Below are 119,132 nucleotides of genomic sequence, written 5' to 3'. Positions count from 1 at the left end.
ATCCGCGATTTATAATCCGAAAATTACGGTATATTTAATGAATGATTTGGGTTGGGTTTTTTTTATGTCGACCTGCTGTTAGACTCCAGTTACCCGAGCCTTATCATTGCTTTTCATATCACACTGTATTGTAGTATGTCGTATTGAATCGTATGCACTCAAGAGCAGAAGCATACAACACTACAGCTTTCTATATCTTCAAGCAGTCATCCTGGTATAGATAAAGCTATCCAGCTCAGGCGTGTAGTTCTTGATGAATGTCGTTGTGTGATTGAGCAAAAGCTTAAGTACTTGTTACCCTGTGACATTATATATGTATTTTACTGTATATTACTGTTTGAACAACTGTGTAGTCTTACAGTGTTAATATTGTCACAATGCGTTATAATGTCTTTTCGTGTTCACTCACTGTTGGTGGTACATTTTCCATCCTGTTTATCTTCTGTATTATATTGTTGTTCTGTTACGGTATTTATCAATATAGATCACCAAAAATGATTCCCGAGCGCGGCGCCGCTGCTGCTCACTGCTCCCCTCTCCCCCAGGGGATGGATCAAAATCACATGGGGATGGGTTAAATGCAGAGGACAGAGCCCTTTGAGACTGCTTGTGATTTAGGGCTATATAAACTTGACTTGATTGATTGATCAAAGTCATTGACCATGTAACGATACCACAGGATTCCCAACACACAGATAATAGCACTTACACTCCACGTCCAGTAGTTTATATAGTACTATATATTTGTAAAAATCAACATTTTCATACTGGATCAGGTTCCATTTTAAATTGATATTTGCCACAGTTGATTCATTGTGTAATTCATTATGGACATGTACGCAATATGTTGGATATACATTGACCTGCAAAAGTATTCCTTGTAATTAATCATTCCAAACATGAATGTAGTTGATTGAATTTCATGTGATTGTTTTAAAAATAAAATCAGAATCATCAACGTCTATTGTGGTATTTCACCACCAGCTTTGCACTCAAATTGTTCTGTGTTGTTCTCGCCACGGATCACACGCTAGGTGGGATTTAGGTCTGGTTTTTGACTTGGCCATACGGAACCACTGCAGGTCCAAGTTTTAATTTAAGGCCTGTAACACACAGTGCATTTTATTATATTTTACTGTACTGATCACTTTTGTGTAGATAAAATGTCAAGCTGACATACATACATACACAAGTAGGTACGTACACAAAGACACACAAGCTAAAGTGTGTGGTCAATACATCTGTTCATGCTAAGTGAATAATAAAGAAAGTATAAGATGTAATGATTTCCATTTCCCTTTGCACCTAATGGACCGATTCTGTTCATGCTAAGTGAATAATAAAGAAAGTATAAGATGTAATGATTTCCATTTCCCTTTGCACCTAATGGACCGATTCTGTTCATAATTTTTATGGACAGAATTTTTAGGCGCAGCCAAGGAGTTGAGAGGGTCTGGTTTGGGGACCTCAGCATCGCGTCTCTGCTTTTTGCGGATGACGTGGTGCTGTTGGGTTCTTCAGGCTGTGATCTCCAGCTCTCACTGGAGCGGTTCGCAGCCGAGTGTGAAGCGGTTGGGATGAGGGTCAGCACCTCCAAATCCGAGTCCATTGTCCTTGGTCGGAAAAGGGTGGAATGCCCTTTCCGGATCGGGAATGAGATCCTGCCCCAAGTGGAGGAGTTCAAGTATCTTGGGGTCTTGTTCACGAGTGAGGACAGGAGGGAGCGTGATATCGACAGGCGGATCGGTGCAGCGTCGGCAGTAATGCGGACTCTGTACCAGTCCGTCGTGGTGAAGAGAGAGCTGAGCCAAAAGGCAAAGCTCTTGACTTACCGGTCAATCTATGCTCCTACCCTCATCTATGGTCACGAGCTATGGGTCGTGACCGTAAGAACGAGATCCAGGATACAAGTGGCCGAAATGAGTTGACTCCGCAGGGTGTCCGGGTTCTCCCCTTCGAGATAGGGTAAGAAGCTCGGTCATCCTGAAGAGATCGGAGTAGAGCCGCTGCTCCTCCACGTTGAGAGGAGCCAGATGAGGTTGGGCATCTCATCAGGATGCCTCCTGGACGCCTCCCTGGGGAAGTGTTCCGGGCATGTCCCACCGGTAGGAGACCCCGGGGAAGACCCAGGATGCGCTGTAGAGACTATGTCTCTCAGCTGGCCTGGGAACACGTTGGGATCCCCCGGGATGAGCTGGATGAAGTGGCTTGGGAGAGGAAAGTCTGGGAGTCCCTCCTAAAGCTGCTGCCCCCGCGACCCGACCCCGGATAAGCGTTAGAAGATGGATGGATGGATGGATATTACGTTTGTCCTGCATATCAGAAAAATTCTTTGAAAAATTAATTGGGTAATAGAATTCCTACTTTGGAAAAGCTAGAAAATCTATATTAAAAATGAACTGCATAACTCTATAGTATGTGCCCCTTAGTTCTGGTGCAACAATTTAGTAAATGTTTTTGTGATATAATATACAAATTTCACACATTTTCCAAGTCTGAATTTGAACCAATTTGGACCTTATACGTAAGTCTGTGCATCTGGTCAACATGTCAGCTTGGACCAGGGTTTATTGACAGAACACAAAAGCCAGACTCGGCAAACTGACATGACTTAACAAACTAACATGACTTCCTAACCAAAATCAATAAGATGACTGACCGACGGGGATGTGAGACAAAAAGACTTGAAGACATTGCGCCAACAAGACAACAATGATCCGAACGGGGGGTGAGGGGCAGACAGGACTTTTATACATGACAGGTAACAAGAGGCACGTGATAATAATCAAACTAATCAAGGGCACACAGGAGGGGAGGGGCGTGCACACAGACAGAAACCATGACAACAGACACATAGTGGAACGGCTGGGGACGAGACGTGACAGAACAACTGATCGGAAATACACAATAAACATGGCAAAAGTCAGACACAGCACAGAACCACACTTTTGGAATGAGGACACTGACTGCTTTATTACCGTCATGAGTGACATAAATGTGTTCTATGGACAGTAGAAAGTAACAAGTAGAAAAGATATTTGCGTCATCATACGTCACAGTTTAGAAGGGTATATCACAATCAATCACAATTAACATGTATAGTCAGGAATAACTGCTAATGCATGTAAATTGATTATTCAAAATGTTTCTGAAACAAGAATTTTAACCTTAAAGCAAATATTGACTGCAAGTAAGCGGGGTCACTGTAAAAGAGACTTGCACTATATTTTAATTGAGTTTCAATGCTAAAGTGTTTTTCTTGAAGGCACGTACATCCGCGTCCTGACAATTTGCACTCTGACAGATCTTGAGACAAAATAAGTCATCACAACTGTTGTAAAGCTGATAGCAATTTAAATTAACATTCGTAATCCGTGCAGCCAGACAAGGTGTAGAAGTCAAGAACTCAAATTAATCCACAAGTAATTACTTATTAATGGAATCATTACTATTTTATGAATCACATATCTATTTAATAATTGTTGTAAATTATAATTGTCCAAATCCTCTAATTTCTGCATCCCAACATAAATACTCTTTTCCCAGTTAATTTCTGTAGTCCTTCATGAAAACATACTTAATACTACTAAATTATGTGCAAACATCTGCTTTGACTTTGGAAGATGACCAAACAGTAACTGAATCAGTTTCTAAAAGAGTATAGCATCAATCCCTCTCATGTGATATTGCAGAATTGTTTAGTTGTTGATTTTTTTTTTTTTTTTTTACATTAAACACTATCAAATAAACAACAATATTTGGTTCATAAACTGTAATAGACAGAGACTCTCAAGTGGCTATACTCTCACTTATGACTTTTGCTGCAGTCCTGCCATACAAGAGTCACAAAGAGTGAGGCGATTTGCAAATGTATATCTAGAGCCTTATGCCTGGCTCCGTAACTCCACATTTAGACAGGAAGGGAACACTAATCCCTGTTTGGCTGCAGTCTTGATCAGGTGGTTCACAGCGTTTTTCATTTTTTGTGTTTTTGGAGAGAAGGAACGTGGATCTTGTATCGACCCATGGGCAAGTAGCATTTATTCAATATTCTCTTCATCTCACAACATTTTGTTTTGTTACGTAATAGAGAGAGGGATGGGGGATGAGGGATGGCTAAATTATAATAATTCTAAAAGCATTGTATTCACACATAACACCCCTACAAGGTACAGAAAATTACTTTGGTGTATTACTCCTGATTCTGCAGGCTACTGCAGTTATGAGTGCTGCTCCTTTGCCACTTCCATCTTCTGACTTATGAAACGTCACCTTGCACTGTGGTGCCAAATCTTGCAATGTCTCTTGCATGACCCCTGCAAAACTGTGAAGAGAAATAAGGGTTACAGTTGATTCAGGTGAACGTTTGTTGAAAGGGCAAAAAGATACTTACTGAGGGTGCATCTTATAAAGGGTACCATCAACTCCAACTGTAACAGTGAGCTGCTGCAAATTACGATTCCGTCTTATTTTATCAACCACAGCCGCCAAACCAGCACCGCACAGCTGTGCTGCCCGACGGGAGACAACGCTGCAAACCTCCTTAACAAGGACACTGTCATCACATGTTGAGCTGGTAAGGCCAAGGTGCTGCAAGATGCAACGGATCTGACGCATGGCCAGACGGTCACTAGAGTTAAGAGAGACAAAATACAGGTTACACACTGTGTGAGCTTAGGCATTCTGGAGCAATAAGCTAATACAATATACACTGACCGCCAACATTATTGACACTTTCATTCCCAGATGGACCTAAAATACACTATATAACTTTTACAGGGGAGCTTCATTTCACCTTCTATAAACTTTTGCAACGCATTTGTACTTCATGCACAGCTTGCTGATCTTTAACAAGAAGATGAAATGCTGAAATTCACTCCCGTTGCAAATAACATACGAGTGAGTGAGTGAGTGAGTGAGTGAGTGAGTGAGTGAGTGAGTAAGAGCGAGAGAGAGCGAGCGAGAGAGCGAGCGAGAGAGCGAGAGAGAGATAGAGAGAGATAGAGATAGAGAGAGAGACAGAGACAGAGACAGAGAGAGAGAGAGAGAGAGAGAAACTAATCATCATTCCAATTCTGAAAATGATTGAAACATTTTGTTGATGTGTCTTGTGTTGAACGAAACAAAATGATTTAAGAAAGAAAAACCATCAGGGTGCCCTTAGCAATGTGTTTCTCGGTCATTGTATTGTAAGGGTCTGGTAGATGAACTGTGCACAAAACCTTTTTGTTAGAGCATACATCTCTCTCCGGTAAAACTCAACTTTATAGCGCACTTTAAAAACACCCAGACAGCATTCAAACATACATAAAGTAAGCTGACGCGTATATTCACATAGGCACACCAACACTTTTTGCTGTTGTTGTTGTTATAGGTCAACGTAAACAAGGGTTGTGAGGTTTTGCAGTCATCAAGCATAAACTGGGGAGGGATTATTGAAGTGTGACGAACACTTACCTTTCAATTTGTGATAGGAATTTGGTCTCAAAGATGCCCCAGGTTTTGAGTCGCTCAGACAGTTTTCCTCGAAACAGTAAACCCCTTGCAGTGAACTCTATTAGCACATGTCTCACTATCTCTCCAAGGTACATGCCACTGATCATCTTTTCATACCTTGAAAGGAGAAAATTACACTCATGGGTTGGCTACAAAAACCTGGAGTGGTCTTAATGAGAGGATTAAACAATCATGTAATGAATTTGACTAACATATCAAATTCATCCATCATGCCAATCCCAGCTGATAGCAGGCTGGGGGTATACACGGGGTAGACACCATTCAATCAAAATCATGGAAAAATGAGTGCATTACAATTTTTGTATGGTACCTCTGCTTCCCAGGATTGCTTGAAGAAGCATCAACATCACGATCGAAGATTGTGAGGAAATCATCCAGTTCGCCATTTTCACCAAACGCTCCCCATTCCATATTAACACACATGCGTCCGTTATCACCATCAACCATTTCTATATTCTGCATCTCCTCCATGTAGCAGGTATTGGTACCTGTGCCTAAATCAAAGGCAATACACTCAAACGACAGAAAAACAACACTGGGGGGGTAAATACAGAATAAGCGCCCCGCAATTTTTTTCTTTTTTAATTAACACTTTTTAATCCGTCTTCAATAATTATAAGAGATGACACTTACCAACAATGAGTCCCACCTCACACTTGGGGTCCTCATAACCGCAAGTCATCATGGTTCCTACTGTATCATTAACAACTGCCACAAAGCTCAAGTCAAATTCCTGCAAGCAGTGACGACAGCATTACTGACTTAAATCTCATACATTTATTATGTTCTAGTCTGCAGGAATTGGCAGTAATAAAAATCTGAAGAAAACCAAAATAGAATGAGGGCAATTCATATTCAATGGCATTGTATGAAAACACTTTGGCAGCAAAACAGCATAGTATACAGGTATCACCTTAAGAGTACAATGTTTACAAAGTCGAGATTTAGATAGATTCAGACATACAATACAATACAATTATTAGAGTGAGAGACAGAGAGAGATTGTTTTAAGAGCAGTTTTGCTAATCTATGACTTAATTTGAGAGACAATATTAAAATTTGGACAATTTTTGTTGGTTAATCCCGGGGTCCTGAAGCAAGTTTTTATCTTCAAACAATAACAATTTGACAACACAACAGGGCCATTGATTATAGGGCTGCTCGAATATTTCAGTATTTGCTGCAGTATTTGAATGCTGTGTTAAATGAAAATAGGATACAATGATTTGCAAATGACGTGCAACCTATATTTAGTAATCGGATATACCACAAAGACGGGATATTTCATGTAAATGTTATATAGACCATGTAAGGGCTACATGCAAGTAAAAATGAAACAGAAAATAAGTGTGAAAGTGTGTCTACTTGCGTTCTGTTGTAGAATTACAGTATATGTTGAATCACTGGTTTAATGGGTAAAGTGAAAAAGGGGTAGGAATCTAAAAAGCTATGCTTCCTCCTACTCCTTTTCGAGCATTCTTTATTGATCTATTGATTTATGCATTATTTATTTATTTATTTATTTATTTATTTATTTATTTATTTATTCTTTCTGTTTGTTGGTTTATTTTTTGTTTGTCAGTTGTATGGACTTATATATGGCACTTTAAAGTGTTATTTGTTTTGCTTAGTTTTCTTTTTTGTTTTGGATGTTCGAAATCAATCAATCAATCAATCAATCAATCAATCAATCAATCAATCAATGTACAAAGAGATGAACTTTACTGCTTTAAGCAAATAATCATTAAGTTAGAATTTTAAGGCTACAACATTCCAATCTTGGGACATGCTTATTTTCCACTGGTTTCCATTTAATAAACCTTTTAGAATTGAGGACACCAATTGTTGACACTTTATAGGTGGATTCTTTTTTCTTAATCTCGGTAGTTTGATGCACATCTTGACCTGTTCAAGAGTCGAGGGTCTCCGTTATTGTACCTTATGCTTCATAATGCACTGCAAATTTTCAACGGGCGACAGTTCTGAATTGCAGGCGGGGCACTCTAGTACTCACACTTTTTTTTTTTTTACAGTCACATTGTTCTAAGACGTGCAGAATGTGGTTTGTCGTTATCTGATTGTCAAAGCACGCAGGAGTGTCCAGGAAAAAGTTATGGTTTGGATGGCAGCATACGTTTCTCTAAAACCGAATCATTACCCGCTTACAATGCCTTGTGCAACACTTGGTACAAATAATGGAGTATAGAGGACACAAACAATAGTTATAAGAAAAAAATAATTCAAGGAAGTTTGACATTCTGTCTCCAATGCCATGAGTATTGTGTATTGTATAACCATTCCACCTTGGAAAAAGGTAAAACAATCACTAAAAGTCCAAACCTAATATGACATTCAGACTCAACATATGTGTACTTTATTTTTATAATGGGAGGTGCCACACTATTAAATCTACATATTATTGAAAGTATTTATTTTTCCAAGTTTTTAAATATTTACCTTAAGCATGCAATGGAATGATAACATTTGAAATATTCAAAAAGAACTGGAAAAAGGAAATGCTTTTCAAAACGTCAAGGCACATCCTAGAATAAAAGCTTGTGTACTAACCCCTCGGCTTCGCACAGCATCCATAAGTAACGTGACAACATCGTGTCCTTCACAACCACTGGCTTTGAAGCCTTTTGTCCATTTCAGAAGAATGCCCTGAAAATAACAACATTGGAACATGCTTTAATATTTACATCATTTAGAATGTCAGTTTAATGGTTTATGTGTTATATGTTATATATATATTGTGTTGGCAGATATGGAGCTGCATATAAGTAAAATGAAATGTTTTAGGGTAAATATTAACAAAAGAAGACTAAAAAACCTCACCTCATCCAATTTGCTTTGGTGACAGGGGAAGGAGAACGTAAATCCCAAAGGTAAGGATGCTCCTCTCATACCCATATTTTCCAAAAAGTTTGCCATGCAGTTCACAATGTGGCTAAAAAGCTGGCAACCAAAGAGATATATAAAATATTAAATGAACCTTCGTAGTTGTGTGTGCTTTTCATTCTAATCATTTCAAAATATTACATGCAGACACTTGCACACCGATTTTGGGGATGGTTGGTTAGGGTTTTTGGAAGAGTTGCCATGTAAGCCACATTAGAGGTTCCCAGGTTGGCTGCATTGTCAGCCAATGCAGTGTGTTAGGGTTTATGAACTATCTTGATCGTATGATTATGTTGGGATGTAGACTAGAATGATGAACTTTGTTTTAACCATTTGCTGAGGTGACCACCACACATGTAAATTGTCACCCCCACCTTGGCCACCACACATGTAAATTGTCACCCCCACCTTGGCCACCACACATGTAAATTGTCAACCCCACCTTGACCACCACACATGTAAATTGTCACCCCCACCCTTCTTCTCTCAATAAATACTGTCTTGCATGAATGCAACGGCAGACTTTGTTCGGACATTGCTGTGTCTACAGCAACGAACAAATTCTCCACTTGCAGAATTTGTTCGGACATTGCTGTATCTACAATGACAAACAAATTCTCCACGTGCAAGTGTTCAAAAGGGCATACTGTCTCCTGTGTGGTTCTTGCACAATAAGTTAGAGCCGGAACATCTCTAACACAGTGAAAGAACAGAAATCCACCGAAGAAAGTATTGGGATACCCAATGTCCGATTTACATAACGAATGGACATATAACTTCACCATTTTGTTTGATGGAGGTCCACAGCACGTTGGAACATTTTTGGTCAGGTTTTATGGCAGCTGACAGATATTTTCCGGAGATAGATCAAATGGGTGCTTTTTTTAACTGCATTTAGACAGGTGGAGGGCATATAGAACATACTAAATTAATATAGAATTAATATAAAACATAATGAGTGTAGCTATGAAACTCATGACATCACTTAACACAAATACCCCGAACACCCATGGAAACAGCTTAGCCCAACTTTCTTATAACATCTTCAAAAGGTAATATGGTTCAGACCAGGGCCTTCAGTGGTTATTTTAGTGACCTAATCCACATTTTAATAATGCCTTTACCGCATAAAACAATGTAAAAAAAAAAAAAAAAAAAAAAGCCTATTAATCATAGCTACATTTACACAGGGCTGAATGTCATCAAGGCTGTCAGGGCTGGTTGTGGTCAATCTGTCGAGATTGTGAGGGTATTAGACAAAACGTGAATGGCAGCACATTGAAATCTGACTGGACAATAAATTATTTTATAAACGACTGGAAGCCGTGCGGCCAAGACATACTCCATGAAATGAAATCCAAGGACTGTTGGAAATAAACTATTACCTTTTCATGTAAGTTGAAAATGTAGGTCAGTCTTTGGAAGTCCTGATCAGAGATGTTCACTTTATCATAATTTCCCCTTCCGGATGTGAACAAGCACACGAAAAGCGGCACGTCGCGCAAGACAGGCTGGTCGTGTTTCTGTCAATCGGTACTTGACTTGGTTGGGGATGATTACGGGGACGTACGAAAATGTACTTCCGTACTTCCCTTTTTTTAACAAATCTCTCATCCTTCCGGCCGCAAAACCAGACAGAGGTTCTGACCATGGGACAGAATGCCCATCACTGGCCCTGACTGCACAACACAAACATACAGCTGTTTCTCAACTGCCTTAGATATGTTGTGCTCTGACTACCCTGTCAAAGATTTTATTTTGCTCAGCAACTTATTAGCCTTGTTTGGCTGCCACGGCTGAGAAACAGTGATTGTCATGTTGATTAATCAACTGATCTGTTATGAAAAAGTCAGCCAGAAGTGGAGAATGTCTCACTCGCCTATACATTTTGAAAAATAGTCATATAACTACACTAATGACATGTTTGTTTAGTTTAACACGTGACAGGTTGGCAGAAATTCCAGAGACCTGTGCATTTTTATACAAACAATAAAACATTTCTAATTTTCCATACGTCATATTTAAGAATTTTAAAATGTTACTTTAATGATTCACTGTACACGTAAAGTGGAAGTCAACTCAAAATCTATGCAGCTCCACTAATGTAAACACGGTATTCCGAATCATATTGCATTTGTTGAATATGAAATAAGGAGCAAAATCAACCCATCACATCTTACATTGTGCATCTTGCTATGACTGTGCACACATTGCAAATGTGATCTCATTTTCATTTGATAGCAAGGGGCAAAATGGCCATGCTGTTTTAATTTCATGTATCTGCCACTGTAAATTAACCCAAAAATGCTTTGAAGAAAATATGGCGAATTATGATTGGAATCTAGTGAATACTTTACCTCTTTTCCTGTGCCCTGCATTATCTCCTGTGGAATATTATAGTTCTTATGGCGCATCTCAATATGTGTCTTGCCACTTCGCACATGCACAAGTAGCACTCTAAAACTAGAGCCGCCAAGGTCCAAAGCCAAGAAATCTCCATGTTCTGAAAGCACAGATTAGTTATATGGAATACTAAGTAAAGAAAAGGAACTGTGCAGTGTGTGTGCAACCTGACCTACCTGACCCATCTGGAGTTGAGCCGACAAATGTTGGAAGCATTTTAATGCTAGCTTGATTGTGTGCTTGCTTAGACAAGCCTTGTACCATATTGTCACTTATTAGCCTTTTCACTTCCATCAGCTGTTCATGATCCAATCGGAGGGTGTCAAGGATGCGCTGACGCTCAGCATTCTGAGCAGCAAGACGTAAAGCCACAGCTGTTACCATGGCTGCACCTTTCCCACTTCCAACCTCAGACCTCAAAAAGCGCACATCACAGTCAGGTACTAGCCTCCGGACCATCTTGTGAAGCCTCCGAGAAAACCTAAGCATAGGGAACACAATTAGTTAAAATGAGTGAAGTGTATTTCTTGACCACTTTGTTCTCAACATTTATTAAAACCTCCTAATGTTTAATTGGATGGATGGATGGATGGATGGATGGATGGATGGATGGATGGATGGATGGATGAAGGGAATTTTAAAGTAGCAGATTTGCACTTAGGTGTATGGTTTGGCTTCAAGCAGATTTATTCCCTTAAGCAGGCCATGAGGGGGCGCCTGCCCACCAAGATGCTTTTACATGCGTGGAAGGCCGATTGACCACTCCAAATTGTCCGTAGGTGTGATTGTGAGTGCGGATAGTTATTTTCGTCGCCTATTTGTGCCCTGCTATTGGCTGGCAGCGAGTTCAGTGCCCGATGGAGAAACTCCTTGTGTGGAGTTTGCATGTTCGCCCCGTGCCTGCGTGGGTTTTCTTTGGGAACTCTGGTTTACTCCCACACTCCAAAGATACGCATGGTAGGCCGATTGAGCACTCCAAATTGCTCATAGGCGAGAGTTCGGGTACAGATGGTTGTTTGTCTCTGTGTGCCCTGCGATTGGCTAAAAGTGTTATAAACTGCCTCTTCAATTATTTACAATCGCCTGCAATGAAATTGTTTATAGTTTCTTGGCATGGAAAGAGTAACTTACTCTTGATGATTTTTGTACACAGATCCATCCACTCCAATGGTGGCTCGCAACTTCTCAGCTGCTTTGTTGTCCCTGATCTGCCGGAGGACTGCCACGAGAGTGGCAGCACACAAATGTGCAGCTCGCGTGGAAACAATTTGACACACTCGCCGAGTGGCGACGCAGTCTTCCAAGGTTGGATTGATGCCGAGGTCCCGGAGTACCTTTTCAGCACTCAGGACACCTTCCTCTTTGCTGCAGATAAAACCATAAAGATAATAAATAGCAAATATTATGCAACAAAGTGAAACTATAATCACTTGATTGCGATGCATGCTCAAAAACTTTAATTCATAGAAGAAAAAAAGGGCAATATAGGACATAATGTCACAATTAAATTATTAAACCATTAACTCAATACTACAAAACAGAACCGTAAAGGCTGAATGGGAACAAAATTGAGGGGATGGGTCTACTGCTAATATTAAAGCAATGAAAAGATTAACGCAAACCAAAGAAAAAAAAACTTGTAACTAACTTGTCGCTGTCGATGCAATAGATGTAGTTGGTTAAGAACTTTCCAGTCATAAGGAGCTGGGGTGTAGTTTTGCCTTGGAAAAGAATCTGGTCTTTGGTCAGTTTCACAAGGATGAGACGTACCAGTTCTCCCATGTACATTCCACCGATCATCTTTTCAAAACTAGGAATCAACACACAAAATAGCAATGCGATTTGTAGAATAATAACATCTTGTTGTCCAAGTTGAAAAGTGTGCAAATAATCAGGCTTTTATTGTGTTCTACTTTCACTTGTTTTTCTTGAAAGAATTGTAATTGTAAACTATCAACATATTGTAACCCAAACCCCGACAGTGATTACAGAATTGTGTACCACTTTTCTTGGATGGCAGACTCCTTGTTCTGCCCCCAAATAGTGAAATTAAGCACATAGTACATGACGTAGTTAAGTCACAGTAATGATGTACTGTGTATAATAGGGGTGGGCAAACGTCCGGGCCCACATTGGGGTTGAATGTCATCCAGAAACTTCATAGAACATGAGGCACACGCAAATAAATGTACAATCCCATTTTCTAACAGTGTGCATTGAGGACTTTAAAATGTGCAAATTCGCTCTCATTCAGGTGGTTGTTTTGTCTGCACAATGTGGCATTCACACACTACTTGGCACTGGGAGGAGAAATTGGAAATAGATGAAAACAGCATTCATGGAATGTTCTATCTGGAGGTCGTATCTCTTTTTAATGTTTTAATTGAAGGCGCAATGTTAAAATAATAAACAAATTAAGATTTACTAAAAAAAAAAATGGTTAAATTACAGTGATCCTTCGCGCTTCATCTTTCACGAATACGCTTCTTTGCGGGTTTATAAGTGACAAGAGAAGGACGTTTAAATATACGCTGATAGCCCGGGGCGTACCATGTGCAACACGGACTGATTATTTAGGCAATGTAATGCACAGCGGATCAGGCAAACGGGAATCAGGTGGTAGGTGTGTGTGTCAAGGCAGACAACCAGCCAGGCATCTTGCTACACAATGGATCAGGCAGGCATGCATGTGTCAAATGAGACCAAACAATTTGCACTGACGGCGATCAGTGTCTATATACATGCCCTAATCAGCGGGTAACATGGGAGAGGTGGTAACGATCAGCAGCAATTAGCATGCGCAGTTCTGTAGGCGCGTCAGCCGGTCAGCAGGGTGAGCGTGGAGACACGACACAGCGGTGCACAAAAGAGGAATGCACCACCGTCCAGGTTTCGGGACAGTGAGCCCAGATAGTGCGGGGCATGCCTCTGAGCAATGTGCGTCACTGTGGACGTGGGTTCCAATGCAGGAGGCGGAAGCCGGCCACGTGCACCAACCGGTACAGAAGGAGTCGGTCGGGACACGTGACAATATCATGTGTTTGTTCTTTCATTTACTGTAAAGATATACATATAATACATGCACAGAACAATATGGGAATGGTTATCAAGAGAATAAGAAAGGTTTATGTAGCATAAAGTATTGGGGAGGGTTTAAAAAAAGCTTTAATATTTTGTATTTTCGAACCCGCACCCTCCTAACTGTGAGGCTGACATGTTACCCAGTGCGTCACAGAGCCGCTGCAGATATCATAAAATCATAAAATTACAAATAAACAATGTTTACTTGCTTGACTTTCAAACAGACTACATAGGTCAAATGCGGAAAAATAACAAGTCAAGTCAATACACCATGCATTATGGGGAAAAAAACAACAACTTTGGAGCCTTTACCCTACTAGTACGTGCTGCAAAGCTATTCAAAATTTTCTTGCGGCATGAAAAAACTGATTGCTGGCATATGCACATACCTTTGCAATATCCAAATTTGTTAAACCCATAAATCACAAGCATTCGCCGCTCAGTGAAAAACGGGCTGGAGGGAACGATACGAATACATTTCTTAATAAATCGGACAATTAATTGGTTATCTAAATTCTATTCCGCTAATTAGCGGAATAGGCATTGGACTCAAAGAATTCTTAGAACTTACATGAACACAAATCACAATTAGCCAATTAGCATAGGACTCCCAAATCATTACAAAGGCAAATTCCCATCTTCCTTCCATCCTGTTGCTAACACGAGAACACAGTTGGCATTGGAGCTTTTTTTTTTTTTTTTTACATAATATAATTTAACTGCTTTATATTTGTTAGAGAACACTAAGCTGACAAGACTGAAGACAAGTCGCTGCTCGTTTGATTGCACTGCCGAGAAAAAGGGTAAAAGCAATGATTTGTATTGCATGATAACTTAAGCATGAAGATTTTACTCACAGCTGTTTGCCAGGATTAAGAGAGCCAGCATCTATTTCTCTGTCAAAATGTGTGCGCAGGTCCTCCAAGGCACCGTCATCTCCAAAAGCACCCCACTCTGTATTGACGCACATCTGCCCCTCATCCCCATCCAGCACCTCAAGGTTCCTCATTTGTTCCATGTAACAGGCATTTGTCCCCGTTCCTGTCAGAATGAAATGCGAGTGATAAAGAAAAAGTGTTTTCTGAAATTTGTCTTCATCTTTGTCCAAGTACACTAGTAATGGGGAGGAAAAAAAACAGATGCCAGACACACTTAACTGCCACCTTTGATTGATCATACCAAGTCCAGGGGGATTTTTAAAAGTTCGTTATTGTGGTTTTTAGTACCCATGATCAATTGATGTTGTGCTATAATGTGTATAACATGACTGTATATGACTGACTGAGGAATTTTTTAAATCCTCAGTGAGGATCGCAAGAGAAAAAGTTTAAAAATAAAAATAACAATTTAATTCCATTGTACTGGTTCTACCTCAAAACAGCCTGGTTCCCTCTTGTGAAAAACACGTGCTTGGAAATAGTTAAAGCAAGGCAGCATTCCTGCTTATTCCACGCACGCACACCTCAACACATATGCACGAATGCACTCCATAGTCCCTTTCAGACCAAACAGCCCAGGAACATGTGTGTGGCTCATTAGTTTGCGTTCACATCGAGCAACACTGGGCAAGGTAGTTTAGTCAAATTGTACTGATGATTATCAAATTAAATGTACTGATGATTTGTCCATACTGAAGATTTGTCCGTAGAGGAGGGGGGAATGAAAAGGAGAGCCTGTACCTTATCATCCATTTACACCTCATTCCATATTGCAACGGTGAAATGATTGCTAAAATGAGACTGAAATTGACTACAGGGTTGGGCACTGTTTGAATTTGTGGACAAATTGTATAAAATTTTCTGTGCTTTAATTTATGATTTTTTATTTTACTTTGAGTGTGAGTTACACGGGGATATTTTTAACCAGAATCTCTTTTTTTTGTATATTTTCATATTGTTTTCCACAAGGTGTTGGAATAATTGAGGTGAAGCCTTGGCCTGCCAGACCTGGGGGCTTCATCTTTTACGAGTTGAATTCCTTTACGTTTAACTAAGTTCTTTTTAGCTAGTTCCAGGGATGTCCTCTCACCCTCGTCAGTTTTATGTATCCTTCCTGTCCTTACACCTTATGTTTGTGTTTTGTTTCTGTAAGAGGTCTTCACGAGCAATGAGCAGAGCTTCTTTGCACAGGCGAAATGTTCTTTGTTTAGTTCAAAGGAACTTTATTCCTTTTAGTTAACTGTAGCTTTGATTCATAGATTGTTGTTGATCGTAACTGTTTTTCTTTGTTAAGTGTTGGAAGTAGTTGCATATAAGTTATCCCATATTTACTCAATGTTTGTTTAAGGAACTGCATACCAGTTACTTCACGTTTACTTAATGTGTGTAGAAGTGTTCAGGGCTAGTTACTCATTAGTATTGTGTGTTGTGTTAGTTTACCAAAAAGATAAACTTAGCAAAGGTTTAGTTGCATTGTTCCACAGGAAAGCGGCATTCAACGTGCTTCAAGTTATCGGATCACAGTCGAGGACGAGTCAGCCAACCATGGAGAAGACAGCCGGTTGAGGAAACAGAACAGGCTCTGCAATTCCAGTGCTGGGGTCACGGGCCGACAATTAAATGCTGAATCACATTCCTTAGCTAATCAGTGTTGCTACAGCCACAATCTCCCCTCCCTTTAGTGTAGCAACTGTAACCAGGGCAACCAAAACAGAAGTACACGGAGTAAGGACTCGCAATTGATGGAGATTGTAACTGAGTTTCCTTTCTCTATCGTTCTCCTCGCGAGTAAGCCTATCCTGGTTGTCTTCTCCTCTTTGTTCCAGCGTGTGATTTAATGTCTGATCGTACTTAGACTTGACACAAGGGCTTTATTTTAGAGATCCTCAAGAAAATACAACAATGTAGTTACTTATAATACACATCTGAATACCAATTGATGGGCTAACTAATGGTATTTATCTTTTGGAAGAAAAAAATATATTACAAACAATGGAAGCAAAGTAAATGTTTTCATTTAAGTCGTTTATGGAACCATATGCTATAATATGTATAAACGTACGTATAAACGTGTTATTTATGTAATACTTACTTAAATAACTCTGAATGTTACGTCAGGCCCTTTCTCAGCTCCACGTTTGGGTATATGTCACGTTAGCATACCGTATCGTTTAGCCTGTTGTTGCTGGTTCATGTCTGTTTTTGGTGTTGGATTTTGACAAATAAATTTGCCCCAAAAGTGCGACTTATACTCCGGTGCGACTTATATATGTTTTTTTCACTTTATTGTGCATTTTATGGCTGGTGCGACTTATACTCTGGAGCGGCTGAAAGCTAGACGTCGGCCGAGGCAGCATGGCGGGCTTGTATTGTGAGACTTGTAATTGCCTCTTTGCAGTTTGAATTCAATAAAAAAGGAGCACAGGGCAAGTGGAACTTTGAAAGATCTCAGAGCAATGAGAGCTTCACTTTCCCTTGTTGAGTAACGGAAAAACACTGACTCTGGTTGTGTTCTTCGTCTCCTGTCTCTTACTTGCATGTGTCTAATATTAACTCACTAATAGGATAACCCTGACAGTTATTTTTCCACAGCATTTTTTTTCAAGGCTGGGCAGTTATAATGGAACTGAAATCACTATCAGTTGATTGACTGACAGATGTAGGCATTTTTTTAAGTAGTGAGGTACATTCAAGGGAATCTATCTATTTATTAGATCCAGACTCCTATTTAGGGCTGCTGCGGTAAGCCAAATGCCTGTCAAGGAACCCACAGGATGCTACAGAAAGAGGGTGCGGTCTGTAATCAAGTGGAAAAATAGGAATGTATTGAAAACAAGACTCGCTCTAACTTGAAAAGACCCATTCGAAAAAATACACATGGTGATGTGAAGGGCACTCGCGAGAATTTCAACCAGATGCTTCATTATCTCATCCAAAGGTACATATTAAATTGTAAATATGCTTAAATGGACAGTAAAGCAAGCCTAACATTGGCACTTGTGTCATAGGACTGTATTACAAAAATAATGTTAATACTACAATTCCCCCCTAAAAAAACTCAGAAGTTATTCAATGGCATTTTGGAGCAGAGTGGTGGTGGACTTACTGACGCCTGCTTTTTGGGCAGGGTCTGCTTGATTTGACACATCACGAAAGCATTATATGTCACGAAAGCAATCACAATTTTCCCTTTTGAAATCATTGAACAGACTATTGCTTAAAATGTTCAAAAGCTATCAATTGGCACCAAAATTTAAATGGACATCTGTATTTATGACTACTGTGTTGCTTCGGGTTAAAAGGTGCAGATTCAATTCTGGGGGCTTTTCTGTACTTAATCCACAAATAGCATTATAGCCTATGATTTACGGTAAATAAAATAAAAAAAACATACATTTTCATCCAACCGAATCTGGCCCCCTTCCAAAACGTTCGGACACCCATGTTGTAATGGATAAGAGCCTTTAGATACACGACAATGCAAATGTAACTAATATTGGAACTTGAAATTTGAACGGTCACCGTACAGCATATATGCCTACTTTCGGGATTTGGATTTCGCGGAGGGGACAGACTGCTAGCTGAGACTGTCAGAATCTATCCAGCGACCACTTATCCTTAGACATAGCCTCCTCGACGAATGCGTACATTTTTAGAAGTGGCCATGATAACCTGCAAATTTTCTAAAAAATTAATACAGGTCCTGGTTGCCATGGAAACTTGTCCCAATAGCCTTGTCCCTACATTTTGAAAGATTCACACTGAAAGGAATAGAGCCATTAAATTGAATGTGGCAATAGAAGAAATAACGACTGAATACGTTTTGAATAGTATTTAATCAATCTTCTTCCTGGCCCCCTAGAGCTTTAGTGTGAATTAGCTGCGTATAAACAATCGTTAAAAAAAACAGTTTTGGTTCCATGGAAACTTTGCGAGTCCACTTTTTAATTTTAATACGGCTTCCTGCTAATGTAGCGGGGTAGAAAGATGGATGGTTCTAGTCCAAAGTCCGGCCCGTGGCCCAAATCAGAATCAGCTTTATTGTTCATCAGACCGACAGCCTGGGGAAAGAAGCGGTGTCTGTGTCTGCTGGTTTTGGCGTACAGTGCTCTGTAACGCCGTCTGGAGGGGAGTAGTTTGAACAGACCGTGACCTAGGTGAGAAGGGTCTATAGAGATGTTACTTGCAGGTTTCCTGGTCCTGGACAGGAACAAATCTTGAAAAGATAGGAGGTTGGTCCCGATATCTTTTCCGCAGTCCTGATTGTCCGTTGCAGTCTGTGCTTGTCTTTTTTGGTGACCAATCCAAACCAGACAGTGATGCAGGTGCAGAGGATAGACTGGATGATGGCAGTGTAGAAGGTCTTCAGCAGTTCCTGTGGCAGGTTGAACTTCCTGAACTGTCTCAGAAAGTACAGCCTCTACTGGGCCTTCTTCCGGACAGAGTCTATGTGGCCGGTCTATTTCAGGTCCCGAGGGATTGTGGATACCAGGAACTTGAAGGTGTCTGTGGAGGGAATAGCATTACTGAGGATAGTGAGGAGTGGAAGTGGTGAAGGGTCTCTCCTGAAGTCCACTGTCATCTCCATGGTCTTGAGTGGGTTCAGCTCCAGGTGGTTTTGTCTGCACCAGTGGACCAGCCGCTCCACCTCATGTCTGTACGCAGTCTCGTCACTGTCCCGGATCAGTCCGATGAGAGTGGTGTTGTCCGCATACTTCAGGAGCTTCACAGAAGAGTCGCCTGAGGAGCAATTGTTGGTGTATAGAGAGAAGAGCAGTGGGGAGAGGACGCACCCCTGGGGGTCAGGGTGTCGGATGTAATAGTCCCCAGCCTCACATGCCATCTCCTGTTGGTCAGGAAGCTGGTGATCCACTGACAGGTGGAGGCAGGCACCGCAAGCTGGATGAGCTTCTGGTGGAGGATGTCAGGAGCGATGGTGTTGAACGCCGAGCTGAAGTCCACAAACAGGATCCTGGCGTACGTCCCTGGGGTGTCTCGGTGGCGCAGGATGTAGTGCAGTCCCATGTTGACCGCATCGTCCACTGACCTGTTTGCCCGGTAGGCAAACTGGAGGGGGTCAAGCAGGGGGCCCGAGATGTCCTTCAGGTGGCTCAACACTAGCATTCATGACTTCAAGGATTTCATGACCACAGATGTCAGGGCGACAGGTCTATAATCATTCAAACCTGTGAATGTGGCCTGCATCTGGCCCGAAGCATTGTGTCATGAAATCACTAATAATTGGCCCGCTGGCACTGTGGCTGGGACCTCCGTTTGCAAGATAATCAGTAACACAGCCACTTCCTCATTCAAATGTTCACACACCAAGGACTAAAGCGATGCTAAAATCAGAGACGCTGCAAGTGACGCTGCACAGGGAAAGGCAAAAACAAAAAAAAAACAAAAACCGGACTACTAGTGAGAGCTGTCTACTTCGTACTAAGTTGACACACTACTACGCGTCCGTGCTGCGATGTCGAACCTCGGATTCAGGAGGAGCAGTGTGGCTTTCTTGCTGGCCGTGGAACAGTGGACCAGCTCTACACCCTCGGCACGATCCTCGAGGATGCATGGGAGTTAGCCCAACCAGTCCACGTGTTTTGTGGACTTGGAGAAGGCGTTCCACTGTGTCCCTTGGGACATTCTGTGGAGGGTGCTTCGGGAGTACGGAGTCCCGAGCCAAATGATAATGGCGGTTCGGTCCCTGTATCATCGATGCCGGAGTTTGGTCCGCATTTCCGGCAGTAAGTCGGATTCGTTCCCAGTGAGGGTTGGACTCCGCCATGGCTGCCCTTTGTCACCGATTCTGTTCATAATTTTTATGGACAGAATTTCTAGGTGCAGCCGAGGCGTTGGGGGGGGGTCCAGTTTGGGGACCTCAGCATCGCGTCTCTGCTTTTTGCGGATGACATGGTGCTGTTGACTTCTTCAGGCCGTGATCTCCAGCTCTCACTGGAGGGGTTCGCAGCCGAGTGTGAAGCGGTCGGGATGAGGGTCAGCACCACCAAATCCGAGTCCATGGTCCTCGGTCGGAAAAGGGTGGAATGCCCTCTCCGGATCTGGGATGAGATCCTGCCCCAAGTGGAGGAGTTCAAGTATCTTGGGGTCTTGTTCATGAGTGAGGGCAGGATGGAGCGCGAGATCGACAGGCGGATCGGTGCAGTGTCAGCAGTAATGCGGACTGTGTATCGGTCCGTCGTGGTGAAGAAAGAGCTGAGCCAAAAGGCGAAGCTCTCGATTTACCGGTCGATCTATCTTCCTACCCTCACCTATGGTCACGAACTATGGGTCGTGACTGAAAGAACGAGATCCAGGATACAAGCGGCCGAAATGAGTTTCCTCCACAGGGTGTCCGGGCTCTCCCTTAGATATAGGGTGAGGAGCTCGGTCATCCGAGAGAGACTCAGAGTAGAGCCGCTGCTCCTCCACGTTGAGAGAAGCCAGATGAGGTGGCTCGGGCATCTCACCAGGATGCCTACTGGACGCCTCCCTGGGGAGGTGTTCCGGGCATGTCCCACCGGTAGGAGACCCCGGGGATGACCCAGGATGCGCTGGAGAGACTATGTCTCTCAGCTGGCTTGGGAACTCCTTGGGATCCCCCGGGATGACCTGGATGAAGTGGCTGGGGAGAGGGAAGTCTGGGAGTCCCTCCTAAAGCTGCTGCCCCCGCGACCTGACCCCGGATAAGCGGAAGAAGATGGATCGATTACTTTAATCTAACTTTTCTGGTAGAGCAATTGACAACAGTTTCTCATTTGCAATATCAACCTATCTGCAGACAGCAAAAGATATAGTTACATATTTATAAGTTCATTTAAAATGATAATGGTTTGAGGAATGTCGGAGAGAATGGTCGGCCCCTATACATTTTCATCTAACCCAGGGGTGAGCAAACGTTTTGACTTGCGGGCCGAATTGGGTTCTAAATTTGGACCGAGGGGCAAGCAGACCGATGTACTGTAGTGTTTGTGTGAAGTAATAGAATAGAATAGTAATAGGCTGCAGGTCAGATATATGAAAGGTGTTTATCTTATGAGGCGAAATCACATCAAACGGCAAACATTCTGACCAAATACATCAATCATCTTGAAGAACAAAAGTAAAGTACAGAATAAAGTAATAAAGAATCAAAACGGCAACACGATGACTGATATCTGAAAATCAGAGCAGAGCTTTTACTCACAAACACCGGGTGACAGAGGAGAGGAAACGGGAAACGCTTGCTTAAAGTCGGCCTTAAAACCTTTCAAAGTTAAGATGAGTCGCAAACAGGTGTTGCATCAATGTCCTTAAGCATCCTGCATTGTTTGAAAATGAGAATCAAGTCAAGTCAAATTTATTTGTAAAGCCCTAAATCACAAGAAAGTCTCAAAGGGCTTCACATATACAAAAAAATGACAATTATTCTCATTGTCGCTCGTTGAAAAAGAGAATGGTCGCTAGTTTCAAATCCTGCCATTTGTACAAATTATTTTCAAAATGCATTTTTTATTTTTATTTTTTTACAAAGAAACTCCCCTTCATTTTCAGTGGGAACAGTGTTGTTGGTCTCTCTTTTTTTTTTTTTGCTAGTGCATCTGGAGTCAAATTTGTTGTGGCAATTCTAGAGCCGAGGTGTTGGTCCGTTGGACGGGGCTTTGTTGATGTTCACGTGGCTGAACGTCTGCTCACACACGTCGGTCGAGTCAAATTGTCCACTCTTTTTTTAAGCACTCGGTTGGCACTCAGTGTGTAAAACTGTATCTGAAAGCTCAGCACGGAAATTACGAGAATGCTGACGTCACAGCCCACATTCGAAATTCGGCACTGTTCGAAATAGAGCGCCGAGTGCACCCGGTCCGTACTACTGAGTACGTACACGCACTCGTGAGTGTGCACTGAGCTTTTTGACACGGCTTCCAGGAGTAAATGCGCGGGCGGGCGTTTCCCCATCTAATGGGGAAACACAGTCATTGCAGGGAAAATGACCAAAACAAATTTTCATAATACAATTTATTCAGGTTTCTAGGGCCGGATTAAACGACCCCGTGGGCCGGATGTGGCCCGCTTGGCCGTAGTTTGCCGATGTCTGATCTAACGAAATCTGGCCCGCTTTGCAAAAAGGACACCCCTGTTCTAGAGATACCACTACAGGTGGCGGTCCAAAAGTTCATTAAATCAGACACTGATGGCAAAGAACTTTGTTTTAGGTTTTTTATTCCTCTTTTCATTCAAAAATACTTCATGCTGGTTATGGGATACTTTAAAGGTAACCTTTGGGAAAAAAGGTTGAGAACCACTGTTTTTTACTCTTAATAAGGTATTTTGAAACATACTTGTTTTCTGTTATTTGTGGCAGGGCTCTGTCCATAGCACCTGCCAATAGGGTTTATTGCCTTAACTAAAGAAAAAGGACTAATTGATTTAAGATGTGTCAAAACAGAACGACAAAGTGTTATCATAGTGAATGAATCTTGACGTGAAGGGATAATACTGTCTAGACACACCCCTAACACCCTTAAACATACATGAATTTTTCAGTTAATTGTTATTGTTACAGCAACATAGATTTCGATAACTCACCTACGATGAGACCAATTTCACAGTTATGATCATCATAGCCGCAGGTCATCATAGCTCCCACTGTGTCATTAATGACAGCCATAATGTCAACACTGATGTCCTGCAATAGTAATAATAATCATAATAAGACAACTTTATTGATCGCAAAGTGGACAAATTCAATGATTAGAGCAAGATCAAACAAAAAGATAGTATCACTGTTGTAAATCAAAGGGAGGTGGCTTGTTTTTTTAAATTATTCCTTCATTCTAGCGAGTATTTGGGTATTGAATATTTCTGCATCAAATATTTCACTTACAGTAGGAGTGTCCTGCAACATAACCCTCAGGGTGGACGAGGAATTACTCAACTTTAATAAATCCATAAAATACTTAGATATGTTGCAAATTAACTAGCCAATTTACAATACATAAAAGTGCATATTAGTCTGTTGTTGTCATTACTTGCAAGATCATCATTTGCAAGATCTGCTGCACACTTACCCCTCGTTTTTTCACAGATCTCTGCAGGAGGTTGACAACATCTTTTCCTTCTACTCCGCCTGCCCTGAAGGCTTTGGTCCAGGATATTAATACACTCTAGATATAGGTCAAATGAAGGGATGTAAAAACATGTAAAATCTTGACAACATAGTGCTTTTTGCATCACTTATCAAATACCTCGTCTTCCACACCCTAAAGTGTCATAATAATCTCAAAAACCAAAGGTACGCCTTTTATTAAGGTGCGCCTTTTGTGTGGACTGAATTCCAAAATCTGTAAATGTACGTAAGCAGACAGTGATCAGAAAAACACTATGTGAAATGCAAAATACCTAAGATGACAGTGGTAAACCAATCAGAGAATTGTAAATCACCCGTGCCGCGCGGCGGTTGTTTACGTAAAGGGTAAAGGATTCGATCACGCTTTGACGAAGATGACGAAGGGCCCCACGTACTATCGGCATCATTAGCGGCTTTGTTTGTAAGTGACACGGAGGACGAAGAGTTTGAAGGATTTAATGATTTGGAGTGACACAGAAGGTTTGAAAAACTATTGCCTAATTATTTTAGGCTGATTAACTAAAATAAAATTGCAAAAAAAAAACAAAAAAAAAGAAATCACGGTCAATGACAGTTGGACGAAGGCCTATTGTTCCAAATAGTAAATTTACTACCTGCAACATTTCTTACCTCATCTAACTTGCTCTGTTGACAAGGAAAAGAGAAGGTAAAACCCAGGGGAAGCCTTTTGTCCTTTATTCCCAACTTCTCCAAGAAATTAGCCAGGCATTCAGCTATATGGTCAAATAACTGAAAAAAAGTAAGATGACACAATCAATGTACTGTATATTCATTCATATAAACAAGTAGTTCAACAGAGAATGACATAGAAGCTTGCCACTCTCTTTCCAGAAAGAGCAGGCCGGCAGTTATCATCATGAGGTCCGCCAATAAAAAATGAAAAACCAACCTTCTGCGCCAAGGTAGAATGTTGAAAGGGTCAAATGTGTATATAAATGAACATCTGACCAAAACCAATGCCACCAAGAAGGCTCGGTTCCTCTGTAAAGAGGGAAAGATTCAAGCAACGTGGTCCACTAACTGCAAAATATACATAAAACTGAATGGAGCACCTGAGCCGGCTAGAGGGGTCATGGTTAAGAGATTGGGGGAGTTGGACAAATTTGCATAGGAAGGCCTACTTCCTCTGTGATGCATGACAGTTTTCTGACGTTACTTCTTTAATGATGCCGACATTGCACAATATTTGCTCATATAGAAGCGCAGAAATTTGAATTTTAAAATATTGTTGTAATATGATAGTTATTTGAAATATACTTTATATATCGTTATATGAGTCTGTGGAATAATTAGAAATGCAACTTACGAGTCTGATGTCAGCGGCGCGACGCATATGCGGCGCATACGCGGCATTGTTTACATAAAGGACAATCAATTTATTTAATGAATTGGAGTGACGCAGATGGTTTGATAAACGTGTTATTTATGTAATACTTATTTGGATAACTGTTAATCTTACGTCAGGCCCATTTCTCAGCTCCTTGTTTGTGTATATGTCACGTTAGCATACCATATCGTTTAGCCTGTTGTTGCTGGTTCATGTCTGTTCTTGGTGTTGGAGTTTGACAAATACATTTGCCCCAAAATTGTGACTTATACTCCGGTGTGACTTATATATGTTTTTTTTAACTTTATTGGGCATTTAATGGCTGGTGCAACTTATACTCCGGAGCGACTTATAGTCCGAAAATTACGGTAAGAGCAATGATTTTTGAGTGTACTAATGTATTCTTTTTAATAATGTCACCAAAAGAGCAATATCTGGATTGCAAGCCATAGATTCCCGATGCCTGGTGTTGATAAAGTGCTATTTAATTCTTCTGCAATTACCAAAGCTTATATAAATAGCTGTTTGGTGGGCCAGCGGTGGATTTGTGTGGCCAATGGAAAATGCAGTCTGAGGAACCACGGCACCATGACATAATACAACAAACACGAAGAGGGTATACATACTTGAAAAGTCATTGACCTACAATTAAATTGTGCTGAAATCTAATCTGGGTCTTTTCAAGCTTTGTGCCTTTTATTGGCTATTGCATCCAATCCACAAACCATTTGATGTCAAGTTTGATGTCAAACTTAGATCAGGTCATAGACTTATGTTATGCATTAAACAAAGGAAAACAATTATTGGATCGATACAATTATGATTATCAGCAAAACGATTGTGTGGGGAATGGTATTTGCTTTGTAATGCACCTTACTTTTGATGGAAATATTTTCAAGCGCAACAAAATCTAACTTGTCTGAGTGAGGACCTTTTCTGTACACATCCCATTAAAGAAAAAAAAAAAAAGTAAAAATACTTGAAAAAGAATTTTACGAATAAGATGTTAATCACATGTATTGTGGAGTGCCTCTAACCTCGGATCCACAGCCTCTCTTGAGATGTTCAGGAATAGCATAAATCTGATCTTCCATGTCCACTCTTTGCTCTCCATTACCCATAACTGTAACCAGAAGCACTCGGAAGTTTGATCCACCTAGATCAAGTGCTAGAAATTCTCCTTGTTCTGAACAGAAAAGCAAACAAAAGATATTCACATTTCATTACATTATACACATACAAACAGAGGGCACCATAGTATGGCGAGGAGTTGGCATGTTCACATCTTACTTGTGAGATTGGCTCAGGCCTTTCTGTGGACGGTATGGTCTCCCCATGTTTACATTGGTTTTCTCTTGACTCAACTACGGACGCGTGCTGAGCCCTTCATGCATTTGTCCCGAGGTAAGACGCATGTCAGACCGTCTCAATTTCGATTTCCAAAAGTCTTGGTATTGTCTCGGTCTTGCTACTGTCTAGTCTTAGGAATGCCTTGCTCTCAGTTGCAATCGGAGTCAAATGCACAAACTTGGCCAATAAAGCTGATTCTGATTCTGATTGTATTTAAGATTGTACAGCGAGACCACCTGGACCGGTGTGAATAGAATGGGTGAAAACTGAGAAAATGCCAAAATGCCAGAGGGTAAAATCTCAAAGCAAAATTTTTTTTAATGGGGGATGAAAAGAACTATAAACGTTTCACATTTACAACCATAAACATAGCTAGCAAAATTTCAATTCTGAACTGAACAAGTTCATTTTAAAATTTGTAATTTGAACTAGTTTGTGTGGAAAATGAACTTTATGAAATTTTCCAACACTGTTAACAAGAGTGTTTTTCTTTTAAACATGTTCAGTAAATACTGTTCCAAACATGTTCTATAAATGCTGTCCCAATTTCAAAAACATAATTGTGTAAATAATCGTGATTTCAATATTAAACAAAATAATTGTGATTATGACAGCAGAATTAGACCCATTTGCTCACAAAGACCACAGGAGGCAGGCAGTCTCTTGACACATTTTTCCGATTCACCCAGAAGACTCCATTTCAACCAATATTGCTATACACAATGACCATATTTCATATCATTACAAAAATACCCACACCCAACCCCAAATCGATTTCTCATTGGATCTCCATCATTGACCAATGGTTTTGAAACGACAAATCTTGTTGAAACTTGAGTGATTTTCAAGCCAGTATTTTTTTCACCCTTCCGAAAGGTCTGAAAAATACACTGAGATGGCTGGCAGTGAAGGACACATAATGCAGTCTTTTTAAGAGTTCAATTCATTGTGAGGCCATTAGTCTGAAAAGAGAGAGTACTTTATAATATGAAAAGAAGAGCATTACCTGTTCCATCTGGAGTTGAGCGTACATACGTTGGCAGCATCTTTACAGCAGCCGTGGGGTTGGTGTCTCGGCAAAGGCCTTTGTCCATTTCTCGTCGAAATCTCACTGATATATCCATCACTATTTCATCAGACAGCTGAAGATGATGCAAATACTTGTCCAGCTAAACAATTGGAGAACAGAACACGTTTCCTAATGTATATATATCAACAATTGCTGTTCAAAGTTTAAACACTGGCGCATGTTTAATACTGGGAGTTTCAATTTCTATTTAACCAAAAGAATAAATCCGTTGTAACATATCTATGTTTTGAGTCACACCTTGTCAAAGAAAGCGCAGAAACATTGATTTGTCAAAGAAATAGTGATAGACAGTTGGAAGGATAAATACTCAGCATTGAAATGAGTATCACTTTATTCCATAGTCACACTCTTGCCCACAGAATATGTCTTGTATGCACTTAAATATTTAATGCAGGTGAAGGGTGAAACTCTATCGATTGATTGATTGATTGATCAATTTTATTTCGAGCTAAAAAACAGAAAGCCCTTTGAGACTGCTTGTGATTTAGGGCTATACAAATAAACTTGACTTGACTTCCATAGCTTCACTCCGTAGATTGTTATGCAATGTTTTTTGATTGTGGTCCGTCAATTTTGTACTCTGAAGTTTAATGGCTCTCTCAATTCGTAGCCTCCTCTCATCATGAGACCTTATATGTAGTTGTTTTGGCAATAAATTATTTCTGGCTTTATACATAAATTGTGCTGTCATTAAATCTATAGTGTCTTGCAAATTGACGACTTTTGACTTTATGAATAACGGATTGGTATGTTCAATGTAACTGACTTTGTTGATGATTCTTATGGCTCTTTTTTGAAGGATGAATAATGGCTCTCAAGAACATTTGAATGTGTTGCTCGATAAAGGTGTCGCTCTAAATGCAGCCTTGACCATCACTTGTTTTATTTCGGAAAATATGATGGCGTCTCCGTGTCGGACTTCCTGCTATGCTATTTCTACTCTCGAGCGGATCCAACTACCTTATTCCCACTCTGAAACATTTATATACAAGACTTGAAAATCTCCCTGTACAGGTCTGGAAATGAGCAAATTTACACAAGTAAGCCTCAGACCTTTATCTGAACACTCGTCATTGGATTGACAATGCATAATAAGAACGAAACTCATACTGCTATTTCAAACACTCATAAACGAGCGGGTGACCTGAGGTTACAGTCATATTGTTTCTCACGGGACAACAGCACCCACTTTCAAGATTTCCCCATGTTCAGGTGACATCAACGTTTTAGAGTACAGTACACGACAAGCGTGCAAGTCGTGTTACCTGTTTGGCCAGTCTTTACGGTGACATAGATTACGGAGCATTCAGTAAACGTGTTCAACAACTTTAAAAAAAAAAAAAAAAAAGTTTTACTACAACTGTTACTCACTTTATGTTCTTGATCGTCATGGAGTTCGGCGCAGTAATTAGTAAGTAGACTCGAAGACATGGTTCTTGGTGATTTAGTCTGTCCTTCTTCAAATGGTTAACTCAGGATACTTATTTTCAATTAAATTGATGACACAAACACGGTCCAGTTTCTTGTGTTTGCGTTATGAAATTACATACTCGGTAAGAAAAAAAAAACTGCTTCCGGGACTTCTGGGTTTGGTGACGTCATGTAGATTCTCAACGATGATTGGCTGTGAAATAGGCACGTCGATAACCACTACGTCCCGTTTGGATATACAGTATACTTCCAGCGCGTAGTGGTCCACTCTTACAGATGTACGGAAGATACAGGAGAGGATTAGGGCCAGCGAAGAAGAAAAACGGGGGGTGACAGGATTCTGATTTATTTTTCTCAGAATGCTGACTTTAAAGTTAGAATTCCCACTTTAAAGTCAGAATTTTGACGAATTTGATAAAGTGAGAACCTTCAAAGTTGGCGTTTAAAACTTCTACTGTTGATGTGAAATTGTATCCACATCTATCTGATCCATTTCCGTAGTGGTGATAATTCGGATCAATATTGAAGAAAATGGGTTCCATGAAGTCCCGCCTAGCTACAAAAACAGATATGCTCACAACTCATTGATTAAAGTACATAAGCATACAATTGTATTCACACATTAAATCAATAAAAAATGTAAGCATATAATTATACCTACACACCAAATCAATAAAGACATAACTAGGCCTTTTTTGATACATGGTCGACTAAGTGGTAAAGAGATTTATTTTTTTTAAACTTCATGATTTCATATGTATTTTTGTGCACTTTGAAACAACAAATGCTTTTTAGAATATTGCCTGAAATTCTTAATGACCTTTTAAACTGTACAATGCATGCCTGTATGGGCCACTTCAAATCCAAAGCGGCCGAAAAAAGGTTTGGATGACCTCCGGAATAATTTAAAAACACTTCCAAATATGGACAAATATGCCACTGAGCGCTGTCCTCGCTCCCTGTCCTCGAGAACAATAAAATCCAATTGCAATCCCGTTTTAGACATGTACATCCCGTGATTGGTGAGCTAGTGAGGTAAACACCACGTGGAGCTGAACGCCATTATTCCAAACCGGAAATGACCTAAACATATTTTAGCAAGGCGGGAAATCCAGGGTAAGAAGCACTGAGTGTTGCGCAGGTGTGGAGAACCATTTGATTACTCTTGTGCATCCCAATTTCTCCCTTTACTGTCTAGGCCTTAGGCTGTTCCATTAATCAATGACCACCGGGTCCTTCACATGAGCGTAATTAGTATTTACCTGACAAAATGAACGTGCCCCAGGAGGAGTTGATGAGTGACATTTTGAAACGTGTGACTGGCGAATCTGCTCTCCCGGTTTACAGCAACGTCGAGAAATTTAAACGATTCAACGACGGCTACGTAGTTGCTGAGGACTTACACGAAAGTGTGAAGAAAAGAGAACAGGTCAATGCTAAGGAGCGGCTTCGGGTGAGTGAGCGATAATAACCTTGAATTGAATTGAACTGAATTGGATTGTTACGTGCAGCTAAAGGACTGTAAATCAACGCTACAGCATGAGTCACCAACCTTTTACCTCTCACATTTTAGTGAGAATGTACTTGGTTGCCACTGATTAGTGCAAAGGGCCAAATTACCCATAACCACTTTTGGAGTTAAGGTCGGAGGATGGCGTTATTTGTCAAGTAATAACCTCTCAGAAGATGCAACGTGTTTCTTTACTGTCCAGTCGACGATAGGATTGGCACAGACTCAGGTCATTAATAGCCAAAAATTGCGTGTAATCTCCCCCTATTGAAATATTGGAAAAAGTCTTGGAGACTCGTGTGTTTAAGGACTACATTGATAAATTTGACCTGACCTAATAGTATGTAAGTGTTAATACTGCTCATCTTTGTGAAGACACTCATGTCGAGGACTTTTCACAATAATTAGGAAATAAATATGTATATGCAACAGTAATTTAATAGATTTCCTGCTAGTGTTCCCATCGTAAATGAGAACTTCTAAAAGTCAATTTTGTTTTGACTCGTCATGAGTCAAATCCATTCATTTGGGTGTGTATATTATTATTTTTGTTTCTCTACAAAGCACTATCAGTGATTCGAACAGAAAGCAATAAAGGCTGCTGATTAATTTGTTGTGGTTGCTACTGAAAAAAAATGAAGTCACCGTTAACATTCAGATAATTTTCATTGTGTTTTTAACTTTGTAGATACGGAACCTTAACACCATGTTCTCACGCTTGAAGCGAATGGTACCTCTGATGCGACCTGACCACAAGCCCAGCAAAGTAGACACTCTTAAAGCTGCAACAGAGTATATTCGATTACTACTTGCAGTTTTGCAAGACACGGAAATGGTATGTCTTGTATGATTTTGCACGCAGTTTGTTATTTTTGAGATGCTCAAATATTGTTGCTTTGTGCTCATTAGAGCAGTGAGACCGATTTCCTAAAGAATGCAATCTCCTTTGGTCAATCAGAAGGCTTTGACAGTGATCTTTGGAGAGTGGATGATGTAAGTCTGTTTTATATTAAATTGAGTTTTATGCATGTTAAGAATCCAATAGAGGCACTTGCGTGTGTGGTGTAAAAAAACAAACAAAAAAAACCTAAATGATAACCTCAAGATAGAACATGTTTTTACTGTATAGTCGATGAGGGGATTGGCACAAATAGCCAAAAATCGTGTGTAATCCCCCCATTGAAATATTGGAGAAATATATTTTGTATTTGGAGAAAAAAGGAGTAGGAGTAAATTTTTGTTTTGGTTTTGCATGGATTCCATTTCAGTTTCTGAATATGTCAGAGGACCATGCTGAAGATGGCTTCACCTTGCCCTCTGAATCAGGAACAGAAGATGGAGATCAGACCAGGCTGGTCTTACAACATTGTGCGATGCCTGCATACCAGCTCATCATTCAAGTAGCACCCGACCAATCTTTGGTAACTCCGATGCTATGTGTCTTTGGCCTCCTGAAACAGAATAAGTTGTATGATAAAGTTTTTGTGTGTGCTGTCAACAGTAGTTTGCAAAAATGATGCACCAAGCAAATAGGTTTCCCTGAGTCAATCAATAGAATAATTGATTCCAGAAGGATTTCTTTTTGTGATAGCCCTATCAATGACTGGTATAGGATGGTAGCAGTAATGCATCGTACAATTACGATAATTGAAAATTAAGGCGAAACACAGATCTTGGTAACAAGCATATTAGTAACTCCTTTGTCTTATTGAAACAAGATTGTCTCATGATGGATCTCCATGACAACGTCTGGCACTCGGGATTATTTCTCCATGGTTGCGGGCTATTTTAATCGCAAGAGGCAGACTGACACGTAGCAGTTTTGCCAGGACATTTCTAAGGTAACCCTGGGAAACAATGCAGTTCCCCTTGCCTATTGGATGGTTGGGATTCAGATGTTCTTTTGAGAACTTCAATGTAATTTTCTGACCAACTCAGGTTTGCCTTATTTGGGAAAACCTTACAACTCTACGAATGACTCAATATGGTGTCTGTGTGAATAGGAGTTGTTGTCAAGGATGTACGTGTATGTTGACTTGATCTTGGACTAAAAGAGAACCGTTCTGCCTGAGACGCTTGGGTAATTGGAAGTTGTGTGTGTCTTTTTCATTCACTCACTCTTCTGGAAACTTGAAAGAACTGCATTGATCCCAAAAGACTAGCAGATGGTAGTATAGTGCAAAAGTAGTTTGGAATAGATTTTATTTCTGTCATTGTTAAGATCATAAATACGATTTTGGAAAAATCACTTTGCCTCACTTGAGTCTCCTTTTCTCACTTCCTGCTTGAAGGAATAAACCTATGTGGGGTTTTTTAACTTTCACATTTGGTCTGAACGTAAGGGTTATGCACGCAAAGCCAAAGTGGCAGAGGAATTTACGGATGTGCATAAATAAGCAGATGCAGCCGAGTGAAATTTTTGATAAAGTACGTGCACAGGCAGGTGAAATAAAATAAAAAGTAGGAAAAACAATTTGCTGGGTATACACAATTAGAGGTTAGGTAACAAACGTACTCTTCAAAAGCTTCATTCCTGTGCTAAGTGACATGAATTATAGGCTCCAGCATGCACGCAACCCCAGTGGGGACAGAGTTACAGAGAATGGATGGATGTTTTATGATAGAAAACAACAAGTGAAAATCATGTCTGTGTCAAGGTTTCAATCCAAGTATTTAAATGTGTGAGTAGCTCTGTCGTTAAGGTGTGAAATTGGATGATGTTTCAGGAACTGGACTTTTGACCTTAACCTGAATACTGACTGCAGGTAAATGTAGTCATTAGCCCTGCAGCCGATAGGATGGGACTGAGAGGCATAGAACAACACTGCCAGCTTTCCTATCCGGCTGGGAGTATCTTGTGAGTGGATTGAAATGGCCACAACTGTCTTAAGTGTCGACAAAGATAGCATTTAGCTGCCAAATCAACCACCTTTGGTCACTAGATTGACTGGCAATGTGTAAATTTATTTGACAAAGAATTGAGCCTCCTCTTGTCTGGTTTAAACCAAGTGAAAGTGAGATATATGGTGTGATTTAAAGCATTATATACGTAAGTGCGTTCCAGTTGCCATGCTTACCATTCCTATGCTATAAAAAATAGCGTCGTTTAAAAGAGGCATAATACGCCTGACACCTTTTTTTAATGCGGGCAGGATCGATTACTTGCAGTCCACCTCCTCTTCAGGGTAGGTCTCAGTTTCTTTGTGCCGGGAATAGTGAGGGATAAATGTATTTTGGTGGATTATTTCCCACATTTGCATAAGGCAAAAACTAGTCATGTAAATCATCCAGCAATGAGACTTTAATCACTTTCATCGATGGCAACTTTCTTGGAAAGTTAAGATTTGTGGAAAACAAAGAAGAAATGGTTTGACATGCATTCCTTTTTTACAATATTTGTCACAATGTTTTGCTTTTGCTTTAGAAATCAAGACAGTCAGAGCTGACAAATGCTAAGCCTCGGTCTGTTTACGAATTTGCACCGTTAAGTGTTATTAAAAGGATGGGACCGCTTGAACTGCAATCACATGGCAATAGACAATTACAAAAGGTGGACACAAAGCATTTGATTGTGTTGTCGTACACGTTGCACCTAACATTCAAACTATTAACTAGTTCTTTGTCTTGTGAATTTGATGATTGAAGGTGAAGAGGTTGTGATTGAGGCAGCTCCACACAGCAATTTTGTCCATACTTCAGCGCTTTAATGAGCTTGCAAGATGCAGCATTGTCTGCTACCTGCTGCTTTGACAAAAGCTGACCTTGTACATTGTATATGAGACAAATAGTTGCAATGTGTGGTTTTTTTTTTTAAGCATGTTCTCTTCCAACCATACTGTATATAGCCTGTGGCTCCAGACTAAAAACAGTTGGATCAAAAGTAACCCATCCCAACACTAGTTAATTTGACTTAGTGGGCTGCCTTGGTTGAGTTTTAACTCAACAAGGGAGTTAATGGTTGATCAAATCATGTCCAATGCTGGGTATTTTCAAATGTGTTTGCTACATATTGTCCTCAAATGCTGAGTCAAATTCACCGTTTCTGGGTTATTGTGATTTTCCTTGGTTATTTTCATTTTATTTTTGGGCACACGTATGCGCATACAAAATCATATGCAGGAATCAAACTCACGGTGTCAGCACACAAGACAGACAAGTGTGCCCCTACACCATCAGTGACTGTGATTTTGTTTAGTCATCTATGCCAATGTTAGGTCACATTAACCAATATGTAAACTTCGTTCTAATCTACATTTTATTAGAACCTGTGTGTATTAATTGCTTTAGATTACCATGACCAATCAAATTGTAAAACTGCAAACTCAAAATATCAGCTTGATTGGGTCATTCAGCACATTTTGTAGTGGCAAACGCCAGAATTGTAAAAATTCGTAGAGAATATTATTAGTATCACCTTAAAATCCAGAATAAGTCATTTAAATCAGTAGTTCAACAAGGGAGTGACAGGATCAGGAAAAGTGACTGTTGTAAAATTTGAGCACGCATATTTGCTGTTACAGTGACTATTTTTGTTGTTTGTGTTACTATCATCATTTTAATTAGCTGTGTTAAAATTGCGTCATAGATGAGTTTTTCAGACCAGTATGAGCTGAAAGGGTGTCAAGCGGCATTGTATTGCCCTCTCGTGGTAAGGTGTTTCACTACACTTTCATAAATAATGTATAGCGGGTTGCGTATCGTTTTAACGTGACAGTTCCATTACAGTTATTCAAACGTATTCCAAATTACGTTTGCAGCGGTTTCCATACATTTGGACCCTATCAACAAAAAAAAAGCTATTTTGTACATCATATTGAATAATATTTAGTGCAATTGTACATGGTTAAAGTTATTTTTTTTCAATCAGAAGGCTGGTGAATGGAATTACTTTGGGAACATTGTCAAATTTTGTTTATTTTTTCTCCTCTCCAGGGTTCGATCCTATGAGGCAAACCGTTCAGGAAGATCAAAGAATGTGCCTTTTTTTATTTATTTATTTTTAGTTTACTTTTGAAAGTTGTATTATTTAGTTGTAATTGGTCACTACTATGGAAAAAACAATTTCACCAAATGTAACCTTGGTAATGTTTGTTATATACAACTTGAATTGATTTGCTATGATAGCAAATCTTTAAGTTTGGTACTTGGTGTACCATGTGCAAGTTAATTGGGGGAAATTTATTTAAATATAAACATATATATTTTTTTGCATGTTTACATCATTATTTCTGAAATTTTCTGAAGTGCTGCACCTCTGCCACAGTCAGGGTTATTTGAGCAAATTGAGCAAAATAAAATTTAAAAAAGCATAAAAAAAGCCATGAGGAAATTACTATACCACTTAAAATAAAAATAACAGCAGATTTCTTTTTGACCATTGTCAAATATTACAACAGAGTGTCCCACCATTTTTTTTTTGTTTCATTACAAATTGTAAAGAACGGAAACATGTTATGAATTAGAATGTGGACGATAAACTAAATCGAATAGTAATCGATTAACTATTTTATTAATGGAGTCATAGTTTGGAGGTGGCATAGTGGTCGACTGGTTAGTCCATCCTCCTCGCAGTGCTGAGGTTTTGGGCTCAATTCTGGGTCCGGTCTTCCTGCGTGGAGTTTGCATGTTCCTCAGAGTACTCCGGTTTCCTTCCGCATCCCCAAAACATGCACGGTAGCCTGATTGACCACTCCAAATTCGTCATAGGTTTGAGTTTGAGTGCGAGTGGCTGTTCATTTATGTGTGCCCTGCAATTGGCTGGCAACCAGTTCAGGTTGTCCCGAAGTCAGCTGGGATAGCTCCAGTGTGCCTGTGACCCTCGTGGGGAAAAAGCGATATAAGATTGTTAGAATTGTCCCCCGTCAGCCTCTCAGCTGTAATTATTCATTAGTTTTTGTAGTCATTCATAAAACTAAGCATTCATTGTGTTTCACTAAAAGACATTTGCACACTTCTGCTTTTACCACAGAAAACAATCGCACCAGTTTGATGAGTAAACTACAACATTAATCCCTAGTTTGTTATATTGCCCTATGGTGTGTCACAACATTCCATATAAATATATATTAGGGTTGGGAAGATTCATCGATATGCATCGGGAAATCGATACAACCTGTAAGATGCAGTTGCATCGGATCGCGTTGTTTTCAAATTAAATCGTACTGTATCGCAGGAGATGGGAGAATCTTATCATTGGCAATTCCATGAATCATGAATGCATCGAATCGTTGGCAGTGCGCCGTATGTGTATCGCTTTGATGGTGAAGATTCCCATCCTTAGTATACACACTGTACGAGGGTTGGGAAGATTCACAGATGTGCATCGGAAAATCGATACGACCTGTAAGATGCAGTTGCATCGTACCGGATCGTATTGTTTTAAAATTAAATCGTACTGTATCACACCGTATCGCAGGAGATGGGAGAATTGTATCTCATCATTGGCAATTCCATAAATCGTGAATGCAGTGTATCGAGATGTGTATATATACACACTTTTGTTTTAAATTTTAATTAAAGATGTATTGTAGTTCCATCAGAACAATTTGGGTCAGAAATTACCCATGTTTTTATTTGGATTTATTTTTAATGCTGAAACAATCTGGACAAAAAAGTTATTTCGGTGCCTCGTAATTCATAATATACCCTATTCGTCAAAAATATTCAAAAATGTGTTCACACATTTTGATCATGTGCACTTGATGTACCTGTATTGTCAGAATAAAGTACATCCATTTGAAAGTCCCCCCCCTCCTCTCTTCAGTGTACAATGTGTAACCTGTAGATTTGTGCACTCTGAAGTCTAGCCTTATTTTCAGATCGTGGGAATTTCTTGACATGAATTACATAAAAATCCATTTGGAAAATATATTGCACTTTAAATGTAAATGCACTCTGGCTCCCCAAGTTGTACATTTGTCATCAATGACATGTAAATGACTCATGCAGGCTACTTTGAAGGAGCATGTTTTTGCATATTGTACTTAAAAAAAAATTGTATGAAAGTAATCTAATCAGAAGACAGTGCTCATAACAAAGACAGTGCAAGGAGGAGGGCTGCAGGAGCAGTGACCGGGACCTGTTCAATCAGACCAGAAACACACTGTACAGAGAGGTCAGGAAAGTCAGGAGGTGTTATGGTGAGAGCCTGGAGAGACACCTTTCTGCCAATCCTGATCCCTCAACAGTGTGAAAAGGTCTGCAGAGCATCACTACCTTCAAGAAACGAACCCCCCGTCCTGTGGAGAGCCCAAGGCTTGCTAACCAGCTAAACAGGTTCTACTGCAGGTTTGATCGGCCCTCCCAAACAGGACCTCCTGCAGCCCAATCTACACACTCAACCTCCCCCCACAACCGCTCTGTCCACACCTCCATCGCCACCTACTCTCTCCTGCAGAGGCCGTGCCCGCACTCCAGATCCGCGAGGAGATAGTGCGCCAGATGTTCCGGAGACAAAAGATCAGGAAGGCACTGGGCCCAGACTGTGTCATTTTCCTGCGCCCAGCTTTGCACACATCTTCAACCATTCCCTGGAGCTGTGTGAGCTGCCCTTGTGCCTCAAGAGCTCCACCATCGTTCCAGTAGCCAAGAAGCCCGCCATCACAGGTTTGAATGACTATAGACCTGTCGTTCTGACATCTGTGGTCATGAAATCTTTCGAGAGGTTAGTGCTGAACCACCTGAAGGATGTCACGGGCCCCCTGCTTGACCCCCTCCAGTTTGCCTACCGGGCAAACAGGTCAGTGGATGATGCGGTCAACATGGGACTACTCTACATCCTGCACCGCCTGGACACCCCAGGAACGTACGCCAGAATCCTGTTTGTGGACTTCAGCTCGGCGTTCAACATCATCGCTCCTGACATCCTTCACCAGAAGCTCATCCAGCTTGCGGTGCCTGCCTCCACCTGTCAGTGGATTACCAGCTTCCTGACCAACAGGAGACAGCGTGTGAGGCTTGGGAGCATCCCATCTGATACCCGGACCACCAATACTGGCGACCCTCAGGGGTGCGTCCTCTCCCCACTGCTCTTCTCTCTCCACCACGATTTCTCCTCAGGTCACTCTCCTGTGAAGCTCCTGAAGTATGCAGACGACACCACTCTCATTGGACTGATCTGGGACGGTGATGAGACTGCGTAAAGACAGGAGGTGGACCGGCTGGTCCACTGGTGCATCCAAAACCACCTGGAGCTGAACCCGCTCAAGACCGTGGAGATGACAGTGGACTTCAGGCGAGACCTTTTACCCCTCACTAGCTGCAGTAATGCTATTCTCTCCACAGACACCCTCAGGTTCCCGGGAACCACAATCTCTCGGGACCTGAAATGGACCCGCCACATAGACTCTGTCCGGAAGAAGGCCCAGCAGATACCAATTTTCATAGATTACCGATCTTACTCATACTTTGGCACAAGTGTTGGCGAGCTAAACGATATGCGCGCATTTGTCATGCTGCTTTATGATTTCGAGGCTCATATCGATAGTCTTAGGAGACATACTCGACTACACTAGTTTGGAAGTCAAAAACTGGTTGGTAAAAAATCAGTTTGGATCTCAAAAGTAAGCCCATATAGGCGTTCGTAAGTAGACATGCCGCTGTGGAGAGATATATAAAACAGATAGGGGATCATGTCAGGGTGCTTTATGTTTTCTTTTTATATCTATATATGTATTTTTAATATCTCAGCGGTCTGGCACTAAGTGGTCCGAAGACTGGTTGAACATCACAATAGTAATTGGGCCTGAGCCCCAGTAAAGCTTTATATACCCAGCAACGGCCTTGCCTTGGCTGATACGCTTTTGAAAAAAACTCTTCCTGTTTTTCCACAACCCAGAGTTGGCAAATGTGCCTTTTATTTATTGTGTTCCTTTAGTTCCATATAAGAACCTTCATCCTATGTAACTATGCTAATCATGTTTTTCTGTTCTGGTTTATGTAATTGTATTTCTGTACTGTTCTCTCTCGCTATCCCCTCACAAAAGCTGACCTGTAAGGCTGCATTTTCAATCAAATATACTACAAACAAGAACAGAAAAAGATAAACTTTTGTGAAACATGCAGAGGTTCATGAGACTTTCAATAATCAAATTAGAAATAAAACATATTTACATCTTATTAGACTTCACTGTTTTATTTGTTACAAAGACTGCAAATAAACACCAATGATGAGGCACGTGTGGCTATACTATTTATTTTATTTTTAGAAGTATACAGTGGCTCATATTGTATTATAATTTGAACTCGAGTAAAATTTGCATTGCACCCACTGCGTGCAGGTTATTATTCATCCCAACAGAAGATGGCGTCTGACTGTGACGTGTATATGCTTAATCGGGCCTTAATGTCTCGTAGCGCATCTTTTTTTTTTTTTTTTTTTAAATACACGACTCTGGAAATATTAATGGACTTGCCGGGCATTTAATCCCTGTATGATATCCTGAAAATGAATGTTGTGTTACCGTGTCAGACTGAACAGGCGTGGCAGTGGGCTGGTCCACGACGCAGTCGGCAATGAAAAGCTTCATGGGGCCACTCACTTGCCATCTTACACTCTGACAAAGAAACGTAGCTGTCGCAAACACATATGCAGCTGACCACGTCTGGCTGCTTTGACGGCGAGAGTCCGTCAGTTGGTGTTGTGCAGCCAAACAGTGGATGCGTCCTGTCCAGGCACTGAGGTCAGTCGACTACCAACCATCTCATCGTTTTAATGTGTTCATCCTCTCCTTGCTGTGCGGTATTGGGCGTTGTACTGCATGCACCCTTGTGTGCGTGCTCGAGGCGTCGTGTGAGTGTTTCGCTCTTGGTTAAAGTATGGCCAAAATGGAAAACGCGCTTGAAAAGAATTACATCCCTCCTTTGTGCATTGTGCTTTTGTTGTTCACCCCTAATAGCCCGAAGTAGTTCAACTGTATCCTTGCAATCGTATTTCGTTTTTTTTTCTATTTGCATGCACGGTGCTTCCCTTGTGAATTTGTCACGCACTTAATTTTCCTGACAACACAAGGCGAACAACCCACATGAGCAATCGCTGCGTCGTTGCTGTCGGCCTCCACATACGTACATATTGCAGGAGTCCATTAGCGCATCATTGGCTCGGCTGGTGCTGATGCTGCGTTGCGTGTGAGTGTTGCTAGGCAGCCATGCAACGTGCGGGCCCACAAGGGAATGTTAGAGTATGAGGGTGTTTTGGAGATATTGCTCGCGCCCAGTGAGGAGGAGTTGTTGATACACATATGACAATTGAAACAACTGCTGCAAGATTGCATGTGCACCGTATACAGTACGTCCAACATTGTCTGTGTCACATTGTGCAAAATGTTCAGGTTAAGTGAAGATGTGTCAAATGCAAATAGTATGTGTGCCTCCCGGCTCTTATCCAGTCATCTGGGATAGGTTCTTGCACACCAGCGGCAGCATAGAAGGTGCATAGATGGAGTCTGTCTGGCGGTGTTGCGTGTTAAGTTTCCGACATGAGTGACTTTTGACAATCTAGCGATATTCTGTAGCACCATCCCGCTCGTGAAATTTTGCACTCTTTGCACTCTCAGTACAGTATTGCCACCCGAGGCAACCTCTTTATCTGCCCCAGTTCACCCTATGACGCCAAAGACAGCTTTATTTATGTTGCACGTTTGAGCCACAAGGCAATTCGATTTGTGTCACACAAGCCAAGACACACGCAAACGCTAACAGCAAAATTGCTAATAGCAAGTGAAGGCCTTTTTGCATGTGCGCTCGACATAAAAAGTGGTACATCTTAATTTTTGTACAGCGGCAGGTCTTGTTTACTGTATTTGGGATTTAGGACAGTGCTGCGCCTTTCTGGCCATTCTGGTGACTATGTGCCCCACTGAAAGTTAAAGTTATCTTATTTCATTCATTAAGGTGAAAACGGTGTGCACCGAACAGTCATTGTAGTCATTATTCAAGTTTAATGACGACTGTGTGCCTCAACGGCGCTGAGTCTGAAGGAACAGCTTTCACTGGCCTGTGTTCACTCCCACAATGATACAAACGCTTCTTTCTAGCTGTGCTTGTCTATGAAAATACCAAAAGAAAGAAAAATCCACTCTTGCGCACTGTTACTGCGGTTTGCGCTAGGTACGTAAATAGGGCGCATTGTGTCTTGTACTGTAACGTGTACTTTTCTCCATCAATTTTACACCCCTTCTACTTATTAGGCATCTGGGGTTAAGCTGGATGGATGTATGGCTGCTGATGGGGCTTCACCTTGGACTGAGCACCTGTCCATAAATTGTACTTTTTTCTATGCAATCTGATCAAGAGGGCTCCCAACCATCAACCCAGTTTAAATGAAGTTTTTCCAGAAAATGTTAGGTCAGAAAATGTACTTTCTTTGTTTCCCTGCTCTGATGATGATTGAGTTATTATTTCAAGTACATTGATAGATTCTCAATACAGCATTCAAATTCATCCTGGTTCTAGCCTAATGAAAGTGGAGCCAAGGAAAATCAATAGAAAACTACTTAAAGTCATTATTCCAATGGATGTTGGTGCTCCCAAAACCACTGTGGCGAGCGAGACGCGTTTACAGTACAGTCGAGACATGCATGTGCATGTCAAATTCAGCACCATAATGGATTTCCGGGAAACCTGATGGTTGGATTGTCCTTTTATCTGTGTGTTGTTAGTAGGTAAATCCATGTCAGGCTCTCCTCAGCCAATTATGTGTAAATTGCTAAGTTTTGTATGGCTACACTTATTGTACATAGGCTACTGACATGCTATGCAAATACTGTTATGAAGCTTGGGTGTGGGGTGTTCTGGAAACCTTATCTGCTCCTTGCAGCACTGTGTGTGAATATGTGTTGGGAAGAGACAGCAGATGGTTTTTTTTTGGGGTTTTTTTTTAAAAAAGATCGTCCAGGTAAATTGTCTATTTTTTACCACTACCCGATCTTACTTGTAATTTAACTTATGGTTCTGATGGTGATCTCTGCATGTGAGCACCATGTTTCCTTCTGCCCCACGGTGCCTCTTTGGTTGGGTAGGTTTCTTTTGAATGTTTGTTTGAAATAAATAAGCTTGCTTGTCAATCGATTTTGGTTATTGCTCAGACACGAGAGCAACAACAAAAATCACACAATTGTAAGTGGGCTATATTGTAAGTGGGGTCAAATGTAAACACTTGGTTTTTGTGTCTGCTGAGTTTGTGCTCCATCTGTGTGGGGAGTTCATGTCTCTTGGGGGTAATTTGACTTCCTCCCACAGTTCAAAACCATCTACGACACTATGTTAGATCAACTGAGCACTTTAAATTGAATATAGTGAACGTTCACCCTAGTTAGCTGTAGTCTTTTGTGCACTGTGTGAATGCCATCATGTTTTTGATGATACTATGTTTCAACAGTTGACTTCGACCAAACCGTGGTTGTAACACAGCAACTCTGAAAGATGAGCAAGTCTCCAACCCCAATGGAAACCCCAGTGCAGCGGAGCCCCAGCAATGGGGTCCCTGAAAGCCTCCAGTCTCCTCAGCATTCAACTCCTGGCTCTGGACCACCATTTAAGAAACACATCTCTAGTCTTCTTCAGAGTCCGGTGAGATCACTCTGCTCTACATGCATCCAGCATAATAAAATAGAAACATGAACACTTCTTTGGCTTGTCCACAGAGGGATAAAGTGATGAAGCCCTGTCAGAAAATCAATTTGATCTCAAGTATCACGTTTATGCTGATGCAGCGCAAATGTTATAATATTCTCTGTGAGCACTCTTTGTGGTGCTTGTGCATGCTAAATGACTGAAATGTATCATACATTAAATGTGCAGATCAAGATCGTTATTAATGTTTTTTACTGATGTGTCATCTGTGATCCTCATTGTGAAATTCTATGATTGAGTAACACTATAGAACAGGGGTGTCAAACTCACGCATTGTAGTCATAGCTTCTTTCGGAGGGCCATTATGACTGTCAACCCAAATAAATGTATGAGCACCTCATATACAGTTAAAGCTACAAAACAAACTGACAAATAACTCGTTTTCAAATCAGATGAGTAAAAACTGGTCAAAAAAAAGAAAAGAAAATATATTATTACAAGTGAAGTCAATTTGCAATTCTAGTAATGACACACAAATTTGATGCACTTGTCATAAAATGATGTGGCGCGCCGTATTTGAGTTTGACACGTGTGCTATAGAACATTGTAATCTGTCTCAGTATGCTGAGAACATGCCTTTGTGTGTTTGTGTGCGCGCAGTCATTCAAGGAGGAGCTGGATACGCTTATCCAGGAACAGATGAAGAAGGGTGGTAGCTCTTCAAACCTTTGGGCACTCAGGCAATTGGCTGACTACATGGCCTTGCACGGCTCACCTGCAACCCTACCAGTCTCCCCATCTAGTATGTAAAAATTATGAATGCAAATTCTGGAATTCTCCTAACTATTGCTGTCCTAGATCAATTGTTTCATGTCCTATTGGCTGCCAACAACTGCCAAAGACAGGTATTCAATAGGCGTGAATTGATTTCGAACCAGTTAAGGGCACACAATCGATATTCCCTCTTAAAGACCTGTTTGATTTATTCAAGGAAGCTCTATAGTATGTACAAATAAAATAGAACATCTTTAAAACTCTGGAAGTCTGGATAAAAATGCAGATTGGGATTCTTATTTTCAGTTTTTACCAGTTGTGTTTCAATATAGTCATTATTCCGTCTGATCAATCTATTCCTAATTTTGTCATTCTTCTTAAATAAGATAGCAGCATATTAAATTTGCATACAAACAGAAGAACAAGCAAAAATACAGCACTGTTTGATTTTATTTATTTATTTAGTTTTGGGTTCAAGGATTTTTATTTATTCATGTTCTGGCATGACAATGGTATCATCCATTCTAGCCCCCCGAATTAAAAATGGTATGGCTCCGTTATCTCATGCTGTCCTTGGTGTACATCGCATTGTGTTTTTGCGTTTTATTTTAGTTCTAATGGCCTTATGGTAGGTACACAAGGAAGTTTCTGTTAATAATCCATTTTCATGTTTGTTTTTTTATGTGTATGCTCATTGTGCTTAAATTGCTTCAGGTAAGACCCAGCATATGTTTATCAATGTGCCAATCCCCATATTACAGAAAATTAACTTGTTCTGCAGAGGACACATTTTTGAAGATTTTTCTGCACGAGACCTAAAGTCACAATATTTATATGTGTAGCCTTTTTTTTTCCTGACAGTTTCTCATGGTCTGAATTTCTTTTTCCACTGCACAGACATGATGATGGTAACACCCATTAATGACCTCCAAGGCTGGGATCCTGGCAGCATGGTCAAAGGGGAACGGCTAATGCGCTGCAAGCTTGCCAGCGTGCATCGTCTTTTTGATCTCTATGGATGGGCTCAGATCAGTCACACCTGTCTCACTGTTTGTTTATTTTTATTCTCATACTACGCCGAAACACTGCCAATTGCACCAATTTACTATGAATCCAGTTCCAGTGATGTTGGCATACATGATGTGTCTTGTTTTTTTGTTTTTTGTTTTCTTTTGACAGCTGCGTGTTAGCAAAGAACAGGAACACTTCTTGGTGCTACCAGATGGCCTAGCTTGCAGCGAGGTTACTGGATCAAGCCTGGTTAGTATAGCCTATTTCAAAAATCAGACGTCCTCCATGTATTGACTCTTAGTTAATTTTATGTCATAATATTTTGAGTAGTCTGTATGAACACGTACTATGGGTGATGTGATTTTCAGGTAAAGGTGAATATCCTGGGTGAAATGGTGGAGAAGGGCAGTACAAACCTTGTTGTGGACTCAGAGAAGTTTAGCCTGCACTCAGCCATTTATTCGGCCCGACCGGATGCCCGCTGTCTACTTCACCTCCACACACCGGCCACAGCAGCAGTAAGTCATCCTGGGATGTCATCGGCGGATTATTTAGCCTGGCAAGCCAGACCAATGTCTGTTGTGTCATGTTTGTTATTTTTGTGTTTTGTTTTCCTCGGAACTGGGATCCTGCTACTTTGTGCACAAGCTTTGAACCCTCTGGCTCATTGTCCAGTGCGGCTTATCTATGGATTTTTCCTGATTTTTATGCTATTGTAGTATTTATATTTGGGTGGGGTTTATAATCCAGAACCTATGGTACTTATTTTGTTTTGATCTTTCCCCAACAATGTCTGTCTTTAGGTCTCAGCTATGAAATGTGGCCTGCTGGCATTGTCCCATGAAGCCTTGCTGGTCGGGGATGTGGCCTATTATGAGTATAACGGAGTAATGGAGGTGGAGGAAGACCGTGTGGAGCTTCAGAAGAGCCTTGGACCCACTTGTAAGGTTAGGAGACTACAAAAGACTAATCACCCCTCATTATAATGGTTTATTCAGGTCTTGTGCTTTTCCTCATGGGTCCAAAGAATGAAGACGTAATTAGTAAATGAAGCACAGCTCCAAGAGGAGCGCTTTTAAGAATGTCGTCTGATTGCATGTGAATGAACATCTAATTTGTCAGTGTTTTGATTTGATTCTATTGCGGGTTTCAATTATATAAAGGTACTGGTGCTTAGAAATCATGGCATAGTGGCCCTGGGGGAGTCTGTGGAGGAGGCCTTCTATGCAATCTACCACATTCAAGCTGCCTGTCAAATTCAGGTACACACACACACACACACACACAAACATTCAAATGTACTTATTCACGTAGCAGCGTTTTCAAATGATTTAATTTGGTTGTTCACTTTACGTACGCTAGGTTTCAGCTTTGTGTAGTGCCGGCGGTGAACAGAACCTGATCTTACTTGACCGGACCACCCATAAACCCAATCACACTGGCACAGTGGGGTGGGCGGGCTCTACCTTTGGCCCAATGCAAAAGAGCCGCATTGGAGAACATGAGTTTGAAGCCCTCATGAGAACTCTAGATAATTTGGTAAGTCAGTTAAAACGAAATGTTTGCTTTGCAAAAAAAATGATGCCATACATTTACGATAATACAGAAAATGAGGCTACAGCTGTCCCTCCAGGATTAATAATTTGCCATTCTGTTTGCTATCCTTCGTAAACAAAACTAATGAACTAGACAGCAAACAATTACAGTTACTATATTTATCAATGTTTCAGATTACAGATGGGATCACGGAAACCAATGAATTGATAACTTGAGGTTCCTTTACCACTTGGTATCTTCCAGGGTTACCGTACAGGTTATGCATACCGATTTCCTTTGCTGCTGGAAAGATCACGGTCACAAACACGCAAGGATATAGAGGTTCCTGCAACCGCCACAGCCTTTCATCAGTTCAACGATGATGGACTTCCTTTGGGTCTCAAGCAGCACCCTTTTACCCATCGCCAGCAGCAGGAGAGAACTCGATGGCTCAACACTCCCAATACCTACCAAAAAGTCAGCCAGGAGCAAGCCAGTCCTGGACACCAGCGAAGTACTGTAAGGATATATTGTTGAAAATGTGATTAGTTTGCAAAATGCACTCCACCGGCTGCTCACGTATGTTTGAACCAGTGCTCTTGTGCTGAACCTAATCTATGGAAATAAGGGTTGGGTATTGGGTGGATTTCTGGCATGCTCAGCTCAGTGGCCTCGTAGTAGAGTGTCCGCCCTGAGACTGGAAGGTTGTGGGTCATACCAAAGACTATAAAAATGGAACCCATTGGCTCCCTGCTTGGCACTCAGCATTAAGGGTTGGAATAGGGGGGTTAGATCACCAAAATGATTCCCGAGCGCGGCATCGCTGCTGCTCACTGCTCCCCTCTCCCCCAGGGGATGGATCAAAATCACACGGGGATGGGTTAAATGCAGAGGACTAATTTCACCACACCCAGATGTGTGTGTGACGATGATCATTGGGACTTTAACTTTTATGTCAGGTTGTTGGCCACGTGAACTGGACACAAATTCTAAGGCAAACATTTTTTTTAATCCTTGTTAGAATCCCATGTTCATAGTCAATTATATCTGTCTCAATCTGTCACTGATATCAACTGGACGTACTTGACAATAACCACCCGAGCAGTGTGAGGAGTCAAGTCGTGGTTCTCAGTCAGTCTGCTAGTTTGCTCTTCTTATACCAATTTGTTGGCAAACAAGGGAAGGGCTTTTTTTTTTTTTTTTTTTTTTTTTTCCCCATATGTGGATATCTCACCATAGTTTCAGCAAATTTCCCAAAGCAGTGGAGATTTATGCGCAATTACACAAGAAGTCATGCCTGTGTCTGATTGGTTATTTTTCCTCAAGTTGCTGTAGTTTCTTGTAAATCACATTAGATGCACAAGATAAAACAAGAAAGGGCTTCCCCCCCCACTGATTATTGTACTTATGTACAACAGTGTGGTCATACTAAGACTTTTAACAAATATACCACCCAAAAATTAAATGACTTTGTAAAATTGCAAATAGTCTTCTTGGAAAAGGGTTGGGACTTGTAAAATTTTACAATGTTCGTGATTTAAAAAAAAAAAAATCAGGAAAGTGGGTGACGTTGCAGCGATTGTCATTATGGGAGTTTAAAATTCCATACAACTCGCTCTAGGTAGTTTCCTTTTTAATGATTGATTTTTGATCAATCAAAGGTGTATGCTACCTCTTTTTGTCAACTGAGGGACACTCCAGTATCCACACAACCGGATGGGTGAATCGACGGAAAAAAGAAAAGTGGATGGCTCGTTCATGCCATTGGGAGGAGCTAGTTCTCCCACTTTGTTTACCTCCTCCATCCCACCTCACCCAAGCCCTGCAATGCAGAGAAGGCTGCCTCGAGTTTTGAGTATGCTGCAGTACAGTCTGCCTTCTAGTGGCAGAACAAATGATCACATTCAAGAGGAAAATCTAATACAATTTGGAAACTAACTGTTGTCTCTCTCCCTCAGTGGATGAAAACAGAAGAAGTGACACAGGCTGGTAGTACAGCGATCAAGATAGAAACCCCAAACCAGTTTGTGCCTCTTTTTACGAACCCTCGGGAAGTGATTGAGACACGAAACAAGGTGCCTTGTCACTGTGAACAGTGAACACTCTTTGTCAATTACAGTATACAGTACTTGTTTTGCTCATTTTTCTCATCTCAGATTCGACAGCAGAATCGTCAAGACATGAAAACGGCAGGACCGCAGTCTCAGGTCCTCGCCAGTGTGGTAACAGATAATAGTCCCCCGGTAAAATGAAGTTCATATGTACAGTTGTGTTCTAAATAATAACAGCCATTTATTTACCCATCCAACACAAACAAATAACTATTCACACTCACAATCACACCTATGGAATGGTCTGTACGATAACCTACCATGCATGTTTTTGGAATGTGGGAGGAAACCTGAGTACATACAGATAACCCACACAGGCAGGGGGAAAACATACAAAGGGCCTGGAATCGAACCCATGACTTTGACACTGAGGCAGATGTGCTAACCGAGGTTTCACAGTGCCGCCCTAATATAAATATAGTCGCAGTGTGTTTAAACATGTGTGTAAGGCTCAAAATTCTAATGTTTTTTACACAATTACATAACAAAACGTTAAGAAAAAAAGAATGACATTTGAGCAAATGAAATGTCCGGTCCAGCCCTGGTGCTACCTGATTTATATCTGTTATTGCAGAATGACCTCACGAATTGAATCTACGTGTCTATTCTTTCTTTTTAAACTTGGAACCTTTTGTTTAATTATCAAATTACTCAGACTCACAAGCATGCAGATCATGCATGGCGAATCCTTTCTAAGGGTGCCCTACTGGTACATTATTTGCCATGTAATCTAATTGTCAACAATATCAGCGATTGATCTGGTTAGTCATTTTAAACTGCTATTATTTTGAACACACCTGTATCACCTTGCAAATCCTCGCTACAGTTAGTAACTCTGATTCTTTTCTTTTTTTTTGTCATTCAATTCAGTCACCAGTCACCCCACCCCAAGTACCACCAGAGCCTGAAAGTCCCAACCCCTTTAATCAGCTCACAGACCAGGAGCTAGAGGACTACCGCAAGGAAGTGCAAAAGAAACAAGATATTGGGACCAACGGTAGGTTGTCTTGACCAAACTATGTATGCTTTGTCCCATTTCAGGATAGACAATTGTTATCAGATAAACTAGATCTCAAGTTGTCATTCAGGGCTGAAAAGACCTTGCTCATGATTCCAAAAAAAAAGCAAAGTATATTTTTTGCATTTTGGTTGTGGAACTCCATTGGCCATCTTAGCTGATTTGGTCAGTCGGAGGAGACGTACGTAGTATTGAAACAAGCGTTCACACGACCTAGCCGCTCTGTGCGATATGGCCTTTATTGGCAAGTTTGCAAGGAACCTTATTTTTGGAGAGACATGCAGCGAGCACATGCACTGTTGTGTGCTTTTTAAAGTTGAAAACTCATCTTTCTTTACTCTAAGCACTGTGAGGTGTTTTGTCAAAACTATGTTTTGTGTCTTTGTTTCGTGCCATATCTTCTACACCAGTGTTTCCCAACCTTTTTTCATCCATAGCACACATCTTTATTGGGAAAACTCTGGAGGCACACCACCGACAAAAATCTGTTAAGCGTTACTCCAGGTTCTATATTAAAATTAGTTGTTACAACGAAAGGCGTCAGGAAAGTGCTTATATAAATAGTCATATTCCTATAAAGTATATAAAGAGAATTGAATAATTGAATACAAATATTTTAATTGCATTTCATTGTATTTCAGGTTTTTTTTTTTAAAGGTTTTAGATAGTGTAAGGAATAAACTATTGAAAGTGATTGTGATTAAAATCCAAAAGAATCAACATGACTGTGTTTACGGTTTTAAACTAACGTTTAAAGACACCCTGCTGTTCTGGTAGCAGCTGACTGGTGATCACAGTGAAGGTGTCACGACTTGACTTTGTAGTTTATGTTGGTGAAAAATGCACAATCCAGGTTCTCCGGTTGAACTACATGTTGGGATTTCCTTTAGTCCGCAAATGAACCACGGCCGTCAGAGCGTCACTGTTATCAAAAGCACACAGCAGCACACACATTAACTGAAAATGTACAGATGCAGCACAATCAGACTGACATAACATGAAATCTCAGATTCGCCAATTACCCACGCACGCACGATTAGCAAGTGGCGGACTATGCCTTTCACTAACTGACCAAGCGCAAAGTGGCGAGGGATCACTGAATTATCGGTAGAGCAGTTTGACTGGCATGCAATCTGCAACAGATCAAGTGCCGGTGGGTGTTTGGAGATGATTTGGTCTTTGACCACCCTTTTGAAGCACTTCTTAGTACGGCGAGGCAAAGGTCAAGGCAGGTCAAGCGCTGCTCTGGCCATTTCTGTCCTTTGGTGTGATAATCTTGGTGGTAATCTATCGTACACAACAATCACTATGGATGTCTGCCACACCCTTAATTATTTTCTTTCCCTCTCAATTGCAGTTTCCCCATAGCTGAGCAATTACCACAGTCTGTTAGTGTGTAACTTTGTCCTTTGTCTAAGTAGGGCCGGAGGTGACAAATGACACTTCCCCTACTTCCTCCCCCACAAAGGGCCCTCTGCCCAATCACCCCACTCTTCCAGGTGAGGTTTTGGAGGTGCACTCACTGCCTGCCCTGCATGCCATGCACAGTGGCTATGTGACCCAGCTGCCTGCTGCAGTCTTCTATGAACAATCCTGATCGACTCTGCTCTGCTGCTTTTACCCGCTCATGCTTCAGATGGTCCCTGATGGCCATGTTACTCCTCATAGTAGTCACCAACCACCTCTGTGGAGTTTGATCTAACTACTACCTAATTGGATACAGTACAGCATAAAAGTAGATCATAAGCATGTGCAGTGTACGTTTAATTGGCTGTAAAGATCAACCATATGCAAAGAACAAATAGATTCCCACTATTCTAATTGTAACTATATACTGTACACTGGTATTGTACAATTCATAAATGATTCATTCTGGTGACCTTGTGAAGTGATGGTGGCCACAGGCATAACCTTTTCTACATTTTATTCTAATACATAATACAAATGAAGTGACTACCCCCAGCAGCGCATACTGTAAAAGTTGGAATAGATTCCAATCAAGTACATTTTGATGAAACTACAATGTTTTTACAGTATATGGACCTCACGTTGAAAATACGTTCCTGTTTACAGTTTTCATTTCAAGAACAGTTTTCCGTAATACTAACAATATGGTTGTGGTTGTCTCAGGGGTGGAGCTACATGGTGGCCAGAGGTGGATAGGTCATTCTCCTGGCCACCCCCCCCCCCCCGGCCATTCTCACACCAAGGGAAACATGCAGTATTCTTAGACCCTTTGATACTCTCCTACAAGTTTTTTTTTTTTATTAACTGTCACAAATATTGAGTTTAATGCAAAAAAAGAACATTTGATTCTTAGTCACTATCAATCAAATGCATTACTTTCACACCATAGCAAGTAAACATAGCTGAAAAGTCATTGTTTACTATACCATCCACTGTCAAGATTTGACTAAATAAAATACACACAAATGCATACCAATTTTGCACATACACTCAATACAGGAAGGAACAAATCTAATGAAAAATAACTGACACATTATGGGTTTATTGTGGTATTGCTATTTAGGGTCATTGGGTCATCTCTGACTATTACCTACTGATTGGCTGTTAGCTAGTGAATCAGCACATGAGATAGAAGTGGATCATGAGTTCATACACAAAAGCAAAGCTACGACCTAGAAAATTGCATTATCTAGTCAATTATGTTCAGCAAAATTATGGCATTTTTACTTAGACTTCTTGATTCCGAGTGTGATGGCCGTTGTTCAAGATACTTTGTGTGAATTTTATTTCATGAAACCTTGACTATGGGTGTTATGATGAGATGGTAAGGCCACCCCTCATTGAGATGTTGTGTCACCCTGGCCACCCCACTGAAAAATGTCTCCACAGTCAAATGGGACGGGGTCACGTTTTAGCTGTCGTCTATTTTCTTTTAGAGTACATTTTGGCGCTAACTGTAAACAAGCCTGCATAGCATCGGAAGTCACTGATGGTTTACAGGTTTACATGTGTCTCAAGTCAAAATGTTTTGCTACCTAAGTCATCAGTGTTGATAGCGATCCATCTGTCCCTGTACCCACTGTGTCTCCTGTACCTGTGTCCTTCTGTGTCTGTCTGTCCTTTTCTGTGTTACTCGGCAAATGATTCATAGGGCACACCTCTGGTGCTTTGGTCTTGTCTCACTAGTAAGTATAGAAACTGCACACATCTCATGAAGTGCGCATGCCCATCTGCATTGAAAAGATGTACTTGTATGCCATTTGGCTTTGCCGCTCCAACGCCACTCAAGATTTTGTGTCTGACTCCAAAAATGTTGCCCTTGTGCTTTCATTTTATGGCAATCCTCGGTGCAGGAGACACAAAGACGGACTGCCCGGTCATACAGAACGGAGGTGAAGAGGAAAAGCAAGCTGAAGAACTAGAAAAAGGGATGAAGGCGCTTTCTACCAACGAATCCTCAACCCCTGCTGCTCTGCCTACCAAACTGCAGGATGGCACACCAGAAGGTTCGCCGTCCAAGTCCCCGTCCAAGAAGAAAAAGAAGTTTAAGCCACCATCATTCCTGAAAAAGAGCAAGAAGCAGAAGGAAAAAGTTGAAACTTGAGTTGCATACCGTCAAACCTTGATGAAATATTGCTGTGAAATATTTCTTTGTACACACAGTGCAGTAACTCGGGTGGCGTTCACTGCTGGTCTTTCCAAACACAGTCAGTAACAAACCCATTTTCAAAAATGACAGTTCCATTGACTGTGGTCACTCTTTTGCTCTTACAAAAAAAAAAATAATAATAATAATAATAATAATAATCTGGGTCAGCTCCAAGGCGCTACCACTGCTACTCCTCACACATGCTCTGTATTTCTCATTTTTATTAAATCACCTACATTTGAAACCAACTTTACTGTTGAGGATATGATTCTCATTTTGCATATTGCGTATATCATTTCTATCATATATGACTACCCAGAATTGGTCCCTCAGTATTGTTAGAAAAGCACTTGATTGATCATAGCGTCTTGTAATTGTTTCGTTCTAAACATCACATTGATATTGCTGATGTAAATGTGAGCACATGTGCATTACATGTAGAAATGTATACGGATAGCTACTGATTGTGCTCTGAAAACTGTGTCGTGCAAATGTACCAGTCTATAAACATAATAGCAGGAATACAACAAAGATGAGCGCTGGGATTAAAAAAAAAATAACAGTCTTGCAAGAAAATAAAGATGGCTATAAAATATGCTTGTAATCGCAGCTTAAAGACTCGTAAATACACTGAAGGCACTAAAACATTCCACTTTCCCCATATTCCCGTGTATGTGTATGCAAAATACCTCCAAACAGTCAAATATGCTTTCTGTTTTAAGTCACTTGGTGCAAAACAAACACTGATGTGATGTCTGCTCATAATTTTCATCATTTTATATTAGAATGTGTATGTGAATGTTGCAAGTCTACCATATATCTGTCATTAAAGTTTTATTTCAAATCAACTGAAAGAAGTTATGAACATTGCCTGTCTGTCTTATGACTCTTTTCTTAACAAAATTAATGACTTATTTTTACAAGCAAAAGATGCTTTTATTTTAACATCTGCATGTTGTCATTGTTATAAATAATTTGTGTAACTTAAATATTACTAGTAATATTTCTGGTGAAAAACTACATGTACAGTAGCTGAATTTTAGCCATTTTACCAGTAGTAGTACAGTTGTCAACCTATACACAGTTTTGCCACACTTAAAGCATGTAGTTGTCCTGGTTGCATACCAAAGTTGTACTACTAATGAAGAGAAGCAGCGTTATCGCAAATGAACCGAAATATTGATTTAGACAATTACATAATAAAGGCCTGCCATACTGTTACAGTCACACAACAATTGAGCTCCGACTAGATAGGTGGCGCTGTAGGAAAAGAAACAAACGGAAGTTGTGAATGGACACGGCGGAATCTGTTATGATGGCGAACAGTGAACGATTCAATAGTAATTTCGAGTAACTCTTTGTCCTGCGGTTCTGTTGAGCACTTTATCTTCTATTCTTTGGCGAAATATTTGACTCGTTAAAATGGGAAGGAGCAGGAGTCGAACCCCTCCGAGGCGTGGTAAGAAACAATTCATTAGTTCGTGCCTGGTCGATTTAAGAAGGGTCCAAGAAATCGCCATTTCTGTTTGAGTGTCCTGGTTAAACAGCGTTCTCAAAACAAATGTATTGTCGACTACAAACGCGCTTTCTTTCATTTATGCCCTGTAATGAGAGTAATCGATGTCATTTGGCACTCTTGGAAAGTAACGTAAATATCCGAATTCTCCGTAGTTAAGTAGTATGTTTGGTTGTCAGTATTTAACCTGAGTAGTTTTTGTTTTAATTTTAGTCCCTTCAACACAGATGTACTTTCTCCTCTTTACTTTTTTCAAAACGGGCACGATACATAAACAAATAAAAGACCACCGATCCGTTGCCTAAACTGTGTGACCGAACGACTTAACTGTTTGATACACGATGATGGCCTGATGAAGCCTTCTAAAACTTACATTTGAAAAGCTCGCGAGGCTTCATGGACTCACTAAACCTCCTAGCGGCCAAAACCTTGATTCTTATTTGAGCTATGTGTGGTGGCTTTGCAATATTGCAACAGTGTTCGCATATTACTGCAACTAGTTTTCCTGAATTGTTTACTGTTAGCAACTAGTTTTGCTATGATTCCGAACAAATCGTGAATATATATGCCACAGATGTGATGGTCAAACAAAAGTCGCACGCATCAGACCATCAAAAGGAGTAAACAAACCTGTTAAGTACCAATATATTTAAGTCATTGCGTTGTAAATATACTCTATTGTGAATACAGTATACTCTAAAACAAGCACAATAAATATATAAACACAAACATACCCAGTTCCGTGTATAAATACTGTACTGCAGTGCTCTTGCATCCCTTTGTGAATTCTTATCGTATTGCCTACAGAACGGAGGCGTTCCCGCTCCATTTCACGAGAACGTGATCGAAGGCGAAGGGAAAGGGATCGGTCACGGGATCGTGACAGAGAAAGGAGAAGAAGTCGTTCCAGATCTCCCCTCAGGAGACGTTCAAGGTGAGGAAATCTGCTTTAATGCCAGATGGAATTTTAATACATTTTGTGTTGAGTAGAATCAACTTTATAGAATGTTCCACATTATCAAGCATAGACATAGTACAATGAGAATATATATATATATATATATATATATATATATATATATATATATATATATATATATATATATATATCTTTCACTCCCCAATTAAGATCTAGTAATCGTTATTGTTACCACAGAACATACATGATATATGCCTCTGAGGTAGTGGTGTGCCTATCAGTGCCACCCAGTGGTTATGATTGTCCAATTTTACACATGTTGATCGATACCTTTCATTGTCACAAAATATGATCAGCCGCAACGACTTTACTTTACTACTTTATTCACCTTTTGTGAGCAGGGGTAGGGATATATGAAAATGTTTTTTTTTTACGGTCCTCTCTTCTGTGCAGATGTTTAGCTATTGCGGGTAGATCTGGAACATACATCATTATTTTCAGCGATTTGTACACTCAGTAGTTGTGATAATTGATCCTGCAGCTGTCGATGTTTCCCTATGCAGGTCTCCTCGTCGCCATCGCTCCTCATCTCTTTCACCAATGAGGCAAAAAGACAGACGTGAAGATGACCGTAAAGACAGGTCATCAAAGCCCATTCAAATATCAGGTATAAAAGATGCGCTGTGCCATCACCAAAGTAAAGTTGACTTTCAAAACAAATGTTTCCATACTAAATAACATAAAGTTAAGTAAATTATGACTGAAAGCACTGGTTCCTAACGTGGCAAGCCAGACTCAATGCTGTACCAGCGTTTGGGTCTGGTAGGGAATCGCTTCAAGCGTATTCTTGAGGCGGGGCAAACCTGAGTCAACAAACTGTTTGAAGGAACCAACCAGCAAAAAGCAAACAAGATTCTGCAGAAAAAAAATCCACATCCACTTGCTTAATGTTTTAAGTAACATTATAGCACAGACTCTATCTAATTCTATTCTATTATTTTTTTTTATTTAAAATAAAAATACTTGTTAACTAGCTTAGCAGACTCCTTTCTTTGTTGCACTGTTAGGACTGACATTTGTCCTCAGTTTATATGCACCAGTTATGGAATTCACCCGCTTAAATACTTTTTTTTTTTAAACAGCTGAGGACATGCAAGGCAAAACCGAAGAAGAAATTGAAATGATGAAACTTATGGGATTTTCAACATTTGACTCGACTAAGGTGAGTGTGTATGCTGTGCAAAAAAGTTCAACAAATGATCCAAAACTACAGGAACAAATTTTCATTCACAAAGTCGACCTCTCACACATTTAACAAACGTGATGCTGTATTGAATCATATAACTCTTTTCTATCAGCCTCTTGCGTTGTTTATTCCTAATATATCACCAAAATATCAGACTTTTCAAGCGTATTAGAATTGAACGTTTATTTTACTATGTACACACCAGGATTATAACTATACAGCAACGTTAAGAGTCGATTCTTAACTTGCTTTCCGACCCACGATTTAATATACGATTATTATTTTTAGCATTATTTTTATTATTTCATCATTAGATTTAATGCAATAGTTACATACATTCGTACAAAGTATTTATCTGAATGGGGACAATGCACATTAATGAACATCAGGATAAAACCAAATGTTAATATGACAGATTATAGCTACAAAGCTAGTTTTTATCCATAGCCCCGTGGCAGCCACACAACATTTACAGATTTTGAAATTCAGTCCACACAAAAGGTGTAACTTTGCTAAGCTAAGCTTTTGGTTTTTGAGAAAATTGAAGGCTTTTAAGTGTGCCTTATTGTGCGGAAAATACAGTACATGTAAATATATACATAAGAAAGAAAATGTAACATGCAATATAAGTAACAAGTGAAAAGTAATAATATGCAAAAAAAAACAACAACTCATAAGATCAAATACCTGAGCAAAATTTGTAACATGTGGACCATCCAAGTGCACAAATGGTTGCTGGTTCACGAAATATATATATATGATCATAAACAGGTCCCTGGTAACCAAAAGATTGAGTGTGCTCACGCCCACATTTTCCTATGCATGATGATGATTTGGGAATCTGTTTTCAATCAGGGGAAGAAAAGTGAAAGCGCTACCAATGCGTATGCTGTCAACACCACCATGAAAAGAAAATACAGGTATGACAAGTGTATAGGAGAAGCTACCCTTCTTCTTCTCCAAAAGTGGAAATTATGAAAGAGGAATATTATTGTTTGAGGAGAGCTAGTTGTGCTGCGCTTTCAGGTCTTATTGCCTCAGCACCCGGGTGTCACGTTAGTCATCCGGTGTTGGTCAGATTGCTGATTTAAAATGTCAAGTTTTAAGTTCCCTCACAGCAAGCCTTATTACTGCTATTGTCAATATAGCCAATCGCCTCTGCAGGTGTTTCTATGCAGAAATTCTCGTACTCCTATTGGTGTGTGATGATGTCATCTGCAAGTGTTGCGAGGGTAACAGTGATGTAATGTTTTTTTCTTTTTTTTTTTCTTGTTTTTTTTGTTTGTTTTTTCTAGGCAATACATGAACAGAAAGGGTGGATTCAACAGACCACTGGACTTCATTGCATGAAATTATTTAGCTACAGTCCTCCTAAAATGTAAATTTGTTGTACTTGACAAAATCAGGAGGTTTTGTGCTGTTTTTTTTTAATTTTCGTTAGCTTTTGTTGTTGTGTAGGACTTTACCATATACATATACATTTTTGATTAATGGGAGACATTAATGTTGTCTCCGTGATTCTATTACACCACATTTTGGTATTGATGCATGGTTCATGGCAAACATGAAGTACACAAAACCTCATGCTGTTCTATATTTACTGATAAGTTTAGTTATGTAAAACAATAAAAGTCTACTGAAGGCAGTTTTCTTTTAAAACTGAAACAATTGGATGCAGTGGTCAACAGTTTAAATCAATAAAACACATTTTCTTCCGTACTGAGTCAATGTAGCAAATAATCAAATAACTTATTTTATATCTAATAAATCTGTTTTTTAATATGCATTACTATATTTTTCTAGATAGTCAACGCATTACAAAACGCTTATAAATGTAGCCAAATGTCGTCTTCAGGTCATAGCAAAGTTTCCAACCACTAAGGCGTAATGCTGGATGCAGGAGACTCGGGAAGATGTCTTTATTTTTGTCACACATGAGGCTAACAAGGGTCTGCGCTAATGAAGGAGCGTGTACATTTAACAAATCCCGATTGCAACATGACAACATTGCGAGAACCAATCAGAATTCAACACCGCAATATAGCATGTGACGGAGGCGTGTGATCTGCTAGAATGGGGCGTTTACAACTTCAGATCGTGACCAATGATTGGCGAGTTTATCATAATTTAACCAATCGCCGCAGACGATGATATTCCAACCTCCATTGTGGCTCAACGCGGAGCAATGTTGTCGTGTAATGTGAACCAAAAAGGCTGCCCCGGGTTGAGTTTCACTGAACGTCGTAGCATTTAAAAAGATTGACAGTTTCAACGTCCAATAGAGGTCTTGAGTTACCGTTGCCAATGACCAATCATATCTAAGCACACGCAAATCTATTCCATGAACTACAATAATTGACTGTCATGCGAATCTCGAAAACACAAGTGTCAGTGGAAGATCATTTAGAAGGTAGCAAGAGTCACGTTCTCCGAAATTAGTGTCGAACAAGACGTGTGGCATGATGACTGACGTGACGAACTAGCACAACAACGATTAACAGTGATAAGTTTGGATGACATCGTCGGATGAACTTTTAAAGAGAGACCTAGCTTTTGTAACTCAATTAACGAGGTCAACATTTTGCGCTTTTGGACCTGGCGAGAGGTCAGAATCACTCATATAGTTGAATTCGTGACTCACTTTCATCGCTAGTTTAGTAAATTGTCACTGAGCCTAAACTTGTCCGAGCCCGTTTTTCGGAAAGAATTGTTCAAAATTGTAAACGCGCCAAGCCAAACGCGAATCTCTCTGGAACCGATTTAGTTTACATTTGGTTGACAGTTGTCTCGAATGAGAGTCCAAGCATCCATTGCTCCTCAAATAGTTAGCCCGAGCAGCTAAAAGCTAGTCTCTACCTGAACTGAACCACATCAGCTGACGTTTTTGGAACAGCATCAGGGGGAGAAAGCAAGTGTGTCTTGCTTTGTCTTGTCTTGGCACATTTTAAGTTTATTACAACCAGTTGATACTCGATCGGAGAGATAAATACTTTCCTTAAAATAACCGCTGGCAGAACAGCTTGATATAAAGCTACTGTGTGAACGAAGAGGTTTGTGTACAGTCAAGGAATCCCCCATCGGATTGTTTTAATACCAGTTATTATTATTGAACATGACGGCTATCGGAATGGTGCAGATGCTGATCGAAGCTGCCGAGTATCTTGATCGCAGGGAACGAGGTAAAGTAACATTTTATTCATATTTGTTATGGATTTTATGCATTAGGAATATGCAGCGACACCCCTCCCCCTTTATGTGGCTTGTTTGTGCTATCACAACGACCATCCACATATCTACGCTTAATTTATTTTACCGGGAGCCTTTGCCTTTTAAATTTTCGTGTATTTTGCTAAGCAGTCCTGTATGCAACAGTGAATTTCGAAATATTTATTTCAAATTGTCAAATGCATGCACGTGTGTGCGATTACCCGAATCTTAAAAATAAGTGGGAATGGTCTGCCTTGAATTGCATTGTAATAATTTTTCATTTTTATTTCAATAAAAATTCATGCGATGGCCAAAGACATTGTTTTATGATAGCCCCTCCTTTTCTACTGTTGTGGCTTGCTAGTGGGGTTTATTTCAGTTCAAGATGACATCATTGTTCAGGCTTAGGGGAGAAAACAGCATAAAGATGGGACTTGGAATGCTTTTATAGTGTTAATTCCCTACTAATGTCAAGTATGTCAACTGAATCATAAAAGAATAACAAGCAGAATGTGCTCTTCCTATATTTTGGCTTTTTGACACTGTTTGACCCAAAGGCTACTGTGTTTGTGCTTTGCAGAAGCTGAGCATGGCTATGCCTCCATGCCACCCTTCATCAGCAGTCGAGAGAGGGAAAATTTGAAAAAGAAGAGCAAAAGCAAGAAAAACATCAGCAGCAGGTAAAAAATGAATAACCTCTGGGCTTCAATTTTTTTTTTCGATATAAATCTCTCATCCCTCATCTAATTCTTTTTCATTTTCCACTTAGTATTATGATATTATTACAATTGCATTATAACATCCTGGTATATGTTTTCTACACAGTCTCAATCAGGGATGGGCAATTATAATGATAAAGGGGAACACAATTTTTTTTCAGAGCTACAGGGGGCCACATAGGGCTGCATAATATATTTCATGCTCAATGCATTTATAATTCATTCCAAAGCCACAGAAAAGCCATAGGTCCAAACATATTATGGTACAGGACAGTGCAGCAGGTGCCCAAGATATAAAACACAATGTGAATACAGTACTGTACAGTAAGATGTGGCCCACTGTTAAAAACATAATGGCTATTTACATTTTTGTTTTTACAAATGTTCCTAAGTGGGTTGTTCATCACTCAGGGACATAAGACCCGGTTCAAGTGCAGCTAGGCCATGTCTGCCATCTGGTGATATTACAGTTCAAATCAAGCCAGTGGACACCCGCTATTTGCAGGCGATAGGGACTGGGCCGGCCTGTGAATTGCAAAAATCCGTACATACTTAACGCCAATTGAAATACACTGTGTGGGAACACTTTTCTATAAACTTCAAACAAAATGTTTCAATAAATCTTGATAAAGCTCCCATATGCATTGTCCACAAAAGACGGGGTTTGGACCCCCCCCCCCAAAACGAAACCCAAAAAGGCAAAACCTAGTTTTATCAAGGGGCCACGCAGAGTATGGTCCATGTGATTTTACATTGTTTGACTAATATCAAAAGAGACCAGCGGAAGGCAATAACTAAGTCGATTTTGCTGACCTATTTCAAAGACATGGTGCACATTTGTACTTTACAAATGTCTTGTCACAGTGAAAAAATACAAGACAATATACAGTAGGACGTCCTTTTCAGATGAAACAAGGACAAGTGGTTGTCTATCACGAAGCTTTTTATTGTGAAAATGAAAGCTTTGTGGTGGAAAGATTTTGAAATGATTTATCTCGGTCTATTTATTTCAATATCACAATCAAGCATTCGAAAAAGGCTATGTAGACTTTTACCATAGACTGTATGGGTCTACTTTGTTGGTGAAGAGCTATGATTTTACCTTTTGATTGTGCTTGATGAAATCACGCAGCGACAGCTCCAAACAAGTGTCTGGCTGATGGCCACTGACCACTTGTTAAGGCAAAGTGGGTCAGTCAAGGTGACTTGCAGGAGACATTTCAGCGACGAGCTGCCCTGACAATCCTATCAACTCAACATGACTGCTCAAAACAAAACGTACAGTACGGTCATTGCGCATGGTCTGGATTCCATACATTGATCCAGTCAAAACAGGTTTTCTGTTGCAACTGCATCTCACAGTTTAATGTGTATTTTGCTTTGTTGGTGAGGTCGCGGTTTAGTAGGCCTGTTCAGCACGCGACACTTGATCATTTATTGAGTGGCATCTTTTTTCTATCCCAGGATTGTTTGTAATACTGTACATTAAGTTGCAAAACTGGCAACATCAATAAACATCTGTCCATGCAGTATTTTCTAACTGTAAAAGTAGTACAAAAATGAGCCGACCATTGTTAATAAGATATAGAAACAAGTTTGAGTCATTCTTTATTTAATTTTTGACAGTTTATGCATGCTATGAGAAACGTTCTGGCAACAGAGAAAAAAAGGATGCAGTTCATGTTGCTGTGTACACTTTGTTCTTTTATTAATTTTGATCAATTGTCTTTGTCCGTGCATTTGATAAACAGCAAATTAAAGTGGTGGTTAGTTAGGTTATTATAGATTAAGAAAAACAAGCGTTCATCCTTTTTAATCATTAATTGAAATAGTATCTGGTATACGTGAAAAGACACCAAATGCAGAGACACCAAATGGTACGGTCCGTATTTTGCTACGGAAATCCCTATGGCCATAATCGTAATTACATTAGGCCCAGGTCAGATTTGACCAAAACAAAATTGAGCCATTCAGTCTTGAAAGAAAATCTGATTTTGGACCAAAAAAAAAAATCTGAATTGAGCTGCAGTGTAAACATAGCAGTGTTAACATTTGATTCAGGCATCAACTGTATGCACCATGACATGATTGCTGCAACAAATACCTTACAATAACAATATGAAAGCTATAATTCCTTAATGATTTTGGTTATAGAGCAATGATTGCCTTGTGCAATTGAACACTATGCAAATTCATTTTATCATGTTGCATAATGTGAAAAATATGGAATATGGACAGATTCTTATGCAAGTTAGTCTTGTAGGTTAGCAGCTCTGAAAATAGATGGATGTTCATCATTTGCCTGGATGCAACTCTGTGATGTATAGAAGGTTTGTGCAGAGGATGAGCAGAAAGACCTGGGGGGGAAAAAAAAAAAATACTCCACCTTATTGCCAAGAGCCATTCGGTACAACAAATGCATTACTGCACTACCACCACAACAGTAACTTACAATGTCTGGTCACAATATTAGGCACGCTTATGGACTAATTTGAATTATCATAGTTGTTTTCACTCATTCAGCTACACTAGAGGGTCCAAATATGAGCAGCTTTATACGGCTTCAAACTACAACCTAAAAAAGAAATGTACCGTTCGTAATGTTTAATTCGTACCTTTCGAAAGTGTAAATCAACGCATTAGGTTTTACTGCAGCTCTTGTATTACATCTTATCAGATTATCTGTTGTAACATGAAGATGATGACGTGTTATGTCTACAGTAGACTATGTAAATTGGTGACCCGGTGTTACTATGGCAACGGTGTAGCCACATTTCCACAACAAGCTACAAAAGCTTTAGAGCTGGTAATTCAAGGTACATAATTTTACATGCAGATGTTAAGGCAAGCATTGCATTTGAGTTAGAAATACAAAGCAAAATGTAACCAGGACTTCTTTCCAATACAGTACAGAAGGGCTGGTGAAGTTTAGCAACTCAAGTCGTTAAATGAACAGTTGCTCTATATACACTTGCTTATAATTAGGGGTGACCATTGGAGCTTTTTATGTGACATCCATGGTTTTAGCAGTATTGGTGGGATTCGCTGTGTTGTCCTTCTCTTTGTTTTCTGTTTAACAAGGCAAACTATCTGACTGTATATTTTTGAAACATGACACGTTGACTGTATATTTTTGAAACATGACACGTTATCTGTGGTTTTAGTCATAATACATGTTAGCTGACACTAATATAGGGTGAACTCTGAAGAGCAATTTTTTTTTTTTTTTTTTTTTAAATATTTGCTGATGGGTATTCAGATACATGTTATTTGATAAAAGCAGGCTCAAAGTTGATTGGGTTCCGCTATTCTTTTACTTCCATGATTTATGATGAACAATATTCTCATCATAGGCCATATATAGCAGAGGCTTTAACATAGGCTACAAAGATCTTCCCCAACAAAAGAGCATATTTTCTGGCTTAAAGTCTGCCTCCGATAACCACAAGATTCACGTTTACTGTCATTCTGATAATATTTCTATTTTCCAGGTCAACTGGCGCCACATTCCAACCTCAAACATGCTAAGTTAATTGATACTCTTAATTGTGCAAAGGTGTAAATAAAAGTGACGATTATGGGGACGGATGAAACCCCACTTCCATCCTTGCTTAGTCTGTCTTTTTTTTTTTTTTTTTTTTTTTTTTTTTCTTTAAACTTCTTGTCCTCCGTTCGCAAAATAGATGGGACACATGGACGGACCATTCCGTCCCTGGGAAGAAGGAATGGCCCTCACTGGGTATTATGATATAATTAGGCTAAAATCATACGATGCTATTAGCACTCACTTATTGATGCAATATGTAAAGTAGTCTTGATACAGTCAGTGGTTGACCAAGTGGATGACAAGTTGATGAAAGAAATGTCATGTGATTGACTTCATTCAATTTGGTGGTCCCTATTTTATTTATTTTAGAAATGGCTGCTCCTTTAATACTACTGGTTTGGACATTTAACTGTGATTTGCTAGTGGGTGAAGATGAAGAGAAATCTTTGGCTGCTGCTGTCTTCCGTTCAATGAAGGTCCCAGTGTGGAGGAAATTGCACACGGTTGAAATATCTGCATTTGATAGGTGCCAAAGATGTAACGATATTTTTGTTTTTTTGTGATTCCCTGTCATACAATCCTCTAATCTTCACGCCATCTGCAATGAGTGACTTGGAAATGCGCTTGTTATTGAATTGAATGTTGCGTCTATTATTATGTTTTAAAAACCTGGGCACGGCATTATGATTTCTTGAAGGGAAAGGCAATGCTATTTAAATGACTGATGTTATCAAATGTGGAGCAGAGCAAGTGGGAAAAAAAAGATTGAGTTCATAAAGAATTTCTCAGTGTGGGTAGAGGCTCCTCCATTGCCTGTTGTTTTTCCATGGAGCAGATCTGTAAGTGGTGGGGGATGGGAACATGCATGTGTCAGTTGTAGAGTCTTTCCCCTCCCGAGTTATTTCTCTCTTTTTCTTTCCTCCACTCTTCCACTCTTTCGCTCTCTTTCTCTCTCTCTCTCTTTCTCTCTCGCTCTCTCTCTATCTATACACCTCCCCCACCTTTCTGTGTCCTCCCTGCTTGGTTCCCACTCTTGGTAGGGAAGAAAATCAGCTCCTTTATTGCAGGGAGGCGGGAGGGAGAGAGTCCTCCCCCACTTCCAACGTGTACATACACTCTATATAGTAACTCTATTTCCACTATGCAAATTTTGCATCCTTGTTGAGCAGATAAATGGAGTCCTTTATATGCTCGCCACCCTGAGGCATTCTTCATCTTATCTTTCATCATTTTGAGCATTAGGCTATTCCACTGTAATGCTACTTTTATGTACATATTCCCTTTCTAAAAACAAAACAGAACACCAATGACATATTTTATAAAGTGCTGTGCGTAGCGTTGTCACAGGCCTGCACCACAATATTGAGCAAGGTATGGTATGCTACATCTTCAACTAAACAATATACATTAAACAATCATCATCATAATAATTCATATATGATAGTAAATCATAAGTTAGGAGCCACTGTGTTTTCTAGTTCAAAATAATTTGGTGCCCTGTATTAATAATTATGTTCATTTGAAGATATGCTCAATGAGTTTTACTTCATCATGACTCAAACAACCATCATCATCATTCTCTTCCTCTTATCTGAGGTCAGATGGCTGGGGCAGCAGTTTAAGCAGGGAAACCCTAACTTGCTTCTACCTCTCACTTACCTGCATGTCAACTTGCAGTGACAGAGTTTCTCTGAGGGAGAGCCCCGACACCTTTCAGCTGCTTGTATCTTGTTTTTAGTCCATAGGTGAGGGTAGGGGTATAGATTGACTGGTGAATTATTCACTTTTGGAAAAATGACTATAAGTAGCTCTATTTGTAATGAACATTGTTTTCTCCATACAAAACGTACCGTATATATTCCAGGCTGTCTTTGAGGCTGTAGTATAATTAATGTCTCCATTAGCTAATGTACTGTAAGGTTCAACTGAATTAGGATTTCTACTCGACGGTGTCTTAACTGGGGTCATTAAGCACGAAAGCTATCTGAGGCATGCCTGCAATACCGTACATCATTCTTAATCCCTAACATGAATGCTTTCCTGTCAAATGTATAGTGCCAGCAGATTACGATCATCCGGCAAAGGGGAGTTGCGTGGTCACACATCTCGGTTTTACCAAGTCGGTCAAATGAATGCACAGCGTCAAAAGTCTACAGGTGTATTTTTATTCATCTAATACGTACAAGAACAGTCTAGAGAGGCTATCTTTAAATGGCAGGCAGCCGTCCAAACCTGGACCGAGTCAAGTTCGGTCTCGTGCCATCCCACCGTCAATTGCCTGTATGTGCGTTGTTATGCTGGATTTTCTCTGACAGACGGTGTACATGGTAGCTCCTGTATTGTTTACCAGAGCAAAATGAGCCAATCAACTCTTTTAGTTGAGGGCATTTGTGGGGTGGCTGTGACAATGGTTCTTTGAAAATCTGTGTTTTTAAGAATGTATAATTGCTATTTTCCCGGAAGTCAGCTCAAATGTTGTTCCTCATATCGTCGCAAGACTTTTCTTTGAACTCATATATGTTATGGTAATTGAAAAAAAAAAAAAATTTATAGGTTGGTGTTAATGCTTGTTTATCTGTATGTGCCAGACCATTGGCCAGCGACGAGTCTGGCCCAAAGTCAGTTGGGACAGGAAGTTAGTGATACAGAGAATGAATGCAAGCGTTGGCTGCATTGATCAAAATATTCCAGACCTTTGCCCTGAAAATCCATTGCAACCAGACTTTTCAGAATATTTATTGAAGATCTCTGGTCTGGATCTAGCTGATCTAGCAAAGCATACTGTGATTAAGCTTCCTCCATGTTTTACAATTGGGACATTTTCTTTTTATGATTCTGTCAACATAGACTTCATGTGCCTTGCCAAAAAGCTCTAGATCTGTTTCATTGGTTAGTTAGTGCACCAAACCTGAGACCCTGTTAAGGATTAAGCAGTCCGGAAAATGGAAGTGGAGGATTTTGTTGAACCACCACTTAAAAGCAATATCTGATTTTATCGGTTTGTATTTATTACTGTGTATTTATTCTGTCAATTTCACGTTTCAAGTGATCATTTGGGGCATTTCTTTTAATTACAGAGGGGTCCCAACAGTTTTGTGTTTGTGTGTAATGTGTCCCAACTTGGCTGCCAGCTTGAATTTCAGCACACTTTGAGCTGCATATTACAATTTTGGAAGCGATTATCAGTCCTGAAAGTATATTTGCCAAGAAACTCGAGCAGAGTTAGCAAAACGGAGATGGGTCAGCGACTGAAATCGTGTCTGAATGAGTGGTCTTGTTCTCCTGCCAGCACCGTTATGTCACAAGCGGCTGTCTGAGCTCTGTCGGAATTCATATTCAGTTGGAGGGGGCCAGCGCGGTTGTGTGCACCAAAAGATGATACCCCACATGCATGCACGCACGCAATGAACAATTATTTCCAAAATAATTTTCAAAGGTCTTTCACTGGATCTCAGTTGGCAGGAGTCTCTCTTCTCTCAGACCAAGGAAAAACATGGTGTGTATACTGTACAAGTTAGAGTCCTCTGAGATGAAGGAGCAGAGGCTAATTTCGGACATTGGGTCAAGGGATCGGCTGGTCTGCTCGAGGCAGTAGTCTGGATCGAGAATGCGGAGATATCTTCTTCCCTCAAACACCTCCACACTCTTTTGCATAGGTCAAGCAAATCTCCATCTATAAAATGTATCGATCCACGATACGCATTGATTGATTTGAACTTCACAAAAAGGGCAGAATATTATCTTGCTACTCACTTTACTTTCAGCACTGTTACTTCCCATGACCCCCTCCCTACTTTGTTGCATTCAACGGATAATTAGTTAATATTAAGTGGCATAGTCTTAATGTTACAATTTATCTTCACCTGTCCAAGTACTGTGTATTCTTTGTAAAAACCACAGCTCTCCTCCAAAGAATGAAGTGCAGGCTTTACAAAACCCAGTCTTCCTTTAGTCCATTTTCCTTGAAACTCACATCAGCCTACTCTGACTGCCACAACCTCCCACACAGCCTTTTCTCACTCGCTTTCATTCTCACTCCCCCCACAGTACGCTGTTAGACGGCAGTAATTACACACATGCAGAGGGGCTACCCTGTTTTGTTTTCTTGCTCATGTCTTCCTTTGTCTCCACAGGTCAACACACAATGAAATGGAGAAGAACAGGTATGTAAACATCACTCTATTCCATTTGCCTAGTGTAATCGTATAATATACATAAACAATGGGCTGTTCCTCAATCCACAAAAACATCTGATTCCTAATCCCATATCTTTCCAATGCAATCTCTTTCAGGATGTGCAGAAATCATATGGACCGTTAATCGTTGATGAGCGGTTTATCAAAGTGACACATATTTGTCCTACTTAAACAGCTCAGTTTGATTCTTGCTGGACAATGAATCCAGTTCCCCCAAATTACATTTGTAGTAACACGGTATAAATGAGGTTATCAGTTAACATGCAAACTGAACCTTCAGTAAAGATAGTTCTGAACCATGGGCGCCAACGGCCCAATTTCATCATTCGGCTGCTGCACGTCGGCGACACGTCTGCCACGCATGCCACGTGCACGACAGAAGTTGTTGCTGCACGTAGAATGGACGCTCTCATTCTCTCCCATGATTGGTCCATTAAGTCACATGCTGCGATGACTTACTCAGCTTTTCCCGCTTACTCGCCATAACAACGAGCGAAGCAAATCTTGCGCTGCCCCTTGCTATAAGCGTACGTAACTTGAAGAAATTGATTTATTACTATAAGCCTTTTCACCTTATTTTCTCTGTTGATATGTTGAAGGCGCCATGGTGTGTGGCATACAGTTGTACCAATAAGCATGGAAGACGCCCTAAATGCACATTTCAGCAGTAATGCAATAATCTAATTTCTCTAAGGTATATTTTCAAGTACCACTCAAGATTTTTCTGTATGTCAGAAGCATGAACAATAAATACAAAGCAAAGTCCAACAAGTAAATAAAATCAAACTCTCTGAAATGTGAAGTTCTGTAAATCAGGTTTCACGATACCAAGATATATAGATTAGTAAACGATCAATTAATTGACTGCAAAAATACCGTGCTCATCCTGACAACTTAGCTTTTGCCAATTTTATAAAACAGAACGAAAACACAGTATTTTAATCTTTTTTTATTATTATTATCTAAATTCTGATCCTTGTTATAGTTTTATTTGTCAGTTTAGTAGAACCCAGTTTATTCTGTTATCATAGAAATGCTACATCACAGATCTATAGCGTTATATATGTCTGTCACCTACTGACAGCCCATACCCTATCTTTTTTTTTTTCGGATTGTGCAATTGTATCCTTCTCATGGGGCAGCCATTCTGTCAGACCTTGATGACTTGACTTCAGAAAACCGGTGAGCTGTGATTGGTTGTGACCTGAGACCTGGTATCTGTGATGTCATTTTCAGTCAACAGCAAGTGGCAAAATGGACGCCCCATGACATAAATATAAACAGGTGGACTTTGTCTGTTTAATTCATATTCCACAAGCAAAACATTCGTCAGAACAGCATATTTCCACTAGTTAGGCTGCATAGAACATATGATTACTATACATAGAAAATTTGGGGGTCGACTTTCTCTTCAATGACGTTGCTGCTGACTGTGCATTCAACTTAAACTGCATTGACATAGCCTGTTGTGTGTTCAATGACACTACAATTAGGTAATACAGTACATTTTGGAAGTGAATTTCACCTGCAGCAGGTATTAAATGATCAGCTCATCTCGCTTTAGGTTGCCTAAGAAACATTTCCACAGTAGGCTAAAACATCTGACGTACACACTCCCACCCGCTGAGGTTTACACATGCACAGTAGCACGCACACACTTTGTGTGTTGCATAACAGCCGGCCGGGTCAGTCGGTCTCAAACACCCACCAGACATTAGCAACTACCAGAAATGTAAATTGAGATGTGGAAAGAAGATACTCTAGATGTAAATGTGTGAAAAAGATGTCAAGGACAGATGGGCAGATTAATCATGGGACTTCTGATAGATTAATATTGTTGTTGTTGGGTTAGGAATGTTAATAGTCATCACCACTTTGAAAAGGTCTAGTTAAATTTGCAGTTTGTTTGCAGCATCTTTTGGTAGACCAAAGTAATGGTCAGATCTTTGCACTCGTTAATCATTCCGCTACCTTTCCAATGGGGTTTCCATCAAAATTATATAGCCTAAAACATGGGGAATATTAGTTGCAAAAATATGTTTTGCTAGTTTCTAGACATTCAAAGATGTGTAACTTTGTCTTTTTTTTTTTTCTGCCTTCAGACGGGCACATCTACGTCTGTGTTTAGAGCGACTGAAATCTCTGGTTCCTTTGGGTCCAGATGCCAACAGACACACGACACTGAGCCTGCTGATGAAGGCCAAAGATCACATCAAGGTGCGTGTGCTTATACTTTGCTCAATTAAAAAAATGATAATATACGATACAGTTTATATAGATCATAAAGTAAAATCATTACAATAAAAAAAAATTGAAAATAAAAGACTAGCCTTATTTCCACCAAGCGATACTGTACAGTTTCGCATTATATAGTTCTGATTATTAAATCCTGAAGTGCACTTATACGGTATCGTATCATGTTTGGCGCATTGGTAATATTTCTTCTCTTCTTTCTCACTATTCAGAAGTTGGAGGAGAGTGACAGAAGAGCCCAACACACCTTAGAACAGTTACAGAGAGAGCAGAGACATCTGAGAAGGCGTCTGGAGCAGCTCGGTGTGGAGAGAGTCCGCATGGACAGCACCGGCTCCACCGTGTCCTCTGATAAATCCGACTCTGACCAAGGTCTGTCATTCATGCAATTCTTTTATCCATTTTCGGGATCCGAGTAAAAATATCATGTTGTCCACACTAAAGCAAATGAAAACAGCAAAAATTGTGACCGTAAAGGCTAAAAATGCCTTCACTTTTGAAATGCAATTAAAAATAAACTTCCGCACACACTATCTTTGCACTTTGGCGATGCATTTGTTCACACGCTAGAGTCTCATTTAATATGTAGTGTGAATGCTTATACAAAAATAATCTGATTTCACCCCAAAATGTGTTATTTTTTTATTTTTTTTACTGATCTAAATTTCATCGATTTCAATGGACTGCTATACGGACATTCATTCGGCTGAATGTTCTTAGCGGTCACTCTAACAAATCCTACTTCTTCCCTGTTGCTCACAGAGGACCTGGATGTGGATGTAGAGGGAACAGACTACCTGCTGGGTGATCTGGAGTGGAGCACCAGCAGCGTGAGTGACTCAGGGGACGAGCGGGGCAGCTTGCGCAGCAGTTGCAGCGATGAGGGCTACGCCAGTGCCAGCCTGCGGCGCCTGCAGGACACTCAGGAGAGGGCCAAGCAGCCGGCCTGCGGCTCTATAAGCCTCACTGGTCACTAGTCTATCTCCCGTCTCCTCTATTCCCGTTCCAAGAATGTTTTGCCGTGACTCGGTTGTATACCCACCTCAAGACCCTCACCCTCTCCCACCTTACCAGGACTAACCCAATTCTGAGGCTCATCAGGCCAGGCCTCTGCAGATTCTGTGCCCCATATCAACTTCTCACCCTGACTGAGAGCCTTGAAGAAACCCGCCCACAGCCAGCCCGTCATTATCTGACGGTCGTTAGATGTGACCAATCAAACGAGTCGGGTCCTCCCCTACTTCCCCCTCCGTCCATCACAAATGCAACTTTCAGCCAGAGAATGTTACTTTACAATATCCCACTGCCTCTATTTTTTAATGTGTCAAGGGGTACGGAAAGCACTTATGAGATTTCACCACAGACAGACGCACTCCATCATTGCTTCTTGATGTAAGACGGTGCTTCAAAAGGTGCGCCACACAAGCGGGCCTTTGTTTCTGCTCAGCTCACCACAGCCAGTCATCGGTTTTTTATAAACATCAACATGTCAACCCTCTCTTTCGTACTTTGGAAGTCATCTATAGGGTGTTTAATAACACTTGAAGGGCACACGGCGGAACAGCAATATGAGTCTCACTAGCAAGGCATATTCACCCTGACCTTTTTGGTCCACATGTGGGAAACCAGAGGGTTTAGTGGTGATACTGTCTCCCACTCGCTGATGACTGTGGTGTTTTTCTTGGGTATGTATGTATGTGTGTGTGTATGTTTGCCTGGCAATGACAGTGGTCACCTGTCACTTTCTTTGACCCCCCCCCCCCTTTGCAAAAAATGTTTTGACAAGTATTGGTGCACTAATATTCACCACTTCTTGACCAGGTGTAACCTGGGGTGGGAAAGTCTCCCTTCTAAGTCAAGAGGCTGAGGAACATTCCACTAGGTTAGGAAGTGAAGGCTGAGAGCATTTTTTTTTTTTTTTTGGTGGTGGTGGTTTGTAAATTTCCCTGCTATCACCCCAAAATACAATACTGTACCCGCTTTAGATTTTACTGCATACCAACCAACCGAGGACTCAGTTCTGTGTGAATGCCTGAAAGACCCCCTCTTTTGTCTTGCCTTGATAACTATTTATTGTTTTGTAAGAAATGTACATCAACTGTCATGTAAATAGTTCACAGATGTCTATCAGAAGTATTTATTAGATCTGATAAAACTAGAGATTAATATAAATATATATTTAATTAGTTCTACATAGCCTTTGTTCTTATTGTGACGTTTCACACGTGTAGTTTGTTTGCACAGCATAGTCAATCCATAGAGTATTTAGAAACGTCTCTTGTGCCTCAAGGCTTTATGTCCGTTGGAAGGTTTGACACAGATTTCTTAGAAGATGAAATGTCTCCCTGTGGTTGATTGTGTTTTGCTGTTTAAGACAAAAACAAACAAAAAAAGTCAATAGAAAAAAATATAAAACAGAAAAGGTTTATGGTGGTGCCAGTGGCAGCAGTATAGTAGTGTGGCCGTCATCAAGGCGCAAGAAAAAAGTCCTATCTCCTTGCTTGGTCAGAAAGACACTTGCACAGTGAGGATTTGCAGTATGTTTTGAATGTAGAAGTCCTCCACTGCAGCCAGTGTGTCTGAGAAGCAGCTCCCCCCCAACCCCGAATGCCACGGCCGATATATCTGAGCATGAAAATAGTACACAAAAATGAATACAAATGGTGGAAAAAAAGAACAAAAACACAAAAATAGATATTAGTTTTCAGAGTGTGGAATGCTGCTTCTTTTTGTGTGAGCTTAACCCCCTTTAACCAGACAGACAGGAACGGTGTAGAAATCTTACGAATGGAATATGTTGAAAAGTACAAATTCACCGATGCGTGCATGTATGTACGTGTCGCAACCCTGGGCAATTGATTGCGTGCATCTCGATAAAGTTAAGACGGGCAGCGCTCAAAATTTGGCCATCACAAAGGGTTTTTTGTTTTGGTGTGATTCCAACATTTGAGTTCAATAAAAAAATAAATAAAAAAAAAACGGAGCCCATAAGCAGGCATTTACAAACCGGAAAGTGTGCACATTTGATTGAGATGAAAGAAATCAATAGCCAAGTATTTTGTCACTGTCTTCAGAGAGAATTATTTCGGGGAATAGGGGTATTTGTAGGCACCAGTGAAACATTTTTGTTGTATAATGCCAAAAGGAAAATTGTGCACTTAAAACAATAGTCATGTGTTATACTTAGCATTTTATTCCATGGCCTTGTCCTCCACCAATCTGCATGTGTGTGTGCCTGACCCTAACCCCCACTACACATACACACACACACACACACACCCATCTGTGGTTAGGCCAGGCATGTATGCGGTGAATGGAGAGGCCCTGGTGGCCCTGGTGCTTTCAACACCTATGTCATGAGGCGGGTGTTCAGTCTCAAAGAACAACCAGTTGTTTAAGCTTACAGGTTTCAGCACTGATGGATCTTGTGTTCATGTTTGTATGTTATTTGATTTGTGCATACTTTTGTGGCTCGTATTGCCTTAAACTGACCTAAAATGTAAAAACCCAACAAAAAATGTACTACGTTTGAATACGATCTGTTGAAATGTTTTGAGACGTGCTGTCGTTCATGAACACAACCACACACATACTCAGAATGATTTTTGCCATGAATATCATTGTCACCTGATGCTGCCTTTCCTCTAAGGCGACTCATTTCTTCTGTGTGTTGAAAATCAACCTAAAGGTGGACATTTTGTGCACTTCATTTTTAAGAATTGGACAAGTGAAACAATTTACAATTTGTGGCAGCAATTTATATTTGCCAGTGGAAATAATAAATCACTTTGAAACCCTTGTTTATCTACCTAGCACCTTGACATTGTCTTTATTTTTTTTCATGACACACAAATACTTTCATATAAGTTCTAAAGCAGGGCTTTCCAAATTTGATCTGTTCTAAGGGCTTCAACATAGCCAATGTTTTTGTTGGTGGGGTAATAAATAATCTGGTCGAAGGGTTGGGTTGGCATGAGCAGTAATGAGGAGCTTTTTGTACAACACATGAAAGACATGGCAGGCTGCTTCACGCCAACATTTTCAGAATCTACTTGCCAAATTCAAGGTTGGTATGATCACAGCCATCTGACTATTGCACACCCGAAAGCCGGAGAAAGAGAAGATGGACGGATGGGGGTGTTCAAGGATACTTTTTCCCCTTTTGGAATGGTGGTTATTGTTAGTTAGATGGCAGCCAAAGGAAAATGAATAAAAAATTTAAAAAAACGACGTTAAAGCTCTGGAGCCAACCCATTTCGTAGCCAACATCTTTCAGATACAGTGTTTATATCTGTACCAAAATGTATTTAAATTTGATTTCTTGATAGGTTTATTTAGTAGCATGAGAAGGAAATAAATAACGATTATAGTTTAAGAATTAAATCCGTGTGCTCACAGTCTACCTACTTGTATGTTTTGGGTAACTGTCGTTGATAAAGTTCTGTAAATTGTGTATTTATTTACGTGTGTGTAATCTTAAATCAGTGCCAAGGCCAGAGACACATTTTAGCATTGTTTGTGTGTTTGTGGAAGAGCCTTCTTCCCGACCCCAAGGTTTCTATGACCTTTCAAGTTCTTTACGAACATGGCACACCAATCTCTCTCTCTCTCTCTCTCTCTCTCTCTCTCTCTCTCTCTCTCTCTCTCTCTCTCTCTCTCTCTCTCTCTCTCTCTCTCTCTCTCTCTCTCTCTCTCTCTCTCTCTCTCTCTCTCTCTCTCTCTCTCTCTCTCTCTCTCTCTCTCTCTCTCTCTCTCTCTCTCTCTCTCTCTCTCTCTCTCTCTCTCTCTCTCTCTCTCTCTCTCTCTCTCTCTCTCTCTCTCTCTCTCTCACACACACACACTAAATGGGAATAGCACCGTTTGCCTTACACACCCAAGCTTTACACTTCCACAAATATTGATTGATGTGTGTAGTTGCTGCCGTCAACAGGGTTAGACTCCTTGGATTGATTGACTGCATCCACAATCAGGCAATCATGTTGTAAATAATTACAACCCTGACTAAATTGATTGATCTCATGATTATGTTTACTTATAAGGAATTAATTGATTGTTAGTTAATCAGTTTCTGAAACTAAGTTAAATTAGTAAAATATTTTTGGATTATCATTTTTTTTACCTTATTTGCCACACCATTTGATGTTTAAAGTTCAAATTTCAATTCCGGCCTTTTGTACTCCCACACCCAAAAACCTGCATGTTAGGTTAATACACTTAGAGATATGTTTTTTGTTGTTTTTTTGGTATATGAAGAATTTGTCACATGCAAGATAGGAGAAATAGGGTCACCAGGTATAGCGTCGTAATGTAGAAAAAAAAAAAAATGCTACCATCAAACAACTGATCTTCCTTCTTCTGAAGCTACAAATGGACAGCTTTACACATGCGTTTAAAATGAACTCCAAAAGCTCATGTCTTATGATAATGACACTATGATTAATGTTAATTTTATTTTTTTTTCTTATATTTTTAAAAACATTTTACTTAATTTTATTAACATAAAAGTTGTTAGTTATTTGGTTACTTTTTGTTAACTATAACTACCTCGGACCTTGCAATTTTACTGAATACTGTAAACAAATGGCGATGTTGAGTATTATGTACGGAATATTCAATTGGATTGTGGCACTAGAACAAAGAAGCCTATATGTATATAGACTGTATATATCGAGCATAGCATCTGCAAACAGATGGAGAAGATCAACTGCACGTGAGTAAAGGGGATCCCAGGGGAATGGAGTGAGAAGTGCACATCACAGTCAATCAGTGCATCCGAGACTAAACAAAGACAAGGGAGATGGTGGTCTGCACGACACTTGGTTGGGAGATGTTTGCTGCAACACCTGGCATATCAAACAAACAAAGGGAAGGCTGTTTCAAAGAAGCTACTCTCCTGGAGAGCAAATGGCTTCACTGACATTATTGTGCATGGACAGCAAAAGCAATGCAGCCTAAATGACAAACTGACACTATCAAAAGCATTATCAACATTCCTGAATTTTGTTTGTCATTAAACAAACACATTTCAGACATTGACTGATGTGATACTATATGTTTGTTATTTATAGTAGGATTGCATAATACTGGAAAAACATGTCATATGCGATAAGGTTGCTGACTATATTTGATATTTAACATGAACCTAAAAAACGTTTTATTATGAATTGAAATCATTTCATTCATGTAGCAAAATAAGCAGTCTCAAAGTATTCTTAGCTATTTCTTTTATAACTATGCTAGATAATGTTCATCTATTGCGCATTTTGTTAGCATTTGAATGGTCAAATTCAGATAAAAGGAAACAATTCCATTATACATTTCTTGCATGTCTTTGCAATATGCATGTTGCATGGGCCGATATCGCAATATTGATATTTTTTTTATACATTGTGTAGTCCTAATTTATACTATTATATGGTTTGGCCTCAGGTTTTGGATGAACTGGACAAGAAGCACAGGGTACACAAACGGCTGGGTAAGGGGGCCTATGGACAATTTACAGTCTTCATTTACATTGGGAATGTGAGGATAGAAGGCCCAAAGAGAAGTTAAAATAATCAGTGTATTGTGTATGTATTTGTTAGAATAGAATAGAATAGAATAGAATAGAAAGCTTTTATTGTCATTGTACAACAACAGACAAGCTGGAGGTACAACAAAATTCCAGGGGGCTTTACAAGGTACAGGTTCCTGGAAAGTAATGTAGTACAATAAAATGTACAATAAAAATATATACGTACTACATAGACTATATAATCCGATAAATAAACATAAATACAACATATAAAAATATTAAGTGCAGAATGTTTCCTCCATGTTATTAAATTGAGAAATGAAGAATGCAATGCTGATCTCCTTTTTGCAAACAACCATCATATGATATTGTTTGTGACAAATATTTGGCGTTGCATGTGCTCTGTGTATTCTATGTTTATCTGTGCACTGTGCAGGAAAGAGAGGCGTTGCTGTTGCCTTCTGTCCGCCATTTTTAGGAAACCGTGACAACGCCATGTCTGCAAAAAGGACAGCACCATCTTGTTGTGTGTGGCTGTATTACACCCCTGACAACTATGCATGCATAAACAAAGACCACATTTTGGAGAGGCACTTGGATGGAGGCGGGGTGGGGGTTACACTCGCCTGCCTTGTGTGTGCGTGCGTGTGTGTGCGCGTGTGTGTGCGCGCGCGTTTGTGCGTGTGCGCGTGTGTGTGTATAATAAGACTCATTCTGTAAAACCATCTGTTGAAATGAATGCGTCTGAAACTGGTGGCTTAAAGTTTCTTGTTTTTTCTACTCTAAATAATACATCTAAAATTTATTGGATAAAACAATTCTGTGCAGTACTACAGCCATTTCTCAAATACTATCCATCTGTCCGTCCATCCATCCATCCATCCATCCATCCATCCATCCATCCATCCATCCATCCATCCATCCATCCATCCATCCATCCATCCATCCATCCATCCATCCATTTTCTCTGATGTCTAAACAAAATAAATGCTTTATTTGGAACAGTTGTCTTTTATTATATAAGAATAGTACATTTTTATTTTTTCCTATATGGTTCGAGAATAACACAATTTTGGTTAGCCGATTAGTCATGAATGGGAACAGTTTGCTTTTCAACTACTCTGAATTTTTGAACACATTTAACCTACCTGTTACTCCAAAAGATGGTCATGAGTGGTATTTCTTCTGGTGTTTTGACTCTTTTGAAAGGGGCGGAAAGAACAATCTGTTTACCAAGTCTGGACCCGAAGAGGACAACTCCTTGAACTAGAAGTAACAATTGCAACATATATGTTTGCTATTTCAAAAAGATGTATCTACAACCTCTATGTTATTTCTTACTGGTCTGTTTTGTGTGTGTGTGTGATCATTTACAATGGGGAAAATCTGGTCTCTCCCTCATAAATATCTTCGGACAAATACTAAAGTAAAGTAAATCTATTTTAAGATTATTCACTGGTACTATCCAACCAAGCATTATCGTCTTAAGTCCCCTCCAAATATGTCTATTTGTTTTGCGGGCTATCTCCTGAAACTTTGGATTATCTGTTCTGGCAATGTCCCTATACTTACAAATTTTGGAAAGATGTATTCCGATTTATTATTGATTTTGTTGACTCTGAGCTTACTCTTTACGGGAAAAATGGTTTCTTCAAATGATGATAAAAAAAAAAAAAAACTCTGCAGGTTTTTATTATAAACTTCATTATTCTTGCAAAATTCCATATCCACAAATGCAAATTTAGTCACTCAAAACCAACCAACCACGATTGACCAGTGGGGGCAAATAATATTTCTGGCAAAGAAAATGTAGGATTTGACTTCTGCTTTAAACATCCAAACAGTTGGAAGATTAGTACTATTTTCAGATAAAACAAGTCCACAGCCCATTATGTATTGCTCATGATTGGTGATTCACATAAGTACAAGTGTTGTACAGTAAACTTCAACTTTATTTACTTGATTTAAAAGTACTGCATTCATTAGACAAATCAAAAAACAAGGATACAATGTGTTGAGTCCATGCAGCCAGTCATTAAAAATATGAAAAAGGTCACTTTCATTTAAGATCCTTGGAGCAGACTTATGATTCACGTACATCACCAGGTAGTTACCAGGTAAATCTTTAGTGTATGTAGTAACACTCGTAGCCCATTGAGTAAAAAAAAAAAAAAAATTTGATTTGATGGCTGTATTTGAAAATTACATGATCAATATATTACTAAATCAATATTTACACAAACATAAAAGAAATTGTTCAATTTAGTAATTTCTTATGACTGTGATCAAATTTAGCAACCACGATTAACAGAAAAAACTTCAGATCTCCCCAATTTAACAGAAAATACAGTTCAGTACTTGATAAGCTTATTCCAATGACTGAAAGAGAAAACATCCTGTTCCCTTCTAACTCATGGAGGATGGAAGAATTGAGAATTTCTCCGTTTTACAATAACCATCTAACCATCATTTGCATTAGGCTCACGGTTTCACTGTAGCCGATACCAGACGACTGGGTGAGATGCATTGTTCACCCTGGACTGATCTTCAGCCACTTGCAGTGTTTACAACCAATATAAATGCGAGCGGAAAAAGTGTAGATTAATGTCCATCATTTTCTAACACGCGTACGCATCAATTTCTGCAGAAAACATGCGTACACATTTAATGAGTGACTAATCAATATCTTCACATATTCTGTCAAGAAATTTCGAACGTCCTCAGACCATGCATACGCATAACTAATGAAGGATCAGCTGCTGCCAAAATGTCAAGAATAACATTTTACACAAGATGCACAACATATTGAATAATAATTTTAACAGCAATTCAAAACTTTACGAACGAGATGACCGATGTCATAAACATTCAAGTGTGTGTATGTGCTTCAAATCTGTACTGTGACTGAGTGTATTTGTGAAGTGGTACGTCAGGCACGTTCTTAGTTGTTTTTTTTTATATGTCATGTAACGTTAGCAGACTGTGCAGTTTATTCAGCCTGCATTCTATTTTGATTTTAAACTGCCTTTCAAGATGACACGTTTGTTCTTGGTGTTGGATTTTATCAAATCAATTTCAAGAGGACATGTCTGTTCTTGGTGTTGGATTTGATCAAAAATAATTCCCCCAAAAATGCGACTTATGTGTTTTTCCTTCTTTATTATACATTTTATGGCTGGTGTGACTTGTAGTCCAGAAAACACGGTACTACAACCATTCTACAAATTTATTAGTAAATGAAACCAAATATGTGCTAATGTGGCATAGCTGTCTCAGATGGATCATGTGGCTGCTCTGCATTCGTCTCTGGCTCATTGTCACTATCTGGCTCTTCTGGGTGCTGCTGTTGAGGCTGCTCAATGAGACCTCCGTCCTGCGCTGTGTTATAGGAGCCGCAGTCACTGCACTTCAACCCTAGGACATGGAAAGGCACCGTACAGTGGGCTTGGCAGTCGTTACACATAATCTTGAGTAAGGGAAAGAAATGAACAAAAAATAATTAAAAGCAAAGCAAAGTTATTTTTTTTGTATTCATTTTTAATGGCATAAATAAGACATGAGCGTGCACCAAATTTTTGTTCTCATTTGTCACCAATCAAACGGTAATGAATTTAAACCAAATGCATCGTACTTTGACAGAGGTACCCTGGTATTCAGTGGGCATTGGTGACTGGGCAATCTCTATGTCAATTTGTTCCCAGTGTTCCTTCATGTTCCAAACAGAGTGCATACATAGAGGGCAGCGATAGGCACTAAAACAAAGACAAAGTAGTAATGCATTAATAAGAAAACAAGATTGGCTGAGAGACGTATATTACTAGTGCTTAGAAAAAATACCAGGCAATTACCGTGCAATAGACATACTATACCTTGTTCTGACCATGTCATCGAAACAGCTCCTGCAAGAAAAAAAAATATCTTGGATATTTAAGCCACAAGCGTGCTTTGCTGATGCTTACGATATATATTTAATGATTAAAAAACCAAGCAGAGATCGTATGGAAGCGTTAAAAGTTATACTTATGGAGAAGGTGACCGCAGGGGAGAACGTGCGCTCCAATTCGAGACGTGTGGATATCCTGTCGGTGCACACAAAACATGAAGTCTGTAAATGAATCAGGAAGCAACATATTCAGCTTTCCTTCTGTTACACTAGACCCATTAAATATATTTTATTACCTCCATACAAACAGGGCAGTTCTGCCTGGAAACATTCTCAACACACTGGAAGATAGAAAGTACAACAAATTCTTAAGATTCAATTTCTAAAATATATATATATTTTTTAAGTAAAGTGTTCAAAGGAGATGCACACACTTTGTGGTTCCCCTGGAGGTCCTGCGCTAAACACAAATTGCACTTGTCACAATGGAAATACTTTTCTCTTGGCCCAATCCTGAAGGGATCAAAAGTGAATAAATTACACTGATAGTTTAAGGGTGCAGATTAACATATCAATTCACGTTTTTTTTTTTTTAATTAAACATGTTTATACAACGATACAAGTCACAAAAATGGCAATTGGCTAATGTATTGACTCACCTACATATGCCACAGGGATGACAGTGGTACTGATTCTTATCCTTGTCAAACAAATGGCAAATGTCACAGTAATACTCCCCAAATTGCACATGACACTGTTGACATGCCTGTTGTGCCTAGAAAAGGGGGAGATCTCAAATTTAGACGACAGTGCTTAAAGTGATACATTGCAATGAACAATCCGGTCGAGTAAATCAATATTTTACAAAATACACTCAATTTTGAAGTCCTGTAAATTTGGGCAGATACAAAATAACAATCTCATTTGATTGTGCAAGTGTATTGATAGAGTAAAGGTTTATGATATCATTTACCCGTTGTAATGTTTGACAGCCAGAACATTGCACTTCTTCCACTTTAAATCGGTCCATCTGGTGGTTCTCCTCTGCATCATGACACAGCCTACACACATACAGTTTACCACAGCAAGGAGCCTGGGTGACACAAATATATATTATTGTTAGCATTAGCAATACTATTATCTTCAGTGGTTGATCCTAGGAATAAATAGCACTAGGATAGAGGCACTGATTAGAGAAGATCGTAGAGTCACAGCATAAACGGGAAAAAATACACAAAATGACTCGAACGTTGAAATTTGAAATGAATGGTGTAAAGCACATATGTCATGGTTTGACATACTTGAGCATTGCTAATCAACACTTTTTTTTAAAGAATGGCATACGCTATAATAAATAATAGATATAATATAAAGGAACGCACTTAGGATACGCACCTGAAAATACTGATGGAACGCACGTTAAATTACAGACAGACCTAAAGTAGCAGAGGCTGGCATGGTGTTAGCGTCAATCAACAAAATTATCGTATCAGTGTTGCGTCGTATATATTATTAGCATTTGGTATTTGCGTATGAGAAGGGGGGCCGACTTACAAACTTACTTTCAATAAACAGCTCCGCGCATAATGTTCACAACCTGCACGTTCCGCCATGTTTGTGCGACCATCAATATGCATTCCTCTTCTTCTCCGAGTCTACTGTATAGACGCATGGCTACGGTTTCTTCTTCGTTTTTCTTGTTTTACGCTATACGACTATTTATATCTTATACTGCCTACCCTTGGACGCAGCCGGATACTGTCATGCTCAGGAGATGCGGGATCTCACTCACTGACAACGTGTTGTGCAAAAATGACAAATTTACGAAATCAAATGGTATGAATTTCCATGGTTATTATTTATGTACATCAAGTGCAGTGAAGAAAGCACGTCATTTGAAGTTGCCGAAAAACATAGTATTGCAGTCAAAGTTCTTGTTGAGTTTGATGCGGGAATTCTTGTGGATTTGTGGGAGCGCTTGTTTTGTCTTCATGTCATGTGGGTGCGTGTGTGCGCTTGATTTCGTTTCACCAGAGCGCGCAGGTTGACGCTGCTGACGCCGCTCTTCCGCCATCTTCAACTTCCTATTGTTTGCATCGGACGGAGGCTGGCTGAATGTGCTGTGTGCGCGAGCCGAGGCAACCACTGACATTTTCGGTTAGCTTCGGCGCTCCACGCTTTCTTCATTGGTCGCCGAGGTCAACGTAAACGATTTGTATGTCATTGATTTAAGGACCTCTCAGGACGCGACCACTAAACCTTGATGATGGAGGACGAACAACCCAGAACACTGTGAGTACAACGGCTACGTCTATCTCCTGGAATGGGAAGGCTGGCTACAGCGATGGCGCGGTTGAAACGTCCCCACGTTTTTTTGCTTCGGATTTGCGATAGCGACATTCAAACACAGTTGTTGTTTTGTTGTTGTTGCATCCATCACATCTTCAAAACATTTACATATATATTATCAAATACCAATTGGAATCGAAGAAAACGTGGTCTTAAAACGTATGCGGAATCGGAGTGAAAATTTTGCACATGAAACTAAATGTGCTACTGGCTAACTGATATTAGCTTGCGTAGGGAGCGATGTATTTCGGGCTTTCCGTTGGCATGCAGTGCATCTAAAAGTGATTTGTCGTTTTAGTGTCATGACTTTTCTAAAGCACATTCTCTTCGGACCCATTGCCTTTGACGTAAATGATCAATGGCCAGAGTTGCCTGCTACAGTAACATGGGGCCTGTTACAGCCAGCCGGCTAGCGCTATCCTAAGCTATCTGAAAGCCAAGCCACGTCAACGCTCAGACAGACAGCCCGTAACGACTCTTGTGAACACCCAACCCGACTTTGATTATTGGGATAGTCGAAATGGCAACATTCCGGGGTCTAAATTCTCTTTTCCACATCGCGGAATCCAAACCATATTGACTTAAAGCTAACCAGGTTACTAGCCTTTGTTTGCATGCTACTTCCTGTTTGACAAAGACTTGATTTCACCACCTTTAACTTCTCTTGTAGGTATGTGGGGAATTTGTCCAGGGATGTAACCGAGCCCCTCATTCTGCAGGTCTTCCAACAGATAGGACCCTGCAAAAGCTGTAAAATGATTTTTGATGTGAGTGTTGTTCTTTCAAAGCTTATCATCTGATGATAATTGAGAACAGGCAGGGGACACACGTCAACAAAATTGTTGGCGCCCCACTGTTAATTAATGTTGAAAGAAAAACCATAGGTAACAGAAATAATATGAAGCTGTCAGTTATTAATCAGTAAATATTTTATAAAAACTAACAAGGGCTCGAGTTGCAACTAGCTTTTTTCAGTTGCTTGCACCAGCACAATTTTGTTTCCGCACTTTTTTTTTTGTGGTGCCACACTATTACTGTGCATATTTGCTTATGTATAGTCATCTTGATTGGCATATTTTTGTTTTATGCAAAGATTAACAGTGACTAAAGCTACATTCGCGAAAACTTTACTATTACAACATTTTTGTTGGCAACATTTCCAGGAGCTCCTTGGTTTGTTTCCAGGCCTGTATCATGAGTGTGTTTATTCAAATAGGTCTATTGATCCCAAACTGTCAGATTTTCATTGTCTTTTTTTAAGATTATTTATGTCAGATTAAAATTATTTCCTCAACCACTGTGAGGTTTTCTTTCATTACCCGAGGGGTCCAACAGGTTTCCCTGTGTGTAAATGAAGTTTACAAGTTCTTGGACTACATCTGTATTTTACTGATGTATGTGTATTGTTTATCTTAGATGATAACACCACAAACTGCATCACACTATCGTGTGGCAATGAAACTCAACTGAACTTCTTTTCTTTCTTTTTTTTTTCCCCCCCCAAATATCATTCTCGTTTTCTACCTGACAGACAACTGGAAATGATCCGTACTGCTTTGTGGAGTTCTATGACCACAGGCATGCTGCTGCCTCATTGGCAGCTATGAATGGAAGGAAAATAATGGGTAAGGTAAGCTATCGTAACTACAGGGTGAGTTGGGTTTGGGTGGGTTGGGCTTTAACCGGGGAGTTGACTGTTTTACATGCACACACACAGACACACACTGAACCCACCATATCAGACTTTTCACAGTTTGTGCTGTGCCCATTAGTGCTGGGTGATATGGCTGAAAAATGTATCACAATATATGAATTTCATAACTGTCAATGGCAAATTATCCATCTTTTTACCAAATCAAAGTAGTAATTGATTAAAAGGTAAAATACAAGAGAGTTATTTAGAGGGGAAACCCCCTTTTAAATATGTAGCTATGAAACTTATTATGAAGGAATGTAACCATTTGTATTGTGTAGAAGGCCATGTAGATCCATTTTCACGTAGTCGGTTGCAAGGTACATATAGACGATCATTCCCAACAATAGACAATTTAGAGTCTTCTATGGGAGAAAGCTCTAGTGGCCAGAACAAACCCATGCAAGGCAAGCGAAGAATATACAAACTCCATGCAACATTGTGGATTTGAACCTGTGACGTCAGAACTGTGAGGTGGATGTGCTAACTAGTTAGCCATCATTTCGCTTTCTGGGTTCAGTGACTTCAGCCTTATGAAAATCATTTTTCATAAATATTCACATTGAAGTTAACAATGATGCTTTTGTATAATGGATCTTGACCTAATGAGCCAATGTTTTGGGGACATTTAAATTCTTGATGGCACTACTTAACACACACACATTATATATAATATGTGTAATTGTAGATTATATTATTTAGTGACTAGAAAAATTCAAACAAAAGTCACATAGTTAGTGTGATATTGCCATGTCTACTTTTGGTCAGAATGTCGAAAGGTTAAATGGTGTGATCCCATCACAGGTCTCTTGTTGTAAATCCCACCCCACCTGGCCTTTTATTTTTCCCTCTACAGGAAGTCAAAGTCAATTGGGCCACTACGCCAACAAGCCAGAAAAAAGACACGAGTAGTAAGTACAAGTCACTTAATGGGTATTATTTTTTCCTGTGTACAGAACATGATGTACAGTTTTATTTGCAAGATTGTATTCTGTGACTCATGACTTGTTTGAAATGTGGTTTTCAACTTGACTTGATTTGCTTGACACCCCCCCCCCCCCCCCCCCCCCCCCCCCCCCATTTGACATCACTCTGCACTCAGTAAACATTGACACATAACCGGGACATTTTGCCTTTTCGGTTTTGTGAGATGCAAGAGATGGCTTTGTGTGTCATACCAGGAAATTGTGATAACTATCAATGGCGATAGTGTGTGCGTGTGTACTGTAGTTGGGGTTGCCTATAATATAGTATGGTCTGTTATTCTAGAGAAATTGAGGTACAGAATCAGTCCGCTGGGGTTAATTATGCAATTTGCGTAACGTCACGGTCTTTCTTTGTCATCAATCGGTTTCGCCTTGCCTTTTTATTTTTCTGATTTAGCCAAGCCAAGTTTGACTGCTTGCTGCTATATCAGGTTGCTGAATTAACCCCTATGGCATCTGAATGCACTGGAAACTCAGTCAATGAACTTTTTAAAATGTTGAATTGTGAACTATAGGTAAACTGAGTGCAGAGTCAGACAGAGTTTCGTTAAGGTCTGCTAAAAAAAACTACTGGTCATGGTTGTGCAACGACAGTTGCCCAAAGGATTCAACAAAAATTTACCTGTGCTTTTTGGGGGTGGCGGGGGTTATTTGACAGTGTATATCTAAAAAAGAAAAAGTCTTGAGGTGCACCAGAATGGGCCAATTGGCTATAAATATGAAATATATCGTTTTTGTATTAAAATTAATTTTCTTTATTAAAATTCATTTTCTTGAGAAGGACATTGGTTCATGGCATGACATTCTTTCTTAGCCATGGCAATTGAAACGCTTCTTCCTTCTATACAATTCCAATCTGTGTCAGCAAACAATATCCATTTTTAACTTGAACATATATGATTGCTTTTTCTTCCCCCTCCAAGATCACTTTCATGTCTTTGTCGGAGACCTCAGTCCAGAAATATCTACAGAAGATGTCAAAGCTGCCTTTGGACCCTTTGGCAGAATATCGTACGTATTACTTAATGACCCGATGACAGTGTGCAATAAGCTACTGGCAAATGGAAAAAAAATACAGATGTCTGCTTTTGAAAGATTAGGATGTCCTTATTAATTAGTGAGCAATAAGAGCAAATCAGGTTCAATCTTGATTGAGTGTCTAAGCATTCCTGATTCGGAGGTTGGTCTTTGTCGACAGGGACGCACGTGTTGTGAAAGATATGGCGACAGGGAAATCTAAAGGCTATGGCTTTGTGTCTTTCTTCAACAAATGGGTAAGTTGTCGTGTTGAACTTTCTCATGATGGTTTGGTGGTGCTCATTTGAAGGGGGGGATAGGGCCTCAAAATAATATTGATATTTTTAAAGAATATTCCATGATCAATGTTAAATTTAAAAATAAAATTGGACCACAATTTAATTGGTTTACAAGCAGCGGTATTAAATCGTTCTAAGTGCAAACAAAATGTCACGTCACCACCTTCCGATATGACTGCGTTGAACCCTTCTGTCGTGTTTTGCATGGATTGTGTTCTACCATGCATTCTGGGAACTGAAAAGGAGATTTTAAACAATGTATTCTAACTTGCGTATTGACACCCGTTGAATTGCATTTTGGGGGTGTTTTAGCCGTTATCATTCTTTTAATTACTCTGAAATTTTGAACACATCCACTCTGTTATAAGTGGCTTCGTACATTTGTAACCATTCATTTTGTTTTCATCAGCTCTCTAAAAGATTTTTACATTCATATGGTGGATAAAGTTTTTAAATAATTTAAAATTTAATAGCCACTGTGTGTACCAACTGTGACGTTATCTCATGATTGTATTGTGTAGAAAGCATATTGTGAATTTCAAAAGGCATAGCCATACTCCACAAGAGTAACACTACTTGAGCCATTGTAATACCATCACCACCTCTGGCCAATACGTTTCTCTGTTTTGTTTTGCTTGCAACCTATTGAGATGCGAAATTATGAGATTCTTTTCCCCTTTTTTGAATCCTAGGAAGCGGAGAATGCCATTCAGCAGATGGGAGGCCAGTGGTTAGGAGGCAGACAAATCCGAACCAACTGGGCCACAAGAAAGCCCCCTGCGCCAAAAACCACCTATGAAAGTATGTGTTTACAAAGGTGCACCCTTTGCTCGCTCACATGAAATGTTTCATCCATGAACAGCAGTTTTGTCTGATTCCTCTCAGCAGGTAACTCCAAGCACCTGTCTTTTGAAGATGTCGTGAACCAGTCCAGCCCCAGTAATTGCACCGTGTACTGTGGTGGCGTCAGTACAGGACTGACAGGTGAAATTTAATAACAACGCCGATCCATTCTTCATAGTCGCGCGCCATTTTTGAAACATGATTGCACATTATTGCACGCACGTGCGTGCACTAGACTGATGATATCAGCACTTGGAGCCGCGCTGTTATGTTCCTACACTATTTAAGCAAGCTGTATTGTGAGCGTTTACCATCAGATCGCAATTGGGATTAAGCCTTACTTCAATTTAGACAGATGTGTGAACAATATTTGATGAAAATCACGTTTTGGCCATAAAGAAAAGTCATATGGGCGGACAAAGCCTCGCGCTCCAAGTGACGTCGTAAAAAGCACCGATGCACCAAATGTATCCCACACTATTTAATATTCTTAAAAACCTGCGATGCACTGAGGCCGTGAAAGACAAAGCGAGGGATCACTGTACTCAAAAATTAGTTGTTTTCTGTTTTTTTTAATGGCAAATTTGACATCCACTAAGTCTTGGACAGCAACATTTGAAACTTGTAATTCACAATAATGCATCTACATGCTTACTAAAAAAGCTTCAATGGGGCTGTTCTCATTTGTTGAGCACTGTTTGATTCTGAAAATGTGTGTTTTAATATCCTTCTGTTTTAATCGTGATATTTATATTTTTCATGCCTTGATGAATATCTTCTCTTTTTGTATTCCAGAGCAACTAATGAGACAGACCTTCTCTCCTTTTGGACAAATTATGGAAATCAGAGTTTTCCCCGATAAAGGCTATTCATTTGTGAGGTGTGTAATTGTGTAACTGACTTCAAATTAATTGGCATCACATGCTGAAAGATTCAATAAAGTCCAATACTATAATCCTTGTTGAAGTGGTAACGGTGCTTCTGTTGTTATTCTGCACTATTTATTTATTTTTTTATATTTTTGCCCCCTTCTAGGTTCAGCTCCCATGAGTCAGCAGCCCATGCTATTGTGTCTGTGAATGGAACTGCATTAGAGGGCCACATAGTCAAGTGCTACTGGGGCAAAGAGAACCCAGACATGATGAACCCAGTGCAGCAAATGCCTGTACCTCAGGTAAATGCCTTATTTTGTCTTTGCGCCATAAGTTACAAGAGAAAGTACAAAAGGTCTGATTGAATACAGTTTTACACATGACACAGTTAGACAAGACAGCATTCACTCGCTTTCTACTCGAGTGATGCAACGCAGCAGTTGTTGCCTGTGCGAGCATAAATCTGGCCTTTACGGTCACACCTAAGGACAGGACAATTTTGAGTCCTCAGTGAACTTCACATTTCAAGCAACCACAATCCTTGCAATACGTTGCAATAAAAACTGCATATTTCACGAGTTACCATCGATCACATTGATTTGCTTTGATACCTTGTGCACTGTTGTGCACACACACACACACACACACACACACACCAACTAGCAATGTAAAAAAAATGGTTGCCATTTGGATGGAACTTTGCAAAAAGCTTGGAATGAGCACATGAGGCGCCTGCTTCCAAAATCTTCCTACCCTAACAGATAAATTCACAATTTGGATTAAATCTGGTTCTCCAGTTTGCAAATTACTTAAGGTTTTTGCAACAAGCAAGTAAAACTACCCATCTGTCCATCTTTGCACTGGTGACAAGCTTGGCTGCCCAGAGCAGAGGTCACAGTTTGTGACATGTGCAGATGTTATAGGCTACCATAGGAAGTAAATAAGGCTGCTTTAACAGTCAAGTAATTTGAATTCATCTCCAATGTTAGTTCTTTAACCTTGAAAGCTTGAGTAGAAATATATTTTGATGGACAGAAAGAAACTGACAATTAAAACTCAGCTCAGCATTGCAGTTGTTGTTTTCCTATGAGAGCCACTTTCTCTTTTACAAACCTGCCGGTCTTCATCATATGACTCGATCAACAGTCACATGGGTTAATATTTCCCCACAAAGTCAGGCTACAGTATCTTGTTCAGCCCAAAAAGTCGCATCTATCCCTTATTTGCAGATCAGCAGTTGTTTGTAGTCAGACCTGTAACAAACCACACAGAGTTCACCTAAAAAAAATGGGCCTCTGTCCGGTTGTTTGGTCTGCACCAGGATTTGTTGGTGTGTATTCACACCTGGATAAAAGGTCCAGACCAGCGTGGGAAATGAAACCCGGGCCGCCTAGTGGACTAAAAAGTGCAGGTGTGAATAGACACTAAATTTTGGGCAGACAATACAACTTAGTTTTCATACGTCAACATTGGTTAGACTCATTTTGTGTTACTCATTTAGTTTCCCTGCTAGCTCAGTGGCCTAGTGGTAGAGTGTCTGGTAGGTTGTGGGTCATACCAAAGACTATAAAAATGGAACCCATTGGCTCCCTGCTTGGCACTCGGCATTAAGGGTTGGAATTGGGGGGTTAGATCACCAAAATGGTTGCCGAGCGCGGCTCCGCTGCTGCTCACTGTGCTCCCCTTTCCCCCAGGGGATGGATCAAAATCACACTGGGATGGGTTAAATGCAGAGGACAAATTTCGCCACACCCAGATGTGTGTGACAACGATCATTGGGACTTAACTTTTAATAAGCAAATGGTCCCGATTTGGTGAAACGACTCGTAAAATACATATGACAAATACAGTGGCTGTCTATATGTATAGTTCTTTATTAAATTGGTAAAAATTGGACATGCACACTTTATTTTTTTATTCATTTAATTGTTTTTAATATTTGTAATGCGTTGTCGACGTAAGGGATTGGGACTTGATATTGCTAAATACTTAAAACATAAGGCTTGACTCGGGTACCTTGTGAATTGTCTCGTACATGTACCTTGTTGTCCTTCAACAGAACAAGATTAGTTTCCCTGCTGCGCAACCCTACAACCAGTGGGGCCAGTGGTATGGCAATGGGCCTCAGATCAACCAGTATGTCCCAAATGGGTGGCAGGTTCCCACCTATGGTGTCTATGGTCAGGCCTGGAACCAGCAGGGCTTCAAGTAAGTAGCATGTCATGCACAGGGCCCTCCTTCACCACCTACTCCAGCACCACCAAGATTGTGGCATCACAAGCCAAGTTAGGCTACTGGAGGGAAGCTATGAACCTTCTCTCTTATCTCTCTCAACTCCACATCCACCTACTTTTCCATCAGCCCTTCACCCTGACCATCTTGACAAGATGGACAAACGTTTTTTGTTTTTTTTTTGTTTTTTTTTGTGTGTGTGTGTGTGTGTTCTGCGTGTCATCCCAGAGCATTTCACCTCATGCGAGCAAGGGTTTATTCTAGCGTTGTAATTCTGTTTGCAATTTAAATTGTAAGTTCAGTTGTGAGTTTCTCAACAATGAAACAAGTGCTTTTAAAGAATTCAAATGCTATTTTCAGTTTCATTTGCTGTCAAATATCTAAAGGCTGCTTTATAATTGCATTGAAGGATTGTAGTCTTTAAGACTTTCTTTTTTTTTTTATACACTGCTCACAACCAGGGGAACACCTAATCACGCAAGATGTTACATGCTACTGAACGGAATATCCAAGTTGTAAATATTCGCACACATTAAAAGGTAGAAATTAAGAAAAAGCCATGAACACACAATTGAAGCCAAATACACTGATTTCAAGTTAGAACTGAGAAATCTCGTTTTTAATGTATGCAGGTTGGCAGCAGCGGAATTGCCACTAGATACTTAAATAATAATCATAACTGGTTTGAAGGCTTGTGGCCTCGGTCGCCTCATGATCTGTGAGCCTCTAAAACAGATGACCACATCAGACCAAAATGCCACATCAGCAAGATGACAGCATGAGACCAGTGTAACATTTGACCAACTCTTAAGTCTTCATCCAGGGTACTGCATAACTTCTTATAAAGCCAATTGAGCTGCCAGTACTACGATGCTCTCTTCCAGTGATGCTCGTAAAATTTGAAAGCTAGAAAATGGTCTGGCAGGATGGTTTAGACAAAAGACAAATAGTATGTAGTCACCGTGGTTTGTTTTGCTGTCAAGTCTCCTGTCTACATTTTAATTGTTCACCGAGCTCTGGTACCGTGCAGATCAATAGTCTTAGTTTTCAACTGTGATGATTAAGTGTTCCCTTTTTAATATTTTGGTGTTTTTGTCATCACGTATGCCCCCCTTTTGTTTTCTTTCACTTTTACCATCTCTAAATAAATACAGGTACCCCTGAGACTGTACACAAATGTCAGAACTTTGTAGGTTCTCCTCCGATTGCAATTAATGTTCAGTGACAGTTTGTGTCTAACCCCCTCCTGCCCCCTTCCCCAATAAAACACCCAATTGTTGGACAATATACACAGTCTAAATTCTTGCTGAACATGGTTGCAAAAGGGTGCTGTTGAATTAATTATATTTGAGAGTAGCATAGCAGTTGTCATCATCATCATCAAATGTACGGTAAAATCATATTTCTGACCCGGAGGCCTGACCTCCCCTGACTTGTAATTTGCCAAAAGTTCACATTCACACTGAATTCAGTAATGTTTTGCTCTATTAGGGGCCAATGATGCTGTGGGTGCATTTTTCTAGTTTGGATAACCACATGGTAATCTTTGCTGGTTCTCAGTCGGGAACGCGGTTGGGCAGGCAAAATGGGCGAACCCAAAATATGCTTCCTACGCTTAGCCTCCATGCTTTTTTGCTTGCGTGTCCACCATGTTTAATCAAAAGCCACTTTAGCCATTCCTAATATCTGTTTATTATCTTTATTGCTTTGTCTGCCTTACAAATGCTAATCTGTTTGCTTTCTTCAGTCTAGCCTGTCCAGAATCTCGTAGTTCTAATATGTGTTACCCGCCCTTGGCTCCCTTTTCACCTCACCTCTTCTAACCTGCTGGCATTTTGTCTCTGTCTTGTCTCTACCTCCTTTTTGCAGTCACATACCGCCCAGTGCTGGGTGGACTGGCATGAGCGCCATCAGTAACGGTGGGGTTTTGGAGCCCACACAGGGACTGAATGGGAGTATGCTCGCCAATCAGCCTGGTATGGGAGCCACCGGATACCCCACTCACTGATAAGGGAAAAGGGCAGGAGATATGTCCACCGCCTGCCTTTTGGCTTTAACATGTTCAGTGGGGCTGTGCGATGACACCACCTCTTTTGACAGGACTAGGACTTACTAAGATGTGGATCTGATTGGAAGGATTGACATCTGTTGGAGGTTTAAAGGGATTTCTTTTGGGAGTGCGGGGAGGGGGAGGTCCCAAGAGCCAAGGTGGAGCGATTTGACCCACATAGGTATTTCTACCCCTCTATTGCAGACAAAAGTGGCTGAGATCCAGGGCTTGTACCATTTTGAAGTTCAATGTAAATGACAAAACTTTCTTTCTGGATTTTTACAAATGGCTTGCATTGTAGTTTCTCAGAACCACTGGGAGATGTGTCTTATTTTCAATTTTAAAGAAATTGTCAAGGTTACAACTTTTGTTAAGTTATGAACAAGTTCTTTGAGGAATGGAGATCTTTGATTTGTACGGAAACTTCAATCTATTGCAGGGATTGTTTGCCACTGCTGCTTCTCTGTAAAGGCAGATTAATATTGCACAGTCCTCCCAGCTTGTACTTGACAAAGTGTATTTCTTTTCTTTATTCCTCCATTCCATATTTTTCAGCCTCAAATCTTTTAGCCCCATGTAAATAACTCCCCGTTTGATACCATGCAAGTACGAATACTACGACCGTGGGTGCTTGCTTTAATTTGTTTCCCACAAATACATAATGTGAGTAACGGAGTGGCAGTAACGGAGTGGCACTGCCAAGCGTGACACTGGCACAGTGTCACATGATTCTTCCATGCTGAGACAAAGATGGCATTGCCATGCAGTGCACATTTAAACGTTTAACACAATCTAGATGTATAGAAATATTTGATGCCCCCTTCCCCATTTTTTGTATAAAGGCTCTTGAGTGGGTCCGTTCAACCTTTACACCGGAGAGATGAGGAGGCCTACATGACTGTTGCCTTATTAAGCTGGTTTGTTTTAGCTGATAAGATACTTTCTTCAATTAGGCAGTGCCTACAATTGTTTTCAGATCCTTTTGTTTAGAAAGGTGTTAGACCTGGAACCAATGACTCTGCTACTGTAAACAATGTTTTCATGCCTTTGTCCTATTAAAATGCTCATGAACACACATTGCAATGCATTTGATTTATTACAGGGAGTGGCCAAACACTAAACATGACCTGACTTTAACATGACTCTGGTTCCGTGAAATTAATAGGATGTATTATTTATCCTTATCTTAGACCTTTTCTTGCAGGCATTCATTCACACGCTTGGTGATCATAAATGTAATATTACGTTTTTGCAGCAGATGGCGCCCTCAGCTCATCAAACAGTCCCTTCGGTAAACTCTTGTGCAACTAGCTTTGGAGGTCTTTTACACAAAGTGAACGTTTTGCTCTCAAATTTATATTCATGTCCTGTCAAGCGAACAATTTGAATACACAAAACTACGCAGAAATAACGTTATTCGGTCTGGCCAGTCAGGCAATATGGTTTGCATAAAAGTAAAATACTGGATGTCTTAGAAAAAGATGCGGAGGAGTGACAGGCCGATAAATGGTTGGTCTCTTGAGAGCTTCTTCGTCACGACTGGACCAGACCAGTCAAAGAATCTGTCAAAGAATGAAGGATGAGCAGATTATAGCCGAAATCAATAAAAGACTAAGACATGCTGTCATTGTTTTGTATCTCTTATCTCTTCTTTGAAACAAATATGACAATGTCCCAGAACTGCTTACACACTCAACTGGTTTCTTGCTCGGATCACGAACAATCATATAGTTGAATGATAAAACCCAAAGTAAAAGTACTCTGATGCACACAACAAATAATATCTTCTTTGGTCTGACTCTAACAATGATGAGTTACTGTCATTACTCAAATTTAACTCAAGTCGGTCACTCAAGATTGATTACAGTTTTCCCAAGTGTCGTCTGCGAAATGCTTTTGTCCCAAGGATCAAGAATTACATCAAACTTTTCACCTTCATTTTGATCAGCCTGTTTTCAACCGGGCATCTAGTCCAGTCTCATGCAAAAGAGGTAATGGCGATCAGGGGTGAAACATTTAGTGTCTCTGAAAATGTAGATTGACCCCAATTAACCTGCAAAATGCCTTGACAAAGTTGCACCATGTGGGTCTACCTAGTCTCCCAAACCTTTTGGGGCCAAGGCACATAATTTAGCCTCAAGTAATTTACATTAGAAACATCTCACCGCACTGCCCAAAAAAAAAGCATCACAAAAAGTATACATAGTAAAAAAAAAAAAAAGATGATCTCGTTTCAATTTATTCACAAATTGATTTACTGGTTTGAAATCTGGGCCTGCTTGGTTCATTTGAGCTATTCTGTTGTATAAATGTCAAAAGGTAAAAAAGCAGGTTCAATAATATCCCTCATTGTTCTGCCTGTCACTGTATGTTTGCTAGCATAAGTACATGAATTAAGCTGCATTAGGGGACATGGAGTAAACAAGTTACAGAAAGGATCTGTCAAATTTCCCATGACCTACCCGAAGATCTCCAGCACAATGGTTGGGAATAGCAGGCCTAAAAGACATTTTGAACATTGATGGTCTTGACTGAGATGCCTAATGAGAAATTATTGAGAGATGTAAAGTACCTTGCAAATTGCTTACGTGAACAACATTTGTGTGCATTTTTTGTCTTCTCACTTCAAATGACATCTCGCTGCAGTGGCTGACAGCAAATATACATGTTCCAGTAATTAACCTTGACAGACCCAATGTGTTGCCAACAGCACAAACCTGCTAATGACACAATTAATCCAGAATTAAGGCATCCTGTTTTACTAACGCCACGCAGTCACTAAACATTATATGTGCAAACGTCGGGGGGGGGGGGGGGGGGGGAGCATTTAAAGAGGTGAAAATTTGTGAAAGCAAGAGTGTGTGACCTCACAACATTTTTCTGGGTGAATGAACAAAACTTTGCATACACATACACTAACATCTTATTTAAAGTCGTCCCAAATGTGTGGAAGACGATTGCCGGCTTGGTGATGATCCCTTTGTTCACATACTAACTATATTTGGGTTTGTGTGCTTTTTTTTTCCCCCAAGTAAAGGAACGGAGTCAGTACTTATTGGTATTTTGAATTTTATTCTTAATTACAGAGCATAGTACTGTTGCTACCACACCTTTTTGTGGGCAATAAATCCTGCACTGACAAATGTGTGTCACCTTATTATGGAAGCTGTCAGCGGTGCAGATGGACATAAGGAGGTGAGTCTTTGATCAGGGATGCTGGTAGGCTGTTCTTAAACTACTACTTCCTGTGTGCACAGATACATACTTTGGAGCCAATCTCAGAGAAGTCTTATGTAGGACAAAGACTAAAGACTAAAGGCTAACTCACCATATTACTACTGTCTGTAATAATTCAAATGAAAAAAAGCCCTCCATCAGACTTGACTCATCTCTCAACACGAGTGCAGACTCAGAAGAGCGCCCCTTCCCTTGATTCCAAAAATATATACATTTTCATATATATTCATATATATGTGTGTGTATATATACATGCGAGAAAGAGAGAGAGCCTGGCTTGTCTATGCAGTGTGTTGGGTGGGACACACTTGCCAAGCTCCTTGACTTGAAGCATGTTTATGTACTTTGTCACCCAGGGAAATGAAATGTGTAAATCCAAATGTTAGCAAAGAGGACATTTCTGACAGTATAGCGCATCATGTTCCGACCCCCCTGTCAATTTTCTCATCTCCACATAAAATTTGGTCTTCTGGCTCCACAGCTGTCAGGTTCATGGCACAGAAAGAGAGATGACAGAAGATCTGAACATTAATGTAACAGAAGACAAAGACGGGCAATTGTCCCACATTCAACCATGTAAGGGACAACCAAGGTCAGCAGTAAATGTCTCTGTGCATATAACCAAGAGACCAAGGGAATGTAGGAGTGACACAGTAATGGAGGCTAGGATACGTATTGGCCTGTGTGTGTTTGTCTGTCACCAACACTCAGTGCCTCTGCCATTCACTCGTACATACAGAGAGTAGACAGAGGCCGCTTAAATGTGTCACTCGGCATTACTACACAGGCAGATATTGGGCAAGGGAGGGCTGGAGTGGAGGAGGGACAACTGGCAAGCAAACAACAACACAGCCATGGAATAAGTTAGGTCAGATCACTTATTCCTCACGTTCACACCCATTAGGTAGTCAAATATAGATATTGAAAGTGCCACGTTTAACTTTTGTTCATGAAGGTTACTTTCGTCAAGTTCTGTGATTGAATATAACCAGGTTGTAGCTGCTAGCGTGTGCAGGATTTTAGAAATGATGAGTGCAAATTTTGAAGAAAAGCGCAGCACATAATAGAAATGGGGCATCTGTTAGTCGGATGGACCTGATGAATGTATAGTGCAAGTTAGAAAGTCAAATGAATTTTAAAATACTACAGTGGACACAGAAATTCAATATGAGTTCAGTTCAATCAAGGTGTTTATAAAAAGTGCTATTTTGGGGATTTTACATAAATCCCCCAAAATGGTATAGTCCACAAACACACACCAGCATAACAGGGAAGAAAATAAGTGAGATTTGGTCAGAAAGATACAGTAGAGAAGTAGAGAAGTGTGTTGACCACAAAGTGCACTGTTACACCTTACAACCACCAAGATTGTCATTCCAGAGGCAGGGACCAGCAACCGACAAAGCTGAGACTGCTTTTTTCCTTGGTACATCCAGTACCATGTGGTGTCCTGACCTGAGGCACCAGGCAGATGCAGAGAGGTGGCGGGGCTCAAAGCAGTTGGTGGGAATAGACCGTCGAAAGATTTAAAGATGATGTGTCGAAAAGAACTCTTAAATGTGGGCAGAATTTGAGTTATTTGCTCCCTCTACGAGTTCCAGTTAGGAGGCAAGCAGCAGCTTTTTGAACTATCTAGAGACATTTGGGGGGAGGACTGGCCGAGTCCCAAAATGAAGGGCATTACAGCAATCCAGCCAAATGTGGTGTTTGGGTATACACACCCCTGTTCTGTTCCAAAAAATGGCAAACAAACAAAGAAAAACCATCTAAGCCTCGGAAATATATTGCCATAATCATTTGTTTCAGATGTACTGTAATTATTCTCTGTATAAAAATTACATTTGGTGTTCAAAAAGTCTTTTTTCAAACTTGAGTCTTGAAAAAGTCTTATAATCAGAGTCGTCTTATATTCGGACCAATACGGTAATAATAAATGTGAATCCACTTCACACCCTTATGCAACTTTACGAGCAAGATCTTCACAACATCGCACCGACAACATAACTTGAGTAATGTTATGTTATGTTCACGTCACCGAGGTGTAGTAGAGAATCCGGTCCATTTGTAAAAATAAAAGATTATTCAGATAAATAAAACAGAAATAATGCAAGGTATTTAGTCTTAGTTGTGCGGCCCGGTACCAAATGATACACGGACCGGTACACGGAGGTATTTGTAGTATCTGTTGTGAGCAAAATTTGATAAAAAGCCGGTAAAGCTCTTTTCATCCCTGACCCCCCCACCATTCAAATTATTTGTGTAACAATTCATCCATTTTTATTGGCATGCTACAGAAGTCCTTCATTGCACATCTTTCCATGCACCATAAAAGTGGTCAGTTGCTTATTAAGCAATAGATGGAGTATAATGGGAATTATCTACTGTATGGTGAGTGTTTCTAGCTTGTCACGGTAAACTGAAACATACAGTCAGTGTTGAGCAGATCAAGCGCCACACGTCAAAACATATCTTTCAGCCTGCTGCTCTGGGGCGCTATAACAACAGCAACCACTGTTGTAAAGTCCAATCAGCACCATTCTTCTCATGTCACTCAGTCCCAATCTTGTGGCACAATCAACAAACCGGCCTCATTTCCTGACACTGTGCATACCAAACAAAGACTAAACTATGCCCAACATACAAACAAAGGCACTCAAAGCCTGTACTAAGTTTTGTGTAGCGCATGCGCGTAGTACGACATAGTATTTTTAAAATGGCTGTTCAGCAAAACAAAAACAATTTCAAGTCTTCAATTAAGACATTCTTTGGCAATGTGGGAGGACCAGCCAGAGGACCATATTGGAGACATGCAAACTCCACCCGGGATGGTCCTGAGTCAAGATTTGCACCTGTGATCTCTCAACAGTGAAGCAGCCTGAAAGGCACTTTGTACAATTAAACCATCCATCCATCCATTTTCTGAACCGATTTTTTGTCACGAGGGTTGTGGGCGCGCTGGAGCCTATCCCAGCTGACTTCAAGACATCCTGAACTGGTTGCCAGCCAATCGCAGGGCACACAGAGACAAACAACCATCTGCACTCGCACTCATACCCAGGGGCAATTTGGAGTGCTTCATCAGCATGTTTTGGGGGATTTGGGAGGACACTGGGTTATCCCCTGAGGAAACCCACGCAGGCACAGGGAGAACATGCAAACTCCACACAGGGAGGGCACCTGGAATCGAACCCATAACCTCTGAACTGTGAGGCACTAACCAGTGCTCTACCATGCCACCTTACGACTTAACATTTCTCAAAAACATATACGACTACGTACTACTGCTGTTTCATTTTTTTTGCATGTCACTCAATTCTGTTTGAATCTTTCAAATGATGAATTACTGACACAGAATAGCCTACCTGTAAAATGGCACACAAATGTTAACAAACAGTTTCATGTTCTTGTTGCTGTTCCCCCCAAATTAGTTTGCCGATTCATTTGAGCCCCCAGGCAAAAACACAGCAGAAACCACCAGGCACTTGATTTTCCCAACATCAGAGAAAGGTGTGCTGTTTTGCATGTTTTTGTGACCTGACTGCAGTCATGCTAAAAATTTTTATTCTATCCAAGGCTCATCCCAGGTGGGATGCAAGATAGATAGGTGGACTCTGGAAGTCATTCACAAATGTGGGTAGGAAAAGTCAAAAAGTCTCTATGAGATATGAGTAGCCCCACTGTAGCATAGAGAGCTAGAGCAGCGAGGATTTAAGTCAAGCAGTGAGACAAAAAAGGATAAATGCATTGCGTGATAGGATACCATCAACCAAAGTGACAGAAACACGTAAAACAGCAACAAAATATAGTTTCACAGCCCAAATAGTAACGCTGGTTCTCTCGCGACCACTGAGAAGAGAATATAATTAACATTACTAAAGGTCAAAAAAGCAACTCTCACAAGGACAGCTTTATTAAAAATGTATGCCTTAATAGCACCGGGAGCCACTTTGGATACAAATGATAGGAATTAGCTTTTCATCTCACATGCTGCTCTTGATTAAACAGAGAACAAATGATACCCTAAGAGGAAATTCTTCAACTTGCGTTGTGAAAGCTGCAAGACAGAAAATAAAGGGAGGAATATTCTAAATACTTTTGATGGACAGGATGTTAAGTGGACATTTGATAGCACTTGGACTGTTCGTGATGCAGAGGATTATAATGTGACGCAGAGCTACTTAGTGCACCGAAAGCCACTGACTGACACACGTCTGTGATATTTGGAGAGCCTCAACCATTAGAAGTCAGATAAGTCAATCAGGCTGAGTGAAGAAACATGTGTCTGCTGACACTGTCTCGATGAATTTTACATGAACCCTTTGCCGCAGTCGTCAAGGAGCCTAGTCGCTATTGATTGACTCTGATCGTTGCTTTTCCTTTCCAGTATCCCAAAAACCTTATGAATTATTTTGACCGAACGGACAAAATTGTACAATATACCGTATTGGTCCGAATATAAGACGATGTTTTTTGCATTGAAATAAGACTGAAAAAACATTCGGGGTCTAGATATTATACCCATGAGGCAAAATAACATGCTTTTTCTCTGGAATATATTGTTCTAATCATTTGTTTCAGATTTACTGTAATTATTTTCTGTATAAAAAATAAATTTGGAGTTCAAAAAGGCTTTTTTTCAAACTTGAGTCTTGAAAAAGAGTGGGTCGTCTTATAATCAGGGTCGTCTTATATTCGGGCCAATACGGTAGTATGCAGTATAAAGTTTTTAGATTTTTGCAATCATGTCAGGGATGCACTTTAATCCGAAAACGTCAAACCGGCACGGGCAGGTATTTTGGATTTAGGGTAGCATGGTTGGGCGTATATTTATTCAACACTCGAGAATACCGGGTGTTTATAAGAAGAGAGTCCTGAGCTGTGCCAATGTGTTAGGGCGGCGCTCGACGGGATGCTGTCCATGGATTGAGGTTGACGCACAAGAAGAAAACATCACTTTCCATTCCTTTTTTCATATTTGTTCTTATCATTAATGCAGTGCAGTTTGAACAAATGATTCCACAGTGAAAGAGCTATTATAGACAGACTTGCCTGAACAGAGCTCGTGAAGTAGAAAGTTTGACAAGCAGTTTGGTAAATCTTCAAAGCACGTCTGAGGTTATAAGTATTATCTTGATTAAAACATCAACTGCACTATGACGTCGGAATATATCAGATGTCCCCGAATACTGCGTATCGAGACACGTGCACTCACTGCTTAAGCACACGCCTTTTATCTTAAGAAATGTCTTTCTCTTTTTCAACAGATTTAATATAAACCCCAAGTTGGGATGTTGTATAAAATGTAAACTGTATTATAATTATTAGTCTATTCTTCTTCAAATATTCTCTCAATTTAAATTTTTTAAAATTTGATGCTTGCAATACATTAAAAAAATTCGCACGCACGCACACACGTACGTAATCTTTTGAAATACATGTTTCGTGTGTTGAAATCAAATAATACGAAATGAAAAAAATGTCCTGTTTACATGATTGTATGTGATTCAGCAGATATGTCCTTGTTTGTCATGTGTAGATCTTTGGTATGCCATGTTTGGATGTAAGGTGCAGTCATGTGGATCTCATCTGACCGAGACACAACGCACAAACACACACTCTTGCATGAAGTTGTAGGCCACCTATACGGTATATGGTGATACTTTCTTTCATGTAATTTCTTGCCTTAGTGTTTTCCGTGTTCCTTTTTCAACCTCTGACACTCCCTTTCTTCCACTCTCTTCTTTTATCTCATCATCTCTGCCTGGTATTAATGTGGGAGTGATGGAAGAGGGCTGTATAAGAGGCCTGACAGTGCTCATCTCTGGCCTATGATGCATTGCATCCTTTGGCCTCCCTGCAGCCCCATTACACTCTGATTAATTGGGCCTGCTTAAGTCAATAACTCATCCGTTAAAAAACAAAAAGCTTCAGTGCTGAACAGGAAAAGCAAGAGGGGAGGAGTTGAGCAGAGGCAATGAAGGACACAGAAGGACAAAGATGATGAAAAGATAACTGCAAATATAAGAATCAAATGGACATCATTGTTTGGGTTTTATACTGGTTTCACACTTTTTAGGTGTCTTTATGAGGTGTCTGTGGCATGCCTTTATCAAAACATCCAAAGATCAAGAATTTATAACGTTTTCATAACATATTTCTTGCCATGGTAAAATCGGCTTTTTTTTTTTTTTTTTTTTTTTTTTTCCATGCAATGCTCTTCTCACCCTACATAACTGCGAGCCCGACTTTCTTCACCGTGACAACCAATAAGCTGGATCCCGCTGACAGTTTTTGGCTGTATGCTAGGACTGGAAAGTATACCATGGCAAAGTATTTCATATTGGTCGATATCGATATATGGATTTTTTTTTAACTATTGAAAAATAAAGACGTACAAAAAAAAAAAAAGGCTGAATCTAGGTAATTGTATTTTTACAAAAAATTTAACCTTTAATAAGAGGTCAGTGCAACTATGAAAATGAATGAAACAATATAAATGAATGCCATTTTAGACTTGTGCTGGGAGATATCAGCCTGCAAAGCTGCTGTATTAGCGATTGGTCTGGTGAGGAGTTGCATTAATGCGCAAACCTGAGCAAACAGAAGGAACCAATCAGCAAAGACAAAAAAAAATCCACATTATTTCCAAATGTTGGCTGCTGGGGTTTTAATGGCTATATGTTTCCAGTTATTTAAAACTGAATTTATTGTTGAATTAAACAAACTACGGTCTCTCTCGTGCACCATTTTGAATGCAAGGATGGATTTCCGGCGGCGAACAGACGCAAAGGTTACATCACAGCAAGTAAATGAATTTGATTTGTCAGTTCATTTTGAGCCGGGCCACCAAATGGCGGTAAATGGCCTCCCCACCAGACCCGATTGCTAGTACAGCGTCTATATAGATCAGAACCTTGGAAAGCAGATTATACCTAATCACTCCAGACACTTAGAGCGTCACTCTGATCAAATAACAATTTCGAGATGATGTCAACAGAAAGGCATGCACACTAACATGCACACACAAGCGCGCATCCATGCATGCACACATATATGGATGTGAGAGCAAAGCCTATCTTCTTATCATTATTTGGTTTGAAGAGCTGACATGTTTGACAGCAGTGACTGTGATTTGCAGTGTTATGACATGTCTGAGCCACTGTGAAAAAGGCCAACGAGTGTAGGCCCAACAGATAAGAGGGAATAAAGGCAATGAACTGTACGCCTTCATTGTCTGATAGCTGAAGAGGCTTTTGTTAAGAGACATGTCTGGATTTACAGACTTGTGTGTACGTGTGTGTGTACTATACAAGGGAGAGACAAAAATGTGCGGGCAACGGCAGGAAGATTTAACAAGTTAGCTGATCATCTTTCCATCATTTAATCTTCCTCCTTCAGGAGATAACGTAGACTGTCTGGCTCCTGCCTGCTTTGCACTCAGATGGGTCCTATATCATATGCACGGGCGCGCACACATACATGGGCAAAAGCGCACGCACGCACACGCGCACACACGCGCACACAAACACACACTCATACTTGCAGAGTTGCGCTGGAGCGGAGCTGTCAAAGCTCACATATGAGTCTGGCCTGGCCTCTGAGGAAACACGGCCCAGCTCCAGTCATAAATAATAATGGGATTGGCTACATGACATGTTGAGTGATGGGGCCCCTCTCAGAACTCATTTACATGGCTTTGTGTAGCAATCATCGGCCCCCTAATGTAGCGCTAAGCAAATGAGCCTTTCAGAATATTGTGCAATTTATCGCAAGTCAACTGGCACCAGGCGGGTGCTCTATAAATCACACAGGAACACATGCCCTCAATGACAGCTAAATCAACATGGAGTAATTGCTTTGAAATGTGGAGGAAGTATGCTGGCAGGCTGGATGAAGCTGTGCGGTCAGAGCAGTTGTGTAGCTAACCTCAATGTGACTCATGGAAATGTAACATAGAAGATGGGTCAGACTTGTGGAAAGCTAATAGTAAAGTCAGGTGAAGGCTCGGTGGCACATTTGAATCACAGCTACTGTCATTGGAAAACATCAGCAAGGGAACGTGAAGCAGACTGGTGAGCTTGCATACAATCAGTAGTACTCAGACATGCTGTAAGGATGCTGAGAACCATTTTGGGGATGACCACCAAACAGTGTGAAAATCTTGCTTTTCGTCTCTGTGCATGTTTGAGTGTGGGGGAGAGCAAACATAATGCTGTCCATCAGTGTCCATTACCCTGACAGCAAGTGAGATGAATGATCACAGGGTCAGAGGCGCATGAGAACACACACACACGCATGCACGCTCACACGCACGCACACTGAGTGTGATAGACATTGCCCATCATTTGCCTTTCATTCCAAATAAAAGATCACAAATTGTCAAAGCCCCTTTAAAAGATTTGTCATTTTTCAACTGCTGATTTTTTTTTTGTCTGTGCTTTGCTGTGGTGTGTGCTGGCTGCTTCTAAAAGACCACTTCTGAAGGCATAAATACAAAAATGACATTTGTTTTTTCACTGAAAACTAGTGCCTTTTTTGACCATTCATTTTAATGATGAACATCCTGAAGCCTTGAAAATGGGACTCAAATCTTGACACATTGCTACCACAGACAACATTAAAAACAGCATTTGTGCTGGTCAGAATAACTATTTTGGTTAGAAGATAAAAAATTTACTTTTTAATGAAATGGTTGTTGCTTAAAAGAACTCTCTGATGATCGTAGTCACAGACAAATCATATATATTAATCCCGTCTCATAGATTTATACGATACTACAGTATACTGCACAGATATACTACGAACTGACGATGAGAAGAATTATGTTTGCGAAGCTTTCGAACAGAACAAGCTTGGTAAAACAAAAACATAGTTGTGTGGATTCTCCTTGAAACTTTCAAACAGTGGGAGGACCATATTTTTGGCCAAGTTTAGTCACTGACAAAAACAAAAAAAAAAGGCTCTGTTATTAATGACACAGACAGCTATCTTAATTTCATTTGCATAATGAGCCGGCCCTGATAAGTCACTCATCAGAGCTAATGGAGTGTCTTTCATTAATTAAAACATCTCATTCCCACGACTGCTTTCATTACTCCGCCAGATGGTTGTCATTACGCTGCTGTTTGTCAGTCATGACATCACATATCTGAAAGCGTTAGTTAATATCCCTAACACAGCACGGGAAGGGGTGTTAATTGGCCTTTGGGCATCTTTCCAAATACTGTACCAATAGGTTTGTCCAGTTAGTAAGTTCACTCTGAACACACCACTGACAAATTAAAACATAATATGAAACGTACGCACACGGGAACATGTCAAAAGAATGACATCATTTATGACTTTGAAAAACACCCAAAACTTTGATTTAGTTCCAGTCACATTCAACGCTGTACTGAAGCATTCTGCAAAGGCTTTGTGTTCATCCAAATTAGCACAAGATTTTTATGGAGGATTTATAATGGCAGCTGCGTGCAAAGCACAATAGATGCCCTTGGTTTCCAAGCCTCTAAAAATCTATTTTACTCGTGATAGAGTGGGGATGTATGTGTGTGTGTGTGTGTGTGTGTGTGTGTGTGTGTGTGTGTGTGTGTGTGTGTGTGTGTGTGTGTGGAGGGGGGGGGGGCATTTCTGAAGGTTGTCAGGGGTTGGCAAGCAGGCAGTAGCATGAGTTCCCCGAGGCCGTCATGATCGTCTCTCTTGCTTTTATGTTGTTGTTTTTTTTGTTAGCAGTAGCAAGGAAACAACTCTTGACATCTGGGGTGATGGTGAAATCACCCCCATAATGACCTTCCTTATGTGTTCCCCTTGCCGTAATTTCTTTTCTTTCAAATTGCTGATGTTTGAACACTGCGGCCGTAGTTGTTACTGGATGTGGTGTTTTAAGAATGCCTCTCAAATTCAAGTACTAGTAGTCCATTTTTCAGTGCAGTGTCCTGGTTCCCCAACACCTGACACAGACCTTGTTGACCCCGGTAATGTCAAAGCTGATAGGACTCTGTCATTATTAGGGACGCACAATATCTATCGGACTGACAATTTATCGGTCAATATTGGAAAAAAAACAATACCACTTCTCATTAGTCAGATATTGCAAAAATACTTCATAAATAGGGCAATATTAAAAGCTGCATCAAATACACTAATGTCCAACCAGCCAAAGTCTCCTCAACTGTAAAAACAATGCACACACGCACACGCACACACACACACATGCACCGTGATGAGCAGAGTGGATTTGACTCCCCCTTTGGCCTCCTCTTGCTAATGTACACCAGCAAAGCTCACAACGCATGCGAATGATGCAACTGCTCTCCAGCTCACTGCTCCGAGGATGAGCGTCTCCAATTAGCCCGTAATGGGCCTCTGCTCGCCCGGGTTTCTCTGCCTCCAGCTCCCCCTCTTCCCCGTCCGATTGCCTGGATCTGCTGTCACAGATAATCGAGGTGCAACCACCTCCCACCACCGCAGACAGGCCTTGTCACTGGCGCTCGGCAAAGGTCACAGCCTGGCAATTAAAGCCACCCTCTAGGGGGTGAGGAGGGGAGGCAGAGAATGGTGACACTTGCAGAACTGCACTAACCTCACAACATGATATCCGACAGGATTAGTTGTTGGCTGCTGCGAGTTTGGCACACACGCTTCCCTACACAAAAAGAAGAGCTGTGTTTGCTATATGAAGACTTGGCGATCATAGTTTGTGTTCAAACTGACAGTCCTACCTGGATGGCAACATGCACACATGGTAAGGTTGTCGTTGATATGACTGCACTAGAATTGCCATGTTGAATAGCCCATTAGCCTCTGTCCTTGTGGTTTATACCTTATTTTCTTCCTGCTCATGCTCTTGCAGCACCCCCCACCGCCCTTTAAGTGCTCCATCATTTCCAGCTTCACTAATCTGTGCTATTGGCCCCTCCTCTGCCATCCATCAGAGTCCTCACATTGTTTTGACGTCGAGTTAATTCTGGTCCGGATGATTTATCAAACTCTTATTACGGTCTGCTGAAAGCCTCATTTATTGTCCTGATGTATGGTAATGATAGCCTCGCTCCACCGCCTGCCCTGAATCTTAACCAAAACACTTTTGTCCTCTCTTCCCATCACTTCCTCTCACTCCAGATCTTTCCTCTCCCTGCATATGGATAACAAATGAAAGGAAAAACCAACATTGTTTTAGTAAGGTGTTGGACCACAAAGAGCTGGCAGTCTATTAAGATCCATGATAATGAGAACCCTCAGCACCCGGAGGACAGCAGACCTCTTCCAAAGTTGAGCAATTCTTGACATAACCATTGTCTGACCTGTTATCTGTTGGGTGATACTGTTCCACTCCAGTCCCCTTGGTGGCAGTAATGAGCATTACAGTTAGTTAGTTAGTTTTCATGTATTAACATTAAAACTCACTCACTCACTCACTCACTCACTCACTCACTCACTCACTCACTCACTCACTCACTCACTCACTCACTCACTCACTCACTCACTCACTCACTCACTCACTCACTCACTCACTCACTCACTCACTCACTCACTAACTAACTAATTAACGTCTAGAACATGGTAACCTCTTTACCATCTCATGTCTCCCATGTCTTGACAAAACATTGATGCTGTGAGCAAAAAAAACAAAACAAAAAAAACACCAAAACAAAACTGTCAGACCCTTACTGAACCTGATACCAAACGCTCTACATGAGCTGACACAAATCAGATTGACGGTTATTGGAAAAAGTCACACTCCTACCTTGAGAATAGCCATTTTACTCCTGTAGCAGATCATCAAATATCACCAATCTCAAGTTACTCCATGGCTTTGACATTAAAACTAAACGCTCCTGCTGAATAATTCAGACTGTGGCAGGATCCAAGGGTCATTTACACATCGATGGAGCACAAAAAAAAGTTGGTGAGAAATCAATGGAGTCAGACTACACCTACTGTCCACAAAGCAAGATCCATTCTGTAATTGTAATTGTTTGAACGAGCTGTATCACGCTATTTTAAGCTTGCCACAGTTAATTATCGGAATGTGTATAATTATATATTACCTTTGGCACAATGGTCATATAACGCCAAGTCTCTCCCGGATGACAAAGCTTCTCACCCTATCTCTAAGGGAGAGTCTAGACACCTTGCGGAGAAAGCTCATTTCGACCACTTACATCCAGGATCTTTTTCAAGTCAATGCACGCACTGTCCAAATTCTGCACTTTCTGCACACCTGCACCCCTTGCTTTTCAAACACTTGCACTTCTACCAGGTATACACTTCTTTGAGGGCGGAGGTGCAAATACACTGTTCCCTTTCTAAATCGTGGCCTAGTTTTTTTGTGGATATTTTTGGAGGGTGTCAGTGTGTCATGGTTTTATTTATTTGACAGAGTAGGGATGGTTAACAGCACTTATAAAGTGCTTTTATCGACACCATTGTGTTCAATGCTCTTTACAAAGTCTCACATTCATCCATTCACACACCCATTCATATTCGCACTGTGTTCTTTGGCCGCTTGTTCTTGTTTGGAGCCGCTACATACGTGGCTTTGCCCCTCTTATGCACATAGGAGTACGTACGCCATACATAGCCCCAAGGCCAGCTTGAGGCACAAACAAACTTCAATGAATATTTGTGGCTCCCTGGCCACTAGGAGACCCCCAAAAAGTGTGAGGAATTTTATTTTAAACACATTAAACCTAAATATGGTGGCAACAGGTGCCAAATAAAATTCTGCTTTGGGCCCCATGGAGGCACGGGTTAACCCAGTGTTGTCAGCTAATGTTCGGATGATGTTGCTACAGGCAGGTCTTTATCGCATAAATGGGTAGAACCATTTAAAAAAAATGTTTTTTCATTAGTTTGTTTATTATCACACGTTTTTATGTAAAAAGTAATACAAACTCAACACAATACAGGTTTACATGCTGTCAGAGCCCAAAGTGGAAACCATTTTTTGCTTCTGTAACAGGATTATTATGATACACTGGCATTTTGTAGAAAAACATTGTTACTACTTTAACTGTGAATCATCTTTATTTATGTATAAAGTCTCTAAATGAAGTCGTCGGGGGGGGGGGGGGGGGGTCCACTTAATGTAGTATGTGGGTCCCCCACCTCCCGTTTTTTCACATTGCCCTGTTACCCCCTGCCCTCCTTTGTTTTTTTAAAATAGTATTGTGAGCTGTGTCAAATTTTATTTTTTAATTTTACATTTAAAAAAAAATATATATATATATATATATTGGGTGGCCACAAATGGCCTCTGGCTACAGTAGTAGTTTGAACATGCTTAATTTTGATTATGTTTGGCTGGCAGTGCTCTAAGTGGAAATAAATAAGTGCTGGTACTCCACTTATTGGTAAATTAGGTGGTGTGTAGCAACAGATGTATTATAAAAAAAAATAATAATAACCAAAATCTCAAGGGGGGTAAATCAAACTGACTGTTATGCCACCACACGCTACAAGGGCCTACTTCAAAACAAAAGCTTACTAAGGCTATAAAAGCTTACTCATGCTATTGCATTTTGCTCGGTATATTATTTGGAAAGCTTTGAAAGTTAGCCTTTGCGTTGGCGGCATGTTACGGAATGAGTATATTTGGAGCGTCCTTGACATGCCTCAATGCCTCATGGGAAGTCCGAGACCTAGAGGCTAAAATTGAGAAGTGCTGGTGCTGTGTACCGGCCCATTTGAAGCACTGGTGAATGGAGCATATAAAAATCAAAACAAAATGAATGGACACAAAATATTGAACTTTTTTTTGTCCCATGCCGAATTTATCCCTCCATATGCTCTTCTTACACTGCACAAACAAAAGAATGCTTTAAATACTTAATTGAACTCTAATGTCATCCAAATGTCTGCTGTCATCTTACTCAAATACTAACTAATGAGGACTGAAGGCCGGTCATGTTCTGCTGCTCACAGCAATGAAAGACATATGTGACTGATGTGTTTGCCTCAGGTTTGTTTGCTTGTGTATACATGTGTCACTCTTTATAATGCTAGTGCACGGTTGTGGGCATTAGTGCAATTGAGTGCCTAACTTACAATAATTTTTTAAAATAATTATATATATATATATATATTTTTTTTTTTTTGGGTGAGAAACTAAATATATAATATAATATAATATAATATAATATAATATAATATAATATGCACGGTTGTGGGCATTAGTGCAATTGAGTGCGTAACTAACAATAAATATTTTTTATAATTATATATATATATTTTTTGGGGGGTGAGAAACTAAATATATAATATAATATAATATGATAAAATATAATATAATATAATATAATATAATATAATATAATATAATATAATATAATATGATATGATATGATATAATGTAATGTAATGTAATGTAATATAATATAATATCATGTAATGTAATGTAATATAATATAATATAATATAATATAATATAATATAATATAATATAATATAATATAATATAATATAGTCTCTGACTCTAATCACTATTAATTTTGCTCAGATTTACATGAAACATGCACTATTTTATTCCTCAAGGTCTCTTTCTCCACATACCATCTAGTCACACGTCCGTCCGTCCATCCATCCATCCCTTCATTCATCCATCAATCATCGAACTGCTTTATCCTCACGAGTGTCGCGGGCATGCTGGAGCCTATCCCAGCAGTCTACACCTTGAACCGGTCACCAGTCAATTGCAGAGCACACATGGACAACCAACCAATCACACCTATGGTCATTTAGGGGTGGTCAATTGACCTACCATGCATGTTTTTGGAAAGCGGAAACAAACCAGAGTACCTGGAGGAAGCCCACACAGGCACAGGGAGAACATACAAACTCCACACAGGAGGGCCAAAGCCACAATCGAATCCACAGCATCCGCACTGTGAGGTGGACACGGCAACCAGTGCACCACCGTGTCACCGTCCCTACATAGGAAAAAACTCAGTTTGCATTTTTTGGAGTCCTGATCCTGATTTGATCACAATGTGTCACATATGTATATCACAAACACTAACAGCATGTCCTGAAGGGCATTTGTGCACATGGTCGTGAAGCCCATCTTTGACCCTGCTGGCTGGCAATACTCTCGATTTAGTCCTTGGACTTGAGTGATGTCTATCCACACACATGGCCACACACACACCCACACACCCACGCACACACACATTATTGCTCGACTCCACACTCGTGGGCCAAACAGCAGCTGTGGTCAAATGACGGCACTCTGCTGGCGACTTCATTAAAGAATTTGTATGGTGCCATTAGATGTCAGTAGGTCATGTTAAGTGTCTCAGCATTCCCAACGCAATTCCCTTTCACACATTAATCCAATCAAGTCTCTTTGATTCCTTTTTTCTTCCTATCACTTCTCTCGCTATCTTCTAAATCGTCAATCAGTCCGTCTCCATGCACTCCTTGACCTAATTAAGCAAGACACCTGATCTTTCGCCTTTCACTCGATGCCTCTCACCATCACCCGCTCTTCCTCTCCTCCTCCATTGGCTGTCTACAACTTTTTCACCACCTCTCCCCCCGTTGCTCTTTTCTTTCACCTCGATCTCACTCCAGCATCCTGCCCGCCGAGCCGTCCATTCATCTTCCATGCTGCAATCCTCTCTCCCACCTTGCCCTCCTCCCCCTTTACTCCACTTCTCATCTCTCCTCTCCTCTCCTCAGCTCCTTATTGCTCTATCAATCTCTCTGACAGAAGATCAATATCAGCACAGCGGCTGCTTTTCTTTCTCTCCTTCTCCGCCTATGCTATTCTCACTTTCGGGCCCATCTCATCGGCTACACTTGGATCCCTTTTAGTAGAAAATGTAGCTTTCCATTAGCACGCAAACTTACTGTCATCCATTTGTTGCTTTCAAGGGTGCGCTGCTGCATGAGCCTTTATTTCTTGTGACATCATTAATATGTACTTTTAATTAAAATGTGCAACAAAACAGTAGGGGGCAGGCTGTAACCAGACTGGGTTCATGTCTATGTTTCATAGATTCCTCAGTTTACAGTTTTATATACAGTGCACAAAATGCATGATTAAACAACAATCTCTAAATAGGGACTGCAAGAAACACATCCCCTCAATATGATTCCCTTCTGTTGTATTTTTCTTGATTGGTTTCCACCGTGCTGTGTTTAACACCACATTGACAGGCCCAGTTCCAATAATTCAGTACTAACCAATATTAGTTTAAAAAGAAACGAGTGGACGTAATGACCTGCAACTATCACACGATTAGGCAGTGCACTGCTTATAGCCACAAAGATTTGAATCGTTGAAATGAACTATAATAATCCAGTTTCCAACTTTCAAACTGCAATTTTGCAAGTTGTGGTTTTCGAATGTTCACGCGTTTCATGACATTAAACCCATCTGGGCTACAACATTAGATCATTTCCAGCTCTGTCAGCTTCATATGATTTACGTGTTTAAACAAATACCACTCTTCCATATGTCAACATTTGAAAGCCATCGAGAACTGTGGGTCATTGTGAATATGAGCAAGTACCTTGTGAGGTGACCTCAACGGTGGCGTGCTGTGTCCCAAACCCCAAAGATGGCCGACAGCACGTGATGTTCATACTAAACCTCGAGTCAGAGTGGCCGCCCTGCCAGTCTTTCCAATTACTCAGACATTAGCAGGCAGTGAGCAGCGGCTAATTTGACAAGTGGAGATGATGCCCATTCATATCCACCCTGCTTCAGTGGCCCAGAGTAAATATTTCCCCAAGCTCAGTTTAAATAGAAAAACAATATTTGAACAGCTGAGAGCAGAGACAGAGAGTGAAAAAGCAAAGTGGGTGGGGATGAGCTGAAACTCTCAATCCTTGATTATACATATATATGCAATACATATTTATAAAGTAGCGCTCCTTAGGGGAGAACTGGAGCCGATGGGTACACAGGAAAGGAATGTTATTGAACACAACAGCTTTTTGGGATAAAGCACAATTACCGTTAAAATAGTCCTTTACTTTAGAATTTGTAAGGAGGTAAAACTTTCATCTCCAATTTTTACTGAAATGAGAGAAAACATGGATTTCAGATGTGACAAAGCATCACTGACCATTTACTTCAGTGTCCGTACTTCTTGACATTATCATTTTATTTCACTCATCAGGAAAAAGAACAATGGACTCTTATGCTTCTTGCAAATTTGACTGAAACGTCAGCCTTTAGAAGAAACAGTATTCCTATGCAGTAAGTCAAACTTTTGTAAATGCATGTTTGATAATCAACTCCCTAAATATACAGTATGCGAGTTTTGATCTTTTGGCTCTAACTTCAAATTCTACTCACCCAAGAACAATTTCTACTATGTCAAAAACCTATTCATGGGTTTGGTAAGTAAAGCTTAAATACAAGCCCTTTTGATAAAAAAAAATAAAAATAAATAGTGTGCCAAATGAACACATTTTAATCAATTGATAACCAGTAAGTTGGTATGTATCAAAACAAAGAAAACAGAACAGCATTAACTCAAAAATCTATTGAGAAATTTTCTCATCAAACCTCATCATTCTGTCTTTTTCATTTTGGATCTATTTACCAAAAACCCAGTTCAACATTCTTTTTCTTTTTTTACAGGACGATACTGTGGCGAGAAGAGAGGCCACTATAGAAGATGCTCTTAGAGTTATTGCAACTTAATTTGACTGGCCAGATGATGCAAGTCCTTTTGCCAACTCAATCACATTATTTACATAAGGTGATGCACTGTCCATCGAAAAGAATGGCAGTGAAAACAAATGAGTCGCTGACTGATCAACATCAGTACCAGGAGTGCGTCACAAGCAATTCTTTGACCGTGCTTACAATGTGAGTCCGTTGTCAGGATTGTATTGTGCTTTGCGTTTCTATTGTCTTGTCATTTAGATGAATGAGGCCTGGAGGAGGACCAGAGGCTGTAGCCAGCTCTATTATAATTTCCAACCTCCAAGTGCACTCTCTCCCTCTGTAGTGCACTCCTCTTGTTGGCCTTTGTCTGCCACATGCAAGGTATTGTTCCCTGCGGGTCACTTATTGATCCTGTCAATCACTACATTTACTGTGTTATCAATACTATCATTAAGTGATCGTGCTTTGGCTGAGAGAACAGCCAAATGGAAAAATGGAAAACTCGCTTGTGTCAATGCGGATAACACACAAATAGTCAGAGACAACACACTTATACGCACACACGCATGTGTGCGGGCACACACATGATCACACGCACGCACACACAAGCTAAAGAGAGTCGTTAATCTTGACGAAAGACAGGCGTTTGTGGTTAAATGAGGCAGGAGGATAAGAAGAGAAGCAGACAGCGGACCATGTCAGAAAGCGGCATTTGGCTGATGAGCGCACGGAAAGCCTTCACTCATCAGTTAGTGACCATGAGCCACAATAGCTTCACTGATCACTGACCTGCCATTTTTGAGCTTTTTATGTAACTGCAGAGTTTGCTTAAGACAATAATAGCAGTCATAATGTCCTCATCAAAACATAGGTCCATGATTCCCCTGCAATGTCCTCTGGAAAAGACACGCTCCTTAAAAACGGAGAGGTTATGGGACTGTTGAATTAGAGAGTAGGAAAGAGAAGAAAAAACCTGCGAGAGAGAGAGAGAGAGAGAGAGAAAGAGAGAGAGAGAAAAAGAGAGAGAAAAAGAGAAGGAGAGAGAGAGAGATTTTTAAAAAAGTGAATTTGAATTTGCATGTAGCAATTACAATTTCAACTTAGGTCAAGGTTTGTGCTTCCACTGCACTTGTGATTTATCCATAAATCCATTTTTGATGCAGATATCCAATATTTACTCGCATTTGCAAGAGACCTGATTCCATTCTGAGGATATGGGGAGCTTAATTTTAATACAAGATATGCTATTGGCTGATATCCTTTCATCTTAAAGCAAACTATGCCGAGTGTCTCTCTGATTTACAATAATTTAGCGGGGATGTTGGGCAGATATGTGCAAATAATAAATCCCGAAGAGCAGAGGGGAGAGATTATTTACATCATTATCCATCTCACTGTTTCCATTCTGCCTTGTAATTTCATCTCTTGGGTACTGCCAATAGTCATCTTCATTCTCTTGGCAAGTCAACCTATGGGGTCTATAAATCAGATACTCAAGAGGTGGTGGCATGAATTGCTCCATATGACACCATATATAGAATCTACAATCAAAATCGTCTTGTGGTTTCAATCAACAACATACAAACAGGCCTAAAAGTTTAGAATAGGTCTGGGCAAAGCTGAAACTGCCAATAATGATGATTTTTTTTCCCCTCCATATGAATTTTCAGAAGCGGACAATAACTAGCACATCGCGTTCAAATCTCGGCTCAGGCATTCCTGTGTGGTGTGTGCAGATGTGAAGTTTTTTTTTTCCTGTGATGATGTGGGCTTGCTCTTGGTATTTATATAGTTTAATTGAAGACTCTAAATTGCTCAGAAGTTTGAATGTAGGTGTGTGCCCTGTGATTAGCTAGTAATCGGTCCAATGTGTATCCCAACCTTTGTTTAAAAGCTCACTTGTGACTTTATTGAGGGCAAGCAGTGGAGAAAATGGATGGATCGATAGCTGAAAGATGAAAATGTGAGACTGGAGGTGTTGTCAGCAGACAGGAGTAGTGATTAGATGAGTCAACAATTTACTCTTCACTTAAGGGACTATACAAGTTAGTGTCGATGTGATTGTCAAGAGTGTCAAAATGACCCCGTAAACAGTGTCCTTCTGCATGGGCCTGCCTTGGTGAATGTCTCTTTCCATCTATTGTGAGGCACAGATGGACAATATTTATGACAGGTTGCTTAGCTACTGAAGCTTGAATACATGGCAGCCGGTCGAGCCAGTCCACATTGGTTACGAAAACTCTCCGAGCATCGTTCTGTTTACTTTGCGGTGGGGAATTTCCTCCAATCTTTTTCTCCGGATTGTATGATGACAAGAGAAAGCTCTTTAGCAAGCTCAACTTGGGCACGTGTTTGTATTGACCTGCCTTAAATATAAAGTCTATGAACAAAATGATATTGTTGGACCTAAATTCTTTATTTTCTGTCCTTCAGTATACGAGAAATAAAAAGTCATTTGACATTGACTTAAAGCAGGGGTGTCAAACTTATTTTTGTTGCGGGCCGCAGCATTGTCATGGTTTGCCTCAAAGGGCCATTAAAACTTTCAACCCAAATAAATGTATGAACGTCTCATATTGTATATATATAGTATAGGCTACACAACAACCTGATTAATAACTAGTTTTCAAAACAGAGACTAATAAAAACTGTCCAAATATTTAAAAATGAAATATTGAAATCAAATCAAATCAAATATTTAAAAATAAAATGATTAAAAAAAAAAAAAGGTAATATAAATTGCTAACAATATCTCTATTTTTCAAAAGTGAAAAAATTTTAAATTTTGAAATTGACATATGAATTCGATGCACAATGTGTCTTACCTCATTTAAATGATGTGGCGGGCCGTATCTGGCCTCCGGGCCTTGACTTTGAAAACTGTGACTTAAAGGGACAGTGTGTCTTTTTAAAAAATGTTTCAATGCCATCTAGTAGTGAACTAATAGAATGCAACAAAATAAACATTTGACACTCGTGCATTTTGAAGCTCGTGCACTGCAGTGCCTCAGAGTGACCATACTTTTCAAGCCTATCACATTTTCTTCAGCAGAGATGCGAGAAAATTGTCATCACTAGCGACTTTTACTATTCCCTCAAGTAGCCAAGTAAGTGCATTCCTTTGATTATACATTCACTGATCCAGCCAATTAGTGATCGGGGTGACTGGCTACTTTGGGTCTTCGTAGCGGAAAGATAGTGGCGAGACGTATCAGTGATGAGGCACGCCCCATGTAATATAATAAGCGATTACTAGACCCAGAGGCAATTCTTGTCAGCAGGCAAACCAGGTAGTTGCTTGGGGCCCCCAAGCCATTAACCTGAGTTTGGTGGCATCTTGTGGCTTACTACAAGTATAGTGAGGATCGGGCTTTAGAATTACATTGCATTTACTGACCTTCAAACCGGTAAAATTAATGAGCAGAGGTGGACATGGGATTTTACTGAGATCCTAAAACAACGGCCACAAAATGCAACTTGGTGTTGAAGGGAGTGGATTAAAAATAACAATTACGGATTGGTGACGGACTGGCGACTTGCGGATGACGGAGGTACACTGACCAATAAAGAAGAACATTTTTTTTTCCCAGGAGTGAGAAAAGAAACAATCAAAAAAGTAAGTGGAGTGAAAAAAAGCACCATTTATCATTTTTTAATGATTTAATAGTATAAATGGGCTATTGCTGAAATTTCTCATAGCAGCACAGTTCAACTCACTTCACTCTTTACAACAGAAAATCTCATTTCTGACTTCCAAGAAGGAAAAAAAGCTTAAGAATATTTACGGACATTGTTGTCATGAATGAACAATTGTCATGAATGAACTGACTCACTCACTCAACCGCAGTGACCAAGTAAAACCTTTCAAAAGAAAACCTCATGGTAAAATATGCTCAAGTATTTCACCTTTTCGGAGGTCAAAGAAGCGATTCAGTATGAGCCAAAACTGTAAGTGTCAAGTGTCAAAGCAGGAACTAGGAAGTTACCACACAGTGACGTGTAATTAATCCACTAGAGTGACAATGATGTATTTTCTAAGTGTGTGGTTTTTCGCCAGCCTTTCGGTTCAAATGTACTTGTGCGCTGTCAGTGCAATGAAACAGATGACAATTCCAGTTCAGTCTTGAGGCCCGGCTGCCTTTGTAGCCTGCGGCCCCTGCGATGGAAAGCAGCTGGCCCGTCATCTGACGGCAGCCTGCTGCAGTCCAGGAGAGGAAACTTCTCATTCGCCGTCATCCATCATCTTGCTCGGGTGGGGGACCAGGCACTTCTTGACACCCGGCGTCTGGCCTCTTTCAAACGTCCTCAGATGGCGCATTCATGGCTTACACTCAAACGCACACACGCACAAAGGCTTGACTCTACTTTGGTTACACACATACTAAGCAAGGGCGCACTCACTCACTCACTCACTCACTCACTCACTCACTCACTCACTCACTCACTCACTCACTCACTCACTCACTCACTCACTCACTCACTCACTCACTCACTCACTCACTCACTCACTCACTCACTCACTCACTCACTCACTCACTCACTCACTCACTCACTCACTCACTCACTCACTCACATCTGTGAGTGTATTCTGGCTCAGGTTCATGTGTCTTGCCTGTCATT

At 40.2% G+C, this 119,132-nt stretch overlaps 7 protein-coding genes and 1 long non-coding RNA gene across 11 annotated transcripts; 5 read left to right on the top strand and 3 right to left on the bottom strand.

Moving 5' to 3' along the window:
• Positions 1-2,954: 2,954 nt before the first annotated feature.
• hk2 (hexokinase 2) lies at positions 2,955-30,241 on the bottom strand. Its single transcript, XM_085910961.1, has 18 exons — positions 29,103-30,241; positions 27,648-27,810; positions 26,329-26,477; positions 24,574-24,693; positions 23,885-23,980; positions 23,403-23,502; positions 14,760-14,943; positions 12,470-12,631; positions 11,953-12,186; positions 10,998-11,302; positions 10,776-10,921; positions 8,356-8,475; positions 8,086-8,181; positions 6,151-6,250; positions 5,828-6,011; positions 5,458-5,613; positions 4,394-4,630; positions 2,955-4,324 (listed from the first exon to the last, which is right to left on the bottom strand). Exons 1-18 carry the CDS (start codon positions 29,160-29,162, stop codon positions 4,180-4,182), a joined length of 2,757 nt encoding a protein of 918 aa, XP_085767087.1. The 5' UTR covers positions 29,163-30,241; the 3' UTR covers positions 2,955-4,179.
• LOC147057770 (uncharacterized) lies at positions 14,952-23,392 on the bottom strand. Its single transcript, XR_015065962.1, has 2 exons — positions 19,677-23,392; positions 14,952-19,580 (listed from the first exon to the last, which is right to left on the bottom strand). It is a non-coding gene; the product is annotated as an uncharacterized LOC147057770 (long non-coding RNA).
• A 53-nt stretch (positions 30,242-30,294) lies between the features above and the next one.
• Positions 30,295-35,877, top strand: figla (folliculogenesis specific bHLH transcription factor). The gene is made up of 5 exons (XM_085910962.1): positions 30,295-30,615; positions 31,361-31,507; positions 31,582-31,665; positions 31,941-32,093; positions 35,605-35,877. The coding sequence occupies exons 1-5, from the start codon at positions 30,433-30,435 to the stop codon at positions 35,617-35,619; spliced, it is 582 nt and encodes a 193-aa protein (XP_085767088.1). The 5' UTR covers positions 30,295-30,432; the 3' UTR covers positions 35,620-35,877.
• A 4,345-nt stretch (positions 35,878-40,222) lies between these two features.
• Positions 40,223-54,134, top strand: add2 (adducin 2 (beta)). 2 transcript variants are annotated; one of them, XM_085909543.1, is made up of 15 exons: positions 40,223-40,352; positions 43,049-43,239; positions 43,903-44,044; positions 44,914-45,065; positions 45,196-45,276; positions 45,396-45,545; positions 45,831-45,974; positions 46,191-46,289; positions 46,390-46,566; positions 46,828-47,082; positions 48,522-48,638; positions 48,720-48,806; positions 49,545-49,671; positions 51,114-51,191; positions 53,013-54,134. In XM_085909543.1, the coding sequence occupies exons 2-15, from the start codon at positions 43,093-43,095 to the stop codon at positions 53,261-53,263; spliced, it is 2,007 nt and encodes a 668-aa protein (XP_085765669.1). In that variant the 5' UTR covers positions 40,223-40,352; positions 43,049-43,092; the 3' UTR covers positions 53,264-54,134. The 2 variants fall into 2 exon arrangements, with proteins under 2 accessions (XP_085765669.1, XP_085765670.1); XM_085909544.1 differs by lacking the exon at positions 51,114-51,191.
• Positions 54,135-54,573: 439 nt separating this feature from the next.
• snrnp27 (small nuclear ribonucleoprotein 27 (U4/U6.U5)) lies at positions 54,574-58,631 on the top strand. The gene is made up of 6 exons (XM_085909546.1): positions 54,574-54,767; positions 55,632-55,758; positions 56,307-56,410; positions 56,886-56,965; positions 57,845-57,909; positions 58,285-58,631. The coding sequence occupies exons 1-6, from the start codon at positions 54,731-54,733 to the stop codon at positions 58,337-58,339; spliced, it is 468 nt and encodes a 155-aa protein (XP_085765672.1). The 5' UTR covers positions 54,574-54,730; the 3' UTR covers positions 58,340-58,631.
• A 582-nt stretch (positions 58,632-59,213) lies between these two features.
• On the top strand, positions 59,214-73,704 carry mxd1 (MAX dimerization protein 1). The gene is made up of 6 exons (XM_085909545.1): positions 59,214-60,168; positions 60,777-60,876; positions 68,596-68,625; positions 70,761-70,875; positions 71,124-71,283; positions 71,674-73,704. Exons 1-6 carry the CDS (start codon positions 60,102-60,104, stop codon positions 71,886-71,888), a joined length of 687 nt encoding a protein of 228 aa, XP_085765671.1. The 5' UTR covers positions 59,214-60,101; the 3' UTR covers positions 71,889-73,704.
• A 6,596-nt stretch (positions 73,705-80,300) lies between these two features.
• On the bottom strand, positions 80,301-82,959 carry rchy1 (ring finger and CHY zinc finger domain containing 1). The gene is made up of 9 exons (XM_085910939.1): positions 82,871-82,959; positions 82,282-82,401; positions 81,968-82,083; positions 81,743-81,821; positions 81,605-81,649; positions 81,446-81,504; positions 81,295-81,324; positions 81,057-81,177; positions 80,301-80,891 (listed from the first exon to the last, which is right to left on the bottom strand). The coding sequence occupies exons 1-9, from the start codon at positions 82,943-82,945 to the stop codon at positions 80,679-80,681; spliced, it is 858 nt and encodes a 285-aa protein (XP_085767065.1). The 5' UTR covers positions 82,946-82,959; the 3' UTR covers positions 80,301-80,678.
• Positions 82,960-83,313: 354 nt separating this feature from the next.
• LOC147057763 (cytotoxic granule associated RNA binding protein TIA1-like) lies at positions 83,314-94,724 on the top strand. Of its 3 annotated transcripts, XM_085910178.1 has the most exons (13): positions 83,314-83,465; positions 83,542-83,600; positions 84,328-84,424; positions 85,189-85,287; positions 86,207-86,261; positions 87,260-87,347; positions 87,535-87,610; positions 88,345-88,453; positions 88,538-88,636; positions 89,291-89,375; positions 89,531-89,669; positions 91,427-91,575; positions 93,469-94,724. In XM_085910178.1, the coding sequence occupies exons 2-13, from the start codon at positions 83,572-83,574 to the stop codon at positions 93,605-93,607; spliced, it is 1,164 nt and encodes a 387-aa protein (XP_085766304.1). In that variant the 5' UTR covers positions 83,314-83,465; positions 83,542-83,571; the 3' UTR covers positions 93,608-94,724. The 3 variants fall into 3 exon arrangements, with proteins under 3 accessions (XP_085766304.1, XP_085766305.1, XP_085766303.1); XM_085910179.1 differs by having other exon boundaries at positions 83,326-83,600; positions 88,541-88,636; XM_085910177.1 differs by having other exon boundaries at positions 83,359-83,600.
• The last annotated feature ends 24,408 nt before the right edge of the window (positions 94,725-119,132 follow it).

Source organism: Syngnathus leptorhynchus, chromosome 4, assembly GCF_054491065.1.
Source record: "Syngnathus leptorhynchus isolate UIUO chromosome 4, UIUO_Slep, whole genome shotgun sequence".
Lineage (NCBI taxonomy): Eukaryota > Metazoa > Chordata > Actinopteri > Syngnathiformes > Syngnathidae > Syngnathus > Syngnathus leptorhynchus.
The sequence above is the reverse complement of the archived record's forward strand: the minus strand, read 5'-3'. Positions and strand labels throughout refer to the sequence as shown.

Bases quoted from the DNA above. Each gene is read 5' to 3' on its own strand.
- LOC147057763 (XM_085910178.1), top strand. From the start codon at position 83,572: ATGATGGAGGACGAACAACCCAGAACACT. The intron at 88,454-88,537 runs GTATGTGTTTAC...GATTCCTCTCAG, and splicing joins GCCAAAAACCACCTATGAAA to CAGGTAACTCCAAGCACCTG. The intron at 89,670-91,426 runs GTAAATGCCTTA...GTCCTTCAACAG, and splicing joins AGCAAATGCCTGTACCTCAG to AACAAGATTAGTTTCCCTGC.
- mxd1 (XM_085909545.1), top strand. From the start codon at position 60,102: ATGACGGCTATCGGAATGGTGCAGATGCTGATCGAAGCTGCCGAGTAT. The intron at 70,876-71,123 runs GTGCGTGTGCTT...CTCACTATTCAG, and splicing joins AGGCCAAAGATCACATCAAG to AAGTTGGAGGAGAGTGACAG. The intron at 71,284-71,673 runs GTCTGTCATTCA...TGTTGCTCACAG, and splicing joins TAAATCCGACTCTGACCAAG to AGGACCTGGATGTGGATGTA.
- rchy1 (XM_085910939.1), bottom strand. From the start codon at position 82,945: ATGCATATTGATGGTCGCACAAACATGGCGGAACGTGCAGGTTGTGAA. The intron at 82,402-82,870 runs GTAAGTTTGTAA...TGTGTCACCCAG, and splicing joins CGCGGAGCTGTTTATTGAAA to GCTCCTTGCTGTGGTAAACT. The intron at 81,505-81,604 runs GTAATAAAATAT...GTGCACCGACAG, and splicing joins ACTGCCCTGTTTGTATGGAG to GATATCCACACGTCTCGAAT.
- figla (XM_085910962.1), top strand. From the start codon at position 30,433: ATGAACGTGCCCCAGGAGGAGTTGATGAGTGACATTTTGAAACGTGTG. The intron at 30,616-31,360 runs GTGAGTGAGCGA...TTAACTTTGTAG, and splicing joins ATGCTAAGGAGCGGCTTCGG to ATACGGAACCTTAACACCAT. The intron at 31,666-31,940 runs GTAAGTCTGTTT...ATTCCATTTCAG, and splicing joins ATCTTTGGAGAGTGGATGAT to TTTCTGAATATGTCAGAGGA.
- snrnp27 (XM_085909546.1), top strand. From the start codon at position 54,731: ATGGGAAGGAGCAGGAGTCGAACCCCTCCGAGGCGTG. The intron at 56,411-56,885 runs GTATAAAAGATG...TTTTTTAAACAG, and splicing joins AAAGCCCATTCAAATATCAG to CTGAGGACATGCAAGGCAAA. The intron at 57,910-58,284 runs GTATGACAAGTG...TGTTTTTTCTAG, and splicing joins ACCATGAAAAGAAAATACAG to GCAATACATGAACAGAAAGG.
- add2 (XM_085909543.1), top strand. From the start codon at position 43,093: ATGAGCAAGTCTCCAACCCCAATGGAAACCCCAGTGCAGCGGAGCCCC. The intron at 45,975-46,190 runs GTTAGGAGACTA...AATTATATAAAG, and splicing joins GCCTTGGACCCACTTGTAAG to GTACTGGTGCTTAGAAATCA. The intron at 51,192-53,012 runs GTGAGGTTTTGG...TCCTCGGTGCAG, and splicing joins CAATCACCCCACTCTTCCAG to GAGACACAAAGACGGACTGC.
- hk2 (XM_085910961.1), bottom strand. From the start codon at position 29,162: ATGTCTTCGAGTCTACTTACTAATTACTGCGCCGAACTCCATGACGAT. The intron at 12,632-14,759 runs GTGAGTAAAATC...GTTGATTCCTAG, and splicing joins CTTAATCCTGGCAAACAGCT to TTTTGAAAAGATGATCGGTG. The intron at 10,922-10,997 runs GTAGGTCAGGTT...CTGTGCTTTCAG, and splicing joins CTCAACTCCAGATGGGTCAG to AACATGGAGATTTCTTGGCT.